The sequence below is a fragment of the Paramisgurnus dabryanus genome, chromosome 10 (assembly GCF_030506205.2).
Source record: "Paramisgurnus dabryanus chromosome 10, PD_genome_1.1, whole genome shotgun sequence".
NCBI lineage: Eukaryota > Metazoa > Chordata > Actinopteri > Cypriniformes > Cobitidae > Paramisgurnus > Paramisgurnus dabryanus.
The window spans coordinates 3,704,512-3,848,690 of NC_133346.1; the positions used below are offsets into that span (position 1 = coordinate 3,704,512).

A 144,179-nucleotide genomic window follows, 5' to 3' on the forward strand; every position below is an offset into this window, starting at 1 on the left:
ACCTGATCTTTATTGGACGTTCTTACTTAAGCTGGCAGACCTTTACTACTTTCAAAACCCCTCTCACCCAGTAGGGCTGTGTCGAAGCGTCGCATTTCCCATTAAAATTATCGGTCTGAAATCTATTCTGAATCGCAAGACTTTCATGCACAGCCCTTGCGTGTACTACGGCTCTTTGATCTTTAGGAAGTCCTTATCAATCTAAAACCACTATGAGATTTGAGTCGTTTATAACATGCATTTGAAAAAGCAACACTCGTCAAACACAAACATTCAAAATTTTCTTCATTAAACAGTGTTTGTAATGATAAAGAACAGCGATATAAATACGCTTCTAGACATTTTCTGAAATAGCATTTGTAATGGTACTTCGTCTGCGGCACAAATTAAGTTTCTGCACGAAAGCGCCCTCTGGTTTTTGGATGTGTGTCACCATAATTCATTAAAATTAATTATTTGCAAAAACGTGCATTTGCATGATTAATCGCCCCAGTCCTATCACCCAAGCAATAAACCTCTGTCAACTGTTCTGCACTGTTTGTAAAAAAAAAAATCTTAATTTAAAATACCATGCACTCAAAAAAAATTATTCAAGCCCTTCTTGAAAATGACACATTAAAATTGTGTCAATTAATTTAAAATATCTCATTAAGAGCAATAAGTATATATTTTTAATTAGTCTAACACAAAATGAATATGTACTATAATTTATTGATTTCTTTTTAATTGCGTTAACACAATTAGTTTGAGTGTGGGTTCTGAAAAAGGAATTTCCCAGCCTGCTTTGCATGCAACTGCTTTTGGAGAGTATTTTTTTTAATTAAGTGTTATTTTATGCATTTTTAAGTAAAGAGAAAGACTTAATAGTGTTTAATGTCCGTTTATCTTATTGATTTAGAAGTTTTTGTGTTAATTTTTTCAAATTGTTTGGTTACCATCGTGCAGAAGAGTGGTGCTTGTGGTTAGGTTGTGGATGTGACGTATTTCTCTCAATGAGCACTAACTGTGTTAATGCCTGTTTGGAGATCAGTCTCTTATCACATGCTCATCCAAAGTATCATATGTTATTATTATTATTATTATATGTTATATATTAGTATGATATAAAAAAGTTTTATATAAAATAACAGAATTGAGTTATTCAAACTATGCTAAATCGAGTTATTCAGACTACACTAAATTGAGTTGGAGGCAACTAATTGAGTATTGCCATTTACTTTAAATTGAGTTGGACTAACTCAAAATATTTTTATTGTGTGAAGCAGTTTTTATGAGTTAGGGGTACACATTCATATTGGATGGAAATCCTGCCCACAATTTTATTGAGTTAATCCAATGAATCATTATTTTGAGTGTGGACTTGTTTTGAAAGAGGGGCCCAAATAACTAAAGACCACATGTCTGAGACGAGCGGTCACTCTGCGAACCACTTAAAATTACGTACCAACCACTCAAACCACCTAAAATTGCACAACAATGGATTTGCAACCACACAGAATAGCAAAACACCTGCATACAACTGCATCGAAAACCCCAGGATGAAACATTTTTCCTTTTTTCAGGATTCATATAAAGGATTCAGGATAACAACATATTTTTCCCCAGAAGCTTCTGATGTCGAGCTACACTTCAGTTTTACATAGTACAGGGATATTTAATACTTAATGGGCAAAGTCCTGCAAAGTTTCTCTTTTACCTACATATAATTTAAGTAATTTTGAAAACTCAGATGTGTTGGGTGTGTTTGATAGATTTGGGGCTAATGACTCCTTTACTCAATATTTTGTTTTTAAGTAAATATTTAAATGCGCTTTTAAAATCATAATTATTGGTCGACCTATAGACGGTTTTATTGGACGCACGTGCAGTGATGCGATTGTGCGTATGGTCAGAACTTTACTTCCGGTTTCTATTTGTATGACGGTCTGATAAGTTGCTAAACTGAACTTTTGAACAAATACTCTGTCGAAAATAACAAATGTTTTGGTTTTCTAGGTAATCTGTGCGTTGTTTATTTTGCTTGTTATATAAATAAACTATTTTTGTCTTTTTTTTTTTTTGCCCAGATGAAGGCCTAGATGTAGGCCGAAACATGTTGGTGGTATTTTTAAGTTCCATTATGAACTAGCACCTTTATTAAAGCGGTTTTATAATTAAGAAGAGTGCCTTGGTTTCCTTTTGTTATTTTTGATTTTGCTTATTTGCCAAAGAGCACCTTCAATTTATATATATTTTTTGACATTCTGTATACTGTTTTGAACGCCGTAGCCCTCCAGCCCCTTCTTTGTGGGTGATTGTTTTTATATAAATAAACTACTTTAAAAATACTTTGTTATTTATTTCTTTGCGGAGTTCACCGGAAATTACATGTTTTCCACAAAAGCCGCTTGTTTATGTTGTTACTGCTGAAACGGTCTATATGGGTTTTTTTATGGCGATGCCGGTACTGATATTAAGAAAGCTGTATAGCCAATTGGCTGATATAACACAAATGTTATTACAGTAAATAAGAGACAAGCTGATGACACTAAATAAATATTTGTAATGCAAAACATTTATAAATATGCCCTTATAAAGTACTTAAACCATGTTTACAAGACGTAATTAATGTGGATCTGACATCTCACGGTACTGTTTGAATAAGTGTGTTGAACTAGTGTGGTTGTGTGAGACACAACATAACGTCATGTTAAAAAGTGAAAAATATTTGGTCATTTTACTGTCTGTCAGACTTTGGCTTTACATTGAGTGACACCGAATGTCTTTTCATTACAAGTAACTTAAGTAATAGAGAAATTAACTGGCCGATTGTAAAAAATGATCGGCTAATGCCGCTAATAAAAAAAAATACAAATATCTGCCGATATATCGCCCGCCCTCTGCAATATATATATCGACCTATCACTAATCATAATATTACCTAGATGATTCCAAATGTTCCAGTAAATTAGGTTTGGTTGCCAACAATGTAGTCAGAGAGCAAACTATCAATTTACCCATCCAAATGCCTTCATGACCCCAATTGTCAAACCGACTCATATCACTGAAACAGGCTGGCACTCCATCATCATTTTCAACCAACAGACACCACTGAGTCCGGGCTTTTCATCCTCGTGTTGATCTCTACATCTCCTCCTGCTAAGCAAGATTCATTTCTATTAATTTCTCATGCAATTTTAATAGTAAAAGCTACTTGCTCCCTATTAGGTCTCGTATGACTAGGCGGATCACAGGGTCTTCACAGTAGGAAGTGACTTGATAAAAACATTGAGTACTTTGTAGGAAATCTAGATGGCCTGGGTATTAACTTGATGCTTTGAATTACATAATGCATATCATTATTTCATTAATCCATTCATCAAAAACTTGAAATGAAATGCCACCGCATCGAGGGTTAAGCTAGAGACAGGAGGACGCGATTGATTATGCAACCAGCTCCTGAGTCATTATATCTGCTACCACTGGTCAGATGCAAAACCAGACATTTGTCATTCAAATCTGAGGTGGTAAACTAGCGGCACCACAGAGAAATTTGTTTTCCTGCTTTGCATCTCTCTTTAGAGAGGACCTGAGATATCTGCAACCTACTTTATTTGCATTAGTGAAAATTCTTCTTTCAGCAAATTAATGCATTTTTTGTTGATGCTTTACTTCCTCAGCATGTGATATGCACTGATACTTTTATTATAGATTTAAATTTGCAAACTTGTTTCCCTGTTGAAGTCACGAACAGGTTTTCCGGTCAAGAGAAAACTTTATTGTATACGCCGATCACAGTCGGTCTCTGATCTTGAAATTGGGTACCACTTTTATAAAAATATAACAGATGTGTGTTCACTTAAATAAGCACATAAACTATGAATATATAAAAACACTACTAAACTCATTATGTAACCTATTCATTCCTTATTACCGCATTTTCCCATTTTTATAACCGTTTGAACTTTGTTAAAAATACAAAATGGACTAAAACTCAAGTATCAGAACTTGTAGTGACAATTATTTCTTTTATCATATAACCATCTCCCCATTGTTTAGATTAGAGCTCTGCACACTACAACCTTTTACCCAACCTCAACTCAAAGAGGTGCATTCTGGGATAGTAGTTCCCATGTATGCTGTGTACGTTGTTGGCTGCTTTTTTCATTATCTGGTTCAACGCATCCTTAAGAAAAAATGCTGTGTAAAGAGATTCATACAGAGACACTATTTATATTGCACACATAACTATTAGCCCTTAGATCAAACAGCTTTTATTATCAAACTCACTCGAGTCCAGTGTGTCTAAAGTTTTGATTGATAGTGCATCAATGATGTCATCATAACACTGAATCAATTATTTAGGAAGGATCTAAAAATGACAAAATAAAATTGGTAAGTATTATTAATAGAAGGTACTAAAAAGTGATCAATAAGATCAATAAAGAAAAAGACTGCACTGTAGCATATTTAAACTGGCGAGCTATGCAGGTCAATGCACAACTTAAACCACAGACCAAAGCGGATGTAACCCAGGTCTGCTCAAATGCTAAAAGAGACCATCTACTATTACAGCATCTTAAATACAGCAGCAACCACTTAACAAGAAGAACTGATAACTTGGTTTATCTTATTTCTGTAATAATTAACCTAAACTTAAAAGTGTTAAGGAATGCATTGTAATCTGTTAAATTTTCCTTCTCTTTATCTACGTGTAGAAGGTCTGTGGCTTTACTAAGTGCAAAAACTATCTAAAGATGAATTTACATGTCCATTTACAACCCTAGGATTTGCCTTTAGTATGAAATGGTCTATTATTACCTCATTTGAAAGGGTCATGAATAATAATGTTGAGCTCTGCTCTGATTGGCTGTTTCTCAGAGCAGCTCGTTCAGTAGCTCTGTGTGTGTAAACAGATCTTATGTTTGAGTCTGTATCAGAAGAAGATACAGATTTTAAGGAATTATCAATTGTGTACTAGCATATAGCGCTAACTCAGCAGTCACAACTTTTTCTTTAGCTTTGTAACAACATTGTAGTTAATTTAATGTTGGGGCGTATATCTCGACTAAAATGTCACTGTCTGTGTTATGTTAAGATTGGTCTGTTTTCCAGCGGTCTTTTGCAATCACAAGGTTTACATAAAAAGGAGGAAACAATAGAGTTTGAGGTTCACAATATGTCATTACCATATACAAAACTCATATTATTCATCTATGCCTACGTAAATACAGTTTTACATTCTACGGCACCTTTAAATGATTTCACCATTTACTCACGCTCATGGAACCAGACAATTATTCAAGACTAACGTGTGTACTAGGTCAATTTGAAACAGCAGAAGGGTGAGTAAATTAAGAAATTTTATTTTTGGATGAAATCCTGTTAAATAGACCTGCATTATATCTCAATTAACACCGTATAACAATCTGCTATCAGCACTATCATGCATAAAGGAAATGTGTGAGAAAGAAAGTGAGAAGACCAAAAAAAACTTGTGCAGTTTCTCACTTGGGACTTCAGACACAGAAGTAAGTAAAAATTAAAGTTAATCAAAATCTGGGGCTGGCTGGAGCGCTCCCATGATGCCATTACAACTTCACACATTACAGAAAATGCTATTTTTTCCCCTTAAGTTCTGCTTGCATGGAAAAAAGATGCTTTCAGTTTTGTACCTGAGGTTATTTGGCATATGCATTCATCAAACCACAACAAAAGCGCATTTATACAACTTGCCTATTTGACAAAGACTTCAACTGTTCAGGTGACTAATACAGAAAAGTAGACGTAGCTGCCAGCGATTATAAAGAACAAAGAGCCGTCTTTGACTTCGACAGATACGAAAAAAGAACAAGATCCTTATTTAACTTCATAGTGATTAACATGTCCTCTTCAAGTGCCCGTGGTGATTTCTAGACACTTATTCGAAGAATTATTCTTTCTTCTCCCTCGGTAAAAGCTATTTCCCAAAGCTGTCGCAAGGATCTCGTGTCGCAAGATTTTGAGAAATGACGATATCAAGAATGTCCATATTTAACCTCTGGTCAGTACTAATCTAGTTTACACTGATATGCAGGATTGAGAAAACTCACCAATCTTTTGGTTGAAGATTTTGTCAAAGGTCAGTTCGTCCCGTTCCTCCAGGTACTTCTGCATGACACTCCGAATACTGTACAAAAGAAAAAAATACAAGATTTGATTTCAACACAACCTATACCAGCTAAAAAGATGCAAAACCCTCTAAAGTAGCTTTTTTATCACTTTGCCATCAAAACAGTATTTCTGAATTGCCCTAGGCCGGTATTGAAGTGAAAGTATTAGGTACATTTATTTTCAAATACTTTCACTTCAAACCTACTTAATTTCAGCCAGTAGCGTGCGTTTAATATCACTATCATGTTTTTAACGTAAGTGGCTTTTAGTAGCGTTTGCACATTGAGGAAGTCAATATGCTACCCTTCCACCCTGATCCCGGCCTTAGTTTTGATCTCTCCACACAACCACCTGCTCAATTTCTCCGCCCATAGCTTCCCAAAGGAGGGCATTGCCGGGCTGCCCTAGGAGAGGGTGTTAATGAGCTACAAGTTTGGGAGACTGAATCAATTAGCACCCCCTCCAAGGGCTCATTATCACCCAACCACCGAGTCAGGGTGCAGGTCAGGAGAGATAGGTGTCCCTAAACAAACTCCTGGACCAGATATGTAATATATATATATAGCATTAAAACAGAGCAACTTTTACAAATATAAATATTATATATATTTGTTCAGTTGATCAAATGATGTAAATAAATTATATAAATGAATAACATTTTTCATTGCATTCATATAGTGATGAAACAACCCCTTCATTTGAATGTTTCGCTATATTTTATTGTATGCATTAAATATTTTGGTTAAACCATTTTAGCAATTGCAGAGCAAACACATAAATATCACGACATATATCAATAATCATCATAAGAGTGAAAAAAATCTCTCAGTCCTAATTTTATCAAGTCTACATAAGCAGCGAAAACCTCTTAAGCCCTTTTAAGAAATAAACAAACTTTTTATTTATTAATGACAACCTGTTTTACTCAGGCAGCGCATTTATATTTCATAGCTTGGCCTACATTACTATTATGACACATAACTAGCCTTTGGCAACTGCAAAGTGCCATCTATTTAAAAACCACAGACTAATGGATACCATTTAAATGCAGGATTGCACCCTTGCAGAAGATATTGCATTCGACCACAACATCCTCGACCCCTTTGTGCCCGGCTCTTGACACATTCATCTCTTTCTCTTTCTGTCTGCAATCTCATCCGTCCAATTCCACGGTCCGTCCCCCTCGAACGTGTACGTGGCTGAAACAATCTCCAGTCTCCTCTACTCGTTTTGCTGTCAAACAATCCTGCCATCCCCCCGGCCCATCAAACACTTCCAGTCATGCTGTCAAAATCTCACCTCTCTGCCAGCAGGCTAAGGACTGGCCCGAGGAGAATGTAGCGCTGCTCTGCTATCTCGATGGCGCTACTTTCTGTGCCTTCTATTTATTAACCGCTCCTTACATTTAAAATGCATTTACTGCTGCTTGTTTTGTGCTTGCATTTAGTTTGACTGTAGATGTCTTTGGTATTATCAGAATAGCGATGACTTCATCTGAATTGTGGCACAATATTGATATCGCAATGTGTGCATCTGCAATAGTCGTGCAATAAAAAAAAATTATTTCGAAAGGAAAACTATTTTGATTTCCTTTACCAGCGTTACACTTTACGAGAATGATTTTAAACATCAAACAGAAACCACAGATTCAGTAATGTTTTACCTTGTGAAAGACATTGTGATAAAAATAAATATCTGGTCACATAACACGATGTATGTAATACCATTATGCAACTATTTTCCTTAAATTTAAGAAATCCAAGTCACGTGGCGAAGTCGTACCGCAATACACGCCGCAGGAAAACAAAATATCACAACGTCAGTTCCCACCAATATCATGCATCTATGTAAACCCTCAAAAGTTTTTTAACTATACATCACAAGGAGACTTTGACGTTAAACGCCTCAACTGTTATAGAGACATTTAGGTCAGAAGGTGCAGCTAGGAGTGGCATGACGCTTATAAAGTCTGTAATAATGCTAATTATGGGGACACTGATGTCAACAGCTAATGCTTTCACTCCATCCGTGGTAATGCCGCCCTGCTGTGGACTACAGTAATCCCTCAGAGCAAACAGAGCCACTAAAGCAGACTAATCACAATAAGAAGCGGATGTATGGCTTACGAATGGAAAAGCCAACCCCCATTATCTTTTCAAAGTTGTACCGCACATTACCACATCTGGGGAGACTAAATAGCCCACCGGCACATGCATCATCACGGCCCATGGAGAGATGTTTATATTAGCCTTTGTGAAGGAAGGAAGATGATTAACTAAATAAATGTTGCCACTAGTTAATGCTGCTTGCGTCCTGATGCGGACTTCTGTTTCACTAACAATACAAGCGGTTAAAAAAAGCCTACAAAAAATAATTTTATGCTTTGGCACATTTATTAAGCCTAAACAATAAAAGTATAAAAGAAAAAGTGTTTATTTTGTTTTCATTGTATGTCACCTAGGATGTCATTGAAAGCTGTATGCAATAAGAGCGCACTCACGCCATCCAAACCGCGCCCTGGCCGGCTTACAGGGGTGGGCTTCAGCACGGTTTACTTGGGCTCAGGTGTGAGTCAATTGTGCGACCACCTACCTTCATTTGCATTCGTAAAAACCTTCTGATGCATGCAGCAAGGTTACGTGAATGTCCGAGCTGCGCACGCGCCAGACCAACTAAGCAATATGATGGCATGTGAGAGGGCTGTGTGTCATTGCTCAGCAAAACGACTCCCAATAAAAAACACAGACTTAACATTACGATGGATTCCATTGTTAAAAGAGCACTTTACTTCCTGCTTTCTTCAAAACAATCGCATCCTAATGACGAAAGCGCACCCAGGCTCGGATCGATAAAGTACAGTGTAATCATTAAAAGTTGCCGATATAAAAGTTAGCTAAAACGTTGTCGAATAGCAGATCAGGACTACTTAGGGTGTCCTTAAAGGGACACTCCACTTTTTTTGAAAATGATATTACGCAGAACCCGAAAATAGTCCCTTTGGTAACTTTCAATAGCTGGGGATTATTTTCGGGCACTGCGTAATATCATTGCACCTGTTGCACCCATGGTATCAAGTCCTAGATTATTACGGAAAAATAAGGAGTATAATTCCTAGCCATATCGGCCTAAAAAATTAACAACTTTTAATTTTCCGTCGGTCTAAGTACACGATGCAACTACAGAAGAGTCAAGTTTTAAATAGGAAAAATATTGAAACTCTTTGGTTATTTTTGAGTGCAAACTAATGGTCTAATCTGATTCAATGGATTATGCTAAAAGGAAGCTGGAAAATAAAAAAGTGTCCCTTTAAAATGAACCCTACAAAAATCCACTTACTTAAATCTACTTTAGACTTATTGCATTACTCACAAGATAAACATTTGGAAAAATTCTTTGGTGATAAACTTATGGCATGGTTGTAACTTCTGCTTGCCATTTCCATACTAACTGTACTCTAAAGTGGAACTTATTTAGCCAAAACCTCAACCACTGACAAAATGTTAAAGGCATAGTTCACAGTAAAATCTCACCCTCAAGTTGTTCCAAACTTAAAATGTATACATTTCGTTGTGCTGCTGAATACAGATATTTTTAAGAATATTTGTAATCAAGCAGTCAGATCTGGGGCACCATTGACATACCATAAAAACAATACAATGAAAGTGAATGGTGCCCCAGATCTGTTTGGTTATTAAAAATTTTCAAAATATCTTCGTGTTCAGCAAAAAAAAGAAATGTAAACAGGTTTCGAACAACTTGAGGGCATTTTCATTTTTTGGTGAACTATCCCTTTAAATGCAGGCTTTTAAAACAAAACATAGCTAAGTTAATAGGGAAAAAAACATGTAAATAAAGTTCATGCGAGGGGTGCCATGTGCAAATCTCTGCATGCTTACAATTGTTTTCCCACTGAGACATGTGTTAGCGTCAGGCTTGTTAGTCTATATTTCCAAAAACAAGCCTGCATACTTTTAAGCCGTCTTATCCGTTTACCTTCAAACAATACTTGCTACCACACCGAGAGATCACTTATCACTATAGTAGTAAGCGTTGCATTGTTTTATGTTTACATTAAGTGTTGCTTAAAACTTCCGTGCTTCCACGAAACGTCTCTGAATCCTAGCTACACAGAGCCACACGTTTATGTGCGAACGCTACAATAAAACCTTCTTTGTGCGGAAATACAAGCTATACATTATAAACCGACAGCCACGGTCCAGACGATCACCATAGTGATTTTATGAGATGGGCAAGCTATGAATTTTTTAGGAATACCATATCATAAGTCTGCTCCAGGTTTAGTTTCTTTCCTTCAAATGGCCAGTTTACTATTTTTTTACAATAGCAGAATCTGTACAGCGCAAATAACAAAACCTTAATATACACTAGGGGTTCATAAAACAATATTAGGTACCACAGCACATTAAATCGTCTGTGTAATAACTGAAACACAATCATATGTCTCTTTCAACGTTTTCAAGGCCTAACCATTAACAACAAGTACACAAAACACAAACAGGAGGACATTTGTAAGCCCTGTTGAGTATGCAACAGGAAAATGTGAAGTCACTATCAGTACTTCGACCTGTTTACACTGAATATCAACCTTAACTTAGTTCAAATCTACAGGTGATAAGAGACATTGATTCACAAGGGTGAATTTTCCCAGCAGGCCTTAGTAACTGCAGAAGTATCTAAAAATACCAGAGTGCACGATATTTCTGACAGGAAATTGCAATAGTTATGATACTTATGAGGTTTATACACCCTCAAAACAACGTTAGCATCATAAAACACCTTCAAAGCCACAGTACCCTGCCAAAAAAAAAAAAATGGTACCTTTTTGTCAGCAAGGCAGCCAGTTATCATCAAATGCGTTGACATGCTAATAATCTGTTGTGATATACACCATTTAAACGACACTTATATAGCTTCTTTAACCCAATGTGTGTGTAAATTAACATGTTGACGTTACAAAACCCCGCCTCTTAAATTAAAATTTCTTGGTTGGGAATTTAAATATGTTAAAATTAAACGACTGATGCGTGATGGTTACCTGGGTTCAGGCAGGATGATTTTCTTGCTCGCCCGGGCCGCTGGAGTCGATTTGCTCTTCTCCATCGCCATCAGGTAGCTGACATCGGCGAGAACCGCTTCGAGGTCCGCCATCTTCAAGCCCTCTTGGTCGAACCGAGTCGTAAACTGTACCAGAACCAGCGGTGAGAATAACGTGAGGCGAGCGCGCTCTGGGAGCGGCGGCGCGCGGACTCAACACGAGACGAGCGCGGGAGCTGTGGCGAAGACGACGATGATGCGCGAGCATCGGTTCCAGCCCCGGTCGTTAAATTCGCGTTTTTCACTTTAGTATTTCAAAAATCAGTCATCATTTTTTTTTTCTGGTGCATAAATATTCACAATCTATAGGGTCCGTTTCTATGTAGCAAACGTCGCCCTCTGGTCAACTAACGTTACAGTTGCATAAATGGCTTCTCTTTCACAGAGGAAGAGTGTACGTATATGGCATCTCCTCCCGATTCAATCAATCAAATAATTCAAGATGGTTATAAATGATAATATCGATAAAGCAATTCTTTCCCCCTCCACCACCCACCCCCCTCGGGTGAGTTTAACGTGAGAAACCCACCTGCTGGTATAATGACCGTCGAAAAAATTACACGCGTGTCAGTGTGAGCCACGGTGCATGCAGAAGGATGGAAATGACGGCGGTAGCAGGTTAACTATAAATGCATGGACGCTGGCCTTGTGTTACAAATGCAAATAAAGCCCTAACTGCGCCCAAATCAATGCGAGCCTTTAAAATCGATAATATGCTTAAGATATTGCGATAAAAAGCAAGCCAGGTCACTATAATAGAAATCACAAACGGGAGAATAGGTGATTATTAAACGCCAATATCTTGTTTTCAATTTAGTTACACTGGTTTACGGTTTAATCTCATTTAGCAACTGACAGCATACAAACAAACCAGAGAGAGAAAAAAACGGGTGCTGTGTATCCTCCTCTCCTCAAAAGGCGTAAAGATGGTGGGAATCAAAAGCCCAAATGGTTGAGGAAAAATAAATAATAGCAATCGATGCGACGAGTAGGTATTTCCTTAATATCCAAAAACTGAGTATTAATATCCGTCAAGATGTAATAGATAGATATGTCTATATCCTGGTTATATCACAAACCAATCTCCATTTCGGTGGTGTGAATGTTAAGATCAGCTGTCCCTTCTCTTCTTTAATAAAGCACTGATCAGATCCAAGTCGGCTTTCCTGATCCCACAAGCCAATTAAAGAGCCAAAATTAAAGTCTAACATTCAAATAAACATGCAGGAGTATTTTGCCAGATCCCATCGTTGTGCTACTCTAAGCCTTGTGCGACGCTGACAGTTTTATCCTTTTAAAGGAGTTTAATCTATTTATATATTGAGAGATATGCTGTAAGCAAATGTTGAAATATTGCTCTACTGCAGCGTTGATACGAGGGGGGCGCTAGAAAAGGAAATAAGCAAATGTGAACTAAAGCAATCCGTGTTTCCTTTTTCTTGAAAAAAAAGAGAAAAGTCGCGATGGTGCCACAAAACGTGGTCCGATGAAACAAAGATCAGATACTGTGATGAAATACGTCGGTTCACAACCAATCTTGATCTGTCAGGGCATAAAATGTGATACAGTTGAGGTGGCCCTGAAATCTCTAGATCTTGCGGAACTTCACATGCATGGCTGTGCGTCTCAAACCCAAGCTTATATGGACGAAACTATCTGAGTTTAAAAAAACAACAACACAACGTGGTTTTCAACCCCAGTCTTCTTCTTCACGGCTCGTCCCGAGGGTTAAAGTGTAGGTTTCTCCGAAAGAGGGTCGATTTTGATTTTCCGATGTTATTGGCGAAAGAAACGACTCTTTTCTTTTCCATCCGTGTTTGGGTCGTAGATCCAAGTGTTCATCTCTTCCGACATCGCTTAACGAAAACACAACATCCGTCCGCATAAAACCCTCCGGTCCGATTTAGTTCACACACCCCGAGGAACGAGTACCTCTTGACATTTCTCTGGGATTAATCCTTGTGGGAACACACGACTATTTTATCTTTTTAGTGCTTGGTGTGAGCTGAGCCCCACGGCGCGTCGTGAAGTGAAATGTAGTCTGAGAGCAGCACTTCCTCCCAACGGCAGATCCGCCGCAAAAACCCGGCACTGGATCGACAAAAAACGGAACTGGATCACAGCGGTTAGGCGGAACGGGACTCAAACGACAGAGAAGAACACGAATTTACAACGACCAAACCATAAATCTTGTTGCATTCCCAAATGAAAAATACCTTGTATGCTTTAATATTTACTATAGTACTGTTAAAAACACTGTTGTGTCTGTGATTTTTTTTTTACTAATGTTTACCACAGTATAGGGTTGCTTTGAAACTGTCCAGTCCAACATACATTTTATATATTTCTATAGATATTTCTGTAATAGTTTAATTGTTGTCTCTTTCGTATTGCTTTACAATTTATGCTCTCATTCATTGTAAATAAAAGCCTGAAAATGAAGGGTATATTACTAATCCCACTAAACTGTATTTGTTGAATATTAATTAGGTAGTGATGACGTTGCGTAGTAACTTTCCTGGAGCGCCCCGTGACGTCACTTTATTTATATTTATGAGGCCATATCTTGCTTACTGGATGGACGTCATAACACGTAATTAATGAATATTCTTGATTTTAATAGTAATAATATATTCATCATCAATAATATTCACGACCACTGCTTGCTTCATAGTAGGATTCTTGAATTTGTTTGCGACACTGCTGTTGTTACGCTGACTGCGCAAATGTTATCTAAATAAAAATCGTTGTCTAAGCGCATCCCACTTCTTTTATCAACTCTGCATGTTTCTTGTTTGGGCTTGTGCTTTCAGTTCCTGAACAAACCATAGAAGATAACACTTAAACCAGGTCATGTACAAATTAAGCCACGTTTTGGTATGTTTTTGTTAAGGAAGCATTATAAATATGTGTAGTTACAGCAGGGTTGTGCTGTCTGTTATTTGCCCCGTAGGGTTATTGCTCCATCTTGTGGAAAACTAGTGCATTACTTCATTTTAAAGACACTGGGGTGGTTTCCCAGATAGTCCCAGACTTAAATGCATGTTTGAGCTGCCTTAATTTAAAACATCTTGCACTGGCACATCTTTACATATATCAGCGTTATTGTTTTGTATCAAGATGCACACTAGTATTGTTTTTTGTAAGGTTTGTTTGTAAAAACTACTTAAATGTCCTAATTTAGGACACAGATGCATAACAAGAGGTCAGTAAAGTTTAGGAAAGACAGTTTATTTAGCATTGGGCAGAAAGGGGCATGAGAGTTTGGCAGGGAAAGGGGGAGGAAGAAATGGGTTACTGCTGGATACGTCGGATGGACTGAATCTGAGGAGTTTGGGAATGGGAGCCAAACTCCTTGAAGTTTTTGTAATCCCCAAGGTGGCGGTCACACTCCATGATGTACTGGTATCCACGGTAACCAGGGTACTGGTAGCACACAAACCTGAAAAAATAGCCACTCGATCAGAGATGTAAACGAGATATTGGCCGAATAAAATAAAACTAAATGAGAAGAGAGATACTCACGCTCCGGACTGAACACGCATTGAACCCACTTCATTGTTGCACCAACCCATGGCCTGAAGCGAAGGATAATCGTCACTCAGCTCTCCCTTGCGGCCTAGAAAGCTTTCCTTTTCATAGATGGTCATTCTGCTCTCCCTGTGGTTCTGTTTAAAGTTATATCACATACACCATTAGTCATTGAAATGCATCTTGCTAGTAAAATACAGATAACAGACCTGACAGACCTGTCTGGATTCTACAATGAATTAATAACAATCCACTAAAACATTTGTCTGGATATTGTAAAAGTATGCATGCCAAAAAAAGAGGCTTATGTTGAAAACATTCATTAAAAAACTTTTGTCATCTGAAATGAGGTCAGATAAACCAGGCTGGGTTGTTTTTGCTTAGCCTGACAGCCTGTGAACGTACAGCGCAGGAGATGGGTCTAAAGGAGGTCATCCTCTCGATGTGGTAAGCATTGCTTCCCCCAAAGGCATCGCACTTAGGGTACTCGCCACGTTCCAGCACAAACTGGTGACCCTGGTAAGATGCATGCTCGTAGCCCACCCAACTGTTGAGAAGCACAAGAGTAAGAACTTGTTTATAAGTGACCTGCCTGGTTGCATAAATAAATATGTCACATAGGATAAAAACACTGGATCTTGCTATCCACACTACATATCCGGTTTTCTGGTGTTACCTAAATTATAACTGTAAATATAAAGTATTTATTAATGTGATATAAAGGGTCTAAATATAAGAAAATACTCACGCTCCACTTTCAACTTTCAGTGAGCGCACGGTCTCGAATCCGAACTCCATGACGTTGAAGCACTCGGAGGTGAACTCATGGTGGCGACCCTGGAAACATTCCTCGTCGTACACAATAATCTGGAATACAGAGGATGGGCACCTTTAACGATGATTTTAAGGGCGTGATTAAATATTTGCATGTTGGGAAAAAAATCAAATGGGGATGTTTTTAGGGAACCATTAAGGAATTGCACACCCTTAAAAAAAGTTAAAACAACTTGGTTTGCAAGTCAATTCAACTGACTATTTTAAGTTTCTATCTGTGATAAGTTGACATAACTTTTAAAAACAAGTTGAAATTGTTATGTTGATTTGACAAAAAAATTATGCATTTTTTTTTACAGTGCACGGTATCATAGAAATTGTGCTTTTGTTTTATAACTTTGATAATATAATAAATATAAACTTATTTTTCAAGTCAAACATACCTTCCAATGGCCAGAAAACTTGGTGCAATGGTGAGTCATCTTGTCTGTGTAAAAAAAAATGAGATATGAATTACAGACACATTACACACCCGTGAACCATTCATGACCTCACACTTCAATGTCAAGTGCATCCACGACACACCAAATTATAAGCAATAAAACGAGCATGCTGGCGACTTTGTTAAACTATAACCTTTCAAGTCATTCTCAGGTAAACAGGTGTCCTTTTCTTAAAGGTTTAAAAGTCTAAACTAAGGCCTGAGAACAGCAGATGTTTATGGTTGGCCCATGCACGTATACGAGGGGGGAGTCGACGAAAGATCGTGTATGAGGGCCGAAGAGCCGAAGCAGAAAACTCACCTCGCTTCGATGCCTTGGGACGTCCTGATGTGAGAGTCCTGATCCACCCTTTTAAAGCCTCCCCTGGCAAGAGGCCCAATAAAAGCTTCGGGTCAGCATAGAGGGAGGGATCTGTCATTGTCCAGCTGACAATGGAGGGGTTAAATCCATACAGCTGTAGAAATGCAAACACTACGCTATCGCCGGTTAGACCTAGACACATGGGTCATACATGCATGCATGCATTCATACATACATGCTAAAAAAATAACAGAGATGTATACAGGATGGAAAGTGGAGATACAGTATGGTATTGTGATGCTCCTGTTTGGTGAACTGAATGCAATGTGGGTGTTTTGAATTGGTCATTGCTTGTATGTACATGGCTCATGACTTCAAAGAGATTTTATCATCCATCATTAATTATTTAAACATTTCACAATGTGCTGTAAACAATAGTTTCTGGAAAAAAAATCTAATATGTTTGCCATTTGCAACAGACTAAATTATCTTAAAAATCTTTAACACGAAAACTTGCAAAATTCATAAATCTTTTTTAAATGTAGATGGTTTGTGAGAATAAAACTGATTATAATAAATGAGTGTTTGAGTTTCACTTCATGCAGCTCTGGCATTTTCATCCAATGTGGTACACAGCAGACAAATAAATCAGCTTTAAATCATTTTTAGCTACAGGGGTTGATGTTTTAAAAGGATTGAAAAACATTGGCCTAAATAAAAAATGTTTAAACAAACAATGCTGGATTTACTTTCTAAATGATTTGCTATTTCAATGCACCAACTAGTAAGGTTTAACCAGAATAACTATACATCACTTATATAAAAAAAATTAAGAAATTAAACACATTCAGTGCTTTAGGGATGCAAAACTGCTTGTTTTCAAAAGTGGGTTTTAAAGTCATTCACACGCATTAAACAAATAGATACGCTAAGACAAATCGGTAACACTTTAGTGTCTTTGTAACACATGCTACATGTAATTATTATAGTAATAACAGTTAATTATGCATAGTTACATGCAACTAACCCTAAACCAAACCCTAATCCTAAACCCAACCCTAAGTACATGTTGTAAATGATTATTAAGTACTTAAATGTATAATTACACTGTAACAGTGATGCCGTAAAATAAAGTGTGACCCATCATATACGCATGTTTGTGCTATTTTGTATCTTATCTAAAGAGATATTTACATGTACATATTTACATTGCCTGTTGCCTAAAAATTTAGATAGCCTACCACGTCTGAAAAATTGGTCAAAAAGGGAGGAACCCATAACATATTTATATTTGACCAAACAATGGGTTAAAACAACCGAGTATAGGTTTAATAAAAACCCAACAAGCTGGGTTCGTCCCTTTTTGACCGAATGCTGGGTTGAAAATATCCCAAAATTTGAGTGTAGATCAAAGACCCATATGGGATATTACATTTTTTTTAGCATTTCTTTTTTCAAATCAACATATATTTTTACATATATTATAACTTTAAATTAAAAAATAATGTAAACAATTTTTTTATTTAATTATATGTCAACTATTCACAGATCAAAACTTTAAATACTGAGTTCAATTGACTAATAATGTATTTAAAACACAAGCATGACTTAAATATAGCATTGTAAATGTAATATAACACTGAGTGTAAGGAAATATGGAAATCAAATCATTTGGGATCAACTTAGAAATAACAATGTTTTTTTGGTAGAAATATAAGGCTGTATTATATTTACATATAACATATCATCTTTTATAATATTTATACATTATATTATATATAATTTGTGACCCTGGACCACAAAACCAGTCATAAGTAGCACGTGTATATTTGTAGCAATAGCCAAAAATCATTAGGATAGTAAAGATCATGTTCCAGATATTTTGCACAATTCCTACCGTGAATAAATCAGAAATGTATTTATCATTATCATTAGGACAGCTTTAAATATTTGGATTTGTTCCACTCTCAGATTTCAGATTTATAGTTGTATCTCTGCCAAATATTGTCCTATCCTAACAAACCATACATCAATGGAAAGTTTATTTATTCACCTTTCAGATGATGTTTAAATCTCAATTTTAAAAAATTGACCCTTGTGACTGGTTTTATGGTCCAAATGCACATACTGTATTTAATGATTGGTATACAGTATATACAGTTTTATTCACATACATTGCTTTTTATACATTATCATTAATCTGACTTTTTCCAAATCAAGACTGGGTGTATTTCTTGGAAAGCATGGAAATTTAGGAAAGGGAAAGTTAGAGTTCACAGTAAAAAGTATTAGCTTGACGTGATCTCTGACCCGTGCACACCTCTCATCCATATGCTGCCTATAGCATAGAGGGGCGACTCTCAGACAAAAGTGCCATCATCAGGGCTTTCCATTGACTGTAAAATGCTTACAAGCACTGCGGGGAGAGCCTTCTGGTGCTATGCGATGACCCTGCGGCTTTGGCACAGACAAACTCTGATGACGGCGGGTTTCTATTGTATGCCAACCCCTCTACGTTCCCCTTGCCAGCGTATAAAAGTTAGATCACTGGTGAGAGCCAGGCATCCCAGCACGGCACAGCTGTACTCAAGCAGGTAAGAGTCTAGCAAATGCATCCAGAAAAAAGTTTTTCCAGAGTTCCCTCATTAACTGCTTTGGTTGATGCCATGGATTTACATATTTTTTTAAGCCCAAACCCTTCCATACATCATTCTTAAAGAATTAAAACCTGTCAGACCTTTCTCACCACACTGACCCTCATGATCTTCCCCACCTTTTGTTATTTCTCTCTCCCCCACAGACGTTCTTGAACCCCTTCATCATGTCTCACACCAAGTCCTCCAACCACGGCACCGATGCCAAAGATAAGGGTCCTGGTCCCGCTGCCACCAGCAAGATTTCCAAGACTGGAGATCCAGGAATGATGGGTAACTACAAAGTAAGTGGTCATGTTTTGGTACAACGAATTGTGATTTTTTTAAGGACTTGCTACCTAAAATTAGGTGTTGCATGTCTGGTGGTCCGAACTTAGCCAACACTAAGGGTCTTCTACTGTCCAAACCCTTGCAGATCTTCCTGTTCGACCAGGAGAATTTTCAGGGTAGGATGATGGAGGTCCAGAATGAGTGCATGAATGTTTCTGAACGTGGAATGGACAGAGTTCGCAGTATCATTGTTGAGTGCGGCCCGTAAGTCACTGACACATAGATAAAATCCATAGAGGCTGTAACTAAACGTTGGACAGTCCCTGATGTCTCATGGACACAAATGGCAACATCTTTTTTAACTTGCTTCTGCCGTCTTTTTTTCCGTACTCATGCTGTTATCTTTCCGTCACTCTTTTTCCCTCCATGTCTTCAGCTTTGTTGCCTTCGAGCAGTCTAACTTCCGTGGTGAGATGTTCATCCTGGAGAAGGGAGAGTATCCTCGCTGGGACACCTGGTCAAACAGCTACCGCAGTGATTGTCTCATGTCCTTCAGACCCATCCGCATGGTATGCCTGTCAACATCTGACTTCTTTAAATGCACGGCCCCAGCTAGATGTATCTTGCTCATTTGTCTTTTCCTGAAATCCCACATCCAGGATCCCATGGAACACAAGATCTGCATGTACGAGCTGTCCGACTTCCAGGGCAACAAGATGGAGATCCAGGAGGATGATGTTCCTACCCTGTGGGCGCATGGCTTCTGCGACAGAGTGGGCAGCGTGAAGGTCTACGGTGGAGCGTGAGTATCAAATTTAAACTTAAGACAGCTATCTAATCTCCTACACATTTTAAACTATTTTTTCCCTTCTTCTTTAGTTGGGTGGGATACCAGTATCCTGGCTACAGAGGATACCAGTATCTGTTTGAGAGTGGCGACTACAGACACTACAATGAGTTTTCCGCCTTCCAGCCCCAGATTCAGTCCATGCGCCGTGTGAGGGATATGCAGTTCCACCAGCGCGGCTGTTTTAATCTGACCACCGCTAAACAGTGATCAAAGCCCACTGCGGCCTTGTAGCATAGCAGCTAGCCTTCTCATGGCACTTTTTATCCCTGTTCCTTCCTCCCCTTTCTCAGGATTCTTCCCTCAGAATAGATTCATATCAATCTCACTTTTTATGATGCCAATAATAAACATGTTTTGGAAAAACAAAAGCTAAATGATTTTTTCCTCATTTATTATTTTTAAATGTATCTTTTAATCACAGACAGGGTCACATTTATTTTATTGCTTGCAGTGCAATAAGCCTTGCACACAAAACTAGTACTACTAGGTGGTATACTTCCTTGTAAACTTTACAGATAATACTAAATAGTTAAAATACTTTCTATATAAATATTTTAATTTCCAGGGAAGTGCTTTAAGCTTATAATAATAATAAAGATAAAGATAATAATAATAATAATACATTGTATTTATAATGCGCTTTTCTAAAACTCAAAGCGCTACAAAAAAATATAAACAAGTAAAATATCAATGAAACAAATAAATACAAAAGAACAAAATAATCATATACTCAAAAATATGACAATCCATATAATTTTTATAATGTAGATGTATAATATATTAATAAAATAAGAAATGTATTAATATATAAACATTTTACATTGAAACATTTCTAAATCTTAATAAAAATCATAAGGCTTGTTCAACTTTATACGGCGCCGCAAGAACCGACAGGGGATTACGTACAAGTACCGCGAGAGCGATTCGAAATAATGAGAAAAAGTCTGATTTCAAATCACTCTCGCGCGATTTTGACGTCACTACCGCATGAAGTCGAACACACCATTATCATCACATTACTCCGCTCGCTCTCCTTCCTGCTGTTGCGCAAAAGGAAACTTGTAGCCAAGATGGCGGCACTGTTTAAAGCACGGAGAGGTCAGTATGAGTTTCTGATTGTTGCTACACGTAAACACAGATGTCACACACAACTCACGAGCTAGTTTAGTTTGTGACGAGTGTTGTTTTTGGTGGTTAATTTATGACGGGTCAGTGCAGCGTGTAAAATTGTTTAGGCATATCTTACTGTCTAAATCATTTTTGTTTTGTAATAAATATAATTACAAGACACGATTAATTCGCTTAAAGCAAGCTGTGTCGTTAAACCTTAATTTAACCAATTTTTATAAACCTATTGTAAGTAATATAACACATTTCAAAATACTAACGTTACCTTGCAAACGTGCATTTGTAATTAGTTCTCCATCATTATTTAATAGGAATAAATGAATTTGCATGTGAAATAGTAGTTTGTTGCCTGTCTATACTGTAATAGATGGTTTATTGTCATATAGTAATTTATTTTACGTGACAGCTGCCTGTTTCATTCAAAACTCACGACGAACAGTGTGAATTATATAATTGCCAAAAAAATAAAAGCCTCCTTGTACTTTAAATTTGTATTGTGTAATGCATACTTACACTTTACTTGTGTTTTACGTGTTTACTTGTAATTTGTTAGTTGTGTCCCGCAGTTCCAGTTTGACCTTTCACCTACTTTAACGCTGTCTGTCTTGCGCATGCGCAATAGCATGGTTCACGACTTCGTGTAAAGCCCTTTTTGATAAAACATGATAAGGTTGTGCATGTTATTATAGCAATACTAATTTGCAGATGTACTTTGATAATACCATGATTTTCGTTCATTTAATTAATTACATTTTGTAATATTAACAGATTAAAATGGATAGGAGGTCCTTATTATGGCTCATGTTTACATAATCATGACATCAAAAGTTTGATATACATCAAAATACCGTCTTAAGCACTGTATTAATGTTGTTGCTAGAAATTTACAAATACAATCAAAACATTTCACATTAAAAAAGTTTAACCTTGTTCTATCAATAATATATCAATATTGTTTATATAAGTAATATGTTTTTATATCCTTGGGGGCCAGTGTACATGCATTTATATATTTTTCCCCATTGACCTTTATGTGGTTTTTATAATCAGCTCTAGGAGTGGCAGTGGGCCATGGCATCCGTTCTCTGACCCAGCTCGCAGAGTTACCCGAGCTGCACCAGATGATGAGACAGACGTGTCGAGATTACGCTCAAAAAGAACTTGCACCAATCGCTGGCCAGCTGGACAAAGATCACAAGTACCCGGCCAAGCAGGTAAAATGCCATACAGTTCCCAACAGCGTACAATGATCCCTGCGTCTTGAAACGGTCATTGACAGGTCTTATGGTTTGGTTTTTCCACTGCAGATTCGAGAGCTCGGAGCGCTGGGCGTCATGGCCGTCGAGGTTCCGGAGAGTCTCGGAGGCGCTGGGATGGATTATCTGGCGTACAGCCTCGCTGTGGAAGAACTCAGCCGAGGATGTGCTTCCACGGGAGTTATCGTCAGTGTGAATAATGTGAGTGGCTTTCTGTCCTCTTTCAATACAATCAAGTTAGCAAATGCACAGGAAATTTTTTACAGTTTTTGCATTTAAAAAAATGCAGTGTGCATTACTATTATTGCTTATGTTTATGGATTAGAACAAACACCTAAAGCATCCATGTAGTCCACTTATAACACCTTAGCAAATACATAGCAACACCCTAGCAACCATCTACTACTACACAAGGGGGATTTTGATATGATATACCAAGTTATTTTGATACTGCATTAAACTTGCATTTAATAATATATTCAATTATAAGAGAAAAAAATTGTTTACATAAAAATATTTTGGTGGGTCCCGGTATAGATTATACCCATCTAAGTGGGTTGCAGAATGATACGTTTGGAAACCTCCATGCATTAGCATCACCATAGCTAAACTGTATGCAGTATCATTTATCTGTAGCTCGTTGGTAAAGCATGGGGCTGGCAACACCATGGGTTTGATTTCCAGGGAACACACATACTCATGAATTGTGTACCTGTACTTTCTAAAGGAATAAATCCAAAATAACTAAGATGGCGATTTGTTTTTAGTCGCTGTACTTGGGCCCGGTTCTGAAGTTTGGCACGGAGGAACAGAAAAAGCAGTGGATTACTCCCTTTACCACGGGAGAGAAAGTGGGCTGTTTCGCTCTGAGTGAACCAGGTAAATACAACCGGCTTTCCACAAGCCGTGTTAGATTTCTGAAGGACTAGAAAACACAGATGGGTGATTGTCGCGAAATTAGACTTATGAGGTGTCATGAAACATTTTGATAAAAAAGTAAATGAGTATCAAAATAAGAAGCATACAGTTACAAACATCTCTTCACGTACTATTTTGCACATGATTTCAAATGACATCATACAAACCAATTTTGTTGTTTTTTCCACATTTAAGGGGAACATTTTCATTACCGCAACGTGTCCATGACTGGATTTGGGTTCTTTGACATGGAAATATTTATAATTTAAAAAATTTAAAATATATAAACATTTACAGTAAGGAAACATGTGCTATTTTGTGATCATTCGTAAATGTAGAGACAATAATAAGGAATATAAATGTGTCCAAGACCAATTTTCTCATCCTCCGCAACAATTTTCAATCATTTTTTAAGCCCTCAATGAACTAACATTTTTAAAAAAAATTGTTGGAAGGGACATAATTAACTGTGACACTCAAGATGGCTACCAGGTAAGCAGTTCTTATTTTTTCTCTCCAGATAAAAGTTGAAATTTGTTTGTCATAGTACCTAGACAACTTTTTAGTTCTCATTACCGAAACATAAGTTTGTAAATGTGTATATTTAATGTAATATCATGTTGTGGTAATGATAATTTTTGATAATGGTAATCTAATAAATGTAAATAATTCTATAGGAAATATGTTTTAAATCCTCTGGTTATAGTATATTCAGATCTTATATGTGCAAAAATTGGCTTCAAGGGCTTTTTAAAAAAATCTGATGCTGGACACCTTCTAAGTCTGGATTTCGTGAGAATCACCCAGATATACAGCTGCACTCTTATACTCTATAGATCCATATAGTTGTCATATTTACAGTCGATGACGATTGAGCGTGTTGTGCTACAGTCTTTATTTCACTGTAAAGGAAACGGCAGCGATGCAGGTGCGGCATCGACGTCTGCACGACAGGAGGGAGACGAGTGGGTTCTGAATGGTACGAAGGCCTGGATCACCAACTGCTGGGATGCATCTGCGACTGTTGTTTTTGCCACTACGGACAAGAGCCTAAAACACAAGGTGCACATATTTAAAATGCTGAATCACATCAGTAATAACATAATTCAGTGAAGGGGCTTAATAGCGAATTCAATTTGATTTCTTTTACCAATATTTAAACTATTCTTTATCTCAACATCAGGGAATTAGTGCCTTCCTCGTGCCAATGCCTCATCCAGGGTTGTCTTTAGGGAAGAAAGAGGATAAACTTGGAATTCGGGCTTCATCCACTGCCAATATCATTTTGGAAGACTGCCGCATCCCACTGGGCAACATGCTGGGCGAGCGGGGAATGGGCTTCAAGATAGCAATGGTATGAAGTGAAGGCTCATGAAACCTCCCTTTATCAACTCCATTCCTACCTCACTATCGTAAAAAAAATGCAACTTAAATGGACGTGGGGAGAAGAAATGCAGGGCATGGGAAACAAAGGGGGTATGAACAACTTTCATCTGTCGGTCGCCTCCCTAAATATCAGCGTGCATCAAATAGTTATAGATGAAATATGACAATATTGTATTTGAAGAGATGAAAATGTCCTTAGGACATGGTACCGCATTTTTGCCTTGACACAAACTGCCTTCATGGGCAAGGCCGAAGTCCACCTGTTATTTATCTGCTGTTATGGATAATTAAGCGAAATGTCTTTTCATTGGATGAGAACACGCAGTCTTATGAATAATTATTAGACACCAAAGCATCATTAAAGTGATCACAAAAAACTTAGAATTACATAATCATCTGTTAACTGTTACACTGCAAAAAAAGATTTTCAAGAAAAACATTTGTTAGTATTTTCAGTAAAAATATCAAAAAATTCTTGAGGAGCAAAACGAACCAAGAAAATAAGTCTAGTTTTTATACCAAAACTATCAAATTTAAGTGATTTTGTGCATAAAACAAGGTAAAAAAAAATCTGCCAATGGGGTAAGCAAATTTTTCTTCACTTTTCCTTGAATTTAGTGTTTAAGAAAAATGTTAAAGATTTTTTTTGCTTACCCCATTGGCAGATTTTTTTGCTTGTTTTATGCACAAAATCACTCGAATTTGATATTTTTGGTCTAAAAACTAGACTTATTTTCTTATAATTTTATTAAGAATTTTTAGATATTTTTACTGAAAACAAGACAAAAATACTAAGATTTTTTTTCTTGAAAATCATTTTTTGCAGTGTAAATGGTTTTTTTTTTCTTTCGTTTTTCACAACCCTAAAAACACAACATAATAGTGAAAATCTGACATTCAAACCTGAACACTAAAGCACTAAAATGCATAAATGGGGTCAAATAAATCAGCTTATTTAAATATTCAGGGTTCCTAAGGGTCCTTAAAATCCTTAAGAGTTTGTAAATCTGGGGAAAAAAAATTTAGGCCCTGGGAAGTTTTTGAAAATATACATGCATAGATACAGGTCATTGAAAGTGCTTGAATCTGTTTTATGCAAGAAGTTTTCTGGAAAAAAAAATCCATTTTATTCTCTGTGTAGTGTAGGATAATATCATAAAAATTCTAGACTTTTTAAGCACACATGCTAAACTGTTCACTTTAAATGCTTATATCTTCTGTATGCGAATGTTGATTCATACCAAAATGCTTTTTTTAGTTGTGTTTGACACATGAAAACGTCTCGGGTTACGTATGTAACTGTTGTTCCCTGAGAAGGGAACGAGACGCTGCATCTCTCTTGCCATACTTCCTGCATCCCTGTAATGCCGTCTTTGGCAATATTTCAGATAGCGATATACTTCCTGGCTCCCGCGTCACCCTGTCTTTGTCGTTAAGCCTCACCATTGGTTGAATTTGATATACACATTCAGACGCACTTACCCCTGGAGGCGTCCCCAAAGTGTCACCGCAGTGACGCAGCGCGAGTTCCCTCGAAAGAGAACTGTAACAATGTATCTTAAAAGGTAACACGATGTAACCTTGCTCTCACTTGAAATGTGTCCCCATATTTAATCCTTGAATTTGAGGGAATTTGACCTGGAAAGTCCTTGAATTTGAAGTTACCTAAGGTGTGGGAACCCTGAATATTGGTATGTTTACAATGCAGTTGTATGTTGATGTTGACAGCAAACTCTGGACAGCGGACGGATCGGAATAGCTTCACAGGCTCTTGGAATCGCACAGGCGGCTCTAGACTGTGCTGCAGATTATGCTCATAAGAGAACCGCCTTCGGTGCTCCCATTGGAAAGCTGCAGGCAATACAGGTGACATGCAAGCTGCAGATAATCTCCATCGTGGCTTTTATACATGCTTTCAAATGTTTATCATGTAAATGATACAGCCATCTGCATGCATGAATGTCTTTTTCAGTTCAAACTGGCAGACATGGCCCTGGCAGTAGAAAGCGCTCGGCTTCTCACCTGGAAAGCTGCACTTCTACGGGATGCAAAGAAACCATTTACTAAAGTCAGTGTGTTTGATGAATTATTGAATGTTAAATAGACTGATGATGCATATATAGACATACAGTATGTTGTATGGTATCCATAGACCTTGAGGCCAGAACATGTTTGCATTGTGGCGGTGAGCTTTGCATGGGCTTATAAATACAAATTTAGTTTTTATATTTCTCCAGGAAGCTGCAATGGCTAAACTGTCTGCATCCGAGGCTGCTACCTTTGTCTCCCATCAGGTAATTAATGCACTGAAAATATATTCTCATGACAAAGCATTTAAAGGTCCACTAACTGTTTTTTATTTGTTTCATCGAAGGCCATTCAGGTGTTGGGAGGAATGGGTTACGTAACGGATATGCCCGCAGAGAGACACTATCGTGACGCGCGCATCACAGAAATCTATGAAGGCACCAGTGAGATCCAGAGATTAGTCATCGCAAACAATATTCTCAAAGAATATCAACAGTAGGAGAATCTCGCTCTCAAATAATCTGCCGTTACATCCCTGGAATCTCTTTTTTTATTGGCAAACCACATTACTGTGACTAAAGTGGTGGGATATGAAGAAATGTGTTGATGTTCAATTGGAGACCGACTGTTTGGTTTTTGCATTAAATGCAGTTCTTTGTTTTGCCACAAGAGTGCAGTAGAGTGCCTGACTTTGGTCTTGCACTGGATTTGGGAAATAACCCCTGAACTTTGCATATTTCACTGGGGATTTAAATGCATATGTGATTGTATATAATATGTATTTATGCATTTTTGAATAAATCATGTCATGTTACTAATTTTTTGTAGTTGTGTTATTGTAAATCACTTTATTTTCAAGTGTACAGTTGACTGCATTGAAGAAGATAAAATATAACAAAGTTTTCCCATTGTGTTACTATTATGCTAATATAAGTGACCCTAAACGTTTGAACAACATGGGCTCTACAATTCAGAGATTCAAGCTGAACTGAGTAATGTTTATGTATGTCATTGTTTTTTAAGGTTCGGTATGTTATTTGACTTGTTTGTTCCCAGATTATCTTCTGATCCATGAGTAGACCCTTAAACACTTCATCCCTTCTTCCTGAGCACATGAGGAAATGAGCGCTTGACTTGATTTGGCCTCTGTCCCATGTTGCATGATTTTAATCGAATGAGGGATGAAGGCGCCATCAACTCAAAAGTGATGGTGACTTCTTCCCCATTAACTCAAAAGTGGATCAAAGGTCCTGAGATCAGAAATGATGATAAAGGTTTTGATTAGAATAAAGGTTATGGCTCTGCCTTTTGTCCTCATCTCTTCAACAATGACTCATGATCATTATTTCCCCAAAACTTTAAGAAAACCAAAAGGCTTTTGTCCTGGTTAAAATAAGTTAACGTAAAAATATGTTTTTTTTTATTGCATTACTGTATGCAGCTAGCTGAGATTTTTGCGTCAAGGGATAAAAATCAAATCACCAAAACAACATGGTTGCATCGTTTGTCATTTTTTATTATAAAAGTGTAACCAAAAACGTACATCATTCACTTATATATGCATAACACTTTAATAAAATGAAAGAAATCTTAAAGCTTATTTTCATAAAATAACGTACAATTGGGAGGTTTAGTTCATCGAACATTAATCTGTTTCTCAAGTTTTAGTAAAACAATAGGCATTATAAGTGTCTTATTGAAACAAACAGACCTTAATGAGTGCCCCCTCAGAACAAAACATAGACCCTCCCTTCAACCCCCCTTTAAACCACAAAGATTGGGAGATTAGGGCTATTGACTTTAATATCAGTAACAAAAACCAGTACATTTAAAGGATTTGTAACAGAAATATAATGTTAATACATTTTATGAATGTTTTTATCTGTTTTCATGTTACTGATCTTTTGAAAACAAATGGGACTTTTGGGGAAAAAAACTTTTATAACTCTTTCACTATTAAAAGATGTACTTTTATAACCTATTATTTCAGAGATTTATGCACTTTTCAAATAAATTTTTACCATGACCCTTCAAAAGAAATGAAAAGCACCTAGCGCATTTGAATCTAAAAGCATAACTTTGAATAAAAATAAAAAAGACCTTACAACCACATTCCATTAAAGTTAATGCAATAGCTAACATGAACAATGAACATTTATTATTTATATTTATACAGCATTTAATTATCTTTGTTGATGCACCATTGCAACTGTTTATTGTTAATGCTGCTAGTTCACTGTGCATTAACTATAAACAAAAAATGTTTAAGAGAATTATGTAGAAGTATTCTGCCCTACAAAGGCTAAGTGCAGTAACTACGCAAACACTGAAATCGAGAAAAATTAAAGTATTTTACACCAGCCAGACAAACATGTTACTGCAATTTTGGCACACAGGTTTTTTTCTGAAATGGGACAAATTTGAGACTTTGTCACAAGACAGAACAGATCTCACAAAGCTTATTTCAACCCCAAACTCAATTTTGACCAAATGCGTAGTTACTGCGCAATTGGCTTTGTAGGGCAGCATTGTTCATTATAGTTTATGTTAACTAAACTAACGGAACCTTATTGTAAAGCTTTACAAAAAAAGTTCATCTCCATGTACTGAACAGTTTTGAAGTCCATATATGCACATATAACCACAAGTCCATGAATGATGGGTATAGAGATCATCATCACACATAGTATTTCTTCTCACTGTCCCCATTTACCGTTGAAGGTTTTGTCGGCATGTACTTAAGTGGATATGAAGCTTTCTCCTCATGAGGACGAGAAAAGCACAGAATGGCTCCACCGAGCAGAAGCATCCCGGACGCGGCCCATCCGATGTAAAGCGCAGCTCCAATCTCTCTCTTCTTCGCCGAAGGCACCTGAGGATCGTAAAACTCTGAGATGATGTTATTGGCCATCCAGCACAAGGGCACCAACACGAAGAGGCCTGAGATGATGTACATCACACCTCCGGCACTCACCACTTTGCCTTTTATAGACTCGGTAGTGATGCAGTTGGTGCATTGCGCGCCGGCGATAGTGACTATCAACCCGATGACGCCCATCATCGCTGAGATGACCGTCAGAGCCCGAGCTGTCTGGAGATCAGTGGTTAGGGCCAGGACAGAGTCGTGCGACTTGCACTGCATCTGTCCCGTGCTCTGGACCACGCAGGACATCCACAGGCCGTCCCAGATGCTTTGCGCCACCACGATGTTGCCGTCGATGTACGCGGACACTTTCCACATGGGTAACCCGCAGGCCACCATCACCAAAAGCGTCCCGATGACGCACAGTCCCAGACCGAGCAACTCCAGGCAGGCAGAAATCATCTTTGCCAAACTTATTTGTTTTCAAAGTTCTAGTAAGTAAGTAAGTAAGTGTTGAACTCAATCCAGGTGTATGGAGCAGGTTAAAAATCTCTACATGCTTCAGGATAGAGTGCAGCGCGTGTTTTCTCTAGCTAGTATACAGGGAGGATGCTGTTATACTACACTTGTTTAACAATGAGGAGCTGCTCCGGCCAATCAGAGACTTGCGCGTCTCCCGAAAGCCAATCAGAAGTGAGGAGCGCGGAATAACGGGAAACAGCATCACTTTGAGTTTTTCACCAGAAGCTGGAACATACTGGATTTTTGCGTCTTCCTGGTATTCTTTGGGAGACTTGTAATGACTTTAAACAAGGGTACAAACTAATGAAAAATGAAAATGGATTCATTCTGTCAACATGAAATATCAAAAATGATACCGAGAGGTGCATGGGAAAACGCAAAGGTCCAGATTTTCCGCTTATCACACTTACAATAGTTTATTTTATACATTTATATTTTTGCAAAACTATTGTGCAAATATGTAAACATGCTAAATTCCGAATTATGATTAGTATTATTTTTACTTTTTAAATGTTTATTTATTTATTTCGCTGCATTTATTGATTAATTTAATTTGATAGTTTTATAGTACTCCTTAAATTATACACATCACCTTAAATTTTTCAAAATAACATGTAATGATTTATTTAAAAAAAATGACAGTCCCCCACATTTTGTTGACTATAAGGATCATTGCATTTCCAGGACAAAAAAGGGGACCAATAAAACAAACTGTAACTATACAAGCATCAAATACAAGCATAGTTTTTATCATTTAAATGAAAAAGAGGAAACAGATTCATTAAAATTATAAGACATGCATGTACACTATTAAAATAGAGGTGCTACATAATGTAAAGAAGCAGGGTCGAAATATGACTGATGTGCCCTGGGCACGGACGTCTTAAAGCCCCCTCACCACATATTTTTTGAAAACAGTGTTGCACCTGTACTGTACCATAATGGATTTCGATTGCGCTAAAAAAAAGCATGGAAAAATGCACACAATATTTACTTTTTATACTACAAGTTAAATTGTTAAAAACGTTTTAAGTCTCAACGTTGGAAATCTGTCCCTTAGATAAGTAAAATTAAAACCACACTGGCTGTCCTTTACATGGGAAATAAAAACAGCACGCGCCTTCCGCCTTCAGTTGAACAGAACAGAACAGAGGGCGCGCGCCGCGCAAACACCACACAGGCGTCTGCGTTTCTCTAAACTGGGACGCGTTTATATTTCACAACAACCTATTTCGTTATAAAACAGCATTTAAACATGACATACTAGGAAATAATCGCACAGAATCTCGTCTGACAGCAATAACAACGCGTTTTAAGGTGTCAAGAGCTGACAGGAACAGCTTAATATAAAACGTTGGTGGTACTTTAGCTGGGCATCTTTCGTGATTTCCTTTTGGGAAAACCCTTCCACAAAGTCATCGAAATTAAATGGCCATTTGCAAGACAATGAATTGAGTGAGACACATAACCTCTTTTACGCGTAACTGCACAACATGTTGTTTTTACTCGCCATCAACAGGGATAAGAATATTTATTTATTCAAAACACTTCACCGTATTTAGTGTCATTTTATTGAAATAAAATAAAAAACAAATTATATGAAAAATTTACACACAGTAATTTTGTCATGGTCCCCTGCTGGTTCAGTGCCCTGGGCACGTGCCCAACAGGCCCTTGCGTTAATCTGTCCTTCTATGGTTCTTCTATGGCATCTCTCTTTTTGAGAACCTTTTAAGGACTTTTATTATTGCAATGTATTTGTCATGACACTTACTGTAACATGCCATGTCCTGTAGTTTTGGATTTTAATTGGATTTCATCTTAATGGCATGAATGTGTTAAAGCATTTTATACTTTAATGTCTTTGGATTTCATCTTAATGGCATGAATGTGTTAAAGCATTTTATACTTTAATGTCTTTAACTCGCGTGATCCGGTTTCATCTACGTGCGATCCAGTGTGTCATGTATACAATCATAATGTATGCTTAGATTTGTTACTTCCTGTGCTGAAGCTTTGCTGAGGAGTGGTGCTGGGAAAACAGGAAGAGGAGTCAACCGTCTTATATTTGTGACTGTGAACATGAAGCTGTTTAGAAAACAAGCCGTACCACCTTAGATACCAAAGAGCTGCACACTTACAAGTGTTTTTTTTTACTGCAGATACAAAAACATCCCTTTACTTTCTTTACACTTCCCAAAGTTTACAAGGGGTCCTTCCCAAATGTACTCCATATGGTACAAAAATAATGAAGCATTAACTGGACTCTATGATTATATTCCGATCCATCCAGAAATCAAGAATAAATGATAAGCGGAGAAAGTTAAGTTCTCAAAGTGCAGTAAAAATGCTGACCAACATATTTTGTTTGACTTCTGGAGTTCATTATGGATCATGAATGAGTTAAGCAGGATGTCTGAAGGAAAGACTATTGTTTTTCTGAAGGGTCCGTGTGACACGCTTGCTATATATTTGTTCATGCACATGTACATGTACCAACCTCTATCATCTTTCTGCAATTACACAGTTGCAGTATTTGTGTCTTTTTAAACATTTAATTCTCACAGCTTTGATAAGTTAGTTAATCAGATACTTGCAAGTAGCCTAGTTAGTAAAAGTTGTGACACACATGCATCTCAAGTAGATGCATTCTGCAAGTATTTGTCTTTTTAAAAGTATTATAATAACATAAATATAATGTATATATTTTTAATATAAAGTTGTTATTATTTTACAAGGTGGCATCACTTTATCTACTGTCAGCATTTGCTGTTTATAGCACAAAACATCCTTGTTGTTTTGTTGTCCATGTCAATAACATCCTTGGCATTCCTGCATGATGTGCACAGACTTTTTGCATTGTTTGAAATAAAATATGTTTACAGGATGTCAGTAATTGCTCGCTGACAGCGACAGTTGGTCTCATTGGTTGCCTCAAATTTTTCTTTCTTTCCAAACTGTGTTTACTCTACACTAAATGTAGCATGATAAAGATAGACCACACCAAACCGTTAATGCTTACTACAAACAATTTATTTTTTTATAATTTACCCTCTAGAGACACTTGAGTACACTATCACTGAAGTCCATGTGTTTACTGTGGTATCTGTGCAAAGCATAACAGCGGCCAACATGACTTTATTCATAATGAAGCATTAGATAAGAAAATTAAGGAAGGAAGCAGTGCTTTTCATGATAACACAGAGATGGAAAACAGAAACAAGAAACTTCACAAGCAGAGGCCGAAAGCAAAAATAAAGTGAGTCATTATAATATTCAGACATTTAAAGTTATTATTAATAAAAAAAAACATATATATACCAGTAGACAAAAACATACATATAACATGCTGGTGTAAGATTTCTTTATGTGACCAATAATAACCAATTTGTCATTTTATTTACCATTATCAAAGATTGCACAAGCTACTAGACATCAAAATGGATGCAAAACACTGACAACATGTAAAAATAAAATAAAGGTGCTTAATGACCCCATAAAACAGGGGTTTTGTCAGCCAAACCCCCTTGACCTAAATAACTTACTTGAAGTTCCCCCTCCGCTCGACCTGATTGTGCAAGATAAGTAAGAGATGTCCTCAGGGCAACATATTGTGTTGACCCAAGGACAACACTTTTGTAAATAAAACCTAAACTCACCCCAAAACCCCAACCCTAACTATAGCTAAAACCAGAGGAAACAACAATGGTCTAGAAGCAGCTAATCCTGGTTGTAAGCTCAAACTTATTTCTGATTGGTTGAAATGTTGTCCCAGGCAGGGTCAACAAAATGTTATCCTGAGGACCTCAACCACTTGGCAAAAGGGGAGCCGAGTGGCTCCTGTGATTTTTAAGTAAATATTTTAATAATTTAATAGCACATTAGCATGTTTAACTTCAAAATCATTAGTTTATGTGTTGTTTAAGATTTTCTCAATATTTTGATTTTTTGCACCCTCGGATTCCAGATTTTTTTATATTTGTATCTCGGCCAAAATTGTCCTACATCAGCGATTTCTTCTTCAAGGGCCAGATTTTACCCCTATTTTTACCTTTTATATATGTTTTACTTTTATCTATTTTATATATTGTTATTATAGATTGTTATAACTTATGTTGTTTTTGTTACTTTTTATTAGGTCATATATTAAAAAACATGCATTTTCAAAAAATATATATTTATTTTGCTTTTTAATTACTGAAAAGTCATATTTCCTTTTTTAAATATTTTAAAAACAATTGCTGTGAAACATTGCAAGAGCCAAATGTTAATAGTTTAATGAACATTGCACAAAAAGCAAGTGTAAATAATCAAACATGTATTTTTGTAAAGCACTAACTTTTTAACTTCTTTTGTTTATAACTGTTTAACTTTCATAAATTGTTACATTTCAAGTATATAGCCTATAGTCTTCTCCTAATGACTAAAAGTGTTTTCGTTTATTTACTATTTCAAAGATATATAGGCTAAACCGCCTTTCCATTGTTCACTACATCCAGACACGATAGTCAGAGTTCGCCCCCTAGTGGCAGTTGTAATGAAATTTAATGAATTTTTTATGTATCCAAAGCTCAAACTGGATCCAAAAAATTACACATACGCAGATGGTTGGCACCCCACGCAGTCCTTTTCTGGCTCTATTTCCATTTTATTGGCCGCCATTTGTCATGTACAGTGGCAAATCTAAATCTAAAAAATTGGGGTAATTTTTATTGAGATTTATACATAATCTAAAAGCTGAATAAATAAGCTTTGATGTATCTAGGACAATTTTTGGTCTATAATGGTTTATAATAAGAGAAACGCTCACATTCACAAAATACTTGCAAGACGCTTACTTAACACTAAACTCATAAGATTAAACGAGTATCTGGCAAACGCGAGTGTCTTTTTTATCATAAACCCCTTCGAAGCATCTGCAGCAGGCACTTATTTTGACATGATGCATTTGGTTTACATGATGCGCCGAACACATATTTTGACATGACGAACCACACACATAACAGGCTAAATACATGTTTTGACGAGCTTCGCATCGTGCACCCTCGAAAAAGAAGCCACTGGCCTGAAAATCTGGAATCGGAGGGGGCAAAAAATTCAAAATATTGAGAAAAATCGCTTTTAAAGTTGTCCAAATGAAGTCCTTAGCAACAAATATTACTAATGATATACATTTTTATTTATATTTACGGTAGAAAATTTGTAAAAAAAATTCTTCCTTGAACATAATCTTTAGCTAATATCCTAAAGATTGATAATTTTGACCCATACAATGTATTGTTGGCTATTGCTACAAATACACCCATTTGACTTGAAGAACCTTTCTGTTTTACCTAAGGGGGACATGGAGCAAAAATTTAATAAAGTTTAGTTTCACGTGCGCACGTGAAACTATCGTGTGCTCACATGAAACTATCGCATGCTCACGTGAAACTTTCGCGTGTGTACGTGAAACGTTTGCGTGCGTGCATGAAACTTTCGCTTTCATGTGTGCACACAATAGTTTTGCTTTCACGTGCGCACGCGATAGTTTCACGTGTGCACGCTATAGTTTCACGTGTGCGTGCAATAGTTTCACGTGCGCACACAAAAGTTTCACGTGAGCAGGCAAAACTAAACATAAAAAAATTCTGCACATGAAAGATTCGTGTGAGCACATGAAACTAAACTTTGGATTTTTTGGTCACATTAGGGGCTCAGTACTTCCGATTATAAAATAGTGATAGAAATTCTTTAAAGAACATTAACTGACTGGTTCTTTAATTAAGGAACCAAAAATTGTTGTCTTAGCAACTGCATAGCAACACCCAAACAAAACCTATATTCTTAAAAATTGTGCTAAAATGTATTCTTTCAGCGATGCCTCAGAAAAAAAATTTGGTTCCCCCAAGAACCAAAGATTGTCAAAAGAATAACTTCTTTCTTACTTTTTTTTTGTAGTCTGTAGGATCTTTTCTACAACAAAGAATATTTTGTAGAAAGGTTCTGTAGATGTTAAAGATTCATTACAGGCCGTCAAAGAACCTTGTATAAACCTTGTGACTGCATGTTTTGCACAGGTGAACAGCCCTCACATTAAACTTTGACATGAACCAGGTCATTGTTTAACACCGAAAGAAAACATGGTCAGATTAAAACAAGGTCAGCTTAAAAAGCTGCCATCATTTCCTGACACTCATTAACCTCTCATCCGTATGGAAGTATAATTACAAGGAACACAAACAAACGCTGCATTAATCAAAGCAGTGAATCACATGTGCGCACGTTCCAGCATTCCAGTGAGCGGATTTGTTTTATCACTCATAGCAGCTTTTTCATCTTGACTTCTGTCCAGGCAGTGACAGAAGAACTGGAGAAAAAAAAGCGCTGATGTGCAAGTTTTCCCCAGATGTTTCCTCCTTGAGACCACACCAGGTGTCCCCTGTTAAACACGTACAGCATCTTACAGGCTGTGATGTCAGCCAGGACGTGACTACCAAAACAAAGCATTTACTTCTTCTTTGGCACCAATGGGCAGCTGAGAAGCTCAGTTAAATGAATGATCAACAGGCAAACACCTGAGGTGAGCCATGGGGTGTCACGTGGGCTGAGTGAGGAAATCCTGTCCTGTCTTATTATTTCCCTCAAGTCTATTGTTCTAGAGAGATGGCCAATCCGACTTTCTCACCAACCATCATTTCCTATATTATTAATTTTTTACAAACTTTCTAAACTGTTTGCTATCACATGGATATTTAAGTTTCGGTTTAGTTCTTCTGTATTCTTGTAACTCATTTGGAAGTGAGACAGTTTCAACGTCATGGGTTTAATTCTACAAATCTTCATTTCCAATTAATCCACTTGAGTTACTACATGATTTTGTTGTATTAAAGTATCAATGAAACTGAGCCGAATATTTCCTGTTCCCAGCATGTTTTGTTTATACATGCATTAGGGGATTATTTACAAATGTATTATGTGATTTTCAGTAAAGAGATAGGCTTGTTAGTGTTTAATGTTCATTTATGTTCAATGATAAAATACTTTTGACATTTGGTTACCATTGTGCAAGAATAAACGCGATAGTTTCATGTGCGCACGCGATAGTTTCACTTATTTAATTTTTGTTCCATGTTCCCTTAAGGGAATTTAGAGGATTTAAAAAATATTTCCTATAGAATTATTTACATTTTTTAGATTATCATTATCAAAATGATCATTACCGCAACATGATATTATATTAAATATATGCATTTACAAACTTGTTTCGGTAATAAGAACTAAAAAGATGTCTATAGGTAGTATGACAAACAATATTTCAACTTTTATCTGGAGAGAAAAAATAAGAACTGCTTACCTTTAAACCATCTTGTGTGTCACAGTCAATTATGTCCCTTCTAGGGATGGGCATTCGATTAAATTTTTTTAGTCGATCGTCGGAAGAATTAACGATCGACTATCGATTAATCATTAATATTTTGATCATAAAAATAATTATTTAACTTTTATAATTCAAAAATGTTGAATACAAAAATACAGCGCGTTTTCCTCCATGAGACCTTTATTACAAGATCAACTTGTGGCAAACACTTAAACTACATTTAGTTAGACAAATGGAACATATATGCGCTTGAATATGCGGTGCTCTAAAGCAGCGGAACCTGCAGCTGCGAGCCGCATTCTTAAACAGAGACCTCATTTGTTCCAAAAAATCATGACCTCTTCATGATTATTTTGTTGAAATCAAAACGGAAGGTCACAGATAACGGAGTATGGTGTCAAATATTGCACCCTGGTGGTAAAATGTGGAATTGCTGCCACACAGTGAAATTCATTTAATTGCTTCAAGACATACGCTACACTAGGCAACGCAACCTGCATTAGATAAAAAAAGTATTCGATTAATCAATAACAAATTAAAGTCATCGACTAAATTCTTAACGATCAATTATCGATCGTCGATTAATCATGCCCATCCCTAGTCCCTTCCAACAAATGTTTTTTTTAAAATGTTAGTTCCTTGAGGGCTTAAACATTGATTGAAAATTGTTGCGGAGGATGAGGAAATTTTTCTTGGACACATTTATATTCCTTATTATTTACCAATGATCATCAAATACCACATGTTTCTTTACTGTAAATGTTTATAGTATACAGTGAAGATTTTATTTTTTAAATTTTGTAATTATAAATATTTCCATGTCAAAGAACCCAAATCCAGTCATGGACACGTTGCGGTAATGAAAATGTTCCCCTTAAATGTGGAAAAAACAACAAAATTGTTTGTATGATGTCATTTAAAATCATGTGCAAAATAATTCATGAAGAGATGTTTGTAACTGTATGCTTCTTATTTGATACTCTTACTCTGCATTTACTTTTTTTTCAAAATGTTTCACAACACCTCATAAGTATAATTTCTTGAGAATCACCCTATTGTTAATATATCAAGTTCAATTTACAAAAAAGTCCATCTTTGTAAGTTCTGCTCATTTAAAGCCATGGCAAAGATGAATGAGGTTTTGAAGTCAAATTTACTTAAATATCTGAGTTAGTGTACTCAACATTTGTTTTTTAACTTACCTAAATCAGGGAATTTGAAAATTAATAATAAAAAAATAAATAATAAAAATATGTATCTGATTACCTCAATTTTAAAAGGTTTTTTCAACTTATTTACAGTATAAATTGTTCTTGCTCAGATTTCAACACGCATAATAAGCAAACATAAGCTACATTTACATTGAGAAAGCTTTACACCTACATCTAGCACCACTTAGTACCCAATTGCATATGTATTTTGTCCAATAATATTAGACAAATGCCAAAAAGACAGTAAAGTATATTCCAAAACAGGAATGTATTAGATTTCACATATATAAAAATAATTGCAACACATTTTTTATGAATTTAATTTTTACATAAAAATGGTCATGACTGACCTTTTTGGAGTTTATTACACTGTAAAAAGTGAAAAATTGGTTTAACTTTTACACCTAAAAAAATTTAAATTTTCACTAAAATAAAAATGTTAGTTAAAAAAACTTTTTAGGTGTTACCAATTGAAGTAACTTCTTAAGTTGATCCAACTTTTTACTTTTTACAGTGGGTGTAGATTTGTAGATATTTCTTATTAAAAGTATTTATAATATTATATTTATAAACCAAAATACTTATTATAAAATATTATATTATACCGTAAACAATTCTATGCTTTCTTTTTTTGTTGAATAAACTCAGATTTAAAAGTCATTTCAATTACTATTATTTATCTTCACAAGAGATGAGATGCTACAACTTAAAACAAAAACATTGTTTTATTTTACTTTAACTATATTTAATAAGTTATAACAACTCATCTCTTGTCAAGGTAAATAGTTAAAATGACAAAAAAATTAAGGCAGCAAAGATTAAAAAAAAAAGTGTAATATATAGTTAAATGACACATCTCTTAATAGACTCTGTAATGACCAATGGGCTAAACAATAAGACACTTCAATATGATTTGTGCCTCAACAATCATGTTACTCATACGAATTAAGTGAAAATGTAAATATTTGAATGCCTAATGTTATGAGTCACCGAGAAAGTTCCTTTCAAAAGTCGCCCCAGCCCCTGATGTGTCATTCTAATGTTTATACTTTTATAATCTCACTGCATTCTTAAAGGACAAGTTCGGTATTTTAGACTTAAAGCCCTGTTTTCAGATTGTTTATGGTCAAATAGAATGGTTTTGACTGAAATTGCGACATTTTCGGCTGCCCTGAGAATTTTCGCGTGTTTGTGTTTCAGCTCAGACCTCTACAATGGGTTTATAGGTGCACTGGAACAATCCTTCCTAAAATGCATTAAACTTTCGTTTACAAAGACGTGAAACTCACCGAGTGGTCAGGGGTGTTCACTGATATGCTCACACAAAAATCGCTCCAAAAGACGCATTCCAACAGGTTTTATCGTAGTTTTTACCAACTCCATTGACTGTATTAGACGTCCTGTGAGGTACGGTATTACTCCGCGCCGGGAACTTTGTTTCTATTCTTGCAATTGGCAAAGGCGGATTAGCGCCACCACCTGGGCTGGAGTGTTTATTATTCAAGCTCTAAGCGGAAGAATGTACGGGTGTGAGACGTTTGGAAAAATAGGTCCACAAGTTAACAACGAATGCTAAAACAGCTGTTGGAAAGCATCTTTTGCAGCGATTTTTGTGTGAGCATATCAGTGAACACCCCTGACCACTCGGTGAGTTTCACGTCTTTGTAAACGAAAGTTTAATGCATTTTAGGAAGGATTGTTCCAGTGCACCTATAAACCCATTGTAGAGGTCTGAGCTGAAACACAAACACGCGAAAATTCTCAGGGCAGCCGAAAATGTCGAAATTTCAGTCAAAACCATTCTATTTGACCATAAACAATCTGAAAACAGGGCTTTAAGTCTAAAATACCGAACTTGTCCTTTAAATTACAATGCTTTCCACAATTGCAGTAATTTTGTTATCGACAGGAAACATGTCTGATGTCTATCTTTTCCTATTTTTCGATAGTGTTCACATTTTTGAGTCAGACTATAACTATGAGACAAGCACTTCATACATATGAGAATTCAATCATAGTTTGATCCAATATTCTGTTGGAAAACATTTCGGCATTACTCCCTTATGTCCCCGAAATGCAAACCAGTTTTTACCCGCCCCATCACAGCAGTCCAAAAACAACCATGTGACTTACAGTTTTCTGTACATTTCCTGAGTCAATTCAGCTTATCAGTCTTGAGATCATTGAGACAACTTCCTGTGTCCATACGGTAAAATCATAAAGCTGCATTTACTGGACTGCATCCCCTTTACACCTAACTCTGTGATGACATTTACTGTAACTAATGTTACAGCTGTTTATTATATTTTTGTTGGCCTATTTCATTGTTAGGTAATAGCTTTGTTGGCAAGATCATGCAGTTACTGAAAAAAAACTTCATTTATTGGACATAGTCAGCTGATCCGTTTTTTTACGGATTTTAATCAATCAACTTTCTGTTAAGAGATTTAAGCATTTTTTCACCCAATCGGACATTGGCTGTTTGTTTACAGGTTGGATTATGTCCAAGTATTCAAATGGGTCACGGCTCCATATCTATTTGTGACTGCAGATATAATCAATATTTATTGGACTGCTGTGATGGGGCGGGTAAAAACTGGTTTGCATTGGGGACAAATGATTTTCAGGGGACGTAAGTGAGTAATACCAAAAAATGTTTTCCATCAAAATATTGGATCAAACTATGATTGAATTCTCATATGTATGAAGTGCTTGTCTCATGGTTACAGTATGACTCAAAAATGTGAACACTATCGAAAAATAGGAAAAGATAGACTTCAGACATGTTTCCTGTCAATAACATCATTACTTCTATGTAAATGCATTGATGAAATTAAATCTTGGATGCGTCAAAACTTCCTCCAGCACCAAATAAAGATGAAACTCTTAAAGTTAACACATACCTTGACTCTAGGGGTCTAAAGACACAAAATAAAGTCAGAAATCTTGGTGTAATTTTAGAGTCTGACCTTAATTTCAGTAGTCACGTGAAAGCGATAAGCAAATCAGCTTACTACCATCTCAGAAATATTGCCAGAATTAGCTGTTTTGTCTCAAGACAGGACTTAGAGAAACGTGTTCATGCTTTCATCACCAGCAGGGTGGATTACTGCAATGGACTTCTTACTGGGATCCCCAAAAAGACCATTAGACAGCTGCAGCTCATACAGAACGCTGCTGCCAGAATTCTCACAAGAACCAAAAAATCTGAGCACATCACTCCAGTCCTCAGGTCCTTACACTGGCTTCCTGTCACATATAGAATAGATTTTAAAGTATTGTTACTCGTTTATAAATCACTTCATGGCTTAGGACCCAAATACATGACAGATATGCTAACTGAATATAAACCGAAAAGATTACTCAGATCATTAGGATCCGGTCAGTTAGAAATACCAAGGGTTTACTCAAAACAATGTGCGTCAGCATTTAGTTATTATGCCACCTGTAGCTGGAATCATCTGGAAGAAATCAGATGTGCTTCAAAATCTAGATTAAAAACACATCTGTTTAACTCTGTATTTACTCAATGAGCACTGTGCTGCTTCACACTGACTGCACTTTTAACTCAAGTCACGTTTACTCCTGTTTTACTCTCTTTGACATTTTAAACTGTTTTTATTAAATTTTAAATTCTCGTGTATCTTTTTATTGTGATTTTATCGTGTATCTCTTATTTTTACATTTTCTTTTTTCTCTTTCATATATTGTTTTCTCATTTCTATGTAAAGCACTTTGAATAACCACTGTGTATGAAATGTGTTATACAAATAAACGTGCCTTGCCTTGCCTTGCCTTATATCAGCAGGTGTAGCCGGTATCTTTTTTTATATGTATTGTCGAATGGTATGGGCAGATCTTGTCAGTGCCTGTTGGTATCGGCAGATGTAATTGGTATCTGTTGATATCGGCAGATGCAATCGATATCTATTGGTATCGTCAGATATTTGTCAGTATCTGTTACTATCGGCAGATGTTATCTGTATCTATTGGTATCGGCAGATGCTATCGGTACCCATTGGTAGTGGCAGATATTGTCCGTATTTGTTGGTATCGACATCTATTGGTATCGGCGGATATTGTCAGCATCTGTTGGTATCGGCAGATGTAATCCATATCTGTGGGGTGCCGGCAGCTGTTATCGTCATCTAGTGGTACTGTCAGATATTGGCAGTATTTGTTGGTATCGGCAGATGCAATCAACATCTGTTGGTATCGTCAGATATTGTCAGTATCTGTAAGTATCGGCAGATTTTACCGGTATCTATTGGTATCGACAGATGTCATCAGCATCTCTTGGTATCGACAGATATTGTCAGTATATGTTGGTATCGGCAGATGTAATTGATAACTGTTGATATCGGTAGATGTTATCAGCATCTATTGGTATCAGCAGATATTGTCAGTATCTGTTGGTACCGCCATATTTTGGTATTGTCATCTAATAGTATTGTCAGATCTTGTCAGTTTCTGTTGGTATCGGCAGATGTTATCGGTACCCATTGGAATCGGCAATGATACCTCTTGCTATAGGCAGATGTTATCGGTATCTATTGGTATCAGCAGATATTGTCAGTATCTGTTTGTACCACCATATATTGGTATCGGCAGATGTTATTGGTACCCATTGGTATCGGCAGATGTAATTGATATCTGTTGGTATCGGCAGATGTTATCGGCACCGATTGGTATCGGCAGATGCAATTGATACCCCTTGCTATTGGAGATGTTATCGGCATCTATTGGAATCAGCAGATATTGTCAGCATCTGTTGGTATCGGCAGATGTTATCGGCACCGATTGGTATCGGCAGATGCAATTGATACCTCTTGCTATTGGAGATGTTATCGGCATCTATTGGTATCAGCAGATATTGTCAGTATCTGTTGGTACCGCCATATATTGGTATTGGCAGATATTGTCAGTATCTGGTGGTATTGGCAGATGTTATCGGTAACCATTGGTATCGGCAGATGTAATTGATATCTGTTGGTATCGGCAGATATTATCGGCACCCATTGGTATCGGCAGATGCAATTGATACCCCTTGCTATTGGAGATGTTATCGGCATCTATTGGAATCAGCAGATATTGTCAGCATCTGTTGGTATCGGCAGATGTTATCGGCACCGATTGGTATCGGCAGATGCAATTGATACCTCTTGCTATTGGAGATGTTATCGGCATCTATTGGTATCAGCAGATATTGTCAGTATCTGTTGGTACCGCCATATATTGGTATTGGCAGATATTGTCAGTATCTGGTGGTATTGGCAGATGTTATCGGTAACCATTGGTATCGGCAGATGTAATTGATATCTGTTGGTATCGGCAGATATTATCGGCACCCATTGGTATCGGCAGATGCAATTGATACCTCTTGCTATCGGAGATGTTATCAGTATCTATTGGTATCAGCAGATATTGTCAGTATCTGTTGGTACCGCCATATATTGGTATTGGCAGATATTGTCAGTATCTGGTGGTATTGGCAGATGTTATCGGTAACCATTGGTATCGGCAGATGTAATTGATATCTGTTGGTATCGGCAGATATTATCGGCACCCATTGGTATCGGCAGATGCAATTGATACCTCTTGCTATCGGAGATGTTATCAGTATCTATTGGTATCAGCAGATATTGTCAGTATCTGTCGGTACCGCCATATATTGGTATCGGCAGATATTGTCAGTATCTGGTGGTATTGGGAGATGTTATCGGTACCCATTGGTATCGGCAGATGTAATTGATATCTGTTGGTATCGGCAGATATTATCGGTACCCATTGGTATCGGCAGATGCAATTGATACCTCTTGCTATCGGAGATGTTATCAGTATCTATTGGTATCAGCAGATATTGTCAGTATCTGTTGGTACCACCATATATTGGTATCGGCAGATATTGTCAGTATCTGGTGGTATTGGGAGATGTTATCGGTACCCATTGGTATCGGCAGATATTGTCAGTATCTGTTGGTATCGGCAGATGTTATCGGTACCTATTGGTATTGGCAAATGTAATAGATATCTGTTGCTATCGAAAAATGTTATCGGTATCTCTTGGTATCAGCAGATATTGCAAGTATCTGTTGGTATCACCATCTATTGGTATTGTCAGATATTGTCTGTATCTGTTGGTGTTGGCAGATGTTATCGGTATCCATTGGTATCGGCAGATGTAATTGATATCTGCTGGTATCGGCAGATATTATCGGCACCCATTGGTATCGGCAGATGCAATTGATACCTCTTGCTATCGGAGATGTTATCAGTATCTATTGGTATCAGCAGATATTGTCAGTATCTGTTGGTACCGCCATATATTGGTATCGGCAGATATTGTCAGTATCTGGTGGTATTGGGAGATGTTATCGGTACCCATTGGTATCGGCAGATGTAATTGATATCTGCTGGTATCGGCAGATATGATCGGCACCCATTGGTATCGGCAGATGCAATTGATACCTCTTGCTATCGGAGATGTTATCGGTATCTATTGGTATCAGCATATATTGTCAGTATCTGTTGGTATCGGCAGATGTTATCGGTACCTATTGGTATTGGCAAATGTAATAGATATCTGTTGCTATCGACAAATGTTATCGGTATCTATTGGTATCAGCAGATATTGCAAGTATCTGTTGGTATCACCATCTATTGGTATTGTCAGATATTGTCAGTATCTGGTGGTATTGGCAGATGTTATCGGAAACCATTGGTATCGGCAGATGTAATTGATATCTGTTGGTATCGGCAGATGTTATCGGCACCCATTGGTATCGGCAGATGCAATTGATACCTCTTGCTATTGGAGATGTTATCAGTATCTATTGGTATCAGCAGATATTGTCAGTATCTGTTGGTACCGCCATATATTGGTATCGGCAGATATTGTCAGTATCTGGTGGTATTGGCAGATGTTATCGGTACCCATTGGTATCGGCAGATGTAATTGATATCTGTTTGTATCGGCAGATATTATCGGTACCCATTGGTATCGGCAGATGCAATTGATACCTCTTGCTATCGGAGATGTTATCGGTATCTATTGGTATCAGCAGATATTGTCAGTATCTGTTGGTATCGGCAGATATTGTCATGATATGTTGGTATTGTCATCAGTGTTGGGTGTAACTAGTTACAAAGTAACTAGTTACTGTAATAATATTACTTTTTTCAGTAACTAGTAGTGTAAGGCATTACCCGTCTGAAAATGGTAATATTATTACAGTTTTCCCGAGCTAGTTACTTAAGTTACATTCGCCAGTAGCACCTTCATCACACAAGGCACAAAACACAGAGAACAAAAGGGAAGGGGAGGAGGGCGTGAATGGAACAGTGATTGGTCTAAGTTTGGCACGATGTATCATTTACCATCACCGATTGGTCGACACCCGGCAGCCAGCAGCACAGAGCGGCAGCGGCACACTCAGACAGATCGGGTAAATGGAAGCGTCAACAACGGCAAGCTCTTTTTCAGAGGAAGGTTCCCAGCAACAGAAAGCTAGTTTCGACGGGTGGAGATTCAGTCATATTTTATTAACTTGACGGTGAAGTGCACACTCTTTAATGTTTCTCCAAACGCTGTGCCCCACGTCCAGTAGCGGGTAAGGAAGCCAGCATTTTCTTGGCCGTGGCTTGCCCAAATAAACATTCTTGTCCAGAAAAAAATGTAACTAGTAATATAACTAGTAATATAACTAGTTACTTTCTCCAGGGAGTAATAAAGTAAAGTAAGGCATTACTATTTTTGAGAGTAATATGTAATACGTAATATATTACTTTTTTTAGTAACTAGCCCCAACACTGATTGTCATCTATTAATATTGTCAGTATCTGTTGGTATCGGCAGATGTTATCGGTACCCATTGGTATCGGCAATGATACCTCTTGCTATCGGCAGATTTTATTGGTATCTATTGGTATCAGCAGATATTGTCAGTATCTGTTGGTATCCGCAGATGTTATCGGTACCCATTGGTATCGGCAGATGCAATTGATACCTCTTGCTATCGGAGATGTTATCGGTATCTATTGGTATCGGCAGATATTGTCAGTATCTGTTGGTATCGGCAGATGTTATTGGTACCTATTGGTATTGGCAAATGTAATAGATATCTGTTGCTATCGACAAATGTTATCGGTGTCTATTGGTATCAGCAGATATTGTCAGTATCTGTTGGTATCCGCAGATGTTATCGGTACCCATTGGTATCGGCAGATGCAATTGATACCTCTTGCTATCGGAGATGTTATCGGTATCTATTGGTATCGGCAGATATTGTCAGTATCTGTTGGTATCGGCAGATGTTATTGGTACCTATTGGTATTGGCAAATGTAATAGATATCTGTTGCTATCGACAAATGTTATCGGTATCTATTGGTATCAGCAGATATTGTCAGTATCTGTTGGTATCGGCAGATGTTATCGGTACCTATTGGTATTGGCAAATGTAATAGATATCTGTTGCTATCGACAAATGTTATCGGTATCTGTTGGTATCACCATCTATTGGTATTGTCAGAGATTGTCTGTATCTGTTGGTGTTGGCAGATGTTATCGGTATCTATTGGTATTGGCAGATGTGATCGGTACCTATTGGTATCGGGAGATGTAATTGATATCTGTTGGTATCAGCAGATGTTATCAGTATATGTTGGAATTGGCAGATGTAGTTGGTATCTGTTGATATCGGCAAATGTAATTGTTGTCTATTGTTATCGTCAGATATTGTCAGTATCTGTAGGTATCGGGAGATGTTATCAGTATCTAATCGGTATCCATCCCATTATTTTATTTAATAAAAAACATTACAAAATCTCCAGTCTTTTGCACTATCGCTTTGTCCTAGCTTAAATTTAAATTTGTTACAGTAACGTTAATTCTTTGCCCTGTATTTTCTTATACTCGAGAGTCGCTTTTAGATTATAGCATCTGCTTAATGAAAGTAAATGTACAAAATTCACTGCCAGACTTGAGTTCTACATTACAAGAAAGAGACGTTGGTCCTAACCCCACCCATCTTGTTTCAATTGTTCGTCATGAGTAGAGAAACAAGGAAACAGCTTGTACAGAACAATAAACGTTTCCTGCAGTGTACCAACCATCTTTACCGAGCTGGTGCAAAGTCGCTCGATTCGCTTTAATGAGCTATTGTACAGATGCGTAACCCGAAGCCTATGTGTTCCTGACATGCCCGTTTCCCAGGAAAACTTATTGTGATCCACGGTTGTTGCTGTCAACTGAAGGAAGTGTTGAGAAACCTTACTTGCCCGTTTGCGACTGTAAAGCATCCTGTGGTACGCTGTGTGAACACCTTTGAATGTCTCAGACAGGAATAAATGATGCAATTGGCAGAAAATCAAAACATTCTGCGTAATGATTATATAATGTCCCTCTTTATCTCTTAACAGGTGCAATGGGGTGGCAACCCCCAGTACTGTATGTCCCTAAACATAAACTGTTTACAGGAAAATTAAGTGTTTGCTGTTTATCAGACACTGTAGTTTAAACAAGTATTTAAACCCAAACCCATAATCTATTGGTTTAATTCATTTGAAGTTATAGTGAAAAGACCATTATTTCAAATTGTGAGGCGTGTAGGAGATATTTGCATGCTAATTCCAAAAGGGTGATAAAAATTTTTGTTAAAGACTTTACAATAAGGTTGTATATGTTAACATTAGTAAGTGCAGGAGCTAACAAAAACAAACAATAAACAATATAGTTTTTCAGCATTTTTATTCTTTGTTAATGTAAGTTAATGCCAATACATTTTTTTATGTTAGTTCATTGTGATTTAATGTTAGCAGTTACAATTTTTGGTTTTAAAAATATATTTGGTTTGGTTGCATTTCACATTCTCACCGCTAGATGTCGCTAAAAATCTACACACTGGCCCTTTAACTAATGTTAACAAATACAACCTTATTGTTAAGTGTTACAAATTTTTCTTTTAAATGTTATGTATGTAAAGTCAGTGGCATTTCAAGGTAAGGCAAACTCTTGTGTTTGTAAACACTGAATACAGGAAAGCGAAATGACATCAGAGCCGTAATACCAATTAAGAAAGTGAACTCTAAAATAGCCAAACCTCTGACAAAGGGAAATACAACAATGCTTGTGTGTTTGCCAAGCAGTATTAACGTGCTTGTTAAAATCTGAACTATGGTAGATGATTATAAATTGCATTTTGTTAATTGTTTGCCTGCTGTCTAATAACACACACTAGAATACAGGAAGGTGACTGTGGCTGTCTGCAGGATTTTCCCATCATTATTGTCCTACCGCATTGCCCTATGTGCAAGCTTGGCTGTGTCAATGATTGTGCAAAGCACTGCCCATGTTTATTAGGTTTTGTTTTTCAAGCACCATTGTTTTTAATAACACAACAGACAGTCTGGGCGTGATGAGGTGACGTCAAAGACGCAAACTGTGTCCTATAGAAACACACACACACACACACACACACACATGTGTTTCTGTTTAATATACACTCTTTCTATTATTGTATATATATATATATACATCTGTGTGTGCGTGTGTGTGTACTGTATATATTGCAGGGTGTTACACAGAAGGGCTGCTTTTTTGGAGGGGGTTTGCTATGCTATTGTGAAAGATTTGGGAATTGCTGCTATAAACAATGGGTAAGAGTCTTCAACTGGGTCACCAAGCAAATCACTTTAGTCAAGCCAGATTGGCCTACATTCATTTTTTCACAAACCGAGTTACAATATGAAGCATATTCCTTTGATGTGCTAATTTTATTTAAATAAATAAACCTCTCTGTTTCTTAAAGGAACAACCTCTTTAATCAGCCATAGGGTCCCGTCATAGGGTTTCCTGGGCATTATTTAGGCTACCATACAGACTCTCACTATTGTGTTGCTCTCCGGACATCTTCCGTTTTGTGTCATTTGTCAGGAAAATCACAATATACGTGCATGACCTATAATGTGCGAATAAACACACAAAGGCTTTCTCGTGTGCCTCCATACAGACTGTGTTATAGATTTACCAATAGCACGTGACGTTACACTGCCACCATGCGGCTTTGTGTTCAATGAAAAGAATACAATATTTTGTATAAATATTTTTAATAAATAAAAGATAACTCAATATATATATATATATTTTTTTCGAAAATAATAATTCTTCGATTAATAAGTAATAATTATTTTATCGATATGCATTAAAATTGGGCCATATATGAAATATTTATATTTTTCAAGATAGTATAAAATATAGGTAAAATAAGGCAAGATATAATTATCACAAAATAAGAAGTGTGTTTCTTTAGTTTTTCAGTCAGGTTTTAGTCAGACGCTCCGTTTCCGCCTGCTTAATTATTTATTCCAGTGGTTCCCACAGCAGTAACACGAATCCTACTATGGCGAAATTTACCTCATGAATAATAATCGTTTCGAACGCCCGTGTGTGGTTTAACAATGTCATTAATAGTGAATAAGCCGTGGTGACGTGTCTTGGTAACCGTCCAATGGCGACGGACAAGCTTATGAATATTATTCAATAAGCCTTCGCCGTAGTAGTAGCGGTTAATTCGCGTTGTGAAAGTAGTCGTAATGACGAGCAGCGCCAGGTTTAGGAGTCGACCGGTGATATCAGGTAAGACATAACATATATCAAAATCATGTGAATGATATTACAGATTCATAAAATAACCGAAAGTCTATTTTTATCTGTTTGGACAAACCGCTCTGGTTTTCCCGACGCGTGCATGGGCGTCTGCATCCGCACCTGCTCGCTGCATCTTCATAACACCACAGAGGATGGAGAGGTGAGCGCAGTTTTTACTTTACAGTCATCAGTGTGAACAATACAGACTGCGTGACACTGATTTCAACCAGTTTAACTTTGGTTGATCTACATTTGTGTAAGGATGTATTTCTGGGACAGTAGGCTGGAGTTGGCTATGAATAGAGCTCATGCAGGATCACGGTCCTTGCATTTTCTGTCTAAATCTATATGATTTTCTGTTTAATAGCAATGTATGAAAAATATGCAATATTTGTTATCTGACATTTAGGGGTCGCTGTATATTTCCATCAAATTCATGGATGCATTTCAGAGATAGGCTACATGTAATTTAATATGTCTACATTACTGACTGCCTGTCTGCAGTGTCCCACATTGTGGTCCAAACACTAAAAAAAGATGCTGATGGTGATATTGGGGTCATCCACTGTTCTTGAGGAATCTGTGTTATTTATTTATTTTATTTAGGCCTATTTAAATACATTTACTTCTAATTTTTTTTTTATTTTAGACCTTTACGTATTTGGCATTGTTTCTTGCATATTTTTATGACAGTTACTTACATTATTTAATGTGTTATTTTTACAATAGTTATTGTTATAAAATAATGAAAATAATTACGTACACACAAAGATGATTTAAAAAAATAAACATACATTAAAGGGGTCATATTATGAGATATTTTTAAGGTGTAAAATAAATATTTGGTGTCCCCAGAGTGCGTAAGTGAAGTTTTAACTCAAAATACCCCACATATAATTAATTATAGCATGTTAAAATTGCCACTTTGTTGGCCTGAGCAAAAGTGTTTCGTTTTGGGGTGTGTCATTTAAAATGCAAATGAGCTGATGAAGTGCAAACACTGATCACAATGATGGTGGTTTGTTGTAATTGAAACTCAATTGGGCTGTCAAGCATTTTTCTTTCTCTCTGCACTAAATGGCAGTGCTGTGGTTGGATAGTGCAGATAAAGGGGGCAGTATTATTGTAATTCGCCTTGCTACCTACCTCACAAAACAGGCGAAATCTGAACAACCTAATTTTTCACATGCTTGCAGAAAATGGCTTACCCAAACAAAGTTACTGGGTTGATCATTTTCACGTTTTCTAGGTTGATAGAAGCACTGGGGACACAATTATAACACTTAAACATGAAACAAGTCTAATTTTCACGCTATGACCCCTTTAAGGCAGTGTAACTGTGGGTTCAACGATTTATGCGAGTAGATTACAAACAAAGTCAATGCAAACATGCGATCAGATGCGTCTTCGCGTGGGGCGATGCGAATGACGCGATTTGGGCGTCGCGTTTGCCACGTAAACACATGCTATTCGCCTCAAACGCGTCTTTGCCCAAGTTAAAAATATTCAACTCGAGAGAAAAATTCGCATGACACGAAGTTAAATCCTGCGAGTAATCTAGAGCGAGTAACGCAATGAGACACATTTGGTGTGTACGTAGCATAACTGTGGATTCACACCAGACGCAAGTTCAAAAATTTGCGCGAGTAGACTACATACAAAGTCATCAGACGCGTCCTTGCGTGGGCCGATGCGAATGGGGAAATGGGCAGCGCGTTTGCCACGAAAAAACAAACGCTATTCGCCTCAAATGCGTCTTCGCCAAAGTTGAAAATATTGAACTCGAGCGAAAAATTCGCATGACACAAAGTTAAATCCTGCAAGTAATCTAGAGCAAGAAATGCGATGACCCGCGTTTAGTGTGTACGTAGCATAATTTTGGGTTCACACCAGACACGAATTCAACGATTTGCGCGAGTAGATTATATTAAAATAATTTGCAAAGACGCGATCAGACGCATCGTCGCTTGGGGCCATACGAATGACGCGATATCGCCACAAAAACATGCTCTATTCGCCTCAAATGCGTCTTCGCCCAAGTTGCAAATATTTAACTTAAGCGAAAAATTTGCATGCCCCGAAGATAAATCCCGCGAGTAATCTAGAGCGAGTAATCTAGAGCGATTAACGCGATGACCCACGTTTAGTGTGTACGTAGCATAATTGTGGGTTCACACCAGACTTGAGTTCAACGATTTGCGTGAGTATATTATATTCAACTCGAGCAAAAAATTTGCATGACACAAAGTTAAATCCCGAGCGAGTAACGCGATGACCCGCATTTGGTGTGTACTTAACATAACTGTGGGTTCACACCAGACTTGAGTTCAACGATTTGCGCGAGTAAACCGTGGGGCAATGCGAATGACGCAAAATGGGCGGTGCATTTGCAGTGAAAACACGCCCTATTCGCCTCAAAAGCATTTTAATATTCAACTCACACGAAAAATTTGCAAGACACAAAGTTAAATCCCACGAGTAATCTAGAGCGGGTAATGCGATGACCCGCGTTTGGTGTGTACATAGCATAACTGTGGGTTCACACCAGACGCAAGCTCAAGGATTTCCGTGAGTAGATTACATACAAATCAACGCAAAGACACGATCAGATGCGTCCTCGCATGGGGTGATGCGAATGACGCAATATGGGCGGCGGGTTTGCCACAAAAACACATGCTATCCGCCTTAAACGTGTCTTCACCCAAGTTGAAAGTATTCAACTCGCGAGTAGATTACATACAAAGTCAATGCAAAGACACAATCAGACGCATCCCTGCGTGGGCATGACACGATATTGGTGGCACATTTGCCGCGAAAACACGCGCTTTTCACCTCAAACGCGTCTTCGCCTAAGTTAAAAATATTCAACTCTAGCGAAAAATTCGCATGACACGAAGTTAAATTTCGCGAGTAATCTAGAGCGAGTAACGCAATGAGTTGCTTTTGGGGTGTACATAGCATAACTGTGGATTCACACCAGACGCAAGTTCAATGATTTGCGCGAGTAGACTACTTACAAAGTTTGCCATGAAAAAACACACGCTATTCGCCTCAAATGCGTCTTCGCCAAAGTTGAAGTTTGGCGAAGAAGTTAAATCCCGTGAGTAATCTATAGCGAGTAACGCGATGACCCGTGTTTGGTGTGTACGTAGCATAACTGTGGGTTTACACCAAACGCAAGTTCAACGATTTGCGCAAGTAGATCCTAGTCAATGCAAAGTCAATGCAAAGACGCAATCAGACGCGTCCTCGCATGGGGCGATGTGAATGACGCGATATGGGCGATGTGTTTGCCGCGAGTAATCTAGAGAATCTAGTTTGGTGTGTACATAGCATAACAAATAGTACTGTAATGTATATATGCAATATGAATTTAGGCTACATATATATATTGCATTATGAGAAAGAATGAGAATTTATGGGGTGAAATGCTTTTGAAAGGATTTAGACAAATTTTATGATTTTGATTCAGTCGACCTGTTTATAATTGCTTTGAAATTGCAAATTGCAATCAACCTTAGTTTCAAAGCACAATGAGAAGCTATGGTAGCTATTTATTTCATGAAGCCAATGCAATGTTTAATGTTTGACCATTGTATTTTTTATCCCAGTTTTTCATATTCATCTACATTGGTTTATGCGGCCTGCTCTGTGTAGGGCGTGCTGGCTTAGAAAATGTCTAAATGTGCATTTGGCTTTCTGTATATTCTCCCGAGGGCGTTCTGTCAGTCAGTCTTGACTCTTGGAAATAAGAATAATGGGTCTAAACCACAGCTAGAATTCATATCTTGAGCTGTTTCTCAGTTATCGCCCACGAATGTCCACACAGTTTCCAGAGGCTGGGACTGTGGCCAGTGAATTAAGTCAAAATCTGGTATCCATGCCTTTAGGAAAGGATAATCGCCTCTCCCTTAGACACATTTTTTTCAAATTGTCTTTGAGATGAAGCCAAACTGAGCGAAAATGTGGTTGCTAGGATCTTCAGAGTAGTTTTAGTGCATTGCTATACGATTAAGACTCTGTCCTATATATCATCCTCTGTCTTTTAACCTTTCACCAGCTGACAATCAATAACGTCAGATTACTTAGCACACCATCACATATTTGAGGTATCATTCATATCCATAAACTTCATCATTCACTGGCACATAAAACAATGACTTACTCAAACACTTGATCGGCTTTACAGAAAGATGAATAGGAATGAGTAAACAGGACTAATTTTAGGCATATTTGTGATGCAAACCAAGTAGGATGATTCTGTATAACAGCGCAGAGGTTTATATAACAGTATAAATTATGTAATGTTGCAAACTAAGATCGCCTTGATTGAGCTGCAAGGAAACATCTAGTACCTTCTTTTCCCATACATTCGCTCTGAATAATGAAACACGACTGGAATTCTGGGAATGCCCTACTAATATGTGACATACATCCCTGCCCGTGGCTGTAGAGGTTTGGGGGTGGGGAGCTTGGATTAATCCCTTCAGTTATCACAAGATGTGGTTTTGTCTATTTTTGCATACGGTAAAGATATTTAAATGTGGACAGAAATGTGGTAGGCTTTGCATTGTATTATTTAAATGTTATCTTATACCTTTATCTCAGGAGAAAGAGTATGTTGGCTTCGCCACCCTCCCGAACCAGGTTCACAGAAAGTCGGTAAAGAAGGGCTTTGACTTTACGCTCATGGTGGCAGGTGACTTGCTGTTTCATAACATGTGTGCCTTTATTGATAAATGTTGGAAATAGAAATGTATATGAATGGAAAATGTTGCCGTTCTTCTGTTTTAGGGGAATCTGGTTTAGGGAAGTCCACCCTTATCAACAGCTTGTTCCTCACAGATCTCTACAAAGACAGAAAACTACTAAATGCTGAAGGTATATATCTAATTTGCTAATAAATTTACTGAGACCTAGATTTTCACGACAATGATCTCCTGATATAGCTGCGGAAAAAATTGAGAGACCACTCCAGTTTTAATCATCTTTTTTTAGATGTATTGTGACCATTTCTGCCCAGTGTCTTCTGAATAAAAAAAAACTTGAAAGTGACATAAAGTCAACTTACAGCAAATGTAAAAGACTGAGAGCATGATAAGACCCATGCAAAAATCTGGATTTTTCAAAAATAAAATTCTTTTTTGAATTAATCCTAAAATACATGCAAAACATTAGTATTTTGTTGTTGAGAAATAAATTTAAACCTGTTTTCTCTGCTGCATTGAAGATCGGAAAACAATGCATATTTTTTGTTATTTTGACCATGTTTTTCCGATGTAAATTTTCAACAAATAAATACATTATTTTTATTAATAATTTGGCTAAAATGTGTCAGTAGTTCACAGAATGAAACAAATTATTATTTAGTGTTTATTAAATACGCTGTATTACATGTGCCAGACCAGTAGATGGCGATGTCACCTTGTAAACAAGTACTATATGCCTGCACACATACGCATACTTCTACAGAGCGATAAATACAATTAATCAAGACAGTGAAAGCATCGAGCAGTTTTGTTTGGTCGGACGAGTGATCATGGACTATAAGATGCTAAAATTTTTGTAAACTTTTTTTGGAGAAGCATGCAAAATCTTAGTATCTTGTGCAGCACAAAGCATTGTTGTTTTGGTTATACTTACGCATGCATATAGACTGAATTAACAAATGAGCATGATGTCACGGTTATCACAGATTCACGTTTACATTGAGATGATGACAAGGCGTCATTATCAAAAACTTTGAAAACCCATTTACAAAAGATGGCCAAAATGCCATTGTCATGTAAACGAACAGCCAAACTGCAGAAAAACTTGAAATTGTTCTTGTGTAAATGGCCCCTTAAATTTTCTTACCTAGATGTCATTCAATCCCCTACTGCAGTGGTTCTGAAACTTTTTCCGCGTGCGGCCCCCCCTTGTATATGGTGCATTTCTTCGCGGCCCCCCAAAGAAAATGTATGACAAAAAACTGTTCAAAAATGTAACATTTTAATTAAACAAAACATATTAAGTTATACAAAGTAGTGCTGTTGGTTAGTAGCCTTAATTTTTTACGTTTAATTACACAGAATTCATGATAAATTAATGTATTTTATAAAATGTCATAAAACTGGGGCTCCCCTGGCACCATCGCGGCCCCCAGTTTGAGAACCACTGCCCTACTGATCTACATATATGTGTATTTTTTATGATTAGAGCGCATTAGTCAGACAGTGGAGATCATCAAACACACTGTCGACATTGAGGAGAAAGGTGTTAAGCTAAAACTAACCATTGTGGACACACCAGGGTTTGGAGACGCTGTCAATAACACAGAGTGGTATGTACAGTACATATAGTTTATCATTTAAAAGATTATGAAGGTCATTTTTTGGTTAAATACAATGAATCTGTAAAAAATATGTTTTGTGTTATATATTTTAATATATTTACAATAGAAGTTTGTAAATGATAACATTTTAATTTTGGTATAAAATCTTTTAGATAAATGTAATGAACACCACACTCCAAAAATGACTTTCTTAGTATTTTTGTCTTGTTTAAAGTACAAATATCTGAAAATTCCTAAATCAAGAAGCATTTTTTTGCTCATCAAGAAAATGCATCTTGATTTAAGAATTTTTACATATCTGTACTAAAAACAAGACAAAAATACTAAGTAAGAAAGTCATTTTTTGCAGTGTAAAGTAAAATTCAGTAAACACATAATACACTGCAAAAAAATACTTTCAAGAAAAAAATTCTTAGTATTTTTGTCTTGTTTTCAGTAAAGAATTCTAAAAGAAATTAAAAATTCTAAAAATTCTTAAATTAGGATGCTTTTTCTTGATTATCAAAACGACCCAAGAAAATAAGTTTAGTTTTTAGACCAAAAATATCAAATTTAAGTGATTTTGTGCATAAAACAAGCAAAAAAATTTGCCAATGGGGTAAGAACATTTTTCTTGAATTTAGTGTTTAAAAAAATGTTCAAGATTTTTTTGCTTACCCCATTTGCAGATTTTTTTGCTTGTTTTATGCACAAAATCACTTAAATTTGATATTTTTGGTCTAAAAACTAAACTTATTTTCTTGGGTCATTTTACTCATCAAGAAAAAGCATCTTAGTTTAAGAATTTAATTTAAGAAAGACAGAAATACTAAGAAATGTTTTTTCTTAATTTTTTTTTTTTGCAGTGTATATGTTAGAAATGTATTGCTGAAACACATTACAAAGACTGTGAAATGTATAGTACTGAATTGTGAGCTGGGCAGGCCTAAAAATCAAAGACGCACTTGAACCACCGTGCATGGCCCCGCCCCTAACAGAATCGCAAGCATCCATTCAGGTTGTAGCGGTATTTGAAAGTTAAAGGATTAGTCCACTTTCATTAAAAAAATCCAGAAAATTTACTCCCCCCATGTCATACAAGATGTTTTCTTTGTTCAGTTGAGAAGAAATTATGTTTTTTTGAGGAAAACATTGCAGGATTTTTCTCATTTTAATGGACTTCAACACTTAACAGTTTTAATGCAGTTTAAAATTTATGTTTCAAAGGAATCAAAATGATCCCAAATGAGGCATAAGGGTCTTATCTAGCGAAACGATTGTCATTTTTGGCAAGAAAAAAATGCCCTTTTTAACCACAACTTCTCGTCTTCCTCCGGTCCTGTGACGCGAAAAATCCTGGAATGTTTTCCTCCAAAAACATAAGAAAGACATCTACATTTTGGATGACATGGTGGTGTGTAAATTATCTGATTTTTTTTAGAAAATAGACTAATCCTTTAACGATCCCAAACGATCATAATATAATAAAAAATATGTATTTTTAAACCACATTTTCTTGTCGAAAATGACGATCGTTTCGCTAGTTAAGACCCTTATGTCTTGGTTTGGATCGTTTAGAGCCCTTTGAAGCTTCATTGAAACTGTGAACTGTTGAAGTCCAATAAAGTCTACTATTTGGAGAAAAATTATGTTTTCCTCGTAAATTAATTTTTTTATGAAAGTGGAATATTTCTTTAAGAGAGACAGCAGTTTTAATGCGAGTGGGCGTGGTTTCAGTTTGACAGCGGACACACCCCTTGCCTTTGAGTACATAGAATCCGGCCTATTTTTTTCCAAGATATTTGACTCATTTTATTTACTTGCCATTATTTGGCTACCAACACATTTTTCTGACTTTCCACAGACTTTAAAGAAATACAGTCAATTATGAATATTATTATTAACGGCATCTTCATCTCACTTGTAAGCTGGAAGGCAGTCACGGATTACATTGAGCAACAGTTCGAGCAGTACTTCCGGGATGAAAGTGGATTAAACAGGAAGAATATCCAGGATAACCGAGTCCACTGTTGCCTATACTTCATCCCTCCATTTGGACATGGGTAATGAAGCCCTGCCACACACATTTCTTCCCTTTATCTCTAGTTTTGTCAGTAATTGTGCAGGAGATTTGTGGACTGGATTTTAAAGTTAAAACAAATTAAGAGACAAGCAACAGGTGATGATTTGTAAATAAACATTCAAATTCTGCAGAATTTTCCAGGTCCATCCTATTACATTACATGTATTTACATTAAAGTGCATCCAAAACAGGATAAAGCAAATAAATGACCTCGCTGTTTATTCTGTCCTCCAAGTTTACGGCCCGTAGATGTAGAGTTTATGAAGGCGTTACAGGACAAGGTCAACGTGGTCCCGCTCATTTCCAAGGCTGACTGTCTGACGCCAGCAGAGATGAAAAAGATGAAGGACAAGGTGAAGTGGATCCACCTGTTTACACATCCACAACGCCGACTGCGTCCTTGCTGACGCAACAAATAAATGTTTATTGTCCTTCTGTTCAAGGTGAGAGAGGAGATTGAGAAGTATGGAATCAAAGTGTATCAGTTTTCAGATTGTGATTCAGATGAGGATGAGGAGTTGAAACAGCAGGATCGAGAGCTGAAGGTTGGTATTGCTCAGTGTTTGGGCACTGGAGGGATGCAACAGGTTTAAAACATTTACAACGACTGCAATCCCATGGCAAACTTGGTGAACAATGAATATAAAATGACAGAAATATAAATAGTTTTAACCATCAGCACCCACGTTTACTTTTTATAGCTTAGCAAATCATTTACATATAGATATCAAGAAAGTATATTTGATACAAAGCAACTTAGGGTATATATTTTAAAGGGATGCACCAATATCGATACGTACCGATAGTTTTGCTTTTTACTCCATGTTTTATGTCATGTTATTATGTTATGAAGGCCTTAAAGTACAGAGCAAACAGCGATTCTGTTGTGATGTGTTTTTATTGACGGGATATAATCTGCCCTGATCGGCTGTTTTTAAAGGAGGTCCTTGATTATGATTTCACTTTTTTAATTTCAGTTTGAAAATCGGTCATTTTTGAGCGTGATGCTAATGATCCAATCAGATTCAATGGATTATGCTAAGCCAGAGGCGTCATGCCCATTCAAACTGAGGGTGCACGTGCCCCCTTGTTTTTTTTTTTGAGCCAAAGGGATTTTGCATTCAACCTCAAAATCAAAGGAGCTTCCATTAATCTGTTATTTGTCTTTTAATCTGTTTAATGTGCACAATATTATCAATTCTGTGCTGCATCCTTGTCACTTTTCAGAGATTTTTCGCCGTTTTGATCATGTTACATTATTTTATTCTGGCGGCTGGCGCTGCAGACGTCATCACAAGCTTTGCTGTTGCTGTTGCATTTTGCTATCGGCTCACAACATTTCCAAATTCCAGTACGGTAATGTGCAGTTAACCTCTGTGTAGAAAATGCACTGTAAAAAATTACTCTGGAGGGTGTTAAATTTAACCCATGAAAATTAGTTATAATTTAATTAAATATATAAGCTAGCAAGTAAAATAAAAAATAATGGGTATATTCTACCTTCACTATCCAATTTTTAACAGTAATAACTGCAATACTAAAAAAATAAGTAACATATACCCCAAAATATTGGCCTTAGCACCGCAAAGTGCGCATGAATCAACATCCAGGCGGGACTCGAGTCACCATTTTTTCATATCATATCGGCGGGAGAACTGCGGTTTGTTGACAGGTAAGTTTTTATTTAACTTGTTGATATCATCATGAATGGAAATGTTAAGTTGGTTAACTGTAAAATCTACCAGAAGTTTAGTCATTTGCGTGCTTCTCTGTCTCTGTTGTTGACAGATTGATAGGTTAGAATATGTCAGTCAGGTTAGCTTTGAATGAAACATCGCCCAGTTCTTGCACCTGCGAATAAAAATCCATATTTATGATTAAAATATTAACTTCCATTATTATTATTTACATGTCTGAATCTCGTGAACAGCGGAGCTGCTCAATATGAGTGGTTGAACTTGAGCAAGCCACGTGACGAGAGAGAGCAGCGGACGGTTGATGTACGATACAGACGGGAGGGCGTCGAGCAGACAAACAAACAACGGTATAGCTGTCGATGCTAGATAATTACTGTAAAAGTTTTCTTGCATTTATCTGTTAATATATTGAGTTTTGTTTTAGAAGGGATCCATTTATGAAGCCATTTTATTATTATTATTATCATTTACGGATATATAATTAACGTTGCCTTTCGCTTTTTAATGTCTGTTCAAAAAAGTATTTCGGAGTTCATATGTTATATATGTGACTTGTATATTAAGTTGAATCACTTAAAAATGAATGTAAGTACTTCTTGTTAGTGTTCAATGTTTTATGCACGTGTACTGTGAGTTATAGCATAATATGAAGTTGTATTTTTGCACTTAATAAGTTTTAAATGAAGTTGAAATGTTTGTTTGTATCGATATAGCATGCTAGTCTACTGAGGTAAATGAGATCAGTTTTTCCTCTCATATTATTGTCTTCTTTAATTTTCTAATGATAACGTGAAGAACAGTATTTAGGAATCTTGCTTTTAATGTTTTTTTAACATCTCATGATGAAGACTTTTTTTTTTTTTTATGAAATAATATGTTCAAGAAGCTTTATGTAAAACTATGATATGTTGTATTTCACTTGAAATGTATTGGGGTTATTTTGTACTTCCAATCATTAGTTTTAAATGTTTACAGAATGTTATTTGGTCAATAAAGCAAGCAATTATGCAATCTTGTGTATGACTATTTTCTTATTCAACCCTCTCTGAATAAGTAATATGTAATGTTTCTTAATGGCTTATTATTATTAATAATAATTTAATAGATCTGTGTCTTAATACCAATAGGGTTAATGTTATTCATTTTTTTTATAAGTAATTAGTTATGAAAAAATAGGTAGACCTTACCTAATTTTTTTTACTTTATCATAGTAATTAAATTTAGGTACTCTTTAATCAAATATATAGGATATAATTTACTCAAACAAAGTGAGTGCAAATTGTTACAACAATTTTTTTGAGTAAATTCTATAGGTTGTTTTTTACAGTGTGTATGGTTTAAAATGTGACAGTCTCGACGTTATATTAGTAGATTTCTAAATTTCACCTTCTTGGTACAACGCCAAAGTTCGTAAAATTTGATGCAATAATCTGTTCTTCTAATAATTTTATCTAAAAAAAATGTATCATTATTGAACATTAAAGTCAATTACTTGGCTATAGCCAAGTTATTTAAATGGATTTTTAATGGATTTAAAATTATATTAATATCATAGGATAATGCAGTTGTTGTGCAAGTCATTTATTAAATCTTAAATAAATAAAACATGCCGTTTCAGATGTAAATATGATACCAATATGTCATTATTCCGATTAAATAGTATTGGATATGAAAGTTAGTCAACACTTTTATTTTGGAAATTTTTGCATGAAAGCAGTGCCATGGAAAAGACTGAAAGCTCTATAATATTTCGTTTGATGTCTGTGTATGCACAAATTTTTGTGAGCTGTGCAGTGCACACTGTGCCCCCTCAAAAAAAATTGGTGCATGACGCCCCTGTGCTATGCTATGCTAAAAGTGGATCCACCAGACCCGGAGATTGGCTGAATGGATTTCAAAACGGTAAAAATAAAAAAGTGGAGTGTCCCTTTGATATTGGTGGGGTGCATCACGTTTTCCATCGGTCTTTTGTAGGGGTGTGACGAGACACTTAATCCACAAGACGAGACACGAGATTGGGTTCACGAGAACGAGACGAGACGATATTTTTACACTTTTTAAGAAACTCTCAATAATGAAATAAATGAATAAGAAACTGAAATCACGTTATTTTTAAACTAATCAAGGACTGGCCCTAACAATTATTTTGCTAACTGATAATGAAGTAATTTGTTATTTTGGGGTAATAAAAATAGACCCAAGTGAGCAGTAGCCTTTACAATTACATAATAACGAAGATGCAATAATAATTGGTTCAAATGAAGTATTAAAACCAAGTTACATTAAACAACATTAAATTAACAAACACATTACATTTGTGGTCTATAAATAAAAAGCATTATGTATGTTATATAACAAATACCTGCAAGGGCCGATAATGGACTCGTCTTCACTTTCACTTTCACTTTAGACGGAGAGAAACGCTTATTTTTAGCCAAACAATGTTTAAATCCATTTTAATATTTAATATATGTCCATTTCTTTACACTAGAAATGATACAGCTACTGTCATTTTTTAAGCAAGAACATGCATTCATTAAATTATGTAAACTCTGTGTGAGGGTTTAATCTGCTGAGACTTCACATCTGACACTGATCAACAGACAAACACAACGCGTCTAATCTCGCGACACATTTAATCTAGTCTTTTGCATGCATTAGGTTTACATAAAAGGAGGAAACAATCATGTTTGAGGCTCACAATATGTCATTATCATGAACACAACCATTATTATTCATCTATGCCTATGCAAAAAAGTTTTCCATTCTATGGCACCTTTAATTACAGCTTTTATGTATGACATTTGGTTTAAATTACATTATGTAAAGCCTAAGAGGTCTGCTCACAATTTAGGCTTGCAAATCACAAATGCATTAAGAAGCAAGAAACTAAAATCAATATGTTTTGTGTTTCAGGAGAGCACTCCATTTGCTGTGATCGGGAGTAACACAACCGTGGAGATTAAAGGTCAACGGGTGAGAGGAAGGCTGTACCCGTGGGGCATTGTAGAAGGTTAATACAGATTTAAACATCTCTGGTCTGGGTAAACATGATAAGAACATGTAGCTATGCGTTTGGATGTCACATGTGTAAACAATGCACATAAAGATGCTTTTTTTGTGTTGATGCAGTGGAGAATCAGTCCCACTGTGATTTTGTCAAGCTGAGGAACATGTTGATCCGATCTCACATGCACGACCTGAAGGACCTCACGTGTGACGTGCACTACGAAAACTACAGAGCCCAGTGCATACAGGAGATGACAAGGTAGAGCTCCTTAAAACGTGTATTTATGGCTGAACTGAAAAAGATTACTCAATAAATATTTGTTTGACAGCAAACTGACCCAGGACAGCCGCGTGGAGAGCCCAATCCCCATTTTACCGCTGTCCACCCCTGACGTAGAGACAGAAAAGCTGATCAAGATGAAGGACGAAGAGGTCAGCTGCTCTGATTAATCATATTTTTATTTTATTTCTCATGATTTATTTGATTTATATAATAAAAATTATTGGCAAATTATCCACAGCTGCGGAGAATGCAAGAGATGCTTCAGAAAATGCAACAGCAGATGCATGAACAGGACCTGTGAGGTGCACAGAAACAACCTAAACTTTATTTAACTTTTTATTGAACAAGTACACAGATATGTAAGCATGGCTTGAGCACTATGGATTAAACAGGGTCGAAGTTAATATTTAGCAATGCTTAAAATATTGTGAACAGTATCAATCGTTTTAGCACTTACAGACACCTGTTTCCATGGCAGAGGATGCTTTACACATTGTACAGTCTTTTTCTGTTGTGTGCGGTATTGGTTTTGTCATTGGCACATTTTGTGACACTTTTTTTGTACTTTTACAAATGCGTGTGTGAATGTGTTGATCTGTGCATATTTGTTTAAAGTAAGAGTTACGAGTATTTGGGTGATTTCCACGTTTTAAGCAGCTACACAATAGGTTTACACATTTAAAAAGGAACAAACTGATAATCCTCTTAAAGCTAGAAATATGTTCATTATACTTTCTTCTCGTGGCTTATTTATTTATGTTGTTTATTTTAACATCTTATTAGAGCTTTCATTAATTTTGTATTAACAAATTAGGATTATCGGCTTCCGTCAATAAAGCAAGGATTATGTTTTACAAATCCATACCAATTTTTGGCAGCTCTCTTTTATAGATAGCACATGTGTGGTACTCTTAGACTATTTTGTATTATTCTGCGTATTAAAATGCCATTTACACTATAAGTCGACAATTTTGTCCTTAAAGGGGACGTATCATGAAATTCTGACTTTTTTCATGTTTAAGTGCTATAATTGGGTCCCAGTGCTGCTATCAATCTAAAAAATATGAAAAATATCAACCCAGTAACTTATTATATGCAAATATGTGGAAAAATAGATTCATTGAAAATTGGCTCCCCTTGTGATGTCAGAAGGGGATCATCTATTTATAATAATACCACCCGGTAATCTGCACCATGGCACTGCCATTTAGTGCAGAGATCAGCTCATTTGCATTTTAAAGGACACACCCAATTCTTGCACATTTTGCTCACACATACAAAGTGGCAATTTTAACATGTTATAATAAATTATCTGTGGGGTATTTTGAGCTAAACCTTCACATCTGTATTCTGGGGACACCTAAGATTAATTTTACATCTTAAAAGTCTGGTGAAATGTCCCATTTAAAATGATGATATTGTTAATATTTATCACTGCTATAATGAGTGTAATGAAAAAGTAAACAATATCAGACAATCTCCATCAGCAGAAAGCATTTAATTCACCTGTATGCTTGTTTTAAATGAATGCATTGTGATTAATGAAGCCATAAACCATGTGCATGAAACATTCAATATAATCATGTATCATTCACAAAATCCTCGAAGAAATAAAGTCCTTGTATCTCTGAAAGAAATGTGGCTTCCACTTTTTACTCAAATACAAATTTAATAATTTAAAGATGCAGTGTGTAAATTTTAGCAGCATCTAGTGGTGAGGTTGCGAATTGCAACAAACGGCTCAGTCCACTGCTCACCCCTCACTTTTGAAACGCATAGAGAAGCTACGGTAGCCGCCACTGGAAAAACTTATCATCGATGGAGACAACTTAGTAAAAAAAAGTTTGTCCATTAAGGGCTTCTGTAGAAACATGGTGGCACAAAATGGCGACTTCCATGTAAGGGGACCCTCAGTTTATGTAGATAAAAACGTCTCATTTTAAGGTAATAAAAACATAACGGTTCATTATAAAAAGGTCTTTATACACCGCTGATAATATAGTTTTGTATATTATTTTGCCTTTCTGTCAAGAGATCCTTTTAAAAATTACACACTGCACCTTTAAGATTCAAATATCATGTTATTTATGAGCAACTAAACGTATTTTGGACTCTCATATACAATACTGCTGACAATGCAGTTGTGTCATGTTTTTAATTTTAAAATATAAATATGTACATGTTAATTTGCATAAAGTTGTCACATTGGTGAATCTTTTATGGTGGGAAATACACAGTTAATTCCCTAAAAATTACATGTACTGAACGACTTCCGGTTTCTTACATGTAAATAGTTAGGCCAAATAAAAACTAAGTAATCCAGCAAAACCCAGTTTTAACTTTTGCACTGTAATAAACTAAAGAGTTGGTTGAATGCATCTTTGCATATTGTGAGTTATACGTCAAATCCACAGGCTTTTTCTCGTGGTTAAACATATTTGCATACACCCAACCGAAGGTTTATTCACGTGGCGCCTCATTAACATATGTATGAGGAGTGCACAGCCGTGCACGTGGTGGATGAGCGCAACATCTAAACATTGACACCGTGTTTAAATGTATTTTGTTTATTACTCTATTATAAATGTATTTATAACAAAAAATCTAGTTATACAATTGAAGCTTCAACTATTTTGGTTAAAAAATAAATAAATTAAAAAAAACTACGTAAAGTAACCTGCATTTATATGCTTCAAACAGAGATGGCGATAGAGAGGCGAAAGTTACGGATTGCATAGTCATACAATAATATTTTCTTATATTCCGTTTAGTTTTACTTATATGAGTTTAATATACTTTACAATATATATTTTGGAGAAAAAAATAGAGTTTTTTTATTTATTTTTTATTTTGTTTTTCTGTAAACCATGTGGTCAGGTGCGTATCTGTCTGTGTGTCTTGGTATTTGTGTAAATGTCTTAGTTACTTTTATTAAGAAATAAAATGGAAATAAAAAGGAACAGTGGCAACATCACGGATAAGACTGTAACTTTTTATCTCTTAAAAATAAATGTATATGTTCTCTGTCAGGCTGCGTGAAGGACGGTCAACATCCATTAGGTGAACCAAAAGACCTTTCAAGCACCTTTACTGTATTTGTAATGGGCGTGGATATAAGCCCTGTCGTGTTTGTCTCATGTTAAAAACCCACGAAAGCACCAAAACTTCATTGCATCTCCATCTCTCTGCACTTCCGGTGTTTTCTCACACGCAACATGTTCGGCTGAGCAGCACGCGCGCGAGTAAATACCGTTTGCATCGCTTTGCATGTGTTTGACTTGAATAGCCCCACGCAAAAAACACCCGACCGGACCACAGCAGCTGACTGAGCATACCGTATGGAGGACAAGCTGGACATGGATGTGCATGCGTCCCACCGGAGCATCAGGAAATCTTTCCAAGGCAAATCCAAACTCACTTCCAGCCCCAGACCCAGCAAAAAGGAGCGGAAACACGACAGCGGATTTTGGCTATTTAAAAAGAAAAGACCCAATGGTTTGGATCAGGTGCTGTCTTCTTCTCAACCCGACTTGATAAGCGCTGTAGCAGCTCCGGACGGAAGTCACGGGGGTGACAGTGATGGGTCGCCCTGCGGCACGCCGGAGCAGAGTGCGGGGAGAGCGGCGGCAACAGCAGCGTTCGGTGCGGAGATCCAAACGCTGAAGAGAACCGTCAGCTGCAAACCGACTGTAGCGCATTTGGTGCATAAAGCCGCGCAGCAGACATGTGAACAAATCGAGGATGCTGTTAATGATACTGATGAGGAACAGTCGGAGAGCAGTTTGGTAAGATGATTTATGAGGTTACAGATCATAATGCATCACCTCTTACATTGCGTTTTGGAGACCTGTGTTTTATGAAGTTGACTGCATCTGCGTTTTTGAGAGTTTATGAGTTTTAGTTTTGAATACCACATGCTTTAAATACATTGGTGTTTCTATAGCTGTGGGCATCTTTGTATACATTGTAAACCATTCACTGTGCATACCATTTCTGCTGAGATAAACAGACAAATTCTTAGGTTCCTTCCGCCAGATAACATCAATCCAACAGAGACCACAGACCATTAACTAAAACCATTACAGCTCCCATATAACTAATCTGATCCTTTATGTCCTTTATGTACTGTAGGACTTATTCCAGTGTGATTACATGTTGTACCCATTTTTGGTTCTCATCTGCCAGATAACATCCCACCAATAGAACCCAACACACATAACCAACAAAGACCCCAGAGACCATTAAAATCAATACGGCTCCCATTACAATCGTTAAATCCATTACAAACTCCCTTGGTGCATTTCGGCTCTTATTCAAGGAGGATTTAATGGTGTTCGCATTTTTGGTTTCCAAATGCCAGATAACATCCCACCAATAGAACCCAACACATAACTCAAGAAACAGAGAATATTAACATTTCCATTAAAACCAGTACAACTCCCATTGTAACCATCAAATCCATTACAAAATTCTTTTATATACTGTAGTGTGTTTTGGGTCTTCTTCCTATATGATTTAATGGTGTTCTCATTTTTGGTTCCCATCTGCTAGATAACGTCCCACCAATAGAACCCAACACATAACCAACAGATACCATAACAATACAGCTCCCATTACAATCATTAAATCCATTGTAAAATTCCCTTACAATGGATTTTGGGCTTTTACTCCAGTAGGTTTTAATGGTGTTCTCATTTTTGGTTCTCATCTGCCAACATCCCACCAATAGAACCCAATACATTACTCAAGAAACAGAGAATGTTAACATTTCCATTAAAACCAGTACAGCTCCCATTATAAATCCATTACAAAAGTCCTTTATGTAGTGCATTTTGGGCACTTACTCCAGTAGGATTTAATGACGTTCTCATTTTTGGTTTCCATCTGCTAGATAACTTCCCACCGATAGAACCCAACACATTACCTCAGCGACAGACCATTTGCATTTCCATTAAAACCAGTACAGCTCCCATTATAACCATTAAATCCATTACAAAATTCCTTTATGTAGTGCATTTTGGGCTCTTAATCCAGTAGGATTAAATGGTGTTCTCATTTTTGGTTCTCATCTGCCAGATAACATCCCACCAAAGGAACCCAACACATGACCCCAGTGACAGAGACCATTAACGTTCCATTAAAACCAGTACAGCACCCATTGTAACCATCAAATCCATTACAAATCTCTTTATTTAGTCTATTTTGTGTCTTATTCCAGTATGATGTAATGGTGTTCTCATTTTTGGTTCCCATCTGCTAGATAACTTCCCAGTGATAGAACCCAACACATAACCCCAGCGACAGACCATTAGCGTTTCTATTAAAACCAGTACAGCTCCCATTGTAACCATTAAATCCATTACACAATTCCTTTATGTAGTGCATTTTGGGCTCTTACTCCAGTAGGATTAAATGGTGTTCTCATTTTTGGTTCCCATCTGCCAGATAACATCCCATCAAAAGAACCCAACACATTACCCCAGTGACAGAGACCATTAACGTTCCATTAAAACCAGTACAGCACGCATTGTAACCATCAAATCCATTACAAAGTTCTTTATTTAGTCTATTTTGTGTCTTATTCCAGTATGATGTAATGGTGTTCTCATTTTTGGTTCCCATCTGCTAGATAACTTCCCACTGATAGAACCCAACACATAACCCCAGCGACAGACCATTAGCGTTTCTATTAAAACCAGTACAGCTCCCATTGTAACCATTAAATCCATTACAAAGTTCCTTTATGTGGTGTATTTTGGTCTTATTCCAGTATGATGTAATGATGTTCTTATTTTTGGTTCCCATCTGCTAGATAACTTCCTACCGATAGAACCCAACACATTACCTCAGCGACAGACCATTTGCATTTCCATTAAAACCAGTACAGCTCCCATTGTAACCATTAAATCCATTACAAAATTCCCTTATGTAGTGCATTTTGATTTTGGGCTCTTACTCCAGTAGGATTTAATGGTGTTCTCATTTTTGGTTCCCATCTGCCAGATAACATCCCATCAAAAGAACCCAACACATTACCCCAGCGACAGAGACCATTAACTTTCCATTACAACCAGTACGGCTCCCATTATAACCATTAAATACATTACATAGTTCCTTTATGTAATGTATTTTTGGCCTTATTCCAGTATGATGTAATGGTGTTCTTATTTTTGGTTCCCATCTGCCAAATAACATCCCACCAAAGGAACCCAAAACATTACACCAATGACAGAGTTCCATTAAAACCAGTACAGCTCCCATTGTAACCATTAAATCCATTACAAATCTCTTTATTTAGTCTATTTTGGTCTTATTCCAGTATGATGTAATGATGTTCTTATTTTCGGTTCCCATCTGCCAGATAACTTCCCACCGATAGAACCCAACACTTTACCCCAGCGACAGACCATTGGCGTTTCCATTTAAACCAGTACAGCTCCCATTATAACCATTAAATCCATTGCAAAGTTCCCTTATGTAGTGCATTTTGGGCTCTTACTCCAGTAGGATTTAATGCTGTTCTCATTTTTGGTTTCCAAATGCCAGATAACATCCCACCAAAATAACCCCAGAGACCATTAACGTTTCATTTAAAACCATTACAGCTCCCATTATAACCATTAAATCCATTACAAAGTTGCTTTATGTGTATTTTTGGCCTTATTCCAGTGTGATGTAATGATGTTCTTATTTTCAGTTCCCATTTACCAGATAACGTCCTATCATTTTACTAGTCTCTAGAACCCCTTTACAAAGAAGCTTTTATGCTACAGAAAGGTTCCGTGAATGTTAAAGGTTCTCTATGGAACCATAAAGGCTGTCAAAGACTATTTTGGGAAGCTTTATTTTAAAAGCGTAGCCATGCAAGCTATCATTACAGTTTCCATTAAAACCAATACAAATCTCATAATAAGCATAAAATCCATTCTCAGATGGTTTCTAGTTCTGTATTAATGTAATTTTTCTATATTTTATTGTTTTACCCTTGTCGCAGACTTTTTAAGAGCTTGTTTTGTAAGGTTGACGGCTTTGTTTCTGTTGTGTAATAGCCAGAATCTCTTATTGTGCATGTTATCATGAGTAACCAAGTAAAGCCACACAAATGATTCATCAAAACATGCATTAATAATTTATTTTAACAACAAACTTTTACAATTGTCTGCTCAACCCAGTACAATCTGCAAACTGTGAAAACTCATTATATTGTTTATTATACTGCGAGTCAGAATCTGGTGTCAGTTCAGAAGCTCGGGTGACAGACAATTGTGTTTACAAGTGATCACACTTGTAAACATTGTCTTTATTTAACATGTGCCACACCAAAGTTTACCTGAAACAGGTGCTCCTGTGGATTGCCATTTTGCAATTTGTACATGCAAAATGATATGTTTGCATAGTCAAACTTATTTCGGAGTCCCACAGAGACATGTGTTGGTACAAGCAAGATTTAATGGTTTTCTTTTTAAAAAGGTTTAATTTTAAATAAAACTTGTGACGTTCGTTCCTGACGCAGGGCAGTTTATACAGACTGTTAGTTTCTACAGTACTTTACATTTGGTTATCCAGAACCAAACTGGTCTGCTAGAAGAGGAACTTGCCCAAAAAAGGAAGAAAAATGGTCAAACGACAGTCAAACGATATGCCAAATGATTACTCACGTTTTAGCAAATTCCTTGTTTCTGTTCACCTGCTATGTGGCCAACTATGGGGTTGTTTACACAACAATGATTTCAACCGTTAACAATAAAGTTTATGCGTTCACACGACAGTAGCGTTTTGGGGTCCTTGTCACGCAAACATTTTAAGACGGGTTTCAAACTGCAAGCTTTTCAGTGTGTAAACTACGTAAACGCAAATATGTGATGACGGTGAGTACAAAAAAATCAAATCAACATATATTTTATGTTACTTTAACTTAACAAATTAAGTTTAACAATTTAACTTGTTTTTTTTAAGTTATGTCAACTTATCACAAGTCAAAACTTAAAATAGTAGGTTGAATTGATTTATGGTTTAACGCTGCTTTTTTACAGTGCATCATGTGCATATATTAATTCATTCTATAGGTATGCACGAGTATAACCAAAACAACAAAGGTGGCCCACAGGATTGTGTTGGGTTTAGGGCTCTGACGGTTGTTACACCCACCGCACAACTGCGGTGGTGGAGTCCGACCTGCGATGGGGAAGTGCGTCCCTGCGGTGGTGTGCACGTCACAAACTATGAAAAATATTAAGTACGATCTTGCCCAGTGAGATGTCTTCAGGTTTTAACGCAAACGGCCAGCAGACGCGGAGTTAATGCACTATTTGCAAGTGAAGGCAACTGATGTCGGCCGTTTCTCAATCCGAAGGGTGTAGCCTCTGGAGGTTGCATTTGTAAGCTGCGTACGTAATCAAGACATTAACAATTATAAAGTTGACTATTATTCTTTGTTTATCATACATTGTTGTAATATGCTTATGACTTGCAAATGTAAAAGTTAACTGAACTAAACCAGGCTTGATGACATATGCAGCCTGCATATGCGACCTCCGGAGGCTGCAGCCTTCGGATTAAGAAACGGCGTGGAAGAAAAGCTGGAAACATTATAACATTATAATATACAATAAACACGCAGATAGGCTCCGATCCTGTGGGTGCTCTGGGGCTCGGCTCGAGCATCCACCGAAATGGCCAAGCACATACATATGCACTTCAGATTTATATCACGTCACGTCTAAAACCATGCGGAAAACGTGACCTCGTTGCTTTCTTCCTCTTCAAAGCGTGTGGGCGCTTTAGAGCGTCTTTCGTCCCAAGTAGTGACGAGCACCCACCGGCAGAGACAGAATATGGCATCGAACATGCAGGTTTGTTAAGCACTGTATATTTGATATATTTCAAAATATATGTGTGCATTTAATGTAAAACCTTTATGCATCAATGTGCACATACGTGCATTCATGCACCCCCAATCTAGAACAATCTATAACCACCGCTGTGGTAAAAACTGCCACGTCACAGCCCTAGTTGGGCTGCTCAAGATACTGAGCTTCTCCAACAAAGTTTAGCTCTTGATCGTCCAGGTTCCCTTAATAATAGTAATAAACCTTCCCCATTGTCAGTCTAAACAAAACTGCTTGATTGTTTGTATTTATCTCTATGCCAAGAATGCATAGTTAGTATCTAGATCCAGGGTTCCCACGGGTCCTTGAAATCCTTGAAAGTTTGTGAATCTAGGGGAGAAAAATTTAAGGCCCTGAGAAGTTTTTGAAAGTATACATACATAGATACAGGTCAATGAAAGTGCTTGAATCTATTTTATGCACGAAGTTTTCTGCAAAAAAAAAATCAATATTATTCCTTGTGTAGTGTAGGATAATATCATAAAAATTCTAGACATTTTAAGCACACGTGTTAAACTGTTCGCTTTAAATGCTTATATCTTCTGTATGCGAATGTTGATTCATACCAAAATGCTTTTTTGCGTAGTTGTGTTTGACACATGAAAACGTCTCGGGTTACGTATGTAACTGTTGTTCCCTGAGAAGGGAACGAGACGCTGCGTCTCCCTTGCCATACTTCCTGCGTCCCTGTAACGCCGTCTTTGACAATATTTTAGATAGCGATATACTTCCTGGCTCTCATGTCACACTGTCTTTGTTGTTAATCCTCACCATTGGTTGAATTTGTTATACACATTCAGACGCACTTACCCCTGGAGGCGTCCCCAAAGTGTCACCGCAGTGACGCAGCGCGAGTTCCCTCGAAAGGGAACTGTAACAATGTATCTTAAAAGGTAACACGATGTAACCTTGCTCTCACTTGAAATGTGTCCCCACATTTAGTCCTTGAATTTGAGGGTTTTAGACCTGGAAAATCTTTGAAAGGTTCTTGAATTTGAAGTTAAAGGAACAGTATGTAGGATTGTGGCCAAAACTGGTATTGCAATCACAAAACGTGTGGCTAAAACTGGTACTGCAATCGCACAGCTGGTGGCCAATATACCAAACGACAACATAAACATCAGTTGAGGGCTGCAACTCCACTTTTTAAATGACAATATCCTGGCTGGAACGCTGTTGTCAGTGATATAAGTATTTGAAATGAAAATGATTTCTTAATGTCTAGTGACATATCAGGACCATTTAATGATTAATTGATATAAATTTCTTACATACTGTTCCTTTAACTAATGTGTGGGAACCCTGTGGATCTTTTTTAAATATGTTTTCTGTTTTTCAATACATACAGCCTATAATTTTAATGCTATGCTTTTTTGCATAAGATCAAAGCATACTGACAATAAAGTTATATTTAAGCGATACATTTATTGTAGATATTACAAAGAAAAATCACATGAGATTTTGTTTGCTATTTGAGTCATCTCTCTAATAGTAATAAATCTTTTCCCCTGAGAATTATATCCGTCTCCTCAAGAGATTTAGATGTTATGATGATATCTACAAATTACACGATTCATTATTTTACTTGCTTAATAATAAACCAACCCTGCAGAGGAACTAAAGGTAAAGCAAACACTGCCTGCCTGGATATCCCGAGGCTTTACCTTTCCCCGGAGAATCATACGGGAAATCTCATCGCTGCATGTCTAGACACGAAGAAGTATATTTGGTATGGGGATTGTTAGATATATGAGAAGGTTTGAGAACATCATGACTTCACAAGACTGCTACAGTCCGTCCGTGCAGTTTCGCAATAAATTGTTTGTGTTTATCTCCATTTATATTTAAAGAAGCTGCCAACAATGCGAGCGCCGAGTTTTAAAAGGCCATTTTAATTCTGCTGCATTGCTGGCTCTCAGCGAAGACGTTGCGTAATGTGTCTGATGAAAATGAATTGTGTCTCTGGACCGCCAGACTCGCACACTTTATATTTTATGGAGCAGGATTGAGCTTATTACCAGACCTTGATTTATACGTGCAAGCAATGTGAGGCACTTACAGGAACCTCGGTAGATTTTTACCAGACTGGCGCTTAACGTATTTTACTCAAAGAATGGGGAATTAATCCTGATGGGTGTGAAAACAACGTCTAGAGTTACAGTCAAGTAGCGATGCAGACGCAAATATTTGGCCAGCAAATTCCAAACACGCAGTCTTGTTGTTCGTGCTTAACACATACTTGTGCCAATGTGTCATGTTGTAAACCCTAAGGGGAGGATACAGTAGGGTTTATATTTGCTAAAATGTCAGCAGTTTAAAGGGAAAATGACAGCTGTGACGACGCAGGGAACATAACGCGCATTTGTGTAGCATTATGAGAAACATCGAGGTGTGGTTTGAAGCCGACACATCCTGTAACCCGTTGCAAAAGTTTAGAAGTTAAACGGGCCTTGGAGGTTGAGGTCTGAATTAAATGGCACAGATCACCTGCTTTCATACGACACACACACACAAAAAAAACATTTTATACGCAACATTTGTGTTTCTGACCTCATCACACTGGAGGGGAAGTAAAACTTTTCAGAGTTACACACAGACAAACAGGAAGCCCTCGAATATCCGCTATGAGTTAATGTGTGTGTATATTTAGTGTGTGTGTTAGTATTGTTTATACTGGATAATTTGAATTAAATTTGTTTGAGGCAAGATCTGCTGTTGTTTTTTTTAAAGAGGATTAAAAGCATGAAAAGGCTTGGAGGAATATCATCATTTTGAGATTTATGAAAAGCTTGCTTTAACCACAGGTTGTTTCACTTTAGTCCTCGTAAGTGCTTTGAATAAACATCAGCTGAATTCTGCATACAGGTGATGCACTGTTTGTTTGCGGTTTATCTGGTGTTTCTGTTTGTAAGGGCTTGCGCACTTCAGAGCCATCGGGATGATTACATGTAGTCAACACTTTAAATTAATCCCTACTGAGATCACTTACACAACGCAGCCTTTGGCTGTTAACAGCATGTGAGTGATGATATATCTGCTGATTCAGATGCTTCCCGGTCCTGTTAATGGATAGATCGAATATTGTGAAGAGCATTTTAAAGAGGTCCTCCTTTATGATGCTATCAAAAAGGAATATTTTACCCCAAAACGAAAACATTGTCATTATTTATTCGCCTTTAATTCAAATTTATGGGAATTATTTGGAAATTTAGGGAAATTAATATGATATATACCTCACCTAAAGGATTATTAGGAACTCCATACTAATATTGTGTTTGACCCCCTTTCTCCTACAGAACTGCCTTAATTCTACGTGGCATTGATTCAACAAGGTGCTGAAAGCATTTTTTAGAAATGTCGGCCCATATTGATATGATAGCATCTTGCAGTTGATGGAGATTTGTGGGATGCACATCCAGGGCACGAAGCTCCCGTTCCACCACATCCCAAAGATGCTCTATTGGGTTGAGATCTGGTGACTTTGGGGGCCATTTTAGTACAGTGAACTCATTGTCATGTTCAAGAAACCAATTTGAAAAGATTCGAGCTTTGTGACATGGTGCATTATCCTGCTGGAAGTAGCCATCAGAGGATGGGTACATGGTGGTCATAAAGGGATGGACATGGTCAGAAACAATGCTCAAGTAGGCCGTGGCATTTAAACGATGCCCAATTGGCACAAATGGGCCTAAAGTGTGCCAAGAAAACATCCCCCACAGTATCAAGAGGAGTGGTTATTTCAGTCAAAGTTGCTCTTCTATCAGCTTGAACCAGTCGGCCCATTCTCCTCTGACCTCTAGCATCAACAAGGCATTTTCGCCCACAGGACTGCTGCATACTGGATGTTTTTCCCTTTTCACACCATTCTTTGTAAACCCTAGAAATGGTTGTGTGTGAAAATCCCAGTAACTGAGCAGATTGTGAAATACTCAGACCGGCCCGTCTGGCACCAACAACCATGCCACGCTCAAAATTGCTTAAATCACCTTTCTTTCCCATTCTGACATTCAGTTTGGAGTTCAGGAGATTGTCTTGACCAGGACCACACCCCTAAATGCATTGAAGCAACTGCCATGTGATTGGTTGATTAATTGCATTGAGAAATTGAACAGGTGTTCCTAATAATCCTTTAGGTGAGTGTATATGTATATAAATGTGTATATATATATGTTTGTGTATGTGTTTAAATATACATAATATTTACACACAGCACAAACTCTTATATTATGCAAAAAATCACTTTTATTTTGTATGAGATTAATCTAGATTAATCTATGCCCAGTCCTACTATTAATAGAATGTGTTTTGGCGGGCATCTTACAGACTCTACCACGGGCAACACATTAAGGACCCCTGATATAGTTATTGTAATAGTTCTATCTTAAATTTAGATATCTAATTTACTGGCTAGCCAGCTAGCTACTGTATAAACACATTTTGGTATTTGCTAGTTAAACTGTTAAAAAAGCAAGTGTGACTTCTGTGGTAGTCAAGACCTTAAGTGATATATGGAGGATTTTTTTAATTTCAAAGGGAGTGCGTGTGTGGGGGGAGAGGGTCATTTTTAGACCCAAGGTTTTAAAATGATCTCACCTAAATGTTTTTTTCAGTCAGTGTATTTGTTTTAACAATGGTATAATGTTGTTGCACATTAGCTTACACAAAGCACAAGGACATTTTAAACAAATGCATGTCATTTCTGTGAATACATGCAAATATGGACATTTTGACTTTATTTTGTGTGCAGGATTGTGCATGTTATGGAAGAATGCAGGGGGTGTGACCTAAACGGTCCCTTAGTAAGCAATGTGCTGTGTGCATGTGACTGAATAATGTCCAGGGTAAAAAATTCAACTGAAATTGCATTAAATCTTGTTGTTTTAAATAAAATTATGCTGCAAGGTTTTTTTAAACATACATGTAAGTTCCCTGTTATAGGCAGCTCTTCAATTTTTCCAAATTTCAAGTTTATTCCCATTAATTCCCATGGAAAGTTTCCAGCCTTAAAAATTCCTGGAATTTTGCAATAAGGACCCAAAGTGTTAAACAGATAACTCCACTTGACTTGTATTACAGTATATATTTTAAGTATCCTCAGGGCATACACAAGGGTTTGGTGAAAAAATAAACTAAAATATAATCCATTATAAGATGAATTTCTTGACATTTGCCCTTGAGACACCTTTGGGTCCTTTTGAAGCTTAAAGGGCTTTCTGGTTACTATGGAAGTGGATAGGGACAGAAAAAACACCAAAAAAATAAAATAATAATTTAAAGCAGTTTTCAAAACAGACTTACTGTTTATTCATTGCAACACATCCGCCAGGGGATGGGTGAAAAATCGGTAACTAAAATGGGTTCAATTCGATCATTTTTTGATGCTGAGCAGCACACAAAGCTTATACTTGATATGTCTGCCATGCAAATAGGGCCTTGCGCTGTCAGCACGCATGATCGCCCACTCTGCAATGACATTTTCGCTGCCGTGCACCAACAGTGAATATGTCAAAGTTTCATTTTTGGGTGAACTATTCCTTTAAATTTTCATTTTTCGATGGACTGTAGCTTTGTTGGAAGAGCATTGTGTTAGCAGTGACAAAAGATTATGGGTTCGATCCCATACTGAGATAAAAAAAAAATGCATGCATTTTAATGCACTGCAATTAACTTTGGATAAAGCGTCTGGCAAATGCATAAATGCAGTATGATTTGGCACATAACCAGATGAAGAAATTGTTCAAGGGGGTTGTATTTGACCCTTCAGTTACTTTTTAAACTCTGATTCATCACCATCACAAAAGCAACATCTCACATCCAATGTCCAATTTTAGTTTAGTTCTCATAGTCGGAGATGTATGACTAACTCCTCTGTAATATAATATTGCAGCTCTCAATTCTGACTTCAGAAAGCTGCGGTAAACCAGCCAATCAATTAGAGTTGCCTGTTTTTTTTCCCCGTTATATATATACAGTACAGTTCAGTGGTTGTGTTTTCTGCAGGGTAGCAACGCAGCGGACAGTGCCAACACACAACCATCCATGCCCATCTCAACAATGTACCAGCTGGATATTGTGTTGAAAAGAGGAAATAATCTGGCCATTCGAGACAGAGGCGGTAAGATTTGCATCTTTGATTCATTACAAGTCTTCTGATGTCGACATGTTACTATTGATTGTGACCCTGTCTGTGAAATCCATGCTTAAGTCTCATGATCTATTTAAGAGATTAAGGTTTTGACCTTATTCAGTCAATATTAAAGAGATCAAGGTTATATTTTCTAGGGCTGTAACGATTAATCGTGCAAATGCACGTTTTCTCAATGAATGAATTTGAATGAATTACGGTGAAATGCCGCCACATCCAAAAGCCAGAGGGCGCTCTCGTGCAGAAACTCCATTTGTGCCACAGAAGAAGTACCATTAAGGAAATGTCTATAAGAATATTTATATCGCCGTTCTTCAAATTGTTTCAGGTATTTTCATGATAATAAAGAATATATATTGAATGATTTTGTTTAACGAGTGTTGCTTTTTTAAATGCACGTTATAATCGACTCCGACTCATAATGGTTTTAGATTGATAAGGACTTCTTACTGACCAAAACGCCATGGGACACGCACAAGCTGCGCATGAAACACAGAATCGCAGCCTTACGATGCAGAATTGTTTTTAGACAGGTCTTTTTAATGGGACACCCGATTTATCGTTACAGCCCTAATATTTTCACCAGATTATTTTATGTAAAAAAAAGAAAGTAAAAATGACTCACAGGCAGGATGATAATTGTTGCACACTTCTTACTGGATTTTGATTGGTCAGCGGTGACATTTAGAGGTCTGTTATCACTCGATAACAACCGCTAAAACTGATAACACACTGCTATCTTGACCTTAGTGGTTGTTACCTGGCTCTTATGCCGGGTTTGCATAAATTAGGGGTGTAACAATAAATCATGACATGCCCATACCTGTCCGATATCTATTCTGAATCGGAAAAGGCGATATTATGCACCGCACTTTCATTTACTATGGCTCTTTGATCAGTAGGAAGTCCTTTTCAATATAAAAATCACTGAGCCGTTTATAACATGCATTTTAAAAGCAACACTCGTTTTACATAATCATTATAAGTATTCTTCATTATCATAAAAATAACTAAAAAGGTTTAAAGAGCAGCGATATAAACTCTTTCACCGCCAGCGTTTTTGAAAAAAGTTGCCAGCCAGCGCCAGCGTTTTTCATGATTTTCACCAAAGTTTAATGCCTTCCAGAAAATGTTCTTTTTTAAATATATAAACATAAAATGAAAGAACAGACCCTCTGCTTTCAAACAAAAAAAACCGTTTCATCCTACCTTCAGTGGTTCTTTTGTAATCAGGTTTTGAATATGGGTAGGTTTCTGCATAAACACCACATTTTGAGCAAAAAGCAGAGATAATTCAATTTTTGTGACTGACTTTTCATAGAGATCCCATTCAGAGCGATCTTTAAAACAGACACGGACATGCAGCAGCTTGCCATAGGGCATTACTTCCGGGTTCAAAAAGTTGCGGATAATAGGGGTATTGCGGAAAGTCGGAAAGTCTCGTCATTGGCAGGGAAGCGTTTTCTCTTAATTGACGAGATATCTCATCAATGGCGGTGAAAGAGTTATAATGGAAAAATATGGAAGTCGCTACTTCCGTTTCATTGGGACTTTAAAGGCGGGGTGCATGATCTCTGAAAGCCAATGTTGACATTTGAAATCACCTAAACAAACACGCCCCTACCCCAATAGAATCTGGACCTTCTTTTGATAGACCCGCCCCACATATACGCCACCCAGGCAACGATGTTGGTTAGTAGACACGCCCCTTACTGCTGATTGGCTACAAGTGTGTTTTGGTAGTCGGTCCGACTCCCTTTTCCAAAGTGTTTTTCAAAAACCATGCACCCTGCCTTAAAAGGCATTTTTTCTGCAGCGCATCTTGAGTTTTTACCCAAGAGCGCCCTCTGGCTTTTGGATGTAGCGGCATTTCACCATAAATTATTGAGAAGCATAACAAGCAAATAGTACACTGCAAAAAATGATTTGAAGAAAAAAATTCTTAGTATTTTTGTCTTGTTTTCAGTAGAAATATCAAAAAATTCTTAAATTAAAATGCTTTTTCTTGATGAGCAAAATGACCCAAGAAAATAAGTCTAGTTTTTAGATCAAAAATATCAAATTTAAGTGATTTTGTGCATAAAACAAGCAAAAAAATCTGCCAATGGGGTAAGCCATTTTTTCTTGAAATTTTCTTCCCCATTGGCAGATTTTTTTTGCTTCTTTTATGCACAAAATCACTTAAATTTGATATTTTTGGTCTAAAATTAGGCTTATTTTCTTATTGACTTACTGTAATACGTGGGTTACTTTACATCGAGCCGGTTGTCAACGCAAAATCTACCCCTTCAGGTTAATGCAAGACTCTTTTGGTTTTGTCCCAATCGTGTTTTTTTTTGTAATCACAAGCGGCTGAATAAATGAGGTCACAATCACGGGTGGAGCTTTATCAAAAATGTAATTTTTGTAATTTATAAAAGCAAGAATTAAAGCTGCAATCCGTAACATTTTTCTTGATTTTTTTTAAACAAGTACATAAACAATCTTAAAGCAATGTGCAACAGTATATTCATAATACTGTAATGATTTTTACGATTTATATTCACGGAAGAATTGTTTGATATAATTTGACTCAATCTACGTAAAGTACCCTGCGATTTTATATTTCAAACATGCGGTATAGAGGATTTCATTTGACGCACAGGCAGTGACGCGATACGCATCAGGTCCGTACTTTACTTCAAGTTTTTTTAATGGTTGCTAAACTGAACACTTGAACAAATACCTTGTCGAAAATAATAATGTTTTGGTTTCCTAGGTAATCTATGTGTCTGTTTATTTTCCTTGTTATATAAATAGACTACGTTTAAAGTACTTTGTTGTTATTTATTCTTAGCGAAGTTTACCGGAAGTTACGTGTTGACCACGAAAGCCACTTGTTTATGTTGTTACTGCAGAAACCGTCTATAGAGGCAAAGTGACGGACTGCATCTTTATTTTAATCTAATTCTCCACCTTGCTTACACGGTGTTGTGATGTTGTTTCTTATGTTTTAGGAACAAGTGACCCATATGTGAAATTCAAAATTGCCAGTAAAGAAGTTTTCCGTAGTAAAACAATCCACAAGAACCTTAACCCGGTTTGGGATGAACGAGTTTGCTTAATAGTAGAGAATTTACAAGAGCCTCTATATATCAAGGTAATCCATTACTATTATGAGGATTAAACATCCCACAGTGTTGACTTCATAAACTTGTACTAGAACTGTGCAGATTTGTATACAGCCTCCATTTCTTTATTGCAGGTGTTTGATTATGACTTTGGCCTTCAGGATGACTTTATGGGCTCAGCATACCTGTATCTTGAATCTTTGGAGCTTTGCAGGTGTTTACATATTTACATACTTGGGACGAGCTCAAATTCATGATGATAGTATTACTCGAGGGCTCACATTTTTATGCTTTCCTGCAGACCTCTTGATGTTCGGTTGGACCTTCAGGATCCTCACAGTCGTGATCAGGATCTGGGCTCTTTGGAGCTGGTGGTCACATTGTTCCCGAGAGGCACAGTGGATAAAGAGATGCTCAGACAGACAGTAAGAGAGCATGTTTCCAGAAAAATGTGCTTTATATTTCTTTACGGTTCGACACATTGCATGTTTAAAGCATGGAGAAGATGAATTCTGATTTGACAAGTTTATGAATATATTTCACAGAGAGCACTCAAGACGTTTCGACTCACTAAACTGTGAGTTGTGGTTGATCGTGAAGTTTAGTTTTTTTGTTGGAAAGTAACAGAAGTTGTGCTCGGTATATAATACACACGGTGTGCAATATCCATAATGCAAAGATAGTATCAGGGTTATTATTGTAAATAGGGATGCATAACGATTAATCGCGATTAATCTATAGCAGTTTTTGTGTACATCATATATGTGTGTGAAATTTATATAATAATTAGGCACATATAAATATGCACACATGCGTGTATAATTTTAAGAAAAAAATATATTTATATTAGGGCCGGGACTTTAACGCGTTAATTAAGATTAATTAATAAACACAAAAATAACGCGTTAAACATTTTTTACGCATTTTAATCGCACTTATTTTTGCACCGCAGAACATTTCTTATTGGATGAGTTTCGGCAGACCGATTATACTGGAGCAGCAACTAGCGTTCATGACTTCAGACAACAACAAACCACAGTGAACATGAACGAAGAAGCTGTTGAGTTCGCTTTGGTTGGCCCCGTGGATGGGAATTTTTTTTTATAAAAAACGAACTGATGGAAGCGTCGATAAGATCATGGTTGTGTGTAAGCTATGCAACAAGGAATTCACATATCACCGCAGCACATCGAGGCTCAAGTATCATCTCAATGCAAAACATATAGCAGCTAACGTGGACGTTAGCCCGACTCCGGGTACGACGACTTGGTTGAACAAAAATAAACAATATTTTGTTGCTTAAGCTTATGTATTCAGTCATTATTCATGGTATACAAAAAATTCATGTGAAAAAATAACTTCTCAATGTTCTCAGGTCAAATATTTATATGTGATTAATTTCGATTAATTAATTACAAAGCCTCTAATTAATTAGATTAATTTTTTTAATCGAGTCCCGGCCCTTATTTATATATTATGTATATACACATGTAAACATTTCTTAAAAATATACATGCATGTGTGTGCGCATTTATCTATAAGTTATTATACACAGTTATGATGTAAACAAAAACTTTTATTCTGCTTTAGATTAATCACGATTAATCATCATGCATCCCTAATTGTAAACAAAAAATATCACGAAAACTATTTGTAAAAAAAACTTTTTTTATTTCGTTAAATAAAAGTGAAAGTATAAAAAAAAGAATTTGTGCACCCGCAAAATAAACACAAAAACTAAATAAAATTTAGAAAAGAAACTTTTTGTTTTCGGATTTTAAAGAGTGACTCGTGTTGGCGAATCTCAAGTTTTGGCAAAGTTTATGTTAACTTTTGACCACCACCGTGTCTCCATTCATGTACCATGGTATTATAGACTAAAACAATACTAAAAATAAAAGTAATGATTAAAATTTTTTTAATGAAATCAAAGCTATTTATGCACCACTAAAAAAAAAACTAAAACTAAACTGAAGTAAAAACAAAACTAGATAAAAATAAAATCTAGTATTTATAAAACCCAGTGGCATGCTAATTGGGACAAAGCTTACAACTGTCTGTAAGAAACTGGTTTGGTAATAATCTGAGTTGCGTAATGCATGAAATGACTTTGAATTTAAGGAACCATTTACGTAACGTTTTAAACCAAAACTTTCAGTGTCATTATTGCGTGCAAACTTTTGAAAGCAATTGTAATGACATAAATGCAGATCTGTGAAAAGGTTATGCGCAAGTACCGTACAATCCCGCAGGACTGTGTTTGTGCTTTTCAAGATGCTGAGTTTATTAACACCTTTTCAACAAAGTTTATAAAATTTGGCTGTTTTATAGTCTTCACCACCTACCTCATTGTCTGTCTAAATAAAGTTGTTTAATGCTTTTGCCATCTTGAATTTTCAGATTTATTGCAAGTTTGCGAATGTGCACAGGCGTGTGATGTTTCTTTACAAAGTAACATCGCCATCTACTGGCCTGTCATGCACAATAAAGCGTTTTTAGTCATTTTACGCAGATCTGTTGATAACGTTGTTGTTTTGTAGCAAAACCGTTGTCATGTAAATATCATTTTAGACGTTAGAAAGCGACTGTACTGTCTTGAGGAAATAACACCTCAAAATTCACACCTTATACCACCAGCAGAAAGGAAAGCCTGATACTCATCACAGCTGAGTGTGAGATTTATATTACCATGCAAAGTAGTCTTATCCCTGTCTTAATCTCAATTTCTTAGGTTATTGTTTTTACAGTAATGCATCTGACCTGCTCTATGTTGTTTTATGTCTATGTTACTGAGGTTAAGCTGGAAGATGAGTAGTAAGGTGTCAGTATCTGCTCAGCTGGTGTTTGTGCTTGATTTGTGAACTTTAACTGTGTCCTGCCTACAAGAGCTATTAGACTGATGGATAGATGAGTTAATGATGAGTTTTTGAGCATATTTTATATCCGACTGAGTGCACTAAACGTCCAAAACTGCAGCGGTCTGGTCAGAGCGTGATGTTCATCTCAAATAAATCCTGCAGTCATTTATCTTTCATGATGGTGGGCCGGTGGATATCACAGATATCTGCAGATATTTTTGTTTTTTGCTTTTGTGATTCAATCGTGCATTGTGTATGCGAATCCGTTGAAATGCTTTTTGGTCCGTTTACGCCTTTATTTATTGAGAAGTGCTATGACCAGGATGTGATTTATTTATGTGATTTATATTTGTACATTTTTTTCAGATACAAGCTAGTGAAATCTCCCAACATGGTCACGAATTAAAGTGGTGTTTTACAGAATCTGTAACCATAGCAACAGTACACTGTTCTGACATCCTATAGACGGTGTTAATCTGATTAAAAGTCTGGATTGTCTTGTTGGAAAACGTGTGGTTCTAGTGTGAGGAGTTGGTGAAGTGTTAATGTGATGTGATGTGTGTTTGACAGCAACAGAGTTTTCGCTCGCCAGAGTTTCACAGAAAGTCTCATCTGTGGCGAGGCATCGTCAGCATCAGCCTCATTGAGGGTCGTGACCTCATCCCTATGGACCAGAACGGCCTCAGTGACCCTTACGTCAAATTCAGACTTAACCATCAGAAGTACAAGAGCAAAGTATGAATGCCTGTCAAGTTCAAACATGTCTGTCAAAATGTCTGTCTGCCTCTTTCTTTACATTTCTCTACTTTATGTCTTTCTCTCTGTCTGTCTTTCTATCTGTCTATATCTGTCTGTCTGTATCTTTCTGTCCATTTCTCTACTGTATCTGTCTATTTTTTATGTCTGTCTATGTCTGTCTGTCTGTCTGTTGGTTGGTGGGTCAGTCTGTCTCTTTCTGTCCATTTCTTTACTGTATCTGTCTGTCTGTCTGTCGGTCGGTCTCTTTCTGTCCATTTCTTTACTGTATCTGTCTGTCTGTCTGTCGGTCGGTCTCTTTCTGTCCATTTCTTTACTGTATCTGTCTGTCTGTCTGTCGGTCGGTCTCTTTCTGTCCATATCTTTACTGTATCTGTCGGTCTCTTTCTGTCCATTTCTTTACTGTATCTGTCTGTTTCTGTCTGTCTGTCTGTCTGTCTCTTTCTGTCCATTTCTCTACTGTATCTGTCTATTTTTTATGTCTGTCTATGTCTGTCTGTCTGTCTGTCTGTTGGTCGGTGGGTCTGTCGGTCTCTTTCTGTCCATTTCTTTACTGTATCTGTCTGTCTGTCTGTCTGTCGGTCTCTTTCTGTCCATATCTTTACTGTATCTGTCTGTCTGTCTGTCTGTCTGTCGGTCTCTTTCTGTCCATTTCTTTACTGTATCTGTCTGTCTGTCTGTCTGTCGGTCTCTTTCTGTCCATTTCTTTACTGTATCTGTCTGTCTGTCTGTCTGTCGGTCTCTTTCTGTCCATATCTTTACTGTATCTGCGGTCTCTTTCTGTCCATTTCTCTACTGTATCTGTCTATTTTTTATGTCTGTCTGTCTGTTGGTCGGTGGGTCTGTCGGTCTCTTTCTGTCCATTTCTTTACTGTATCTGTCTGTCTGTCTGTTGGTCGGTGGGTCTGTCGGTCTCTTTCTGTCCATTTCTTTACTCTGTCTGTCTGTCGGTCTCTTTCTGTCCATTTCTTTACTCTGTCTGTCTGTCGGTCTCTTTCTGTCCATATCTTTACTGTATCTGCGGTCTCTTTCTGTCCATTTCTCTACTGTATCTGTCTATTTTTTATGTCTGTCTGTCTGTTGGTCAGTGGGTCTGTCGGTCTCTTTCTGTCCATTTCTTTACTCTGTCTGTCTGTCGGTCTCTTTCTGTCCATTTCTTTACTGTATCTGTCGGTCTCTTTCTGTCCATTTCTTTACTGTATCTGTCTGTGTATGTCTGTCTGTCTGTCGGTCTCTTTCTGTCCATTTCTCTACTGTATCTGTCTATTTTTTATGTCTGTCTATGTCTGTCTGTCTGTCTGTTGGTTGGTGGGTCAGTCTGTCTCTTTCTGTCCATTTCTTTACTGTATCTGTCTGTCTGTCGGTCGGTCGGTCTCTTTCTGTCCATTTCTTTACTGTATCTGTCTGTCTGTCTGTCGGTCGGTCTCTTTCTGTCCATTTCTTTACTGTATCTGTCTGTCTGTCTGTCGGTCGGTCTCTTTCTGTCCATATCTTTACTGTATCTGTCGGTCTCTTTCTGTCCATTTCTTTACTGTATCTGTCTGTTTCTGTCTGTCTGTCTGTCGGTCTCTTTCTGTCCATTTCTCTACTGTATCTGTCTATTTTTTATGTCTGTCTATGTCTGTCTGTCTGTCTGTCTGTTGGTCGGTGGGTCTGTCGGTCTCTTTCTGTCCATTTCTTTACTGTATCTGTCTGTCTGTCTGTCGGTCGGTCTCTTTCTGTCCATATCTTTACTGTATCTGTCGGTCTCTTTCTGTCCATTTCTTTACTGTATCTGTCTGTTTCTGTCTGTCTGTCTGTCGGTCTCTTTCTGTCCATTTCTCTACTGTATCTGTCTATTTTTTATGTCTGTCTATGTCTGTCTGTCTGTCTGTCTGTTGGTCGGTGGGTCTGTCGGTCTCTTTCTGTCCATTTCTTTACTGTATCTGTCTGTCTGTCTGTCTGTCGGTCTCTTTCTGTCCATATCTTTACTGTATCTGTCTGTCTGTCTGTCTGTCTGTCGGTCTCTTTCTGTCCATTTCTTTACTGTATCTGTCTGTCTGTCTGTCTGTCGGTCTCTTTCTGTCCATTTCTTTACTGTATCTGTCTGTCTGTCTGTCTGTCGGTCTCTTTCTGTCCATATCTTTACTGTATCTGCGGTCTCTTTCTGTCCATTTCTCTACTGTATCTGTCTATTTTTTATGTCTGTCTGTCTGTCTGTCTGTTGGTCGGTGGGTCTGTCGGTCTCTTTCTGTCCATTTCTTTACTCTGTCTGTCTGTCTGTCTGTCTCTTTCTGTCCATTTCTTTACTCTGTCTGTCTGTCGGTCTCTTTCTGTCCATATCTTTACTGTATCTGTCGGTCTCTTTCTGTCCATTTCTTTACTGTATCTGTCTGTGTATGTCTGTCTGTCTGTCTGTATCTTTCTGTCCATTTCTCTACTGTATCTGTCTATTTTTTATGTCTGTCTATGTCTGTCTGTCTGTCTGTTGGTCGGTGGGTCAGTCTGTCTCTTTCTGTCCATTTCTTTACTGTATCTGTCTGTCTGTCTGTCTGTCGGTCGGTCTCTTTCTGTCTGTCTGTTGGTCTCTTTCTGTCCATTTCTTTACTGTATCTGTCTGTTTCTGTCTGTCGGTCGGTGGGTCTGTCGGTCTCTTTCTGTCCATTTCTTTTCTGTATCTGTCTGTCTGTCTGTCAGTCGGTCTCTTTCTGTCCATTTCTTTACTGTATCTGTCTGTTTCTGTCTGTCGGTTGGTCTCTTTCTGTCCATTTCTTTACTGTATCTGTCTGTCTGTCTGTCAGTCGGTCTCTTTCTGTCCATATCTTTTCTGTATCTGTCTGTCTGTCTGTCAGTCGGTCTCTTTCTGTCCATTTCTTTACTGTATCTGTCTGTTTCTGTCTGTCGGTTGGTCTCTTTCTGTCCATTTCTTTACTGTATCTGTCTGTCTGTCTGTCAGTCGGTCTCTTTCTGTCCATATCTTTACTGTATCTGTCGGTCTCTTTCTGTCCATTTCTTTACTGTATCTGTCTGTTTCTGTCTGTCTGTCGGTCTCTTTCTGTCCATTTCTTTACTGTATCTGTCTGTCTGTCTGTCGGTCGGTCTCTTTCTGTCCATATCTTTACTGTATCTGTCGGTCTCTTTCTGTCCATTTCTTTACTGTATCTGTCTGTTTCTTTATGCCTGTCTGTCTGTCTTTTTTGCCAATTTCTCTACTGTATCTGTCTGTCTGTCTGTCTATCGGTCTCTTTCTGTCCATTTCTTTACTGTATCTGTCTGTCTGTCTGTCTGTCTATCTATCTCTGTTTGTCTCTTTCTGTCCATTTCTCTTTATTTATCTGTCCATTTTATGTCTGACTGTCTCTTTCTGTCTATTTCTCTACTGTATCTGTCCGTCTGTCTGTCTCTTTCTGTCCATTTCTCTTGATTTCTCTGTCCATTTATGCCTGTCTGTCTATCTATCTTTCTGTCCATTTTTCTTTATTTCTCTGTCCGTCTTTCTTTTTCTGTCTGTCTTTTTCTGTACGTTAATTTATTTGTCTCTCTGTCAGTCTATCTGTCTTTCTGTCTCTTTCTGTCCATTTCGCTACTGTGTCTATTTCTTTATCTGTCTTTCTGTCTCTCTGTATGTTTATCTTCATTTCTCCACTGTATCTGTCTATTTCTTTATATCTTCTGTCCGCCCGTCTGTCTATCTCTGTCTGTCTTTCTGTTTGTCTCTTTCTATCCACTTCTCTTGATTTCTCTGTCCATTTATGCCTGCCTGTCTCTCTGTCTCTGTCTCTTCCTGTCCCTTTCTTCACTGTATCTGTCTTTTTCTGTCCATTTCTCTTTATTTGTCTCTCTGTCTGTCTGTATGTATGTATGTCCGTCTGTCCTCCTGTCTGTCCGTCCGTTTGTCTGTCAGTCTGTCTCTTTCTGTCCATTTTGCTACTGTGTCTATTTCTCTGTCTGTCTATCTTTCTTCACTGTATCTATGTATTTCTTTGTATGCTGTCTGTCTGTCTGTCCCTTTCTTCATTGTATCTGTCTATTTCTTTATATGTCTACTTCTCTTCCTGTCTGTCTGTCTCTTTTTGTCTATTTATCTTTATTTGTCTGTCTGTCTATCTTTCTGTCCCTTTCTTTACTGTATCTGTCTATTTCCTGTATGTCTTTCTGTCTGTTTGTTGGTCTGTCTGTCTCTTTGTCTGTCTGTCTGTCCCTTTCTTCACTGTATCTGTCTATTTCTTTATATGTCTGCCTGTCTGTCTTTTTTTCTTTCTGTCTGTCTGTTTCTGTCCATTATTCTACTGTATCTATCTATTTATTTGTATGTCTGCCTGTCCGACTCTTTCTGTCCATTTCTCTACTGCATCTGTCTATTTCTTTATGTCTGTCTGTCGGTCGGTCGGTGGGTCGGTCGGTCTGTCTCCTTCTGTCCATATCTTTACTGTATCTGTCTATTTCTGTCTGTCTGTCTTTCAATCTGTCTCTCTCTGTTTATCTCTTGTCTGACTCTTTTTATTGATTTTTATTGTGTTGTTTCTTGATACATTTATGTCTGTTTCTCTACTGTATATATTTTTATGTTTTTTGTCTCTCTGTCTTTGTCTTTCTTTGTCTTCATTTGCCCTATTGTTAGTAGCATTATAAAACAGTTTCGAGGGCTTTCTCCTGGGGATTTTTTTACAACAGTGTCAAACATGGCCAATTCAATAGGCTTTTAGATTTGGAAATATCGGTTTTATAAGAATATGTACATTCAGCAACATTGATGCCACCATGGGCACATCAGCGTTTACAGTATTTCCAGTCAGCAAACACCCATGCCAATCCTGACACAGACACTTCTTTACCATAAAAACAGACCATTCCTAAAACTCTCAACCCTCAATGGAGAGAACAGTTTGATCTTCATCTGTTAGACGAGGAGGGGGGAATCCTGGAGATCTCTGTATGGGACAAAGACATTGGCAGGAGAGATGACTTCATCGGCCAGTAAGTCACAGTTTTAATGCAGATTTCTCTGATATATATAAATGTATAAGTATGTTTAATGTGTGTTAGGTGTCAGGTGGATCTGTCCAAATTGAGCAGAGAGAAGACGCACAAGCTGGACGTTGAGTTGGAGGAGAATAAAGGGCGACTGTTTCTGCTGGTGACTCTCACGGCCACTGCCGCCGTCTCGGTTTCTGACCTGTCTGTTAACATGCTGGGTGACGCAGAAGAACGCCAGGAGATTATTAATAGATATGTAAGTCTGACTGCCACATATGTGCAACCCTGGACCACAAAACCAGTCATAAGGGTACATTTTTAGGGCTCGAGCACCGAGGAGCAGGCCAGAATGGCCTGCACCGAAAGGTGCGAAGCCCTATTGTTTTTGCTCGGATTTATTATTTTTATTTTTATTTTTTTTATTTTTATTTTTTTTTTACGTTTCAGGGCAATTTGGGGGCCTTAACATACTCAAAAACTCTTGAAAATTGGCAGAGATGTCAGAGTCGTCGGCCATTAGGACCCGGCAAAGGCTGTAATTCGGGCGTGGTAAGGGAGCTCTGTAGCGCCCCCTGTAATGCAAAAACAAACATTTGGTCACAGATCGGGCAAAAATTTATGCACATGTACGAGAGTTGGTACGCATATAGATCTCATCGACCCGAACAACTTTCGCCCTCTAACATTTAAGCTCCGCCCAACAGGAAGTCGGCTATTTTGGATTGTTTAAAAAATGCATGCATTGAACTTTTAAATACTCCTCCTAGAGGATGCATGCGATTGACACCAAACGTGGTGAACATGATGTCGAGACATTGGACTTGCTAAATTGCGAAGGGATTTTTGATATCTCGAACGGTGTTGCCATGGCGAGGCGACAAATTTATGGCGAATTCAGAGAAACAGGAAGTGTCTAATATCTAAGGCAAAAAATGTCTTATTGTGATGACACGCGGGGTGTTTGTTCGTCTGAAGATTCCGATCGCATCAATGTGCCTATTGTGACTCCCGGGTATAGCGCCACCACCAGGCGCCAGGAAGTGTGTCAGTCATAAAGCTGGATTTTTTTGACAGTTCCATGCGATGTTCTTTTAAATACTCCTCCTAGGATTTTCATGCGATTGACACGAGAATTGGTCAACATGATGCCAAGACATTGTAGATGATAAATTGCGAAGGGATTTTTGATATCTCAAACGCTGTTCCCATGGCAACCTGTTAAACTTTACTTTCATTTTGAAGGCATATTTAAACCTTACATCTGCGTGTGGTAAACTTTTAAATACTCCTCCTGAGGAAATAATGTGATTGACTCCAGAAGTGGTCATCATAATGCTGAGACATTGTAGATGATGAATTGTGAAGGGATTTTTGATATCTCAAACGCTGTTCCCATGGCAATGCGTCAAACTTTACTTTCATTTTAAAGGCATATTTAAGCCTTTCAGTTGATGCCGATATTCTTTTAAATACTCCTTCTAGAATAATCATGCAATTGACACCAAAAGTGGTCAACATAATGCCGAGACATAGTAGATGATAAATTGCGAAGGGATTTTTGATATCTCGAACGGGTCTGCCAAGGCGAGCTGACAAATTTATGGCGAAATCAGAGAAACAGGAAGTGTCTAAAATCTAAGGCAAAAAATATCTTATTGTGATGCCATGCGGGGTGTTTGTTCGTCTGAAGATTCCGATCGCATCGATGTGCCTATTGTGACTCCCGGGTATAGCGCCACCACCAGGCGCCAGGAAGTGTGTCAGTCACAAAGCTGGATTTTTTTGACAGTTCCATGCAATGTTCTTTTCAATACTCCTTCTAGGATTTTCATGCGATTGACACAAGAAGTGGTCAACATGATGCAGAGACATTGTAGATGATAAATTGCAAAGGGATTTTGGATATCTCAAACGCTGTTCCCATGGCAACCTGTCAAACTTTACTTTCATTTTAAAGGCATATTTAAGCCTTACAGTTCCATGTGATGCTCTTTTAAATACTCCTCCTAGGATTTTTATGCAATTGACTCCAGAAGTTGTCAACATGATGCCGAGACATTGTAGATGATAAATTGCGAAGGGATTTTTGATATCTCAAACGTTGTTCCCATGGCAACGCGTCAAACTTTGCTTTCATTTTCCAGCATATTTAAGGCTGACAGTTACATGCTGTGAACTTTTGAATACTCCTCGTATGGGATTTATGCGATTGACACCAAAAGTGGTCAACATGATGCCGAGACATTGTAGATGATAAATTGCGAAGGGATTTTTGATATCTCGAACGTTGTTTCTATGGCAACGCGTCAAATTTTACTTTCATTTTAAAGGCTTATTTAAACCTGACAGTTGCATGCGATGTTCTTTTATATACTCCTTCTAGGGAAATAATGTGATTCACCCCAGAAGTGGTCAACATGATGCCGAGATATTGTAGATGATAAATTGCGAAGGGATTTTTGATATCTCAGACGCTGTTCCCATGGCAACGCGTCAAACTTTACTTTCATTTTAAAGGCATATTTAAGCCTTTCAGTTGACGCCGATGTTCTTTTAAATACTCCTTCTAGAATATTCATGCGATTGACTCCAGAAGTGGTGTACATGGTGCCGAGACATTGTAGATGATAGATTGTGAAGGGATTTTTGATATCTCGAAAGCTGTTCCCATGGCAACGCGTCAAACTTTACTTTCATTTTAAAGGCATATTTAAGCCTTACAGTTGTATGCAGTTAACTTTTAAATACTCCTTCTAGAATAATCATGCAATTGACACCAAAAGTGGTCAACATGATTCCGAGACATTGTAGATGATAAATTGCGAAGGGATTTTTTATATCTCAAACGCTGTTCCCATGGCAATGCGTCAAAGTTTACTTTCATTTTAAAGGCATATTTAAGTCTCTCAGTTGACGCCGATGTTCCTTTAAATACTCCTTCTAGGATATTCATGTGGTTAACACCAGAAGTGGTCAACATGATGCCGAGACATTGTAACTGATAAATTGCGAAGGTAATTTTGACACATCGAACGCTGTTCCCATGGCAACGCGTCAAACTTACTTTTATTTCAGGCATATTTCAGGCTCTTGGCAGCGTAGATTAACTTTAAATTTGGCACACACATCTGATTTGTCGGCTGTTAAGTGTTGACAAAAACGTCAGATAAAGGCGTGTCTATTTAGTGACTGACTAGCGCCCCCGTTTGTCAAAAATATGGGGTTTCTTTAACCTACTGTACCTAAATGGGTCAGTAGCAACATGAAATAGTACACTGATATATACCCACTTGATGCACATGCCCACCGTGCATCGTTTTCTCGGAGGCACCGGGTAGCGGTAAACAAACGTGCGAGGGCCCGCCATCGCTGCTTGCAGCTATATTTTTATTTTTGAGATTTGAGATGCATCATCTAAAAGCTAAATAAATCCCTTTGATGTATGGTTTGATAGGAATGGACAATATTTGGCCGAGATACAACTATTTGAAAGTATGAGGGTGCCAACAAAATATTTAGAAAATCCCTTTTAACTTTGTCCAAATGAAGTCATTAGCAACACATGTTATTAATGATAAACACATTTTTGATATAATTACTGTAGGAAATATACAAAATATGTTCATGGAACATGATCTTTTCTTTTATATCCTAAAGATTTTTGGCATAAAAAATTGATAATTTTGACCTATACAAATGTATTATTGGCTATTGCTACAAATATACCCATGTGACTTATGACTGGTTTTGTTGTTCATGGTCACATATGTTGCAAACCGCTGTGTTTGAAAATGATGAACTCCAGATGAAAGTTTTTAACACTGTGTGGCAAATATTGCAAACTAATAGCATTTGTTTCCTGTCAAAGTGAACGTTCATCATTTTTAGTGGCTCTTTGAAACCACTGGGCCACATTCAGCATCTTTCGTACTCTCATCCAGTCACATTTTTAAACAGATTCATCTAAACGCCTTTAGGACCGGTTTCGCAGACGTGACTTAAACCTAGTCCCAAACTAAAATGCATGTTTGAACTTAACTTAAAACAAATTGCACTGAAGTCCAAATGAAACCAAAAATCATAAACTTCAATCAAAGTTTGAAAATGTACTTTCGCCGTCTTGAAGAGATAATTTTCTGGTGACGTCATCTAGACGACTTGATCAGTCTTATGCTGCGTTCACACCAGCCGCGGTAGAGGCGTCAAACGCGAGTGATTTCAATGTTAAGTCAATGTGGAGATGCGTTGACACACTTCTGGAGGGCTCGCGGCGCTAATGTGGGGCTCGGCGCGGTAGGCGCGATTTCGCCTCATTCGCGCATCTAGTTTGCACGAGTGGCGCGAATTGAGCTTTGCCGCGGCAAACACGCGAGTTGAAAAATGTGAACTTTGGCGGAAAAACGCACCTCGTTAACCAATCAGGAGCTTGCTCTAGTAGTGACATGATTACAGGAAGCGAGCAGAGTTGCAGAAGCCACTCCCATGACGCAATTTTCGCGTGAAGTCTCGATGACTAGATTTTCTCGTGCGGCTTTCACGTGCGAATGAAGCGAGTAAACTCAAAATGTTCAAGCGGCAAACTAGACGCGGTAGACGCGAATTTGACGCCTCAAACGTGGCTGGTGTGAATACACGGTTATGCTGCGTACACACCAAATGTGAAGCATTGTGTTCCTTGCTTTAGACTACTCGTGGGATTTAACTTTGTTTTATACGAATTTTTCGCTTGAGTTGAATATTTTCGAAGATGTGTTTGAGGCGAATTGCGTGTGTTTTTGTGGCAGTTGCGTCGCCCAATTGCTTCATTCGCATGTATTTGCATGTTTGCGTTGACTTTGTATGTAATCTACTTGCGCAAAAAGTTGAATACGCGTTTTGTGTGTGCGTTCCATTATGTCAGTTCCATTTCTCAATGAAACGCCTACTTTTTTATATCCAATCAAAGCACAGTGGAAAACACAAGCCACGCCCACGCAAGCAACATGGTTTCACTTGGGAATACATGAAAACACGGAAGTAAAATCTGTTTCGTGGGGACTTTAAAATATATCAGCGGCATTGTTTCACAGCAGTAATGTCAATTTTTTTAAAAGATACTTAAGGGGGCGTGTACACTAAAGCGTTTAAACGCGGCTGAATGCCCGGCGACTGTAGGCACTTGCCAGTGTTTTTTCAGCTAAGCACTTTGTTGCTTCTGTTTTGTTTACCAGTCATTGTATGATGCGCTGGTTGGTTGTTGTGGTATTTGTCCCGCCCCCTCCATTGTGATTGGATGGCTGAGTGAAAAGTGACATTGACGAGCTAATAGTTTCACCCAAAATCCGCGCCGAACGCAGAAAATAAACACCATTATTGAAATGTGCGAAACGATTAAAAACATATGCCGAACTCCGACGTAAACGCCTTGGTGCACAAGCCCCCTAAATATCATAACTTACTTAAGGCCTAATCCTGGCTTAATTTAATCCTTGTCTGTTAAACCGGCCCATAAAGTTGATATTTATTATTCTCAGGTGAAATCCAGCCTCAATTATTAGCATTTCTAAGTAGTCGCATTTGTTTGCAAGTCTTCCTTGTTGTATATCATTGCTCACTTCCCAGTCTTTGGTTTTGTAATCCATAAATTGTCTTTGAATTGGTTACTTAGTTTTTTATAAATGTAAAGCCAAATAATACCTAATTTCTGATTGACAAAATGCTTGCTTGTTGAATTAGTTGGTAGTGCTTTGGCGTGCCGTACACTTTAATGACCAAAAGGGGGCGTAAGATGACCACAGTCCACTGCAGCATTAATATGGGCCGCTTCTCAATTCTTATTTGTCCATTCTTGTTTCCTTTCCTCGCTTCATTTCTTTGTATCTTAGCTCCACCATCTTGGGATGCGAGGGAATGATGAGAAATCGAAGCACGACACATATACACTTTCTATATTAAGTTCATTCTCTATAATCAAATCTCAAGTGCATTAAACACTAAAAATATTACAATAACAATAAAATAAAGTCAAACGTAGCCCCACATTAAAATAAAATGCGTACTTAAAAATCCATTAAAATGTATGTGAAATGTGCCATTAATCTAAAGAAGCGATGATGTGAAGGGGGAGGAGAATTTATGCATGCGTCAGGTTAAGTCGATAAAACACTTTTGTATCCTCGCTCAGGAAAACCTCCTCACTCCTTGATCCTCGCCTCCTCACGGTGCAATTAAAGAATTGACATCTGATAAAATCAGGAAGCATCAATTTGAGGATTGAGAAGCACCCGTGGTCTCGGTAATATTGGGGGTTGAATTTATGAGTAACCCAAAGAGAAAGAGAGAGAGAGAGAGAGAGAGACATCTCTTCCTTCAAAGCTGTCTCTCATCTCTATTCACAGCTTGTCTTTGTTTTGGCCTCGGTCCCTGGAGGGCCGGTCAGTGAACCGCTTACAGAAACAGACAGACCTTTTTTCATAACAGCTGCATAATGAAGATGTATTCGTGAGAGCCACCAGATAATCTGACTTGGCGTTTTTCTAGCAATGTCGTGGTTGCAAAACTGCTCGCAGACTGTGATGCGAGATTAAAGAAAGTTCATGGTCAGATTGAGCTGTCAGAGACGTGTGGATGTGTTGCCACCCGGCAGATGAGATGCGATGCATGTGTGCTAAATGTTTGTGTCTCGTTTGATTTTTTTTTAGAGTCTTCTGAAGTCGTTTTTTAACTTGAAGGATGTGGGAATCGTCCAGGTGAAGATCTTGAGGGCAGAGGGGCTGATGGCCGCTGATGTCACGGGTAATAATTCACATTGTTGCTATTCTGTCACTTCCTGTTCCGCTTACTGCAAAAATGAATGTTTTATTTTCAGCATACTGTAAATATCTAACAATTCTTAAATGTACTCGATAAGCAAAATAACCCAAGATATTAAGTCTATTTTTAAGCAAAAAAATCAGGCATATTTTAAAAATGTGACCCTGGACCATTGGTCATAAGTTGCATGGGTATATTTGTAGCAATAGCCAAAATGCATTGTTTAGGTCAAAAGTCAAGATATTTATAAAATTTCCTACATAAATATACATAAAAAATTATTTATCATTAATATGTCTTGCTAAGGACTTCATTTGGACAACTTTAAAGGCGATTTTCCTAATAAATTTAAATTTTTTGCATCCTCAGATTCCAGATTTTCAAATAGTTGTATCTCAGCCAAATATTATCCTTTACTAACAAACCATATATCATTAAAAGCGTATTTTTTAGCTTTCAGATGACGTATACATCAAAAAATGTACCCTTGTCGAGCCGATTGTGTAGTGGGCAGTGCTCCAACATACGTTGCAAACGCACTTTCCGCAACCCGAGTTCGAATCCCGGCTCGAGGTCCTTTGCCGATCCCGTATCCCTCTCTCCACCCTATGCTTTCCTGTCCTCTCCTATCATACTATATATATAATAAAGACAAAAATTACCCAAAAACATGTGGCCCAGGGTCACAAATATCTGCCGGTGGGGTCCGAATTTATTTTTGAATTAAGTTGAAACTTCAGTTAAGTTTATTTTTCTTACCTCACAGGCAGATATTTTATTTGTTTTCAGCATAAACTCACTTGATTTTAATATTTATAAAAAAAACAAGACTTAATCTCTTGGGTCACTCAGTAAATTAACTTGATTTAATAATTTTTAGATACATTGACCAGAAAACAAGAAAAAAAATAAGTAAAACTTGCAGTGTTCCTACTTACGACCATTGAAATCCAGAAAATAGGATTTTGAACAATTTTATTTATTATTTTATTATATATTATAACACAAAACAAATGATGTAACTAATATAAATAAATAAATAAATACATTAATATAAATATATAAATATATATATATATATATATATATATATATATATATATATATATATATATATATATATATATATATATATATATGATGTTCGAGCGTCGCACTGAACACTTCTGATGTAAAATATCATGTTAAACACCCTCATATATCTGCAATGTATTCAGGCTTTCTGGCAGTTTTCTGAATGTTTTGTTGTGGTTTATGCCTCAGTCTCTCCGCTAAAAGAGTTTGATGGAGAGATGACCGTCTGAAAGACCGGAGGAGGGCCCCCTCGCCGCTATATTATTATTAATTCATATAGTTTTTGTAGGTTTTCTTTGGACTTGCCCACCTCATGGGTTCTGATTTCACGGTTCTTCTGGTAGCCACCATGGTGGACGGACAAAAGCTTAAAAGAAGCACACACACTTTTTTCTCTCTAGTTGGAGGAATGCAGTAGTCTTCAATGAAGACCTTTCAAACTTTACTACTTTTTTCCATCTGATCCACAGCATCGGCTCACATGAGACTTTGTTTTATATTTTACGCACCATGATTGTGGTGAGAAAGTTGTGTAATGAATTTAAATGTGGGAAAATGTTTAAAATTATGCGGTTTCTATTTACATATGGTAAACAGTGTAAAGGGGAACTGAGATTACTCGTATTGCCATCTAAATATATTAGATCAGTCAAATGAAACGGTTAACCTAGATGATTTACTAGTATGTGTTTTAATCAGTAGGAAAATATCCAGACATGCAAAGTTTTTAAACAAACAACATTCACTGGGAAGTTTTGAAGTTACATTATAAAAACACAACGTAGTGAACAATAAAATGATTGAATTATAATCTCTTTTTTGTGGTATAGCATTGCGTAGGTTTGACACATACTGATAAAAAATGTATACCTTATAAGTCACTTTGGATAAAAGTGTCTTCCCAATGCGTAAATGTAATCGGGAAAACAAGAAATTATTTGTGAGAAAATGTGATTGTGAAATATTTAACCATGTGTTATTTGCATGAGCGCTATTACTCCGCATATCACAACAACTCCATCACTTATTTCTTTTTATTTTAAAGGGATAGTGCACATTAATTGACACTTAAGTCAATCATAAAAACATGCCAGATTCATTTAAACATGCCAAATAGGATCATTTTCTTTCTTTTTTTTGTCCTATAGTCCCCAATTTGAAGCAGATAAAATTTTTCTAAAATGTATTTTTATAGTTTAAAGGGATAGTTCACCCGAAAATGAAATTTACTATTTCTCATGTTATTACAAATCTGTATAAATTTCTTTGTTTTGATGAACAAGAACAGAGATATTTTGAAAAATAACAATGAGCAGATCAGGGGCACCATTGACTTCCATAGTAATGAAGCATTTTACTATAGAAGTGAATGGTGCCCCTTATTATTTTTTATTTTTTTTTATTATTTTGTATCTTCATGTGTGTTCTGCAGAACAAAGACATTTTTGGGTGAACTATCCCTTTAAAAGTCCAATTGTTTTTGCGGCTGATATCATCTTCGTAAGGTAAACAGTGATAAACGTGTTATTGTGTTTCAGGAAAGAGCGATCCGTTTTGTGTGGCAGAGCTGAGTAATGACCGTCTGCAGACGCACACCGTCTATAAGACGCTGAATCCAGAGTGGAATAAAGTCTTCATATTGTGAGTTACCGCCACCGAGTCTTATCATACACCTCCAGATAAATTCACGCATTCACAACCCATAAGTGGATTAAGACAGAAAGCCAAAGATCAACAATTTGATTGTGCAAAGTTATATTAAAAACAACGGCTACACTTTACGATGCGGTTGTATTTGTTAACATAAGTTAATGCATTAGCTAACATAAATTAATAATGAGCATTTATTAATTTTAGTATTTTTAGTTAATTTTAGCGTTAGTTTTTAAAATCAAAAGTTGTTAACTTTAGTGAATTAACATATATTCAAAGAAAAAACTATATTTGTCATTTTTAGTTTATGTTAGCTAATGCATTTAATAATTGATAACAAATACAACCTTATTATAAAGTGTTACCTAAAAAACATAAATGAAAATGTGATTTTTAATTATTTTAAATGACTAAAGGTTTGCTTTTGTCCTTTGCCTTCACCACCATGATAGTGTATAGTTGGTTTTTGCCAGGGTGTGGATACTTACTGGTTAATCTCAGAGAAGCCCACATGGATGTCTTGAGTCTCTAAATGTTTTAGTCTTCTCTGTGCCAATGGGCTGGTTGGCTGCATGCCGACATATTGCGTAGTAGCGGCTCAAGTTTGAATCCTTGCTTTATTTCCTTTCATCTCCACATTGCCTTATCATGAAGCAGTTAAGGCCAAAAACATACAGTAACTTAAAAAATGTTCAGGTCTTTAAATAATTAAATGATTAAGTGGGGTTTTATCGTCCGCCTGGTGAAACATGCTTAGGGAAGTAATAGCAATCTGTTTATAAAGCCGCACAGTTGGAGGTATCGTTCACAAAAGCGCAGCGTCTACACCCCTTAGCAAACACCACTAATAACAACCAAGTGGAAATAATCAAGAGCGCTCTACATCATTTCTCACTCATTTGAAGTAGAAAAGTCAGATTATGTTAAATGCAATCCGTATTTATATATGAGCTTTGGTAGCTTTGCATGTTTAGGGCTTCGTACTAAAAATATGTTAAGTCATTCCCCACCAGCCTTTTTTTAAAAGTTATTTAAAAAGTGATTTTGACAAAATGCCTTTCAGGAAATTTTTCATCTATAAATATATAAACATACAAATATATATATATATATATATATATATATATATATATAAAAAAACTTATCCTATCTTCATTTGTTCTTTTTTATAACCTCTTAAATATGGGTAGTTTTCTTTTATTTTTTATACAAAAGCTGAAATAATTGCATTTTTGTAAAGTAATTTTATTAGATATCAGATTCAGAATGATTATCAAAACATACACGGAGTTTAAAATGTTGTTAAATTCGGTCTTACTTCATTTTTATGAATTGGGTAAGAGCGCCATCTAGTGATACAGATTTAGTGCTGCCTCACGATTAGTCACGACTAATCATTTGCAGAATAAAAGTTTTTGTTTACATAATATATGTAGGTGAACTGTGTATAATAATAAAAAATGCACACACACGTATATAATTAAGAAACATTTGCATGTGTATATACATGTTTATATTTATATAGAATAGGGATGCACCGGTAGGATTTTTTTTTGGGCCGATACCGATTTAAACAGACAACTTCTGGCCGATACCGATACTGATATTAAACACTCGTATACAATACTATACAGTTGGTCTATTAGCTAGTTTATTTATGCTTCAAATTATTTTTACTGAACATTGATTGGATCTAATTAACATTTAACTGACCAACATAATAAGAGAGGCACAAATTAAGCTAAAACAAATATCATAAGACAGCATGACAACCTTCAAAGGTGGTTTTTGCTATTCAGCATTTATTTTATTAACAACATTAACTCATTTTTTTTTTTACATATAATTGATTTCTTTATGCAGTAAATTAATAAACAATTGGTATCGGCCTTTCTCGTGCTATTGCCGATATGCAGATGGTTTCAAATTCATAAAAAAACGGCCGATAAATATCGGCGACCGATACATCGGTGCATCACTAATATAGAATTTATATTATTTTTTCTTAAAATTATACATGTATGTGTGTGTATTTATATATACATAATTATTATACACCGTACACATATATTATGTAAACAAAAACTTTATTGGTATTCAACAAATTTGACTTTCGCAGCAAAACCCTCTAAGTGCAAGCAAAAATCTTCACTTCTAAAAAAAAGTCTTTAGTCACCCTTCACTGTCCTTTCTGAATAAAGGTGAATTAAATTTGGTCAAAATTGGAGATGTTCATATTGACCGGATACTCGAAGGTAAGAATTTATGACCGATTAATATTATCAGTTAAAAGGAAAAATATTTGCCTACAGACATTTCGCCGTTTTTCTATCCTTAATCTGTGAATGGCCTGTAAATGACACAAATTATAGCTGCCCTGACCGTCTGGTAAAGTAATAATTTGTACAAGAAATCATTTGTGTCCTTGCTTGAGTATGGTTTCTGCACGGAGATGCGCGTGTGTGCGCAAAATGTCGCGGTACATCTCGCGCGCGCCCAGAAGGACAAACCTAGACACTGACAATAAACATCTCTTTTTTTGCACTATCAGAGAAAAAAGAAGCAAAAGTAAAACTTTTTGAAATGTGTCCTGCTTCAGAAATGGCCACTGTGGTAGATAAAATAAAAGAGATGATCCGCCCTCATTAGATAGTAATCCTCTGAACTGATCGCGTACTCTTTGATAATATAAAGTTGTACGTTAAAATTAAATAAAATGTTTGTATTGTTTGTATTTTTTTACTCAATTGCAATTGGGCTGTCAAAAGATTAATCACGATTAATCGCATACAAAATAAAAGTTTGTGTTTGCATAATATATTTGCGTGTTTATTGTGTGTAATTATTATGTATATATAAACACACACCTACATTAAAGAAATTTAAAAAACATGTTATTTATGTATATATTTTTTAATTTATAAAAATCTTTTATACACATATGCATGTGTGTGTATTTATATATACAAAATAATTACACACAGTACACACACACATATATTATGCAAAAACTTTTATTTTGTATGCGATTAATCGCGATTAATCTTTTGACAGCCCTACATTTAATATTAAAATCAGTTAACGCTTAATGTTTGGGAAATTTTACTGAAATGAACATCCCTAGTAAATAATACTAATGTATTTGGTGAACCTCCTTTAACTTGGACCTTGACGTAGGCTACGTGCGTCGTCGTTCATCCAATTCTTTTTCCGTGCACTTGGATGACTTTGCTGATAAATCGGCGTGATGTTTAATGGATTCTGCCAACAAACCGGTATCTGAATCACGTAAAGCTGGGATTAAGTGGATTTAAAGCGAAAGTATTTGATTGAGCGTATAATAAGTGCCGAAAGCATCTAATTTTTGATGTTGCGGTGTTTAGCGGCTTTTGCATCTGAGCCCTTCACGTGCATTGCTGAAATACTCGTTTTCTAATCACTTTTATTTTAATGCATACTTTGTGTTTACTTTTCATCCTTCCTGTTTTTCTTCGCAGCAATGTGATCGACATCAACGCCGTGCTGGAAGTCACCGTCTACGACGAGGATCGGGACCGCAGCGCCGACTTCCTGGGTAAAGTGGCCATCCCATTACTAAACGTAAGCTTCGATTTCACTTCACTCCAAATTCCCAAATCCGCGTGGTTTCACGGGCTTTTATAAAGCAGTTTTGAAGTAAATAGATTGATCGCACGCACAGCTGGGCCTCCCCGTGGCCGGCTGATGTCGTGATGACAGAGGGATGCTGGTAATGAGCAGGTACTTGTCAGAAATGGAGGGATACGGGAGGGAGGGAGGAGGGAACGCGCGGCTGGCTGTTTGATGCCGCCGCTGGGAGATCAGGGGTCAGCCGGGCGGGGGGGTCCGCTGGGGCTTTACCAGACAGCAGGCTGTCACGTCTTCCTCACACAGATCCGCAACGGCGAACAGAAGGCCTACGTCTTGAAAAACAAGGAGCTGACAGGGCCAACAAAAGGGCTCATCTTTCTCGAAGCAGACGTCATTTTCAACAGCGTAAGTGTGCGATGCGCCTCAAGTGCTGGTTGTCTGTGTTGTTTCTGCTTTGTGTTTTTTTTTCACACAGTCAAATATGCAATAATTACTGATGCGTTGAAGCTCGAGCTCTAATTAAAACAAATCATACGGTTTGTGCGTCTCCTTCAAGGTGAAAGCCGGTTTGCGGACGTTCGTCCCGCAGGAAGAGAAGTACTTTGAAGAGGAGTCCAAACTCTCTAAACAGGTAATGGGAATTTGGGGGCACTAGAAATGCATTTGTGACTAATCCATCAAGAGTTAAATATTTATAATCGTTGCAAATCCTCCAACGTAAATAAAAGGAGGACATAATCTTGCCGCAAAAGTAGAAATCGCCCTCCAGGTCTAAATGTTTTGAAAACCACCCAAACGAGGGCCGGCGGTCCCAGGGCCGCACACAATAGGGCGACGTGTTTGGGACAGGGTGCGCAAGCGCTGAATCGCACCATTTTCCCCCGTGCCCTGCCGCTCTAGGTGTTGAATAGAAATGTCAAGCGGGCCCTCGTGAGAGGAGAGGGGCCACCCCAGAGGGCCCGGCTACGGCTCCACGGCTCTGCCTGCTCATTGTCCTGTCTCTCAATGTGCCGGCGTGACAAAAGCTCTGAATTGGAGGGGCTGGGCTGAATCAGACGCTGTCACAAAGCCGTGCATTGAGCAGAACAGACCGATTCTTCTGTCTTTTATGCCCAACTCAGTGAAGAGTTCAAGCACAGATTCGGCCCGTATATCTAACCCCAGCTGTCAGGCACACCATCACTTAGAGAGATTATTACATTTGTCTGTTTTCTTTTTTTTTATGTGTGCATTTCGGGCATGTGGATCGTGCAAACAAAGTGAAGATTTGAAATTAAATGCTTTGGTGCATTTTGGATAGAGTAAATAAAACTTTTCGAAACTTGTATAACACTATATATATGTGGGAATATATTGAGCAATGCTTATGCATTTATTTATTTTTTTACAAATAAATGCATTTATGTATTGCACATTTATACTTAAGCATGCAATTGTGCATGTGCACAGATACAGTAAGTTTTTTTATATATATATATATTACTCTTATTGTCAATTTCAAACCTTAATTGAAAGGTTCGATACACAAATACACTTTTCAATTTCTGATTTCAATATTTTTACATTACCTCATGTATTAAACATGTACTCCTGTATAAATATTATATGAGGTTTTTTTTACATGTCTCCATGATTTTTGTGTCTTCTCAGCTGTTGCAGCAGAATTTTAACCGTGTGAAGCGCTGTGCTCTCTTCCTCATGAATGTGGGCTCGTACATCAACAGCTGCTTTCAGTGGGACTCTCCGCGCAGAAGTCTCTGTGCTTTCCTGGTAGGTGACAAACTCCAAACGCACGCAGATACGCACATGCATATACTCGAGGACCCACACCTGTGAGAGACACACAACATACACAACATACACGGCACCGCCACATCACCAACACACAAAACACTGAGGAACATGTCTGTTTATACCGCTGCTAAAAAGCCATGTGGATGGATGGATTAAAATGAGATAGACAGGTGAATATATAGGCAGAAAATGATATGAGATCAACAGACAGACAGGTACATGCATACAATAGACAGACAGACAGATGCATTCAGTAGATAGACAGAGATAGATAGAAACACAGAGAAAACAAAATGGATAGATGGAGTAAAACTTCACAGACAGACACAATAACGGATAGATAACACAAGTTACATAAAGCTAGATAAACGGAGACAGAAAAATGGTGGATGAAGTTTCATAGAGAATAAATAAATACAATAGAGAGATAAAAATGAATGGATGGAGTGAAGTTTCATAGATATATAGATAGATAGATAGACAGGCAGATAAATAAATACGATAGATAGATAGATAGATAGATAGATAGATAGATAGATAGATAGATAGATAGATAGATAGATAGATAGATAGATAGATAGATAGATAGATAGATAGATAGATAGATAAAAATGAATGGATGGAGTGAAGTTTCATAGATAGATAGATAGACAGATAGATAGACAGGCAGATAAATAAATACAATAGATGGATGGATAAATACATAAATACAATAGATAGATAAAGATGGATAGATAAATGGATGGATAAAGTTTCATGGACAAACGGATAAATAAATACAATAGATAGATAAAGATGGATGGATGGATAAATAGACAGACAGACAGATAGACGGATATAGATAGATAGACGGATTAGATAGATAGACGGATATAGATAGATAGACAGATAGATAGACAGATAGATAGATGGTTAAAGAAAGACTGGATGGATGGACGGATGGATTATGGATGGATAAAGTAAAGTTGTACAAATAAATAAATACAATGGATGGATGGATGGATGGATGGATGGATAGATAGATAAAGATGGATGATGGATGGATGGATGGATAGATAAAGATGGATGATGGATGGATGGATGGATAGATAAAGATGGATGGATGGATAGATAGATAGATAGATAAAGATGGATGATGGATGGATGGATGGATGGATGGATGGATGGATAGATAAAGATGGATGGATGGATAGATAGATAGATAAAGATGGATGGATGGATGGATAGATAAGGATGCATGGATGGATGGATGGATGGATAGATAGATAGATAAAGATGGATGGATGGATGGATAGATAAAGATGGATGTATGGATAAACAGATAGATAAAGATGGATGGATGGATGGAAAGATAGATAAAGATGGATGGATGGATGGATGGATGGATGGATGGATGGATGGATGGATAGATGGATAGATAGATAAAGATGGATGGATGGATGAATGGATAGATAGATAAAGATGGATGGATGGATGGATGGAAAGATAGATCAAGATGGATGGATGGATGGAAAGATAGATAAAGATGGATGGATGGATGGATAGATAAAGATGGATGGATGGATAGATAGATAAAGATGGATGGATGGATGGATGGATGGATGGATGGAAAAAAATGGATGGATGATGGATAGATAAAAATGGATGGATAGATAGATAAAGATGGATGGATAGATAGATATGGATGGATGGATGGATGGATGGATGGATGGATAGATAAAGATGGATGGATGGATGGATAAAGATGGATGGATGGATAGATGGATAGATAAAGATGGATGGATGGATGGATAGATGGATAAAGATGGATGGATGGATGGATGGATAGATAAAGGTGGATGGATGGGTAGATAAAGGTGGATGGATGGATGGATGGATGGATGGATAGATAAAGGTGGATGGATGGGTAGATAAATAAAGATGGATGGATGGATGGATAGATAGATAAAGATGGATGGATGGATGGATAGATAAAGGTGGATGGATGGATAGATAGATAGATAAAGATGGATGGATGGATGGATAGATAAGGATGCATGGATGGATGGATGGATGGATAGATAGATAGATAAAGATGGATGGATGGATGGATAGATAAAGATGGATGGATGGATAGATAGATAGATAAAGATGGATGGATGGATGGATATATAAGGATGCATGGATGGATGGATGGATGGATAGATAGATAGATAAAGATGGATGGATGGATGGATGGATAGATAAAGATGGATGTATGGATAAACAGATAGATAAAGATGGATGGATGGATGGAAAGATAGATAAAGATGGATGGATGGATGGATGGATGGATGGATGGATGGATAGATGGATAGATAGATAAAGATGGATGGATGGATGAATGGATAGATAGATAAAGATGGATGGATGGATGGATGGAAAGATAGATCAAGATGGATGGATGGATGGAAAGATAGATAAAGATGGATGGATGGATGGATAGATAAAGATGGATGGATGGATAGATAGATAAAGATGGATGGATGGATGGATGGATGGATGGATGGATGGATGGATGGAAAAAAATGGATGGATGATGGATAGATAAAAATGGATGGATAGATAGATAAAGATGGATGGATAGATAGATATGGATGGATGGATGGATGGATGGATGGATAGATAAAGATGGATGGATGGATGGATAAAGATGGATGTATGGATAGATGGATAGATAAAGATGGATGGATGGATGGATAGATGGATAAAGATGGATGGATGGATGGATAGATAAAGGTGGATGGATGGGTAGATAAAGGTGGATGGATGGATGGATGGATGGATAGATAAAGGTGGATGGATGGGTAGATAAATAAAGATGGATGGATGGATGGATAGATAGATAAAGATGGATGGATGGATGGATAGATAAAGGTGGATGGATGGGTAGATAGATAAAGATGGATGGAGTTAAAAAGAAAGACCAACACAACAACAGACAAATACTCCAATAGATAGAACAAAGACAAAAAATGGATAGATGGATGGATAAAGAGAGACTGGATGGATGGAATATGGATAGATAGAGTAAAGTTTCATATACAGACAGATAGACAGACAAATAAATAAATACAATAGATAGATAAAGATGGACGGATGGATGGAGTAAAACTTCATAGTATGATGGACAGACACAATAACAGACAGATAACACAATAGAGAGATAAACAGAGACAGAAAAATTGATGGATGGATGGATAGAGCAAAGTTTCATGGACCGATAGACAAATAAATAAATAAATATAATAGATAGATAAAGATGGATGGATAGATTGAGTAAAACCTAATAGATAGACAGACAGATGCAATAACAAAAGATGGAACAAAGACAAAAAAATGATGGATGGATGGATGGATAGATAGAGTAAAGATAGATAAAGATGCATGGATGGATTGATATAGTAAAGTTTCACAGACAGATAAATAATTACAATAGATAGATAAAGATGGATGGAGTAAAACTTCATAGTATGATGGACAGACACAATAACAGACAGATAACACAATAAAGAGATAAACAGAGACAGAAAAATTGATGGATGGGTGGATAGATAGAGTAAAGTTTCATGGACAGACAGACAGACAAATAAATAAATAAATACAATAGATAGATAAAGATGGATGATGGATGGAGTAAGTATATAGAGAGACAGACACAATAGCAAACAAATGCCCCAAAAGATGGAACAAAGACAGAAAAATAGATGGATGGATAGAGCAAAGTTTCATAGAAAGACAGATAAATAAATAAATACAATAGATAAAAAATGGATGGATAGAGTAAAACCTAATAGATAGACAGACAGATAGACAGACAAATACCCCAAGATAAACAAAGACCGAAAAATGGATGGATGAATGGAGTAAAGTTTCATAGACATGCAGATAAATAAATAAATACAATAGATGGATAGTTTGATAAAGAGAGACATAAATATGGATGATGGATAGATTGAAGGTGATAGATTGACAGAGCGAAAGAAACATCAAATAGAGACATATGCATACATTACTCGCAGTAGATAGATAGACAGATGACAGAGAGACAGACGCGTTACCCCTGAGAACTTTAGCAGTCATATTTCAACACACACGGACTGTAAATATCTCTAAAAGAGTTTTGTTTGAGGCTGCTGGGTAAGTGTTGTGTGTTGAAGAGCCGTGATGTTTGAAGTGCGCTCGTAGTTTAGATCTGAAGAACCCTTGAGCTAAAACGAGTAGAGCTGATCTCTCAGACGCAGTCCCTCTGTGACCCGCTGCCCGAATTCACCCCACGCCCCCGCCTGCCCCCATCACACTGCCTCAAGAGCTCATCACACACACACACATACACACATCTTCATCTCAATCATCAACTAACATTCTCACACTTCACGCACGCACTACCATCGTCTGACTGTAGGGGGCGCTGACTCTCTCACATCAGCTTTACTTACATCTTTATCTTCTTTATATTCTTCTGAAAATGCACACATGAAGCACCTCGCTCTTGAAATTGTGAAGTTGACCGTTTGGTCCGACAATTAATTTGGTGTCGCGTAGCTGGACTGTGCTAAATCCCAGGGAACACACATACGGGTGATTCTCATGAAATTAAACTTATGAGGTGTCGTGAAACATTTTGATAAAAAAGTAAGCATACAGTTACAAACATCTCTTCATGTACTATTTTGCAAATTATTTTAAATGACATCATACAAACCAATTTTGGTGTTTTTCCACATTTAAGGAGAAATTTTTCATTACCGCAACGTGTCCATGACTGGATTTGGGTTCTTTGACATGGAAATATTTATAATTAAAAAATCTAAAAAATCTAAAGCTTCAGTGCATGTTATACTATAAACATTTACAGTAAAGAAACATGTGGTATTTGGTGATCATTGGTAAATAATAAGGAATATAAATGTGTCCAAGACCTATTTTCTCATCCTCCGCAACAATTTTTAATCATTGTTTAAGAAACATTTAAAAAAAACATGGATGGATCGAGTAAAGATTCATAGACAGACAAATAAAGGAATAAATACAATAGATAGATAAAGATGCATGGATGGATGGATGAATAAAGTTTCACAGATAGACAGAGATACAAAGAAATAATTAATTACAATAGATACATAGATAAAGATGGATGGATGGATGGATGGATGGATGGATGGATGGATGGATAATGTTTCACAGACAGATAAATCAATAAATACCATAAAGTAAAACATAATAGATATACAGACAGACAGAATAACAGACATTTTGCACATGATTTCAAATGACAAACAAATTTTGTGTTTTTTTCCACATTTAAGAGGAAAATTGTCATTACCGCAACGTGTCCATGACTGTATTTGGGTTCTTTGACATGGAAATATTTATAATTAAAAAATCAAAAAAATTAAAAGCTTTAGTGCATGTTATACTATAAACATTTACAGTAAAGAAACATGTGCTGATCATTGGTAAATGTAGAGACAATAATAAGGAATATAAATGTGTCCAAGACCAATTTTCTCATCCTCCGCAACAATTTTCAATTATTGTTTAAGCCCTCAATGAATTAACATTTAAAAAAAAATGGATGGATGGATGGATCGAGTAAAGATTCATAGACAGCCAGATAAATAAATAAATAAATACAATAGATTGATGCATGGATGGATGGATGGATGGAGTAAAACCTATAGAGATAGATAAACAGAAAGACAGACAAATAAATAAACAGATAAATACAATAGATAGACAAAGATGCATGGATGGATGGATGGATGGATGGATAGAATAAAGTTTCACAGATAGACAGAGATACAAAGAAATAACTAATAATAGATACGTAGATAAAGATGGATGGATGGATGGCTGGATGGATAATGTTTCACAGACAGATAAATCAATAAATACCATAAAGTAAAACATAATAGATATACAGACAGACAGAATAACAGACATTTTGCACATGATTTCAAATGACAAACAAATTTTGTGTTTTTTTCCACATTTAAGGGGAAAATTGTCATTACCGCAACGTGTCCATGACTGGATTTGGGTTCTTTGACATGGAAATATTTATAATTATAAAATCTAAAAATAAAAAGCTTCAGTGCATGTTATACTATAAACATTTACAGTAAAGAAATATGTGCTATTTGGTGATCATTGGTAAATAATAAGGAATATAAATGTGTCCAAGAAAACTGTTCTCATCCTCCGCAACAATGTTTAATCATTGTTTAAGCCCTCAAGGAACTAACATTTTAAAAAATGGATGGATGGATAGAGTAAAGATTCATAGACAGACAGACAAATAAATAAATAAATAAATACAATAGATCGATGCATGGATGGATGGATGGAGTAAAACCTAATAGAGATAGATAAACAGAAAGACAGACAAATAAATAAACAAATATATACAATAGATAGACAAAGATGCATGGATGGAAGGATGGATGGATAGAATAAAGTTTCACAGATAGACAGAGATACAAAGAAATAACTAATAATAGATACATAGATAAAGATGGATGGATGGATGGATGGATAATGTTTCACAGACAGATAAATAAATAAATACAATAAAGTAAAACATAATAGATATACAGACAGACACAATAACAGACATTTTGCACATGATTTCAAATGACAAACAAATTTTGTGTTTTTTTCCACATTTAAGGGGAAAATTGTCATTACCGCAACGTGTCCATGACTGGATTTGGGTTCTTTGACATGGAAATATTTATAATTAAAAAATCTAAAAAATACAAAGCTTTAGTGCATGTTATACTATAAACACTTACAGTAAAGAAACATGTGCTATTTGGTGATCATTGGTAAATAATAAGGAATATAAATGTGTCCAAGATCAATTTTCTCATCCTCCGCAACAATTTTCAATCATTGTTTAAGCCCTTAATGAACTAACATTTAAAAAAAATATATTCTTAAAGTTCTTATTTTTTCTCTCAGATAAAAGTTTACATTTTGTTTGTCATAGTACCTAGACAACTTTTTAGTTCTCATTACCGAATCATGAGTTTGTAAATGCATATATTTAATGTAATATCATGTTGCGGTAATGATAATTTTTGATAATGATTATCTAAAAAATTTAAATAATAAATCCTCTAAAAATAATGGTTATAGTAAGTTTAGACCTTAATCTTATATGTGCAAAAAATGGCTTCAAGATCTTTTAAAAAAAATCTGATGCTGGACACTTTCTAAATCTGGATTTTTAATGAGAATCACCCATACTGATAACAAGTCTTTTTGGATAAATGCATGAATGTAAATACAAATGCATGAGGAATAAATCTTCCATAATAAAAACTAATCTTTGTATGTTTTCAGATCTTCGTATTTGTGGTTTGGAACTTTGAGTTCTACATGGTGCCGTTGTTCCTGTTGCTGCTGCTGACGTGGAAGTTCTTCATGCTGGCGTCCGGGAGGGAAACGCGCGAACGGGCCGTGGTGAGATTGTTAACGATCGCTGAATATCTGACTTTTATCCCGGCCTCAGTTTTTTGGCGCACAGCTGGAGTTTCATATTTTCCTCCGATTATTTCTGGTAATTAAAGGTGGAGAGGATACAGGGGCATATAAATGTGCCATCCCACTCACCTGCTGTATTTACTTATCGCATTTTCCAATTAAATTGTGTCAAACTAATTTCATGCCGCGCTGAAGTGTTGCCAATCACGGCCGAGTGCGTACGCAAAACTCCTCTCCCTGAAAATTGATTTCGTATTAATTGCGAAAATGGGGCGGAACGAGCGTCGATAACTTTCGATGAGCCGTGCTTGTGAAGAGGGGTCTTCGCTTTCCAATTAAGCCATCAAAATTTTAATTACATTTTTTAGTTGGGGAATATCCGGTCAAAGAGTTGTCAGTCGTGATGGGCATCGCAAGAGTCCCAAAATAAAATAAAATCATCATTTTGCACTACTTTACAAATTTAAATATGAACTTTTTTGCCTTTATATGTTGGACTGAATCTCTCGTTGTCGTCTTACAGCAAACAATGGAAGACTTTCTTGAAGATGAGGATGAAGTTGATGACAAAGATGAAAAGGTACTTTTCTATTTTCTATTTTTGGCTGTTGCTGACACGCATTATTAAATGATCTCTTAAGGCTAAAGGAAATGGATCATTTTTCCTGATGTTTCCATGTAAAATGGCACTATGGTCCTGTGAGTGGCCTTGTCTGTTAGTTTGGTGCTTCGGGGGACAGCTGTAAGGTTGAAGTATGGACTCGCCGCTTAAAATATATGTCAGTACTTTACTTTAATTGCACCTGAGGTTTGCGTTGCCAAATATACTCGACGTATCCCAGATGTTTAACTCCGAACCGGTCCTCGCGTTCCCATAACCCTTTGTGCACCACAAGGCAGCCATTAGCGGTGTGACCTTTGACCCCCGGTGCTAACTTAGGCATTTCTGCGCAAATGACCCAGACACCTGTTTTCCATTCAATAAGGACCCCTCATACGTTTCGGACACATGTTTGCGTTTAGCTCACCGCCGGCTGCTCGTGAAAACGGGATGAGGTGGATATTGCTCTGCCCGCTTTCCGAAATTGTTCCAGCTAATTTATGGGGACAATTGATTAGTTGAACCCGGGCTGCTGAAGTTGTCGGGGAAAGAAAAACACAACTTACAACCCCTCCCAATGAATTTCCATCTGCGCCCTTACAGGTGAAACCAGAGGTCAAACTTCATGCAGTCAGACAGTTTATCTGCTTCTGGTCACAAGCTCTGAATATTAAAGGGATAGTTTACCTTAAAATGAAAGCTTTGTCATTATTTATTCACCCCATGTCGTTTGATTTCCCAAATGTCTTTTTTTAATTAAATGCAGATTTTTTTTCAAAGCGTTGTTTGGGGTTTTCTGGTTACTGTGGGAGTGGATGGTGACCCAAAGGTGTTAAACAAACAAATCCACTTGACTCGTGACGTATTTTTTTAAGTTTCCTAAAGGCGTTTGGTGAAAAACAAACTAAAATATAATCAATTATATGATGAAAGTCCTCTCTTTCAGTGCATATTTCTGTTTAACTTTTTAATAATGTCTAACAACTGAAACGAGAGTGATATCCACAAAAACAAAGTAGAAAAATATATGTTGAGTTGAGTTATTTATTTAACAATTTTGGGTCTTTTTGAAACTTAAAGGGATTTTGGGTTACTAACAGAGTCTATCTCGGGCACCATCCACTTCCATAGTAACCAGGAAACACAAAACAACACCTTTTAAAATCTGAATTTGGATTCTGAAGAACAAAGACAATAAATTTATATCAGGTTGCATTGCACGACGGATGTTTTATTTCTAAAAAGGCGTTTACTGGGAAAAACATATGATGATGCATCATCGATATTTCCAGTCCAAAATGTCCATTTTTTCTTTTTACGAGGTCTAATTTCTAAAGCAAGCACCATGACACACACACACAATAATTTAATTTGCCAGAAGTTAAAATGTAACCGATACTTGTATCACCAGGATTTTAATTTAATTTCAGTTTTCTCCCAGTATTCGGTTCGGGTCCGTGTGTCGTGGAGAGGCCCTCTGTTCCATATTAATGAATCTGTGGTTGGATTGGAGGCGAGGCGCTTTTGTGTTAAGCTACACCAACTAACCTTTTAGTCTAAAGAGACAGCAGCAAGCAAACAAAAGCTCCTCATCCCCACGGCTTTCATTTCTCATAACGCTGCTAAACGAATTGCAAAATGTTTACTAGAAGATTTCCTGCACACTTGAATTAATCTTTAAATACTGTAGTAACTCGCAGTGTATTTTTTCCTTCGTACGACAGGAGTCGGAGAAAAAGGGCTTTCTGGACAAATTCTATGCGATTCAGGATGTGATCATCACGGTACAGAGCACTCTGGATGAAGTCGCATGCTTTGGGGAAAGAATTAAGAAGTGAGATGTTTTGATCTTATAACTTCATAAGTTCATTTGCATATCTCGATCAGTTTTATATGTTAGTCACACGTTGTTATTTTTTTCAGCACGTTTAATTGGACCGTGCCGTTTCTCAGCTGGTTAGCCATAACGGTGCTGTGTGCCGGTGCTGTGCTGCTGTATTTGATCCCGCTGCGCTACATTGTGTTGGCCTGGGGTGAGAAATCTTTATTCTTGTGCATGAAACACTTTCTTAATTATTATACTAAAATTACACAGCGCTCTTAGTGAGAGACCAATATATCGGCCAGACCAATGCATTTGCCAATGTTAAGCTATTTAAAGATGTCAATTTTTAAAGATTTAAAGATGTCAATGTCAATAGCTGTTGCAAACCTGATGTACGGTAAGTTGCTTTTCAGATGCAGTACAATTACTTTATTTATTTATTTATTTATTTATTTTTGTATATATGTATGTATATATGTATATGTAAATATATAATGAAATGGGAATTTTTTAAATTTTGCATCTAAAATAACGGTAACAGCATTTATTAATCTTTGTTAGTGTTAAAGTCAGTAATTACTAATACTTATTAAAATATCGTAACGTTAGTTAATTGCACTGTGGACTAACTTTAACAAACAATTAAAAGCTTTATTTCTATTAACTAACATTAGCAAAAAATAATAAATACTGTAACAAATGTATTGCTCATGGTTTGTTTATGTTATACATTAACTAATGTTAACTAATGAACCTTATTGTAAAGTGTTACTAAAATAACTGCTAAAGAATATTTTGTAGGATTTTGTCACCTGGAAAATCAATCTCAAGCTGTATAAATATCATATATATATATATATATATATATATATATATATATATATATATATATATATATATATATATATATATATATATATATATATATATATATATATATCATATTCAAATCATTTCAAGTTCTCGGAACAAGGTTAGGTGCTCCAAATTATCTTTAAAACTTTAGATATGTGACCCAGGACCACAAAGCCGGTCTTAAGGTCAAATATTTTAAATTGAGATTTATACGTCATCTGAAAGCTGAATAATTAAGCTTTACATTAATGTATGGTAATTGGTATGTTATGATATGAAAATATTTGGCCGAGGTACAACTATTGAAACTCTGAAAATGAATATGAAAATATAGAGTAAAAAAAGAAGAAAAAGTTGTCCAAATGAAGTCCTTAGTATCTGCATCCACTTACAAAAATTAAGTTTTAATATATTTATGGTAGGAAATTTTCAGAATATTTTCATAGAGCGTGATTTTAATATCTTAATAATTTTTGACATAACGGAAAAATCGATAATTTTGACCCATACATTGTATTTTTGGCTTTTGCTACAAATATAACCGTGCGACTTAAGACTGGTTTTGGGATCCAGGGTCACATATTATAAAATCATTTCTAGTTTTACAAATGCAAAAAATGAAATGTCTCAATCTGACCCATATTGCAAGCACAAGAAAGCAATTAAGTACCCTGAAAGATGCCAAAGGGTTATAAAGTGACCTTTGCATGGTTGACTTTACAGTAAATACATTTTAGGTCAGTAGATATGCATAAATATATGCATAAATTTGCACCATTATTCAACATATAAAAACATTTCATGCAGGCATCAACAAATTCACCAAGAAACTTCGAAACCCTTACCTCATCGATAACAACGAGCTGCTGGATTTTTTGTCTCGGGTTCCCTCAGATGTTCAGATGGTAAGTCCCCTGGTGAAGATCCTACCCGCTATAGTTTTGATGCCCTTGTGATTTCTGATTGATCTGTCATCAGGTTCAGTACAGAGAGCTAAAGCCGGATTCAAGCCAGAGTCCCAGCCGGAAAAAGAAGAACTGATTCGTCTAAAGACGTTTAAATCGATGGCTTCCGAAACACTTCTCGTGTTAAATACACTGTGAACATCAGTTTAATTTTAAACATTGTTTTCAAAAGATATTTATATAGTTTTATATGCAAATCTGCATATTACAATCAGTTAGTAATAGTAATATTCACATGGCACCAAAATGAATGGTTGCTCATATATGTACTTTATTTATATGTGTATTTATAATGTGTATGTTTTTTTAAATGTGGCTCTTCTTAAAATCCAGAACATTTGATTGGTTTGTGGTGCCAAAACATCTGCCTGCATTTCTGTGTGTGTGTGTGTGTGTTATAAATGTAGCTTTTACAAACCTACTGTATGCAAAATTGAATGTAATATTTGGGCTACGTTCAGCTCCGACCACAGTGGGGTTTCTTTTATTAAATACCCCAAATCTTAACAGTATCTTTGCACCTTTGAAGCCACTTTTTATAACATATCTTCCTCCTATTTAAAAGAGATATTGCATGCCATGCATCCAAATTTACTATTTGTGCACCAAAAATGTACTGTACAGTAAATACAAATTGTGTAAATGTTATTTATGTCGTGCTGGGCATGTTTGACCCATGACCTCTCTCTCTCTCTCTCATACTGCCGTTGCAATATATATATTTTTTCAAGATATAACGAATGACTATACAGTGTTTTATATTTGTACATTTGTGTTATTTGTTGAGAATGACTCTTCTTTATGAGCATGTTTAATTGTATGAAATAATTATTATTATTTGAAATAATATGAAAGAATATTTTTCATTTCATTACATAATTCAATATAAATCCATTCTTGAATACTGTAACCATATACTGCAGCAGTCTTGAGCTCTTTGCATGTTAATACAGGGCTGAAGCCGACCAATGAAAACCTCTCTGCTTGTGTTATTTATGTTGCAAAACAAAAACAATTAAATGCTAGACTTTTTCCGAATTATGGGACTTTAAACTCTTATCACATTCAAATTAGAAAGTTTCAAGGGGTTAACTCTTTATTTTACCTTACCTCACGTGATGCATTTTTGAGTGAAATAGGATTTTAAACCAGACAATAAATATAGTACAGAACTTGCAAATTAATTGTTTTGTGACCTCTAAATCTTATTTCTTTGAAATAAAGTATATTGCATAAGATCATGAATATGTATTAAAGTAAATAGAGTCGATTTAGATGTCATGTTGAGGTCATGTTAACTACCTTCTGTCCAAGGCCCTGTTTACACCTGGCATTAAGATGCATTGTGGTCGATCGGATGTGTCCGTTCACACCTGGTGTTTTAATTCATCTTGTTTCAACCACTTCTGTCATGATTACTTCGATTAATTTATGTGAAATTATCTTTATATAACCAAAGCAGCAGCAGGTCCCAAAATGGAGGAAATCTCTCATAACTTTCACATGTACAAAACGAAGCAAAAACAACACAAAGGATTAGTCAATTTCTTAAAAAAATCCAGATCATTTACTCCCCACCATCTCATCCAAAATGTTGATTTCTTTCTTTGTTCAGTCGAGAAGAAATTATGTTTTTTGAGGATTTTTCTCATTTTAATGGACCCCAACACATAACAGTTTCAAAGGACTTTAAACGATCCCAAAACGAGGCATAAGGGTCTTATCTAGTGAAACGTTAAAATATAAAAAAAATATAAATAAATAAAAATAAATAGAAAAATAAAAAATATGCACTTTTTAACTACAACTTCTCGTTTTTAACAATGGGTTAAAATAATCCAGCATAGGTTAAAGGATTAGTCAATTTTCTTAAAAAAAATCCAGATAATTTACTCACCACCATGTCATCCAAAATGTTAAAAATGTTGTTCAGTCGAGAAGAAATTGTTTTTTGAGGAAAACATTCCAGGATTTTTATCATTTTAATGGACATTAATGGACCCCAACACTTAACAGTTTTAATGCAGTTTAAAATTGCAGTTTCAAAGGACTCTAAATGATCCGAAACGAGGCATAAGGGTCTTATCTAGTGAAACGTTAAAATATAAAAAAAAAAAAAAAAAAAAAAATAAATAGAAAAATAAAAAATATGCACTTTTTAACTACAACTTCTCGTTTTTAACAATGGGTTAAAATAATCCAGCATAGGTTAAAGGATTAGTCCATTTTCTTAAAAAAATCTAGATAATTTACTCACCACCATGTCATCCAAAATGTTAAAAATGTTGTTCAGTCGAGAAGAAATTATGTTTTTTGAGGAAAACATTCCAGGATTTTTCTCATTTTAATGGACTTTAATGGACCCCAACACTTAACAGTTTTAATGCAGTTTAAAATTGAAGTTTCAGAGGACTCTAAATGATCCGAAACGAGGCATAAGGGTCTTATCTAGTGAAACGATTGTCATTTTTGGAAAGAAAAATAAAAAATATGCACTTTTAAACCACAACTTCTCGTCTTCTTCCGGTCGTGTGACGTGCCAACGCGACCTCACGTAATTGCGTAATGACGTCGAAAAGTCACGTGTTACATATATGAAACGCACATTTGGGGACCATTTTAAACAATAAACTGACACAAAGACATTAATTAGTATCATTCCACATACAATAACTTATAAACACTGGGGCGCAGTTTCACATACGTCATCCGTGACCTTTTTACGTGAGGTTGCGCTGGCGCGTCACAGGGCCGGAGGAAGACGAGAAGTTGTAGTTTAAAAGTGCATATTTTTTATTTTTCTTGTCAAAAATGACAATCGTTTCGCTAGATAAGACCCTTATGCCTCGTTTTGGATCGTTTAGAGTCCTTTGAAACTCTGTTGAAACCGCAATTTTAAGTTGGGGTCCATTAAAGTCCATTACAATGAGAAAAATCCTGGAATGTTTTCCTTAAAAACATAATTTCTTCTCGACTGAACAAAGTAAGACATCAACATTTTGGATGACATGGTGGTGAGTAAATTATCTAGATTTTTTGAAGAAAATTGATTAATCATTTAAAAGAGGCGGAAAGCAGCCGCTTTAGTTTTAGCAATGACAATCAAAATACCGTATCGAAGTCAGGACTGATGTAAAATCATTATGCTCTGTACATCATCACAAAAGAAATCCGGTCGAATGTGTTTTTGACTACCTCTGATTGTGATTGAAAGTTGATGAGATTTAGACCCCTTATTTAACCTGGTCCACTTGTGATCCGATCGACCAAAATGCATTTTAATACCAGGTGTAAACAGGGCCTAACGTATACATTCATTAAAAAAAACGAATTAACATTCAGCTAAACAACTGCAGTGCAAATGGGATTTTACATGCACATAACGGTGCATAATTCAGTATTACCTGCTTGTGTAAAATGTAGATTGTTAATCATTTGTTCTCCTATAAACAGAGCATCAAACGAACTAATCTAGATTAGAGATGCAGTATGTGTGAAAGTGTAAATCTTCATGTACATATGGGCAAGTGAAGGGTCCATCTCTCAGTTACAAATGAAAAGCGTATAATTAGTTTCTTTAATCCCTGCCTTATTATATAAAGGCTTCTCTGGGAATCAGGACAGACTAATTGAGCTATGAAGGGCATCTTTTTAAAGTAGCAAAAGAGCTTTTAAACCAGATTAATGAGAATGTCTTGGATTTCCCTTTTTACGTCACTACATGTCTGCTTTATTGAAACATCCAAATGTTTTTATTTATTTACTTTGGTTTCTTTATTTTCCAGTGGATTTTGGATCTCATTGGATTGTCGTTACAGCAAGAATTTTTTTTGACTGCATAAATAAATAAATATTTTAATAGCACAGGGTTATTTTTAACCCAGCGTTGGGTCAAAAATGGATGCTGCAATGCTATCTCACGAGAATTCGTACATATTTTACAAGTTGGCTAATTCGTATTAATTCATATGACTTTTTTTTAATAATTTGCCTTTACCCCTGTGACGTTGGGGTTTTCATGAGAATCATACGTTTTTGCAAGATTAACTTCATACGAATTCATACAAATTAGACAACTCGTAAAATATGTTTGAATTCTTGTGAGATCAGGTTGGACGAACCAAACCCATTGGGTTGTCATTTGTGACCCTGGAACACAAAAGATTTATACATCATCAAAATAAATAAGCTTTCAATTGATGTATGGTTTGTTAGGATAGGGAAATATTTGACTATTTGAAAATCTAGAATCTGAGGGTTAAAAAAAATCTAAATATTGAGAAAATCGCCTTAAAATTTTTCCAAATGAAGTCCTTAGCAACAAATATTATTAATGATTTATACATACGGAAAATGTTTATATTTTAACCAACAATGGGTTAAAAGAATCCAGCATAGGTTAAAGGATTAGTCCATTTTCCTTAAAAAAAATCCAGATAATTTACTCACCACCATGTCATCCAAAATGTTGATGTCTTTCTTTGTTCAATCAAGAAGAAATTATGTTTTTTGAGGAAACTATTCCAGGATTTTTTTAATTTTAATGGACTTTAATGGACCCCAACACTTAACAGTTTAAATGCAATTTAAAATACCAGTTTCAAAGGACTCTAAATGATCCCAAACGAGGCATAAGGGTCTTATCTAGCGAAACGATTGTCATTTTTGACAAAAATAATAAATATGCACTTTTAAACCACAACTTCTCGTCTATCTCCGGTCATGTGACGTGTCAGCGCGACCTCACGTAATACGTCATCACGTCAAGAGGTCACGGATGACGTATGCGAAACTATGCCCCAGTGTTTACAATTGTTGAGAAAGAGGACCGTTTCGATGTTGTTGTATGTCGAATTATACTAATTAATGTCTTTGTGTCAGTTTATTGTTTAAAATGGTCCACAAATGTGCGTTTCATATATTTAACATGCGACCTTTCCATGTCATTACGCCATTACGTGAGGTCACGCTGGCGCGTCACACAGCCAGAGGAAGAAAAGAAGTTGTGGTTTAAAAGTGCATATTTTGATTTTTCTTGTCAAAAATCACAATTGTTTTGCTAGATAAGACCCTTATGCCTCGTTTGGGATCGTTTAGAGTCCTTTGAAACTGCAATTTTAAACTGCATTAAAACTGTTGAGTGTTGGGGTCCATTAAAGTCCATTAAAATGAAAAAAATCCTGGAATATTTTCCTCAAAAAACATTATTTCTTCTTGACTGAACAAAGAAAGACATCAACATTTTGAATGACATGGTGGTGAGTAAATTATCTAAATTTTTTTTAAGAAAATGGACTAATCATTTAACCTATGCTGGATTATTTTAACCCATTGTTGGTTAAAATATAAACATTTTCCGTATGTCCTGTGTGCAAACGCAGCTACGGAACAAAGCAGCTGTTTAGACAAAATGTCCTTGTTACAATTCAAAGAAAACTGTAGGAAAACATCTACACAAAATGTAGGGAAGACATTACTGAATTCTGTACAACAACCAATAGTTATTTATTTAATACTACAGCAGATAAATGGTCCTTATTACACAGTAAGTCTGCAGGGGGAAGTAATATCTGATTAAAACTTGTATGTAAATTCACCACAACAATAATTAATTAATCACCTGTGTATATTTAATATATGTGTGTGTATATATGTGCATGTGATTTTAAATATGAAAACCTAAGCTTGGGTACAGTGGATCGTAATATGTGATATTAATTGTTCAATTCACTAAAACACTAAATTCCATTGCCGTTCATTGTCTTCAGGCTGTGTATGAATCAACAGTGAATATCTACATATATTTAAATATTTGGTGCGGATCAATACACTATTTATCTTATATGTCAATGTTATTCGTTTTTTTTATTCATTTAAATGCTCAAACAGTAAATTTTAATGCACAAGACGTTAAAATTGTAGCTTCTATTTAAACGGGAAATGTCATGGAAATCTGACTGTTTCCATGTTTAAAGAGACACTCCACTTTTTTTTTCTTTTAAGGGGGCTTATTTTCCACCTCCTCTAGAGTTAAACATTAGATTTTTACCGTTTTGGAATCCATTCGGCTGATCTCCGGGTCTGGCGGTACCACTTTTAGCATAGCTTAGCATAATCCATAATCCACTGGCTAAGAGCTATACTCTCATTCCGGCATAATAATCAAGGACTTTACTGCCGTACAATGGGTGCAGCAGGCAAAATGATATTATGCAGCACCTGAAAATAGTCCCCAGCTATATTGAAAGTTACCAAGGGGACTATTTTCGGTCAGTGCGTAATATCATTACGCCTGCTATAGCCATGCTAAGCTATGCTAATGTGATACTGCCAGACCCGGAGATCAGCTGAATGGATTCTAAAACGGTAAAATCAAATGTATAAGTCTAGGGGAGCTGGAAAATTAACCTATTTTCCTTTAAAGGTCCCGTTCTGTGTTTTTGAAGCTGTGTTTACAGTGCACCATATAACATGTGTTCATGTTTCACAATCTCTATAGCGCTGTTTTCACTGTCCTCAAAACGGCTGATGTCTTTCTTGTTCTATGAAGTCCCTTCATAAATGCGTAACGAGGTCTGATTGTGTAGCTTGTTTAGTGTGTTGTGATTCGATAGCAGCTTAGCTTGCCGTTAGCTTAGCTGGCGACTGACGTATTCCTGTGGGCGGAGTTTAGTCAAAAAACTGTTCTAGTGACATCATTAATGCAGGAAGTAGAGGGATGTAGTCCAAACCAGCCATTGGCTGTAGACGGATCAGTTAAAGAAAATATATCGCCTGGCAGTGAACTTTGAGCTTTACACTGTAAAAAATAAAAAGTTGACTTAACTTAAATTTTCAAGGGAACTTGCTGCACAGCTTTTTGGAGTTTACTCAACTCTTGGATGATGTAGTTCACCTAACTCAATTTACCGAGTTATTTCAACTTAAACCACATAAAAGAGGAGCAGAAGAGTCATATGATGAAGGAGAAGATCGAGAAGATGAGCAGTGAGTTTCATCCATTTCAAACATAATCCGAGTCATAGAGATGACAGCGGATGATGTTTCATTCCTACAGGTGAGAAGAAAGAATATGATTGTCATTTTCAAACATTCAAGTGAAATGTAATAAACAGGGTTCCCATGGGTCCTTGAAAGTTTGTGAATCTAAGGGGGAAAATTCAAGGCCCTGGGAAGTTTTTGAGAATATACATACATAGATACAGGTCATTGAAAGTGCTTGAATCTATTTTATGCAAGACGTTTTCTGAAAAAAAAATCCATAATATTCCCAGTGTAGTTTAGGATAATATCATAAAATTTCTAGACTTTTTAAGCACACGTGCTAAACTGTTCACTTTAAATGCTTATATCTTCTGTATGTGAATGTTGATTCATACCAAAATGCTTTTTTGCATAGTTGTGTTTGACACATGAAAACGTCTCGGGTTACGTATGTAACTGTTGTTCCCTGGGAAGGGAATGAGACGCTGCGTCTCTCTTGCCATACTTCCTGCATCCCTGTAACGCCGTCTTTGGCAATATTTCAGATAGCGATATAATTCCTGGCTCTCGCGTCACCCTGTCTTTGTCGTTAAGCCTCACCATTGGTTGAATTTGATATACACATTCAGACGCACTTACCCCTGGAGGCGTCCCCAAAGTGTCACCGCAGTGACGCAGCGCGAGTTCCCTCAAAAGGGAACTGTAACAATGTATCTTAAAAGGTAACACAATGTAACCTTGCTCTCACTTGAAATGTGTCCCCATATTTAGTCCTTGAATTTGAGGGTATTGGACTTGAAAAGTCCTTGAATTTGAAGTTAACTAAGGTGTGGGAACCCTAAATAAATAATTTGCATGTGTGTGTTTTTAACAGGACTTTAAGAGCACAATGGAGATGTTTGAATTGTGTAAACTCACAGCAGAATCTCCTGAATGTTCATCCAGAGTTCAGTGTACAACGTCAGATCCAGAGGACATCTCAGGAATGATGATCAATGTAGCAAAACATCTCAGCAACCTGAACTTTACTGTCATACACAAGATGAAGGAGAATGTTGAATACAGTGAGTACAAAATACAACAGCTTTACTCTCACAATCAACATTTATCTCATTTATTTTCTCTCTTTTCAGTTCCAGTGACTTTGGACCCAAACACTGCTTGTCCTCGTCTCTTTCTATCTGACGATCTGACCACTGTGAGATTCAGTAAAGATTCAGCGCTGCGGCTGCTTCCTGATAATCCAGAGAGATTTGATTCATCTGCATGTGTTTTGGGTTCGGATAGCTTTAACTCAGGGATTCACCGCTGGGAGGTTCACGTTGGAGACAACACAAGCTGGTGTCTGGGTGTGATGACAGAATCTGCCGAGAGAAAGAAGAACATATTTTACAGTAGTGGAGTCTGGTATGTGGGGTATTGCTCTGGTAAATACGCTCCAGTCATTACACCAGTAAAAACACTTCATTTTCTCCCAGTGAAAGTGAAACTGGAGAGAATCAGAGTTGAGTTGGATTATGACAGAGGAAAGCTGTCGTTCTCTGATCCTCTCACTAATACACACATATACACTTTCAAACACCGGTTTAATAAAAGAGTTTATCCATGGTTCAGTGTTAACTGTAACATTTCTCCTCTGGTGATCTTACCAGGAAAATCCTTTGGAAAATTCTGAATCAGGGATTTGATTTTGAATTGATTTTGTTTATACAACAGTTTGAGTTATCTTAAAGTTTTTTGTTTATTTTTTTTTATTTAGATGAAGTGCATTTAAGGAACATGCCGACTTTTTGGGACTTTAGCTTATTCACCGTACACTGCAAAAAATTTCTTTCTTACTTGGTATTTTTGTCTTGTTTTCAGTAGAAATATTTAAACATTCTTAAATTAAGATGCTTTTTCTTGACGAACAAAACAACCCTAGAAAATAAGTCTAGTTTTTAGAGCAAAAATATCAAATTGAAGTGATTTTGTGCACTGCAAAAACATTTCTTAGTATTTTTGTCTTGTTTTTAGTAAAAATATCAAAAAATTCTTAACTTAAGATGCTTTTTCTTGATAAGCAAAATGACCTAAAAAAATAAGTCTAGTTTTAAGACAAAATATCAAATTTTAGTGATTTTGGGCATAAAACAAGCCAACAATCTGCCAATGGGGTAAGCACATTTTTCTTGAATTTTTCTTGATTTTAGTGTTTAAGAAAAATGTTCAAGATTTTTTGCTTACCCCACAAATTAAAGAAACATGTTGACTTTTTGTAACTTTAGCTTATTCACCCCATCCCCCAGAGTGAGATAAGTCCATACCCTTTTCATCTCCATGCGTCCCTTAACTCTGTCTGACGCACCCACCGCTAGCCTAGCTTAGCACAAAGACTGGAAGTAAATGGCTCCAGCTAGCATACTGCTCCCAATATGTGAAAATAACGACAACATTTTACTATGAGTATACAAATCACAAAATATTAAAAGGAAAATATTGTCTGTATGTTTACGTATTGGTAATAGTATGCTAGCTGGAGCCATTTAATTCCAGTCTTTGTGCTAAGCTAGGCTAGCAGTGGGTGCGTCAGACAGAGTTAAGGGACGCATGGAGATGAAAAGGGTATGGACTTATCTCACTCTGGGGGATGGGGTGAATAAGCTAAAGTTACAAAAATTCAACATGTTTCTTTAATTTGTGGGGTAAGCAAAAAAATCTTGAAAATTTTTCTTAAAAGCTAAATTCAAGAAAAAATCAAAAAAATTGCTTACCCCATTGGCAGATTTTTTTAGCTTGTTTTATGCACAAAATCACTTCAATTTGATATTTTTGGTCTAAAAACTATACATTTTCTTGAGTTGTTTTGCTCATCAAGAATAAGCATCTTAATTTAGGAATTTTTAGATAAAATATCAAAAAATTCCTAAATTAAGATGCTTTTTCTTGATGAGCAAATGACCTAGGAAAATAAGTCTAGTTTTTAAACAAAAATATTAAATGAATTCGTGCTTAAAACAAGCAAAAATATCTGCAAATGAGGTGAGAAAATTTAGCTTGAATTAAGTGTTTAAGTAAAAAGAAATCTAATTTCAAGCTTTTTTTCTTAACCCATTAGCAAATATTTTTGCTTGTTTTAAGCACAAATTCACTAAATTTTTTTTGTCAAAAAATAGACTTATTTTCCTAGGTCATTTTGTTCATCAAGAAAAAGCATCTTAATTTACGAATTTTTAGATATTTTTACTGAAAACAAGACAAAAATACTAATAAAAAAGACATTTTTGCAATGTAAATACCCTTTTCATCTCCAGGCGTCCTGTAAATCTGTCTTGACGCACCCACCGCTAGCCTAGCTTAGCACAAAGACTGTAAGTAAATGGCTCCAGCTAGCATACTGCTCCCAATATGTGAAAATAACGACAACATTTTACTATGAGTATACAAATCACAAAATATTAAAAGAAAAATATAGTCTGTATTTTTACGTATTGGTAATAGTATGCTAGCTGGAGCCATTTAATTCCAGTCTTTGTGCTAAGCTAGGCTAGCAGTGGGTGCGTCAGACAGAGTTAAGGGACGCATGGAGATGAAAAGGGTATGGACTTATCTCACTCTGGGGGATGGGGTGAATAAGCTAAAGTTACAAAAAGTCAACATGTTTCTTTAATTTGTGGGGTAAGCAAAAAATCTTGAACATTTTTCTTAAACACTAAAATCAAGAAAAATTCAAGAAAAATGTGCTTACCCCATTGGCAGATTGTTGGCTTGTTTTATGCCCAAAATCACTTAAATTTGATATTTTGTTTTAAAACTAGACTTATTTTTTTAGGTCATTTTGCTTATCAAGAAAAAGCATCTTAAGTCAAGAATTTTTTGATATTTTTACTAAAAACAAGACAAAAATACTAAGAAATGTTTTTGCAGTGTAGCAGTAGTGCAGATGAGTGTGTTTTTGTTTTGTTTAAAGAAAATGCTGCTGATATTAAATGCAGTCATGTTTAAAGGGGGCATATCATAAAAATCTGACTTTTTCCATGTTTAAGTGCTATAATTGGGTCCCCAGTGCTTCCATCAACCTAGAAAATGTGAAAAAGATCAACCCAGTTACTTAGTTTTGGTAAACCCTTCTCTGCAAGCATGTGAAAAAATAGCTCATTAAAATTTGGCTCCCCTTGTGATGTCAGAAGGGGATAATACCGTCCCCTAAACCTGCACTATCCAACCACAGAACTGCCATTTAGTGCAGAGATCAGCTCATTTGCATTTTAAAGGACACACCCAAAAACAGCACATTTTTGCTCACACTTACAAAGTGGCAATTTTAACATACTATAATAAATTATCTATATGATATTTTGAGCTAAAACTTATGTACTCTGGGGACACCAAAGATTTATTTGACATTTTAAAAAAGTCTTGTGAAATGTCTCCTTTAAAGAAACACAGACTGACGTAAAACACTGTAAACAAATAAACTTGATGTGAGATATCCCTATGTTTTCATGTCTCTGTCATATTTGAACTAGAAAGTCATCTGCCGTGTTTCTAACACTCTGTCATCAGATGAAAAAATGAAAGACAGATATTAATATCTACTTCAAAAGAGCTCTGTGTATGTTATTATGTTTATAAAGTCATCACATAAATCAGACACATTTGCTCTGGTGTGATATTTCACTGCTGACTTGAATGTTTTCAAATGAAGTAAACTTATTTTTTACAGATAAATGTTGAGTTGGGCTAAATAATACAAATATTATTAATGTTTTTAGTATTGTCTGTGGTTGTCAACTTTAATGCACCATAGTTTATGTATTATATAACCCAATGCTTAGTTGAAAATAACCTAGCATTTTGTTAAGTGATTTTTTGACAACTGTGAATCGGTTAACTGCAGCAGCAAAAATGTTTCCGTGCAAATCACCTAAAAAGCTTAAATGGCCTCCAGCAAACCTCAAAAGCTTGAAGTTGAGCCACATGGCTGTAACAAAACACCTCGGGGCAGAGTCTCAACCCCGTCAGGCTTATACACCCCCCCCCCCCCCCTTTGGATCACAGACAAACCTGTGTGATGGCTGGAAGAATCTTAGTTTTTTGATTGATTTGTCCTGGTAGATGTGTGGATATACTGTACATATATATTTGCATTTTGAAAAAATTTTATGAGATGCTTTTAGCGACTGTGCGTTTAAGTTAGTATAGCACACGTTATCAGCGTGTGTGTGTGTGTGTGTGTGTTTCCTGAGTATCGTACCCGCAACCTTCAAATGCAATGATCTACCAGGAACAGGCTTCCCATGAGTCCCAGGCCTGACACGAATGTCTAACAACATGCTGATATTCCCTCCCTTGCAAATACGAAAAAAAATGTGTATAGGAGTTATAGGAATAAACAAAGTTACTGAATCTGACCCTATAGCTCATCCAGTATGCAGGAAAATAGCGATGCCCAGGGTCATAAGCTTGATCCCATAAATATATGCAATGGTAAAATGTATACCTTGAATACGCTATAAGTCAATTAAAAGCAATTATATAAATGCAAACTTTGTAAAGCTACATTTGATATACCCACAACAGCCAACGCATTATCACCGAGACACCTGGGCGCAACAATAAATTATAGAGTAAAACATGGCTGTATAATGAATCATCTCTTGTTCATCTCCATATCTCGTCTCTCCTGAACCAGGACTGTGGCATGGACACAGCACATTTAAAATTAATAATGATTCGATCTGTATGTGGAACACGTAGGCGCTGTTGGAAAGCAATGCATGAAAGCTGCCCCCAGGTGCCGGGCAGAATATGAGCACTGGTACCTCTGTGGGTTCACAAAGAGTGCTATGCATCTAATTGCTGAAGTGTCCACTCACAGACACCGCGGCATACTAATGCACTCGGCATGCCGGTCCAACCTCGCATACTTCTGGTGTCTATACAGCTGATGAGGGGTGTTTGCAAACTGGGACTGGGTTCAAATCTGCTGGTGGAGTTGAAACGGTTTGGAACATTCATTCAAAACAAAGCTGACATCCATAAAGATGAAAACGGCACTGAATGATTTGTTATATGATCACTTGGAACTTGTATCTAATGTTTGTTCTTCAACATCTCACATCCTAATGAAGTTTATGAAAGTTTAGTACCAATTTCTTCTATCGTTTTTTTTTTTATTTAAGTTTAAGTTTGATACCAGACAGGATTGTTTCTAAATTTAGATCAACCTAAATCCTGCTAGCATTATATGGAAATCCTTGAAATAATATGCAACCTAGTTACAGGGACGGCTGAAATATCGTTTCACAGTCACAGGTCACCTCAAAACTTTTATCTATCACTTTAACGCACACAGATAAAGTTTTGTTTGTTTTTTTAAGACGGGAAATAACTGGACATTCTGAAACTTAAAAGAGGAAACTACATACTAGACATGAGACAAGATTTGACACAAACTGATAGATCGTTCTCACATGAAGCGGTTATGGTAAGCACGCCGTTTTCTTTCTGTATTTTTATTGGTATATTTTCTATATTATTCGATTGTAGCTTTGGGAAATGAATGAACTTTTTAAAGAGTTTGCATGTTGTGTTCCAGACCTGAATGACGGTGTGAATACAACAATGAAATCAAAAAGCTACAAAACATTTCACATCCACAACACCAGGAAAATTATGTTTTTGTTTGTGTTAATCTGTTCTGTCCACTCATCCCAAGGCCTCAACTGGACTTTGAGAAAACTGCCGTGTGATGTGAACAACTCCAACAGCTCTGTGGTTTTGGACTGTTCAGGTCGATCTCTTAAAGAAATACCAAAACACTTGTTATGGAATGTGACCGAGCTTAACTTGGCTAATAATGAAATAAGACTTATCAAGGAAGAGGCCTTCTTGAACTTGAAGAATGTTACATGGATAAATCTCCGGAGTAATCTACTACAAAACCAACTTGAAAAAGACAGAGGGATTTTAAGTGGGTTGGCTAAACTGGAAACGTTGCAGCTTGACAATAACAACATCTCTGCATTTCCGAGAGATCTCCCTCCTGGACTCAAAACACTGAGCTTGAGTTCCAACCATATTACAAGCATTGGACCATCAGACTTTCTGGGTATAACGAATATCAAGGTTTTGAGGTTAAACAAGAACTGCTATCACGGCAATCGTAACTGCGTAATTCACAATGAAACATTTCAAAATGTGAACCTGTTTGTGCTGGAATTGTCCAAAAATAGGTTACAAAACATACCTACGGCTTTACCCAGATCCCTTCGCTTTCTCTCACTTCTCTTAAACAGGATTGAGTACATTGATGCGTTTGTCCTACAGAACTTAACAAACCTGAGACAACTTGATTTATCTGGAAACTGCCCGTTTTGTTTTAACACTCCTTTTCCGTGTATCCCATGCCGGACGGCGAATAACTCTCTTCAGATTCATCCGGAGGCTTTCAGTGGACTCGTCCGACTGAAAGACCTGCGACTGTCCGGTAATTCATTGCTAACAATTAACCCGTCATGGTTTAAGAACCTTACTATGTTAAAGTACTTGTATCTGTCCTTCAATTCTTTGGTAAATGAATTTGAAAGCGGACAGTTCTTCCATGTGCTGCCACACTTGGAGGTTGTGGATTTCTCGTACAACAATCCGTCACAAAAAATTTTCCCAAAGCTGAACCTCTCGCAACATTTTGCTAGTTTAAAATCATTACAAACGCTTCACTTAGAAGGTTATATATTCAACAACCTCTGTGAAGAAGATCTCATTCCTCTCTTTCATTTGAAAAACTTATCAGTGCTCAACTTAGGAGTCAACTTTCTCCAAAATGTCAATTTATCCGTGTTCAGGAACTTTGAAAACCTATCTCTGATTTCTTTAATCGACAATAGGCTATTATTTTCAGGACAGATTCAGAACAGGTGTGGACGTCAGGGATTGTTTTACGAAGATGAAGGTGAACACCGTAAAGATCCCTATATTCACACAGATCAAGACTTTCGTCGCTACCCTCCATTCACCAAAGCCGAGTGTCTCGCGACAGGGCCGGTTTTAGACCTTAGCAGAAACAACATATACCAAGTTAACCCAGTTTTTTTCGCAGGAGCAGAAAACATCACTTGTCTCAATCTTTCCTCCAACTTCATTGGTTCATATTTCAACGGTACAGAGTTCATTCATTTTCCCAAGCTAAAATACCTCGACTTGTCTCACAACAGGGTCTACATGCATTCAGATTTAGCCTTCAACGAACTGAAAGAATTGGAAATTTTGGATTTAAGTCACAACAAACATTACTTCGAGGTCGCGGGCGTTAGACACTCTCTCGCGTTTCTCAAAAACCTTGAGTTCCTCCGAGTGCTCAATCTTAGCTGGAATGAAATAAACACACTGACCAACAAAACGCTCAATAGCAGCTCGCTGAAAGAGCTTCAGTTTCAAGGGAATCGACTGGATATAATGTGGAAAAAAGACCAAGGATTCATCAGTCTTTTTAAGTTTCTCTCGAACCTGACACATCTTGATATATCATATAACAAGCTTTCCCAAATACCGGAAAATATATTTAGTTATTTCCCGCAGACCCTGACATACCTAAGCATGAGCAGAAACACGCTAACTGATTTTGACTGGGAACAGTTCAGATTTTTGCCTCAACTGGAGACTCTGGATCTCAGCAAGAACAAACTAACTTGCGTACCTGATAAACTATCAAATCATTTAAGTTCACTAAAGGTTTTGGACCTGAGCCATAATCTCATCTCCAGGTTAAAAGACAGCTTTCTCAGAGATGACAAAAGCCTGTTGAACCTCAATCTCGCTTATAATCGCTTGAAACACATAAGCGATATGTCCTTCAGATCGGGAGGTGCTCACAACCTACGACTGCTCCATCTGAAGAGGAACCCAATTCACTGCACGTGCAACCTTTTAGACTTCATCCTCTGGTTGGAAAAAAGCGACATAGTCCTTCCTCGTCTGGCAACAGAGGTCCTGTGTGACCTTCCAGAAGCTAAACGGGGTCATCCTATGGTAAACCTTGACATTAAAAATGCCTGCATCAACAACGTCATTGCTCAAATCCTGTATTTGTTGACGTCATCTGTCATCCTCATCATGTTATCCATCACCATCACCATACATGTGTTCTACTGGGACATATCATATATTTACAATTTCTGTAGGGCCAAAATAAAACGTTCTCATTTGAAGACCGACTGCACCTACGATGCCTTTGTTATCTACGACACCTCAGACCCGACCGTTGCAGATTGGGTCTTCAACCATCTCTGCTTCGAGCTGGAAGACAGAGGCGGACGGATTCATCCTCTCTGTTTGGCCGAGAGAGACTGGACTCCTGGTACGTCCATTATGGATAACCTGAACCACAGCGTACATCGAAGCAGGAAGACGATATTCGTGTTGACCGAGGGCTTCGTTCGCAGTGGGATTTTCAAGATGGCGGCTTTTCTCGCTCAACAAAGGTTGCTGGAGGAGGGTGTGGATGTGATGGTCCTGGTCTTGTTGGAGCCGGTGCTTCGTCAATCGAGAATCCTAAACCTGCGGAGATGCCTGTGCGGACACAGCGTACTGGAGTGGCCCGCAAACCCGGCGGCGACCGACTGGTTCTGGCAGAGTCTGAGAAATGCTGTTAGGTTTGAGGGTCAAGGTGTGCAGAGCAAAATGTTCACAACTTACTTTGGCGGACGATGAAATGATAGAAGTACTTCAAATGTCAAAGTTGCTGTTTTGGATGTGGTCCACTAAAACATATTTAGCATGTCAGTTCTGCTTGTGTTTTGTCACTCTTTGTCACCAACGCTGTCACTTCCCTCTTAGGCTATTTTTAATGAAGCACTTACCATTAGTCACAGTTATGGTGCAATCACAGTGACATTTGTAAGGGAACACTGTGTTTTACGTATTATCCTAAATAAAGATTTGATGTGGTGATAGATTTCTATCATAGATTTTTCTGGGCTCATATAGTTACGATACACAAACACACACTTACTCTAGCTCTCCATGTCCTTCCCTTTTTCATCTTTTATTCATTACGAAACCAGTGATGAAAAATTCATGACTGTAGGCAATGAAATGAATGCAAAATGAAAACGGTGGGCGTATAAAAGGGGCTGAAATGAAGAATGTCTCTATCTAGGGTGAAGTCTGAACTAGGTGTGGATCACGGTGAGGGCAGTTGGTTATGGAGAGCAACTTCTGCTAACTCTCTCTCTCTCTCTATGTAAATAAGACAGATGAACTTTGTATACACCTACTTCATTCCAAGCATTATCATAAACCTGTGCACTCACTGAACAATGCTGTTATGAGCCTAATTGACCATAATCTAAGGTCATATACAACCTGGCCAACAATGTGGACCAAAGCAAAAATATCTTGTCAACTCAGGCCTGAAAGTGCATGATGAACACACGTAGTAAAGAATGCCATAATGTTTTCTAAATAAAATGAATAATGGTATGTGATTCAATACAATGATAAATTGTGGTTTCTGGGCGGCCCTAATAAATCAATGGGGCATGAGAGCGGTTTCCAACCTTTTGGATTATACGGTGCTTTTTATATCTGTCAACTGTGAAATCCCCCCAATACCCTTCCTTAATAGCCAGAGACAGATTATAGCTTAACTGTAACCATTTTACTTAATTATTTTCATGACACACTACAATTATAAATAAAAATGTTAATGTTTTGAGTGCTTTTTGTATGCAATCTGTATAGTGTGCAATATGTATAAGTGTCATTTGGAAAAGTACACTACACTGCAAAATATGACTACTTGTATTTGTCTTGTTTTAAGTACAAATATCTAAAAATATTTTTAATCAAGATGCAAAATAACCTAAGAAATAATTCTAGTTTTTAAACAAAAAATGTGAAACTTAAGTGAATTTGTGCTTAAAACAAGCAAAAAAGAAATAAAATAATAAAAAAATCAGTCAATGGGATAAGATTTTTTTTTTTACATTTTTCTTAAACACTTAATAAAAAAAAATTCAAGAAACATTTTCTGACCCCATTGGCAGACTTTTTTCTTGTGTTAAGCACAAATTCACTGAAATTGTATTTTTTTCTCTTAAAAATAGACTTATTTTCTTAGGTTATTTTGCCCATCAAGAAAACAAGACAAAAATACTGGGTTAAAAAGAAATTTTTTGTAGTGTATAAAAGGTAGGTGTTAAAATACACCTAGAAATTTTATCTCCCACAATGCAATGTGCTCAACTACAAACCTCTATGTTCCTGGCTCATTTATTTACAGTACACAAACACACTTGTAGCCATCAAGTTTATGTTGTTTATTTTGTTTTCTCGTTTATATTTACTAGATGTTTTTAATTACTCATAATAATCATCATCATCATATAAAATGAAACGCAGCGAAGTCACGTGACAACGGAAATAGCGCGGCTTACCTCCACCGTGTTTACTCGATGTTGCACGGGACTTTAATAGGATTAATGACAGGCAGACTCGTCGTAGGCGTTTGGTGATGTTTGGATGAATGTGTGGGATAAAATCGCCTGCAGTAGGCAAGGTAAGTTATCAAACACTTGCAGTAACGAGCTTGAATCCTATTATACTGTGTAGAGATATAATGTGTTCATTTACTTAACAAAAATTAACCGTTACGGTGAAACAAATGGTAATCAGCCTGCCAAATGAACATTTATGATAAAACCATGCTTACATTTACCAAAGCTTTTCATTTAATCTCCTACATTTGTTGCCAAAACTTAAATGTTTTATCACAAAGGTAAAAATGTGTTTCCGGCTCACACTCGTACTGTATTTTATCTTTAATAAGGTTACCTCAGCTCCGTTTACATTCGTTTGTTTTTCGTCGTACAATGACGTCATCGCTTAAAGAACACCTATTCACCTTATTCCGCCACGCCCCTTTTCAATTCTTCGCTCTTCCGCATTTTGTCAACCGACTTCCGCTGCTAATATGGCACAGTGCATTCGGTAGCTAGTTTGGTGGTTAAAAGATTGTTTGTAGTTCACTATAACTTTAGCTAAATGACAAATATCGCAACTGCTGTAAATGTTTTGAATTAGGAGCACGGAGAAAACTTGATACGACGCTCGGATAGTCTTATAATGTCCCATCAATCGTCTCGTGGTTAGACGATATGAAGCAGCCGCGGCAAGTAACCTATGGGACATATTTAATTACCTCGTCGTGTCAGAAGGAGTTGATGGAGCAGCATTATTAAAGTAATTATGCTTACCAATATTTACACAGTGATTTCGTCTTTTTTAAAGCAAATGTGCACCTTAGCCAGTCCAATATCTATTTCGTTTTTATGTGGTAATGTACCATGATAGAATTCATTTGCAAACTTGCCAACACTTATTCCCTCAAATCAGGAGACTTAAATCCTTTTAAGTGGAATCTACAAAGCTCATATATGGTTTAAGAAATTACTTACAGATATTATCTGATCACACTGTAAAGGTTTATATAACTGCATGACAGGTTACATCTGATCACATAGTAAATGTTTAATATAACTGCATGACAGGTAACAGCTGATCACATTGTAAAGATTTAATATAACTGCACAACATCTGATCACATTGTAAAGGTTTAATATAAATGCACAACATCTGATCACATTGTAAAGGTTTAATATAACTGCATGGCAGGTAATATCTGATCACATTATAAAGGTTTAATATAAATGCACAACAGATCACATTGTAAATGTTTAATATCACTGCATGACATCTGATAACAAACTGTATGAAGGTTTAATGTAACTTTACAACAGGTAAAATCAGGTCACATTGTAAAGGTTTATAAAAATAACTATTGACTATAAAACTTTTCAGCAAGACCACCCTGCAATGAATTAAGACGCAGCTTTATCAGAGTCATCAGGAGCTGATCCCAAGTGTTTATCTGGAAGCTGTTGGTGTATGTACTGGTGACGTGCTTAGCGACTGTGTAATGCATGCAATATCAACCCTGTGTAAAGCTGACAAAGATGGTTGTTTCTCAGCATAGAAATGTACTCTTGTGCCAGCTCAACACATGAAGCAGAAGCATTGAAGCAGTTTCTCAGACAGGGTTTACAGGACTAGGCCTTAATTATATTAGGACATTTTAGTTTTTACAAACAAACCACATCTTGTGACAAAACAATGGCACTCCTATATGTTGAGGTATGTCAGTACAAGGTGTTTTTAAATTATTGTAGCTCAAATAAGCATTTTAGCCTGGGACCAGCATAAGCCCTGTCCGGGAAACTGCAAGGTTGTTTTCCCATATCAGATGTAGGTTGCTTCAGGTTGAGTTGTGATTTATAGTTGTGTTCAGAGACGGATGGATCCTCCCATTGTGTTTCTGCATCACAGTTTAGGAACACATTGATTGTATATCATCCTCACAGTTGTCCATTGCATCACTAAACATCAATGCATCTGTGAAAATAATTTAACCATAAACATTTTTATGTTAGTATTTAAAAGAAACTTGCATCATGAGAATTAATTTATAAATGACATCCATACTTAAACAGAACAGTGTGTGAGAGAGAGATGAATTAAAAAGAGACAGTAACATTATACACACAACCTCTAACTTCAGTGTTAAATAATATGTCGTTTAATAGGTCATTATCATCAATATCTGAATGAGAAATAAACTGACCTCCTAGCATCTGAAATCTCTGTAACTTGTATGAATCACGTGAGCTACTGTAAGAATGTAATGTACTATAATATATTGTTGTCTTATCTTAAATATAAAAATATAGGTGCAATGAAATTCATTCAAAATAATTGCATTTTATAAACTAACGTTACTGATCTTAAGTTTATTCGTAGAACGGACATCACAAATCTAACGTCAGGCGAAAGAGCACATTAAGCTAAGATAGCTTACCTGAAACTGACCACCTTTTCAACACCCGGCGTGGTTTAAAGTTACCGGAACATCGTAGTCGAACCATTACTTGGGATTAGGGTGTTCCTCAGTCAGCTCCCCGTCCGTTAAAATTGGTAAGAAACAAACATAAAGGCACTTGAGTGAGCTTTTTAAGTTTAACGCGTCGCCTTCAGCCACTGCCTCAGCTGCTCATCATATGCAGCCGGAAGTACGTTGACAAAATGAGCGCAATGGCGCCGCCCTTGTTGTCGTGGAAAATAAGGTGAATAGAGGGTTTTCACCGACGTCACGTTCTGGGCGGTAACCCGGACGCGCGGCCATCGTGGAGGCACTCGGTGTAAAGAACTGAACGGAGTACAATGGAATATTATGCGCTTTGGATACTTTAAGTGAATGTAAACATGTCTTAACAACAGAAAACGCATCCAAGATGCAAAGGCATATAGGGAAGGACTTGGACCACAAGAAAAGGCACGATATTTCGAGAAATTACAATTTATAGGCGGTGCAGATCCCTACGAGCTCCCTCTTTTAGGATCCGTGACGACCCGGCGATTCTTCCTTCAGTTGCATATCCCGATATAAGTTAGTGAACTACCTAGTTTTCATGCAGAGCCCATATGTCAATGTCAGCTTTATTTATATAGCAAATTTAAAATAGCCAGTGTCCTACCAAAGTGCTTTACTGTAAAATAAGCACAGTAAAAAAATAAAAGCAATAATTGTTTTTACCATTTACTATTAAAAATATTATTATCATTACAACATAAAATTTGTTATGAGCAATTAAGCACACTGGCATTAAGGCATTGCAGCGCAAATTTTATTTGTGTTTAAGTACATTTTGTGCATACACTAAAGTACATATTAAATACTCTTTAACTAAAGCACAACAAGTAGAAGCATAATTGTTTTATACTTTATGTACTTCAATCATATTTCTAATACAATACTACTCTTTTTCCTGAGCTTTAGCAACCACAAGCGCCGCTCCTCTGATAATTTCTTGCATTCCTTTCCCTGGTTTTTAATAACTTTTGGAAGTCGATAATCATCCAAATGTTTTTCTCAATATTTGGTACCATCTCAAACACGGCAATAATTAACTATTTTCCTTGACGACGTTCGGCATATACATCAGTGTCTGCTCTGTTGTAATGCGGAGTGCCTCCAAGATGGCGTCTTCCGCTCTGATGACGCGCCGTGAAAACCCTCTATTACCTTGCTGTGTATTTGGTGTAATACGATGTGTTCGCGTGGTTTATAGTTCAAAAAACACATTATTTTCCACATACCATATACTCTTGTTGCTCCTCTATGCCCTGCCTCCCTGAAACACGTTGATTTTGAAAAAACTTAGTTGTTCTGAAAAGCACGGTGTCCTCCGATTGGTCAGCTAACCAGAACTTTGGCCTGAATACCTCTGTCATGACCATAGACTAGTCACTGGGGGGCGATTGAGACGTTTTGGCTTCACTTTTATAGGGCTTGTGTCATTACCCGGAAATGTGATGCTCATTACCATGTTTGAAAGGTTTGCTTCCAATGCAATACTGACAGGAGTTCATATCGTCTTTACTACCTTATCAATACGAGCCGAATCTGATCCATGCAGATGACCAAGCTCATCGATCAACTTTACGTACGTAACAGATTGGTAAGATAAGAATACTAAAACATTAAAACCATGTCTGCGTTTGTGATCGTAGAAACGACAAACAACAAGCACTACTTTGCACTAGGGATGCACCCAAATGAAAATTCTTGGCCGAAACCGAAAATGAGGAAACCAAGGCCGAAAAAAAAACCGAAACCGAAACAACGAAATAAATTATTATTCCAATTATTAGTACAAGTGCATTTATGGCTATCACTGTGTACTAACTTTACTAGGGGTGTGTGACAGATCACAAATTACAGTTTTTGAGGCACGGATCGGATTATTTTTCAGATCAGCAAAAGGGGGTGGGGAAAATCTATAAACAAATAAAGAAATTACAAACATTTATAAAAAAAGAACAAAGCTGCACCTTAATAAGGGCTAACATTGGCATTAGGTACAGAAATCGAATTAAATGAGTCATAACACTGTCTTTATTGTATAAATTAAATATATTATTATTTTTAGAGCTATTTGTCTCTTTGTTAGATTAATTGAGGTTACTGTCTCTTTAAATAAGCAGAGACTGGTTTATGACTGTAATCTATACATACACTTAAGACATAAACAAATGTTTTTATTAGAAAAAGAATGCTTTGGAGTTAATTTTGTTTATATGTGCCCTGTCAATAACAGAAAGATTTTACGTTCGCTTGTTTGCGTCTCACTCGTGTGTGCACTATTGAGGGCACTTAAACGCGCGCGCACACAGAGAACAAAGGTGAATCCCAAACAGCGCAGCATAAAAACTTTGTTTTTCATTGCTTTATTCGGCACATGTATGTTAATGGACTATACAGTATGAGACACATTTGCGCGACTCTCTCTAAAGTTTACACATCAAGAGTTCTGATCTTTGAAGGGCGTACTCACTGTGATGATCACGTCTGGACCGGACACAACCGCATGTGCCTCTGTGCGTACTTTAGCGCCTTTTTGTGGTTAAATACATCCACGCCGCATACATGTTGCTTCAGACAAGCACGTGCAGGTCGCGGTTTCTGTTTGCGTCATCACAACATTTCGGCCGTATTGTTTCGGTGATAAAAGTCTTTCGGCCGAAAGCCGAAAATGCTCTTTTGGGCCTAAAATTTTCGGTGGCCGAATATTCGGTGCATCCCTACTTTGCACTGCTCACAACTTGCATTCGAAACATAATTTAGTCAGTCAAAAAAAATTTAAATATGAAAACATCAACTACTTACAGGCTGTGAGTCAGAAGCAGAGGAATTATGATAATGATCGTCGTGTCCACATCAACCAGCTCAGTAAGTAAACTTTTGCCTACAATCTATGTGTTCATTGTAACACAGTCTCACCCCATGGCGTCAATATTTGACGACACTTGACCATGCGTCAATATGTTGACGCGGAGGGTATACCTTTCGCGTCATTTTTTGACGAACTGGGGACTTCAATACTATTACGTCCGTTGCATTCTCTTTCATATTTTCTTACCATTTTCGCGTCGGTTTAGGGTTAGATTACGCAAAATTAAACAGTGTACGCGAAATTAAACAGTTGTCACCTGGCGTTGGGGTTAGAGTTAGGTACGCGAAATTAAACAGTTGTCACCTGGCGTTGGGGTTAGAGTTAGGTTTGGGTAGGGATGTCATTATGTAAATCTAACCCTAAACCGACGCGAAAATGGTAAGAAAATAGGAAAGAGAATGCAACGGACTTAATAGTATTGAAGTCCCCAGTTCGTCAAAAAATGACGCGAAAGGTATACCCTCCGCGTCAACATATTGACGCATGGTCAAGTGTCGTCAAATATTGACGCCATGGGGTGAGACTGGGTTGGTTCATTGTAGTCCAAGAAAAAATGATTTATGTTGGAGACGATAACTTGCATAATCGTTTTCTTTGAGATTTGTACCTTTTGCATATTGTTAACATGTACTTATAAACTTACACACTGAAGGAAATGAAAAATTGTGAATCAAATAATAGGTTCTCTTTAAAAAGTAATGCTGCGCAAGTCTTTCTGGGAAGTTCGTATTTTCAAGTTGGGAAGTCATAAAAGCTTGTTTGGCTGGAGGGAAATGGCAGTCTTCTCAATAAAAATATATACATCTTTTTAACAGCTTGGTGCACAGACGAGTCACAAAATCAAGTCTATATCTAAAGCGGAGTAAATTCATACAAATTTAAAGGATTAGTTCATTTTCTTAAAAAAAAATCAAGATAATTTACTCACCACCATGTCATCCAAAATGTTGATGTCTTTCTTTGTTCAGTCGAGAAGAAATTAGGTTTTTTGAGGAAAACATTCCAGGATTATTCTAAGTTTAATGAACGTTAATGGACCCCAACACTTAACAGCTTTAATGCAATTTAAAATTGCCGTTTCAAAGGACTCTAAACGATCACAAACAAGGCATAAGGGTCTTATCTAGCGAAAAGATTGTCATTTTTGGCAAGACAAATAAAAAATATGCACTTTTAAACCACAACTTCTCGCCAGCGCGACCTCACAAAATTGCGTAATGACGTTGAAATGGTCACATGTTACAAATATGAAATTTGTGGACAATTTTTAACAATAAACTGACAAAATGACAATCATTTCGCTAGATAAGACCCTTATTCCTTATTTAAGATCATTTAGAGTCCTTTGAAACTGCAATTTTAAACTGCATTAAAACTGTTAAGTGTTGGGGTCCATTAAAGTCCATTAAAATGAGAAAAATCCTGGAATGTTTTCCTCAAAAAACATAATTTCTTCTCGACTGAACAAAGAAAGACATCAACATTTTGGATGCCATGGTGGTGAGTAAATTATCTTTCAGTTATTTTGCCATGTTTCACCCCAACTTGAGTTTTCCTACTATTGATCAAAACTTTTTTGTTAAAACAAATTATATCTTGAAACAGTTAAGATTTAAAATTGTCAAAAAGTACATATTAAATAAATATTAAAATATAGAACTAATTTAGATAAAAAGACTAACAAATAAAAAATCCTCCCTTGAAAAATAATGAATATAATAAGCAGTAAATAAATATAATTAAAGACAATTTAATGAGCTTACGCATTAACAATGCCATATCATGTCTTAAGTTCAAATAAGGTTTATATGCTGTCTGCATATGTAAATGTACAGTACTGACTATTTTCACCGTCTCACGCTCCCTGGAGCCCAGATCCAGCTGTCAGTACACAGATGCTGGCCCCACAGGAGCCCACGCTGGCCCGATGCGCTAGATTCATGGAGCCGAACGGTGGACAGCTTCTGTGTAATGAGACCGACCCTTTCCCTCGACAGTAAACGGCTGACTGAATACTGATGTGTGAAGTGACAATCTCTTATCTTGAATAAAGTCCATTCAGAAAATGAGAACGAACACAAATGCGCTTTTGTTTTGTAAGTTGCTCCTTCTGGTTCTGGTTTATGCAATTTCGGGGCCCGCTGAGACTTCAGCGCGAGTAAAACACACTGTAGCGTGAACGTGTGTGTGGTCTTCTTGTCTTTTTAATACTGCTTTATTAAAGAGAACATGCTAGCGGCTAATTAGACGTAGTTTGATCGCCGAGCTGCTCTCTGTGGACTGAATGCTTGTGTTGAGTTTTGTGCTGTTTTGCTGACATTGACCCTGTCACAGCTCTTCAGATGCCACACTGAGACGTGACTGGAAAGGCAGAGCAGGAAAGCCGTTTTTACATTGTATTGGTCGATTCACGGACCAATGAAACGTCGCCGCTTGATGCATGCCTAATTTTGCCAAACGCATGCTTTGTTGTCTTCACAGCTAAATGTGGCTTATTTTGGACTACTATTTTGAGTAAAAGTTTCAATGTTTTTGGCAGTAGTTGAGGGGAATGTGTGTACGTGGATTTTTTTGTAGATCTGTTTCAGTATTAACAGCAATATGCATTTTTTTTAAAAGTATATTCGTTCAGTTCAGTCTCATTTAAAGGGATAGTTTACCCAAAAACTAGGGCTGTCACGATTATGAAATAGCTGATGGTTAATCGCCTAATAAATAGTGATGATTAATTGTCTGTTTTATTGTTTGACATTTAATTCTCATAAATGTTTTGTTTGTTTATGAAATATTTTTCTCACATTGCTGTGATTATTTAAATAAAATCTTTTGCAAGGTTCACATGGCAGTAAAAATGAATACACATAACACATTTAAAAGTAATTATTTCATGAAAATATCTTTCAAAACCTGAAAATTCTTTATAAGAAATAAACACAATAAAGTAAAAATAACTAAAACTAACTAAAAATGCAATAAAACTAAACTGAGTATACCAGAACAGGCCTTAAATAGTAGCCAATCCTACTTATGATATGGTACTGGACCACATGCCTCCAAAAAAATCTATTCCATACAGATTCTTAAGAATAACATCCTTCACATATTCTGATATGCTGGATCGGTATCGGAGTCGATCCTGGCT

At 36.8% G+C, this 144,179-nt stretch overlaps 9 protein-coding genes and 1 long non-coding RNA gene across 11 annotated transcripts in view; 6 read left to right on the plus strand and 4 right to left on the minus strand.

Annotated features, from left to right (window-relative positions):
- Positions 1–13,299, minus strand: part of grk3 (G protein-coupled receptor kinase 3) — a 68,548-nt gene extending 55,249 nt beyond the window's left edge. Inside the window, exons 1-2 of the mRNA XM_065262448.2 lie at positions 11,189–13,299; positions 6,072–6,148 (exon numbers count right to left, since the gene is read on the minus strand). Coding sequence (XP_065118520.1) covers positions 6,072–6,148; positions 11,189–11,301 — 190 coding nt within the window. The 5' untranslated portion in view covers positions 11,302–13,299. The remainder of the gene's footprint in view (positions 1–6,071; positions 6,149–11,188) is intronic.
- A 1,142-nt stretch (positions 13,300–14,441) lies between these two features.
- On the minus strand, positions 14,442–16,073 carry cryba4 (crystallin, beta A4). Its single transcript, XM_065257747.1, has 5 exons — positions 15,996–16,073; positions 15,527–15,645; positions 15,184–15,325; positions 14,773–14,915; positions 14,442–14,689 (listed from the first exon to the last, which is right to left on the minus strand). Exons 1-5 carry the CDS (start codon positions 16,032–16,034, stop codon positions 14,542–14,544), a joined length of 591 nt encoding a protein of 196 aa, XP_065113819.1. The 5' UTR covers positions 16,035–16,073; the 3' UTR covers positions 14,442–14,541.
- Positions 16,074–18,743: 2,670 nt separating this feature from the next.
- On the plus strand, positions 18,744–20,392 carry crybb1 (crystallin, beta B1). The gene is made up of 6 exons (XM_073815923.1): positions 18,744–18,949; positions 19,156–19,293; positions 19,425–19,543; positions 19,716–19,848; positions 19,939–20,081; positions 20,159–20,392. The coding sequence occupies exons 2-6, from the start codon at positions 19,177–19,179 to the stop codon at positions 20,334–20,336; spliced, it is 690 nt and encodes a 229-aa protein (XP_073672024.1). The 5' UTR covers positions 18,744–18,949; positions 19,156–19,176; the 3' UTR covers positions 20,337–20,392.
- Positions 20,393–21,165: 773 nt separating this feature from the next.
- acads (acyl-CoA dehydrogenase short chain) lies at positions 21,166–27,663 on the plus strand. Its single transcript, XM_065262418.1, has 10 exons — positions 21,166–21,227; positions 22,308–22,471; positions 22,565–22,714; positions 23,281–23,392; positions 24,342–24,493; positions 24,615–24,785; positions 26,546–26,683; positions 26,790–26,885; positions 27,055–27,111; positions 27,192–27,663. The coding sequence occupies exons 1-10, from the start codon at positions 21,200–21,202 to the stop codon at positions 27,342–27,344; spliced, it is 1,221 nt and encodes a 406-aa protein (XP_065118490.1). The 5' UTR covers positions 21,166–21,199; the 3' UTR covers positions 27,345–27,663.
- A 681-nt stretch (positions 27,664–28,344) lies between these two features.
- On the minus strand, positions 28,345–30,308 carry cldn5b (claudin 5b). The gene has a single exon (XM_065262432.2). It carries the CDS (start codon positions 30,168–30,170, stop codon positions 29,523–29,525), a length of 648 nt encoding a protein of 215 aa, XP_065118504.1. The 5' UTR covers positions 30,171–30,308; the 3' UTR covers positions 28,345–29,522.
- A 20,157-nt stretch (positions 30,309–50,465) lies between these two features.
- Positions 50,466–65,438, plus strand: septin5b (septin 5b). Of its 2 annotated transcripts, none has more exons than XM_065262405.1 (11): positions 50,466–50,606; positions 55,055–55,145; positions 55,241–55,327; positions 56,645–56,768; positions 58,688–58,822; positions 59,078–59,195; positions 59,286–59,387; positions 63,456–63,552; positions 63,672–63,807; positions 63,878–63,980; positions 64,070–65,438. In XM_065262405.1, exons 1-11 carry the CDS (start codon positions 50,466–50,468, stop codon positions 64,130–64,132), a joined length of 1,197 nt encoding a protein of 398 aa, XP_065118477.1. In that variant the 3' UTR covers positions 64,133–65,438. The 2 variants fall into 2 exon arrangements, with proteins under 2 accessions (XP_065118477.1, XP_065118478.1); XM_065262406.1 differs by lacking the exon at positions 50,466–50,606 and adding an exon at positions 54,932–54,973.
- A 1,552-nt stretch (positions 65,439–66,990) lies between these two features.
- On the plus strand, positions 66,991–118,246 carry mctp1b (multiple C2 domains, transmembrane 1b). Its single transcript, XM_065262393.2, has 20 exons — positions 66,991–67,616; positions 78,720–78,834; positions 81,861–82,003; positions 82,109–82,188; positions 82,276–82,399; positions 85,403–85,567; positions 90,414–90,544; positions 90,614–90,800; positions 97,225–97,318; positions 99,949–100,051; positions 103,561–103,663; positions 103,976–104,077; positions 104,229–104,303; positions 105,323–105,442; positions 112,835–112,954; positions 113,499–113,555; positions 115,301–115,410; positions 115,500–115,609; positions 117,064–117,161; positions 117,235–118,246. Exons 1-20 carry the CDS (start codon positions 67,170–67,172, stop codon positions 117,295–117,297), a joined length of 2,547 nt encoding a protein of 848 aa, XP_065118465.1. The 5' UTR covers positions 66,991–67,169; the 3' UTR covers positions 117,298–118,246.
- A 6,002-nt stretch (positions 118,247–124,248) lies between these two features.
- LOC135746950 (E3 ubiquitin-protein ligase TRIM39-like) lies at positions 124,249–125,940 on the plus strand. Its single transcript, XM_065265586.1, has 3 exons — positions 124,249–124,278; positions 125,080–125,269; positions 125,339–125,940. The coding sequence occupies exons 1-3, from the start codon at positions 124,249–124,251 to the stop codon at positions 125,878–125,880; spliced, it is 762 nt and encodes a 253-aa protein (XP_065121658.1). The 3' UTR covers positions 125,881–125,940.
- Positions 125,941–130,571: 4,631 nt separating this feature from the next.
- tlr8b (toll-like receptor 8b) lies at positions 130,572–134,901 on the plus strand. Its single transcript, XM_065262380.1, has 2 exons — positions 130,572–130,674; positions 130,786–134,901. The coding sequence occupies exon 2, from the start codon at positions 130,812–130,814 to the stop codon at positions 133,896–133,898; it is 3,087 nt and encodes a 1,028-aa protein (XP_065118452.1). The 5' UTR covers positions 130,572–130,674; positions 130,786–130,811; the 3' UTR covers positions 133,899–134,901.
- A 1,887-nt stretch (positions 134,902–136,788) lies between these two features.
- LOC135739444 (uncharacterized) lies at positions 136,789–139,023 on the minus strand. Its single transcript, XR_010528997.2, has 2 exons — positions 138,103–139,023; positions 136,789–137,639 (listed from the first exon to the last, which is right to left on the minus strand). It is a non-coding gene; the product is annotated as an uncharacterized lncRNA (long non-coding RNA).
- Between the last annotated feature and the right edge of the window lie 5,156 nt (positions 139,024–144,179).

Excerpts from the sequence above, each read along its gene's own strand:
- cryba4 (XM_065257747.1), bottom strand. The coding sequence starts at position 16,034 with ATGACTCACCATTGCACCAAGTTTTCTGGCCATTGGAAG. Across the intron at positions 15,646-15,995 it reads AGTTTTCTGGCCATTGGAAG|ATTATTGTGTACGACGAGGA; the intron begins GTATGTTTGACT and ends TCTGTATTCCAG. Across the intron at positions 14,690-14,772 it reads ATGCGTGTTCAGTCCGGAGC|GTTTGTGTGCTACCAGTACC; the intron begins GTGAGTATCTCT and ends CTATTTTTTCAG.
- crybb1 (XM_073815923.1), top strand. The coding sequence starts at position 19,177 with ATGTCTCACACCAAGTCCTCCAACCACGGCACCGATGCCAAAGATAAG. Across the intron at positions 19,544-19,715 it reads ATCATTGTTGAGTGCGGCCC|CTTTGTTGCCTTCGAGCAGT; the intron begins GTAAGTCACTGA and ends CCATGTCTTCAG. Across the intron at positions 20,082-20,158 it reads GTGAAGGTCTACGGTGGAGC|TTGGGTGGGATACCAGTATC; the intron begins GTGAGTATCAAA and ends CTTCTTCTTTAG.
- acads (XM_065262418.1), top strand. The coding sequence starts at position 21,200 with ATGGCGGCACTGTTTAAAGCACGGAGAG. Across the intron at positions 23,393-24,341 it reads TTTCGCTCTGAGTGAACCAG|GAAACGGCAGCGATGCAGGT; the intron begins GTAAATACAACC and ends TTCACTGTAAAG. Across the intron at positions 24,786-26,545 it reads TGGGCTTCAAGATAGCAATG|CAAACTCTGGACAGCGGACG; the intron begins GTATGAAGTGAA and ends TGATGTTGACAG.
- cldn5b (XM_065262432.2), bottom strand. The coding sequence starts at position 30,170 with ATGATTTCTGCCTGCCTGGAGTTGCTCGGTCTGGGACTGTGCGTCATC.
- septin5b (XM_065262405.1), top strand. The coding sequence starts at position 50,466 with ATGATATTACAGATTCATAAAATAACCGAAAGTCTATTTTTATCTGTT. Across the intron at positions 58,823-59,077 it reads ATCCCTCCATTTGGACATGG|TTTACGGCCCGTAGATGTAG; the intron begins GTAATGAAGCCC and ends CTGTCCTCCAAG. Across the intron at positions 63,553-63,671 it reads CCCGTGGGGCATTGTAGAAG|TGGAGAATCAGTCCCACTGT; the intron begins GTTAATACAGAT and ends GTGTTGATGCAG.
- mctp1b (XM_065262393.2), top strand. The coding sequence starts at position 67,170 with ATGGAGGACAAGCTGGACATGGATGTGCATGCGTCCCACCGGAGCATC. Across the intron at positions 82,004-82,108 it reads AAGAGCCTCTATATATCAAG|GTGTTTGATTATGACTTTGG; the intron begins GTAATCCATTAC and ends TCTTTATTGCAG. Across the intron at positions 103,664-103,975 it reads TGGCCATCCCATTACTAAAC|ATCCGCAACGGCGAACAGAA; the intron begins GTAAGCTTCGAT and ends TTCCTCACACAG.
- LOC135746950 (XM_065265586.1), top strand. The coding sequence starts at position 124,249 with ATGACAGCGGATGATGTTTCATTCCTACAG. Across the intron at positions 124,279-125,079 it reads ATGATGTTTCATTCCTACAG|GACTTTAAGAGCACAATGGA; the intron begins GTGAGAAGAAAG and ends TGTTTTTAACAG. Across the intron at positions 125,270-125,338 it reads GAAGGAGAATGTTGAATACA|TTCCAGTGACTTTGGACCCA; the intron begins GTGAGTACAAAA and ends CTCTCTTTTCAG.
- tlr8b (XM_065262380.1), top strand. The coding sequence starts at position 130,812 with ATGAAATCAAAAAGCTACAAAACATTTCACATCCACAACACCAGGAAA.